This window comes from Cibotium barometz, chromosome 16 (assembly GCF_041138505.1).
Source record: "Cibotium barometz isolate CiBa-2024 chromosome 16, ASM4113850v1, whole genome shotgun sequence".
NCBI lineage: Eukaryota > Viridiplantae > Streptophyta > Polypodiopsida > Cyatheales > Cibotiaceae > Cibotium > Cibotium barometz.
In genome coordinates this window covers 15,022,378-15,166,556 of record NC_141061.1, presented here as the reverse complement: position 1 = coordinate 15,166,556, position 144,179 = coordinate 15,022,378, and the positions used below count along the sequence as shown (strand labels likewise).

Sequence of the window (144,179 nt, the reverse complement as noted above, 5' to 3'; positions counted from 1 at the left end):
TGATGGTGCATCTATGGAAAAATAAATTGGATCACTCTAAGTATGGAAAGATCATTTGTTTATCATTTCATCATATTTTTAATTAATTTTGATTAATTAGACTAATTTATATTAATTTAAGTTATATAAAGTTAATTTAAGGGCAAGCATATTTTCTATTATTTGCTTGATCTCATTTTAAGTACCTTGCCCCCCAAAATTTGCTCTCCAAGCATTGTCCCAGTCCAGCAGAATCTGGATAAAACTGGATACCCTGATCTTGCAACAACCCAACTTCTACTTAAAAAGCATCTTGATATCATGTATGTCAGCATCACTATCACCAGTGATAATCAAGTCATCCACGTAAATAACTAATAATGATCCCTATATCTGTCTTTTTCACATAAAGTGAAAAAACTACATTGGATATCTAGAATCCAATGGTAACAAGATACTCTAGGAGCCTACTTTAAGTTATACAAGGCTTTGCATGACTTGCACACAGAATCTGGATATGCATCACTCTCATAACCTGGTGGCTGTATAAGGTAACCTTCTTCTCCGGCAAATCACCATTCAAGAACACATTATCTCCATACATCTGATGTAAAGATCAACCCTTCACTACCCTTCTAGCAAAAATAACTCCCATAGTTTATAGCAAAAATAACTCTCATAGTTTTCATTCTCGAAACCACGGGCTGAATATTTTCTCATAGTCAATGCCATATGTCTTTGCATAACCCTTACCAAACAACAATCTTGCCTTATACCTATTCAGAGATCCATCTGAGTTATTCTTGACATGTACATTTACATCCAATTTCCCTCCTTATCCTTATGTAAAGGAACTGATTCCCATGTCACATTTGTATCGAATGCTACCATCTCCTCATCCATGGCATCTTCCTATTTCTTATTTACAAGTGCTTAATCAAAACAAGTGGGCTTTATCTCTTGTATTACTTGAATTATATAAGGATAATGATGGGCTGTATATCCATCATATCTTAGCCTGTCAACATGGTATCTAACCTGAGTAGGCCTACGTACACCTATATTATCATTGTTGGGTGTCCTTAAAACAGCCACAGTTCTGTGCTCCAGGAGTAATCACTAATGGAATGCCAAGCTCCTCATCAAGGTGGCCCTACTCAGAGCCACTAAAGTTAACATCCACATAAGAGTGATTTGTTGACAAATCAAGCACAAAAGGTTGATCTAAATTTTATTTTCCTTTACATGATACATGTGTACAAGCACTTGTAGTACCACAAGATGATGCATCTACATTCCTCTTGCATCTATCCTCAACCTACCTAACCCCACAAACTAACATTAGATCCACTCCTAGAGGAATCTCGAGGTCCATTAAGCACCTCTGATTATTGCTCTATATGTAGGAAAATATCATTACTTCTTATATCTACATATTCAATTACCTTCACTACTACATACCATCTCATCAAACTCAATATCTCTACTTACTCACATCAAGAGTGGTGGGGTTATAACATCTATAACCTTTCTACTTCAAATTATAACCAATGAAGATGTATTCCTTTACCTTTGGATAAATTCCATGAGGAATATAATCACACAATAAACAAAATAGTTGTTCGAGAATAGCCTCCATAAAGAAGACTTCATCACCCAAGCACATGCCGAAATTCATAATATAAAAGCCCTTGCCTTAGATGATAGCCCATTAGAAGGGCCCATGGAAAGGTCACGACAAGAAAGAAAGCTAGACATGCTTATTTCATGGACTACCAACCTCAACAGCTTGCCCACCATGAGCCATTTTCCTCTAGATAACCTTACCCTTTACTTACTTTAATATCTTTTTATCGGTGACCACATTGCAACCCCCCCTTCCCTACACCATCTTAGCCCACATCAACACGCCGCCTCACCACCCTTTTCTTCTTCAACCAAGACATCTCATTCTTCGATAGCACACTCTTAATGATCCATTAAATTCCATTGAATCCCATCCCCTTATGTCCAATCTGGCCACTTCATGCCTTGTGTTTGTGAATCCTACACTCTTTACAAGTAGGATTATTTCCTCAACCCCACAATACCACCCGGCCTCTTCCCCATCATGCAGATTCACTTCACTTGACCATGATAGTAGTCATGATGAAGACCCTTGTTCATTGAGTAATGAAGATCCCGACTTCCACCAACAATAGATCTTTTACGACATGCTCAAATACATCCACGACCACAGATTGGTCACTTTCTAAGGCATGCCAAATAGTGTCTTTTAGAAGCTCTTTGAGATCATATGCCAATCCATCCACGATGGCTTTCCCATCACAAACCCTTCATCAACATCTTTCTATGAGACTAATGTATCTTTGGGACCAATGTGGGTTGGTAAGACTCACCCCTTGTTGTGCCCTATCTACTACATTCCCAACTCTTTATGGGCTCAAATTTAGTACAAAAACCTTGTCCAAGGGCACCACACACAAGATGCCTAAAAAAGGTTAAAGGAGGATTGAAAAATGTCATAGAAAGTAGTGTTTTGAAGTTTTCATAGAAAGGAGCTTCTACACAGGCACACATTTAGCCCCATGCCCATGTATAATGCCTACAAAATATACAAAGGCTCTACATGTAATAGACGTATAGGCACCACTCCTTCAAGAACTTACATTAAGCCTTATCCCAACAGCCATCCAAGCACGCTTTTGGATGGGGGGACCATGGCAAGCACAATCTTGGCCCATGATACAACCCATCACCTGGATCCTCCTCTCAATTCAGCAACAAGAACGTCCCATAGCCTTGCCCATGACCACACCAACTCTTGATCCACTTTGCCTCTATCGCTAGTGCTCTCTCTAACGCCACATCCCTCATGCCACAAAGGCCATCTAGCTCAATTGCAGCTATGGGCAAAGACATCTGCCCTACCGTGATCACTAATTTAATTATCTTGTTTCCCCCAAAAAAGGGGACGTCCAATAAATGTTGAAGAACGCAGTAGAGAGAGTCCAAGAATGGAGTTGAGTTGAAGAAGTCTTTGTGTTAGAGAAGTGCATACACACGGGCACTCCTTCAGTCCATTACCCATGCATGTCACCATCATATTTCACTACGAGATATTTTTTTTCACATATCTCGTCTCACGGTATGCATGTATACATGCACCTACCAATGAATTTCGTCAACCATGGCCCATGGTACAACCCATCGCTTGAGAACGATCAATCTTACAGATACCTCCAAAGAGCTTCTATGCATGTATCGTCTACTTTTGACTCTAATTCAACACCAACACAACCTCGTCCTCAACTATGTATTCGCTATAAAGAAGGCTCATCTCTCAGCATCATCATGTTGTGAGATCTAGGCATAATATCTTATCGGATCTAGATGTCTCGAACCATCATCTACCTATGTAAGTCATCCTTGGTGGTCCTGGATCTTTATCCATGATGCCAATCACACTTCCTAATTTTGAAGGGTCCACACCACTTTTATAACTATTAGAGGCCTCATATATAAAGAACATCTACATCATATACCACCTTTCATGCTACCTTTACAAGCTACCTACTACCACCCGAGCTACCTAATGCTTATATACCCTGCTTCAGGATCAAACCATGCCACTCATCCTCTTCTGTTGCTTTATGGCATACCCTGGACCATCCACACTTATCCACCATTGTATTCACTTCACCGCCCGCCGTCGACTTAGATAACATGAGGAAACGATCACTCATTAGGGGGATACGTTAACCACCGACTTGGGTGATGTAAGGATGTAGTCACACATATTTTCGGAAGAGGCTATGTTAACCCACTGACTTGGGTGACATGAGGACACGATCACCCATTAGTAGGAAGGTAGGTATGTTAACCACTCCACAGATTAATATGGTTTCACTCGAACTACGCACGGGGAGGAGGGGGCATGCTTATCTATCTTACCTACTCAAACGGGCACTTATCCTTTGTACGACGATGTTGGAACATAAAAATCAGCCATACCTTGTGCTTAATGACAAATAGGGAAAGTTTATGGACTCCGTGTACATACCTGCTAAAGACTAGTAATAGAGGCTGGACCATTTGTAAGTTTGGTTAGCCTTCATTCATGATACTAGTTATATTTATATCATACAAAAAGGTACATCTCTTATGAAAGGGATTGACCTTTAATAATGATTGTTTTACGTTCTTTTATAATTATTCTTAGGTGAAAAGGTGTTGTTTTTGTGAGAGATGGTATTAAGCAAATCAAAGATCTCTACTTCATCCAATCAAATTGGTCTAATTCCTCATAGCTCCAGGGGTTTTCAAGCATGCTCTACAAGCTGGTGAAGTCAGAATTCAATTTCATCAAGTCTACAATGAGATCCAAGCTCTTCATCAAATCTGCAAGGGTGACTTTGGTAAAACAGAGATTAAGCATTCAATGTTTGGTCAAATCTTGTGTTTCTTGGCTTAATCCTCTACTAGACTGATTGTTATTGATAGCCTTGAAAGGATTTGAGCTCATTTGAACTAAAACCTCAGATCTGGGCTCCCCGCATACTCTGTTTTTTGCACACAAAATAGAGGATTAATTTGTTAATCAATGATTAATCAATGCTAATCACTATATTTTGGTGCAATTGAGGGTTCAAATTAACCATTAGGTATCTGATACAGATGCCTATAACTTCATATTGTAATTCGGAGTTGGTTTGATACTCCAACCATTCCGTACAAATTGGTTACCCTTGATTTAGTGTAATTTCTAGTAAAATTATGCTGATAAATTTGTGGTAATCATCATTTTGCATTTAATCCTTGGTGGTTAATGCCTGCAAATCACACTCAAATTCAGGATTATTCACAGCCAGAGTTGCATTTGGGAATGTGCATAAGAATGAATGCTATATGCATTATGTATTGGGCACATTGCATCAGTGTAAAAATGGGATCAGACACTGCCCTTGTCCAGAATAAGGTAAGAGGTAAGAACTCCCGCATAGATTTGGGTTTGCATTGCATAATGGTACAAGATAAACATCAAAAGCCTAAAAGAACTGTCAAACAAACATTTAAACATGTTGCTCACATGGAGCAAGAAGACCTGACGGACAAGCTCATGGCCCCAGCTATGAAAGAAGAAGAACATCTCTTTCCAAGAGGAAGATCCACACCAAGAAGATCTAGAAGACATGGACACGAGAAGAGAAGCTACCACAAGAAGACTGAAAGAAGAGGAAGACATGGACGCATGGAGAGAAGCTGCCACACGATAAGAAGACTGAAGACAAGAGAAGATGTGAGGCTCCAAAGAGTGAGAAGCCATGTGAAAATCTCAGAGAGAGAGAGAGAGAGACCCCACAACCCAATGTAACCTGTCCCAACAAAGTAAAACCACCTCTGAGCCACCGATGATGTAGGCCACGTGGTAGATGTATGTGTGAGCACTTTAGTCAAGGTCGCGGGCACTTGTAGTAAGCCTTGGACACATAGAGAGAGAGTGTGTCAAGGACTATGAGTTTAGGGACTTGAGGCACAGTCGCGGACTATCAAGTAAGAGAGAAACTTGGTACAGGGTCCAGGTGTGCTAAGTTAACTTGAGGGGAGGTGTGCTAGACACTCGTCGCGAACTATCAAGTAAGAGGGAAACTTGGTATAGGGTCCAGGTGTGCTAGGAGTATTCACTTGAGGGGAGGTGTTGAAATATACAAGTGAATAGGGTGTGTGCGAGAACAAGCCCTTGGCTAGAGGCTGTAAAAGAGAATCTGTAAATGTGAGAGAACCTGTGAAAAGGTGAGAAGAATCTACTGGGAGAGAATAAAGGTTAGCATGAGAAGATTTAGGAGGTGTGGAGATATTCTGGGAGAGGTGGAGAGAATCAAGTAAAAGAGGTGGAGTGAATCAAGGAGAAATCAGTGGGATTAGATGCTTGGATATAAACTCTATAAATTGAGGCATTGGCCTAATGAGAATTTGTTGGTTTTTTATTATCCATGCCTACATTAAGCTATTTGTTAATTACTCACTAATTACATCTTAATTATTTACTAATCACTTTGTTAATAATGTTGATTCTAGTATTTGATCCACCATAGCTCATCACATTGCTGTAATTTTAACAGACTCTGAGAATTTGGGGTGAACCAAGGTTAGGGACAAATCCAAGGGAAAAAATAACCTTAGACATATAAAAGGGGAAGCCAGGAATACTTAACTCAAAGGTGGAGGGAGATGTGTAGAAGCAAGTAAATATGTAGAAGGCTTAGCCTACCTATATACTCTAACCCTTTTAGCCCCCTGAGAGATGACATTGACACTTCATCCATGGGGAAGTTCAACTGGCAAGTGGATATTGCTTGGATGGAGATTCAAATAGGGATTAGAGAGCCAAGGTTAGAATCAAGAAGAGAAGAGGGACTAGAGGTGGATATGGTTCCTAAAACAACTACTCTAGAATGAATAAGGTAAGCAGGTTCATATGATGTACTTGGAATGTTAAAGGTTTGAAGGATAAAAGAAAAAATGCAACCTTTTGGGGGATGGTGAAGGACTAGAATTTGTCCATAATACTGGCTATTCAGGAACATAATTTAATGGGTAATAAAGAGAGGAGGAAAGAGTGCCTTAAGGACTAGGTAGAATTGTATAGGGGGGTAAAGTTAGGTTATACTGGGGTTATGTACATTATTAAGAAAGAATTAAAGCCTAACATTATTGCCAACCACCCTAATTGTAGGATTCTAGTGGTGGAGGTCCATGTAGAGGAAGAGAAGGTGTGGTTGATTAATATCTATGGGGCCCATAATCATAAAATTAGAAGGGAAATGTGGAAGTGAATAAACAAGCTAGACATTCAATGTCCTTGCATTTTTATGGGTGATTTCAATGTGCTTGAGATACATTTAGATAGATGTGGGGGGGGGGCACATTCATGATGGGACAGGAAAAGATAAAATGGGACATCCTTAGAGGAAAACCAGGATTAACTGATGGATGGAAGCTAGGGTCTTGGTGCTCTGAACTAGGACATACCTACTTTAGCCTTCAATATAGGGTCATCCTCTAGAATAGACAGTGTTTTTTAGCCACTGGGCTTCTTGGGTACCTCATACGATATCTTTCAAAGTGGAAACCTCTTCTGTTTTGTCTGAACATATGCCTCTAATGTGGGATTGCCAAACAACTCAATGGGGAGGGGGGGAATGAACTTAGGAATTTCCCAACGAGAAAGCTAGGGGTAAATAACAGCTTGTTGTAAGATGATGTGTTCATACTTCTCACCAAGGAAGCTATCAACAATAGGCTAAAGAGTAAGGAAGGGGAAGGAGGTTCTTGGAGAATATTTGCAAATGAAATGCAAGGCATTATTAGAAGGGTGGGAAAATTGAGAGCTCATCAAAAGAGACAAAGATTGGAATACTGGGGGAATCTTTTAGAAAGAAGAGGAAACTGAATGGTTTGTCCAGGATGGAAATGAAGCAATATGCAGAATGCCAGATTCACCTAAAAGAGAAATATGCTAAAGTAGCTAGTGAGAAAGAAAAAGGGGATAGATGCAGAATGTACAACAGTAGGAGAAAACCTACCAAATACTTATTTGGACTGGCTAAGGAGAGAGGGAACCGAGAATTACAAGGAAAAATCAAGGATGAAAATGGTCATGAGCTAGGGGATATACAACAAGGTGCCCTAAGGTGGGTAGACTTTCTAGGTAACCAATGTAAGTCTCAAGGAAGCCTTATCTCTATAGAGAGGTTTCAGGTAGAAACCAAGCTACTAGACTTGGTTAACACAAGCATCAAAGAAGATAGAACCAGATGGATGGATAGGGAGACTAAGATAGAGGAATGCTAGGATGCCCTTAGGAAATTGGGCAAGGAGAAATCTCCAGGTTGGGATGAGTTATGGTTGAATTCTTCATAGCATTATGGGATTCTTTAAAAGACTAGGTGTGGGACACTTGCAAGAAGGCTTTCTCCTCAGGAGGGCTTGATAATGACTTGAGAGAAGGATTGATTAAGTGAATCCCAAAGCAGCATGCATATACCCACTTTAACCAGTGGAGGCCTATCACTCTTCTCACTGTGATATACAAGATAGATCTTGGCAAATGTTATAGCCTTGAGAATTAATCCAGCCCTCCAAGAGCTAATTTCTTTTGCAAACAATATGGATTTATTAAGGCAAATCCATCTATGATAATATATTTGTAGCAATGTTGGGAAAGAACATAGCTCAGAGAACAACACATGAGTGTGTAATCTAGAGAAGGCTTATGATAGAATTCATTGGTCATTTGTAGTGAGAGTGATGGAGAAGATGGGATTTGGCTACAAGATTGCTTCATGCTTCTATACTCTAACAGCTAGAGCACATTCTAAGCTACTATTAAATGGGAGGCTAGTGGGGGGATTTAAAATTAGAAGACTGTAAGGCAAGGTTTTCTCTTAGCTCCCTTATTATTTGATGTGGCATCTCACCCTCATAATAGCCTTGGAGGATACTAGTGAAAAAGGATCAATCAATGGCTTGAAACTTAGAAATGGGGAACAATTAATCATTCATTGCTTTACAGATGAGTCTTTATTATTCTTGAGAGCTGACAATGAAAATGTGAGGAATGCTTTAAAGCTAGTATAGTTGTTTACCAAAGCTTCTGGATCTAAATGTAACATTCATAAATCTAGAATTATAAGCCTAACAGAAGAGGTCAACTTTGATATGAAGAGATGGGGTTGTGATATTAAAAGAGGAAGGATCATTAGACACCTAGGGATCTCTATGGGAGTGGGAGTGAGCAACAAGGATTTGACAGATTAGGTTATTGAGAGGTGCATCAAGCTTAAGAAATGGGAAGGGGTAAGAGTACCCTTTCATGATAGGGTTGCTATAGTGAATACAATACTTAATGCTTATATCTTGTTTATTTATCCTATGATAGAGTTTAAGAAAGGCCATTGGAAAAAGATTATTGCTCCTATCAAGGATTTTCTATGGAGGAATGGCTATAATGGAAAAAAGGTCCTCTCCTGGTTGGCTTAGGACAAGGCTTCTCTCCCCAAAAAACCTAGGAGGTTTGGGAATATTACATCTACCCTCTCACACTAAAGCGAGAGTGTTAGTTAGCCTCTCTAAATTTCTTAGGCAAGAAAGTATCTGGGCTAAGATGCTGAGAGAAGAGATAGAGGGGGATGAAGTCCAACTTAGGGGTAAATGGTTTGGTCTCAACTGGAAAGAAAAATTATTATCCTTTGCTCCTCTAAAAGGAAGATCTTCCTTCTGTAAATTCATTTGTTACAGTTGGAAAGAAGCAATGGGCCTGATTAATTAGAATGGGTGTACCCGAATTTCTGGAAACTCTTTACTTGACTTAAATATTTGGTGCCCCCATAAGTTTAAGCCTCCCTTTGCCTTGATACCAAGGTCTCCAGAAGATTGAACAATAGGGGAGTTAGGAGATTAGAGGACATTTGGATTTCTCTCAAACAGGATGGAAAGAGCTTCAACAAATCATGAGGGAGTCCACATGCAACAAAGTGAGGTATAGGTTTTGAGTTTAGTTCTTGTTGAGGTGGAAAAAAGTTGGTACTCTACAACATACGACGAAGTCTTTTGGTTTTAGGATTGGAGTTAGTTTAATGGGTCTAAACTTGATAGAATCAATACTAAGACTTTGTATGAAGAGATATGTTAAGGGAAAATGAATGTTAAATATTGCAATAAAGTCTAGAGAGTCAGTTGGGATATGAATATTTGGAAGAGAAAGTGGAACCTGATATAGGAAGCTTTGATCATAATGAAAGCCCAGGTCTTCTGGTGGAGAGTATGCCTACCGGCTTTACCTCTTGGGTTTAAGCTTCTTTAAAAGAACTTCAGTTCTGGGACATGTCCCAGATGCAAAACAGCTATTGAAGAAGAAAAGCATGCCTTCTGGGAGTGCCAAGTATTAAGGGGGTTTTGGGGGAAAATAGGTAGATGGGTAGAAGACAACTTAGGAGTGAGAGGGTCTTGGGGGGACTGGTTTACTGGGAAGACTATACAAGGTGTGACTGATGAGGTTAAGTACTAGGCAGGTAAACACATTAGGATGATGGGTAGAAGACAACTTAGGAGTGAGAGGGTCTTGGGGGGAGTGGTTTACTGGTGGGAAGACTATACAAGGTGACTGATGAGGTTAAGTACTAGGCAAGTAAACACATTAGGATGATGTTAGAGCTAAGTCCTCTAAATTTGTACCAATAACCAGAAGATGGTATCCTAAAGAAAAGCAACCAGAAGAGATCTTCATGGTTTTGGTGGAAAACCCCTTGGGAAGAAGGCAAACAGTGAAGATATGGACTAAAGGAGAGGACTTTGAACAGCAATCACCCAAGGGATTCACCTCTGATGTGCTGTTAACTGTCTGTATGCGGCACCTCTGAAAGGGAAGCTCCTCTTTTGTATGGGAAGATGAAATGTGTGACTAAGTCTGTGATATGCTGAATAGGAAATGTGACTAAGGTTTTTTGTAAAGTCTTTGCTGTTAAAAAAAGAAGAAGACAAGGGATGTAAGAGGACTTTTTGTAAAGGGGTGCTTTTGTTAATATTAATATATATATAACTATTGTTCAAAAAAAATAGATGCCACTATGGTAGATTTGAACTTGGCACTACCCCTTGACTATAGCCAAGGAGACATTATTAAGTTGAAAAGTTGGAAGACTGATTAGTTAACCTACGATAGTTTATGTATATCTATCTAGGGGCATGTTCCCGCACAGGCCCACTGGTGGCCGGTGTGGAATCTGGATACCGGGCTCTTGTTTCAGGTTGTTTGTGCATCATCTTTAGTCCTTGGTGGCTTTGTTTGTGTATGCATGTGTCTTGCATCCCGTCCGTCCTTGATGTCTTGCATCCCGTCCGTCCTTGGTGACCTGCATGGGAAGAGGCCCTAGGGCTCTTTACAAGCGAGCCCAGCCTATCAATCGTATGACCACCCATCACTATGTAAAGACGCTGTGTATGAAAGCGTCAATGGGGGGGGACACGAGTGCAATAAACGCGTGTCAATTGGATTGTCAGGCTATGCAGAAACGTTGAAAAATGGGGGTGTGTGTGTGTATTGTGTACTCCGCCTCGGAATAGTAAATGTAAATGGATGGTGAAGGGATAAGGTCAAGGCTTAAGCTACCAACCCGGTGTCACAAATTTGTGTGCATCAATTTAAAGAATCGAGTCCAGGAAGAAGCTGATTATAGCTAAGGACTCGACTCAGGAGTCCACCAAGATTGTGACGTGCAACAGATTGGGTTTGAAAAACAGCGCTTGCGCGTGCAATTTTGTATGCATTTTTCTCGTCTGCGCACAGAAGGGCGTCTCTTTTTCTTTTCTTTTTTACGCGTAAAAAGGTTCTGCCAGAACGTGCTGCTTCGCTGTGCAAACCGCGCAGGCGCCGTAGCCCTTTGGCATGCCGTCATCGTCTTTTTCTTTTGGATAAAATGGATTAAGTGCAGAGAAGACGTCTCACTCTGTATTACGTGGCAGGGTAGATTTCGGCCCCATTAAAAAAATCGCGGCTTTTCACGTGTCCTAATATTAGAGCACCAGAAGTCGTATTGATTTTATCAAGTCTACATACAAGTTTACAACTAATAAATACTAGTACTCACAATTTTACAACTAATAAATACTAGTACTCAAGTCTACATACAAGTTTACAACTAATAAATACTAGTACTCAACCCTAGTAGTACTTAACCAGCTCATTGCTGCCCTATGTAAAAGACATACCCTAGGGGTCGAGGGCCCCACTACAGCCTGCCAGGTACATTAGCCTGTTGGCCTTCAAAGCAGATAGACTCTGTTCTGATTCCTGAGATCCGCCTTGCAGGAGGAGCAGATGGACAGAGGTCGTGGGCGGCGGCATCTTCTTTTTGTGGAGTATCTGCTCTCGATTTTCGAAGAGGGATGTATCTGTATCCGATGGGATGACTGAGTACACCTGATGGGCATAAATATGGGTTTGCTTACTGCTGCCTGCAGATTGCTTCTATTAATGATCTGTCCTTAGATAGGATGAGGATAATCTTATCTCTGGTTTTTTCTAGTTTTTCCTTGGTGTAATCTGAGGCTCTCTTTTGGAGCTTAATCAATAACCTCTTCTCCAAACTGAAGAGGACTTGTGTTTGTTTGGACCAATATCTAATGCATGTTGTAATTAAACATACAGAGAGAGGAGGTCCCTTGATTTCAAGGTTGTCAAAAGTTGCTGCAACCCTCTGTAGCCAGGCATGCCAGAGATACTCACATCTGATTACATTCCATAATGTTGTTGAGCATCCTATGTTTTCTCCTAACATTGTATTCTTCCAATTTACATCTTTACCCCATCTAAGAATAGATGCATGTAGCTCTTTGAAAGTGTTTGAAATGTGCTTGCAATGGAAGAAGATGTGGAGGTCGTCCTCAGGTAAGCCGCATCTTGCACATTGATCTGAGGCGATGTTAAGCTTTGCAGCCTTGCTCTGTGTCCATATGGCTCTGTAGGCTGCCGCCAGGCAAGACATGATTTCTTGGGTTCAATGTGTGAGCTCCACGGCTCCTTGAGACTGTTGTACCATTTTTTCTTGTCCCAATGGATATTCCATCTGCGATTAAGAGTGACATGAATTGGGGGGGATTTTTCGAGATTAGGGATGGGGAGAAGGGGTTTGTTCTCTAACCATTGAAAGGCTAGGATATTGAAGGTTGGGGGTCTGCTGATTTTCCAGATTTCCTGTTGGTTCCATTGAATTGTTCTGCTTTGGATTAGATCTAGCTCTGGGGTTCTACAGTCAAATTTGGCTACCAGATCTGCTCTTGTGAGCCAGGTACCATGGTGGGGGTTGAAAATATCTGCCCAAGTTGCTAGACCTTTTTTGTGGAGATTTAGAACTATTTTCCCTTCCTCTGGGTCAAGGGGGGTAAGTGGGAGAATAGACCACCAGCAAGAATCGTTGGCTAATATACCTTCTGATTTGTTGATATAATGGAAAGAAACCTTTAATTCTGAGCCAGGCTTTCCAAATGGAAGTAGCTAGTTGGCTCCCTTTGGGGGTTATAGGGTGCTTGGAAGCTACTATGGTGATGATGGGTAAATTGAGCCATTTATTGTGGCCTGTGATAGTGAACCTAGGGGTGTCCTTGACCAGTAGCTGTGCCCAGTTTTCAGTGGGGTTCTCCATAGCTCTGATGATCCATTTAGAGGCCATTCTGTCAGCATACAGGCGTATATCTTTAATCCCCAGCCCTCCCTTGGATTTGGGCACAATACAGGTGTCCCCAAGGTTCGCTGGAGTCTTCTGCAAGGATGTCAGATCAGGATAGTCCTGAAAAATAAAGGTAAAAATCCCTCTATCCCTCTGTCGGACACGGCCCTGTCCAAAGAGCGAAGGTTCAGCAGAGCTAGATAGCTCTGCTGAGTAGGACCGCGGCACTTCTTCCTGCAAGGGAGTTAAGAGGAATCAAAAAGAGGCATGCTGCTGAATTCCAACAAGGCAGAAATACCTTTCTGTAAAAGACGACCTGGAGCGTCACCCGCCGCAAGGAGGAAGAACAAAAGAGACAGCCGAACAAGGAAGATGAAGGCTTCCAACCACGGGGAGAGGCCTCCATCACCCTATCCTGGGCGCCACCATCAGGTATGAAGACGTCGAACTCCGACTGGAAGCTCCCACGACCAGGGGAGGGATCTAACTTCAGCAAGCAAGTAGTCTCTTCCAACCATAGCAGTTGTCCACGGCTAGCTTCGCACCTTCTGCCCCTGCAAAGCCGTTTAGAGGAGTCAGAAAGGCAGCTAACTGCTCAACAGCAAGGAGATACACCTTACCTAGCCACCCTCCAATTCTCTATGCGTCGAGCAAGAAGGTGTAGAGCTAAATGCAAGTTCGGTCGAACGAGAGAGAAGGATGCATGCAGATTGGAGTAGCTGCATTTGACCACCAGTGCTGGCGTGGACGAGATCGATAGCCAACAGGAGGTTGCTATGCATGTGCCGACTCGTGTAGTCACATGCGACTACACAAGTTGGTCAAGTGCTCTTGCCACATGTCCAATGCATGATGGACACGTGGCCCATGTATCTTGGATTCTCCCTCTTTCATTAGTATACCTGCCTGTTTTTGAAAAAAAAAAAGACATACCCTAGTAGTACTCAACCAGCTCATTGCTGCCCTATGTAAAAGACATTAACGAGGGAAACCAAAAATGGAAGTCAGAATGAAAAAAAAAAGACATACCCTAGTAGTACTCAACCAGCTCATTGCTGCCCTATGTAAAAGACATTAACGAGGGAAACTCAAAAATGGAAGTCAGAATGAATACAAAGGGTCACTCTAAGGGATTTTTTCCTCATATTTTTTAGAAATCCATGATTTCTTTTTTCTCTCCTCTTCTTGTGCCTTGGTTGTCTAATATGTAATAGATATTGCCCATGTTTTTTTTTTGTTTGGGAAGATTTTTCGTAGTAAAGTTATGCCATTCAAACAAACACCTTGTGGGTGTAGTGTAGCAAGGTTCGAACTCGTGCCCTTGGGCAGTGAGCCAACCCATTGCACTACACGCCCCAAGTTATATGGCCCATGTTGTAGATTGGTGTTTATGAAATCCACAAACCCACCTTACCTAGATCATTGGGCACCTAAAACACCAAAAAAACTATACTATTAATGGGGACTATGTAAACCCCAAGCTGTTCCTCGATAGGCCCCTATGTTTTTTGAATATAAATGCACTCCCTTAGGTCTTTTATTTAAAAATGTGTTTAGCCTATAAGTGTTGCATTGCAAGATATGGTACTATAAGAAATGTCATTTTAGGCTTGCACATCAAGCGTTTCACTGAATACCCCCCTATATTGCATCCCGAATTTAAAAAATAGGAAAAAAGAATATTTGATAAGTATTTTTAAAATCTTCAAAGGTTTTATCCGTCCACATGCTAGTGTTGATTTTTAATAGCATTATTTTTTTTATTTTTTAAGCGTGTGAATATACACTCTTGTAATACTCCCAACAAAGAAAAATAGAAATAAAAATGATATATGAAGCCAACAAAGAAAAATAGGGATAGAAAAAGGATGCCAACTAGGAAGAAAAATTTAAAAATAGATAACGTGTTCTTTCCACCCACTAGCACCCACTAGCGCCCACCTTTTCTCCGTGTTCTTTCCACCCACTAGCACCCACCTTTTCTCCTTCAAGAAATTCGAAACTATAGATCCCTTGAGCCCTATGTGGCACGAGATTTCTATAGGGGTGTGTTCACCCTACTCGCTCCCCTCCCCCTAGTTAAGGTTTATGTAGGGAATCAACAAGGGTAGGAAACTTTTCCATGCAAGGCTTACATGAAGCCCTTCCTAGAAAACTAATCGAGCCTTATATATTACCAACCATTAAGTTCCCTTCCTCTTCATCATGCAACATGCAAGATGCTCTCCAAGATAGATTGTGACAAATAGGCATGGAGCCAATTATAGGTTAAATGCCATCTTAGACATTGGGAATGTTAGTGATTAAAATTTTGTGAGTGCATGTTTTTTAATAAATGATATGGTTATGAACGTTTCAATAAGGTTATGAAATCAAAATTTTTATTTCTAATTCTTTAGAATCAAATCTATGAATAGAAAAGATGTGTTTCATTTTAACACATATCATCAACTTTCCTACATGCATTCTCTCTCTCTCTCTCTCTCTCTCTCTCTCTCTCTCTCTCTCTCTCATGGACAAATCCCTTTAGTGTGAAGCAGGGTAGCTTTAGGGTTTCTTGCTTTCCTCCTTGTCGGTGCATGAGACTACTTGCCTCTCTCTCTGTTTCTTAGATCTCTTTATCCATCCAACCTAGTAAGATTCTTCTCCCTCTCTTGTAGGAGATGACGCGATAGGGGAGTTAACATTGTAGCACACACTCTTTCACTTGTGAGAGTTTAGGTGATAGGTCTCTCTCTCTCTCTCTCTCTCTCTATTTGTTGTGTCTGAGTTTGTCTCTCTCTTTGTCGTGTTTCGGTCTGCCTCTCTCTCTTCTAGTACAGTCTCATGCTTTGATTGTGAGTAGGGGCTACATAATGTTTGAGTTTGCCTCTCTCTTTGACTTGTTTGAGGTTGCCTCTCTCTCTCTCTCTCTCTCTCTCTATCTCTCTCTCTCTCTTCTAGTACAGTCTAAGTTTGCCGTGTCTAAGTTTGCTTCTATCGTGGTGGAGTCTCCCTCTCTCTCTCTTCTAGTACAGTCTCACGCTTTAATTGTGAGTAGGGGCTACATAATGTGTGTGGGGTAGGGAAGGGTAAAGGAAGGAGGAGAATGGGGTGTGAGGAGGGTGAGGAAGTAAGGAGCTCTCTCTCTCTCTCTCTCTCTCTCTAATGGTGGTAATAATTACCTTTGAAAGTGTAAGGTGAGCGAATTAATGCCTTCTAATGGAGGGCATTAATTAATGTGTGAACAAATTTTGTGTGAATACCCACAATTTTACGTGCTATAAAAAATCCATCTTGGATTTATTGTTATTATTGGGGCATATATTAGTAATAAAGGTGCTTGCAAGGTTTTTCCTCTTAGGTCATTTGCTTGCCATTTTACAAGGGAAAGGTCGCCTAAGGCCAAAGCGGAGGAGGGATCTCTCTCTCTCCCCCCTTAGGACAGGCAGGCATATCACCAAAAATTGCAGCTTTAAGAAACGATTTCGCTTATGACGTGGCAGTGAGCTGGCGAGAAGTGAAAATTCACATGACATGGATGCCAGCGTGTCCATCTGTGCTCGGAGCCACTTACGTGGCAATGGCACGTGAAAGATGCCAGCTCACGTGTACGTGGGGACATGCTTACGTGGACCCCACTCATAACCTGGACAAAAATTCCATGCAGGGCCGAAACGGTCTACGTTTCTTCGTCAAACTGAGGTGTCCTTCACACGCAATCAAGGGTGGGGCCCGTCACCACCCACCGCAGCAAAGGCAGCATTTTCTATCACAATGATGATATCATCACCTTGCTGCACCAAATCACACGCAATGGCGCGCACAGTCAACCGTCCACAGTGTGTGCACACCAATGCCCTCCAAAGGAAAACCCACAGATTCCCATGATCCCATCGCTTCCCATCCGAGGCCGTCATTATCATCACTCATTAAACATCGCCATCCCCCCCCATGATCCATCCCACGCCCATGGGCCTCATGTCCCCATCCTCTACGCTCTCGCCGACCCATAGCCGTGTGCTATTACAACCAATGGTGTTTTTTACAAACCTTTCAAAATTTTAGAATTGAAAGCTTTCCAGCCTCATAAATTTTGAGAGGTTTTAGTTATAAAATACTATAGTCACATGTTCCGAGAGATGGTGGTTTTGCTATCATTTGGATGAAATCTTTCTCTCTCTCTTTCTCAAGTGGTACAATCGCGGGGTCCTCACCGTCTTTCTCAACTGATAAAATCATCGGGTTCCACGATGAGGACCCGGGTTTGATACCTAGGGGCTACACGACAGACGGCAATACACACAACACACACAAATGCACCCTCCTGAAGAAAAATCTATCTCTTTCTCTCAAATGGTGGTTTTGTTATCATTTGGACGAATCAATCTCTCTCCTCTCTCTCACACTCACTCAGATGCACCCATCCCAATAAATTTTGGGATGTTTTACTTGTAAATTCTTTCAAATTACTTTTTATTAATAAATCCTTCAATTTTTGAGAAGTAAATGTTTTTCACTATTTGGCTAAAAATGTTTTTTATTGGCAAAACTACACCGACCCCAAAACCTTGGTAGGCTATACCCTCTCGCCCTTAGCAATAACAATAATCCTATCCCATCCGTTTGAGGTCAATGATGGTGTTCGAGTCCATTATTATCATGATGATGATGATGATGATCACCTCTCTCTCACAGAGCGCCCCTTTTATTTCTATGTCATTATGCAAATTCATCAAGGACAAGGTGGCACCCTTTTGTCAAAATACGCAGCGGAAATGATAACCATCCCGAGAAATAACTGAATGAGTACAATGTGGGGCAATGGGGCCTATTTATATGGCCCCATCATGTAGTCGGCCAGCACTAGTGGCCCTCACGACTGGTCCATTATTATCATGATGATGATGATGATCACCTCCCTCTCACAGAGCGTCCCCTTTATTTCAAGGTGGCACCCTTTTGTCAAAATACGTAGCGAAAATGATAACCAAACTTGAGACCACAAGAGCAAGTAGAGTGCAGAAAATAGACAGCACAAGAGAAGGAGAGAGATAGGCGTAAACTCTTCTCTATACAAGATCGCGAGAAATAACTGAATGAGTACAATGTGGGGCAATGGGGCCTATTTATATGGCCCTATCATGTAGTCGGCTAGCACTAGTGGCCCTCACGACTGGGCACATCCAATCGGCCAGCAGAGAAAAATACCACGACCCCTCCTAATGAAGTCAACCAGCTCCTGGTACACATGAGTGCATACGGCTAGCATCAGAGGCTCCTGCCATCCTGTCTCGTAGCCACCCACATCATGGAAAAAATGGAAAAAAATGGAAAAAAAATACGGGGAGTGAGGGAAAATGATAAAACACCTATACAGAGGGCGGGCACACCCACAACAGAGGCCTTGGTGTCTGATAAAGACAAGAGATGACTTCTAACACCTTTCTGCTCCCACACATGGGTTCAATTATGATCCATCAGTCCCCCTTATTCCACAAAGGGGTGAAAATAGTGTGCGTGTGTGGTGTACTCCTTGTAAAGTTTTTACAAAAAATCAAGAATGAAACTACCATTTCACTTGGCCTTTTCCAATCCTTGAACTTTATTGTTCAAATTTTACAATTGAAGGGTTTCAAAAGCCCACCCTTAAATCATTTCAAATTAGTAAATAATTTTTGGTATATTGCGCTTCACATGCCTTCAGGCTAGCTCTATGCCGCGTCTTCATTTGCACATGTTAATATGTTTATAGTTTCTCTTTAAAAAAAAAGAGATAAAAGGCTTTGTATCAAATGGAATTTCTAAAATCCTTTGTATCAAATTGGATTTCTATGTGCCATAGATCCTAGTTAATTTTGGAAGGTTTTATTTATAAATCCTTTCAAATGACTTTAAAATAATACCTACAATTTTGAGGGAAGGTTTTTTTTTGGATTTGGGTGAAAAGTTAAAGGCTTTTTTTTTTCCACACTACAAACCACTACAAAATCCTTGGTATAAGGCAATAGCCACTGTCCTAAACAACAACAACAACAACAACAACCATCCCACAATATTGCATACCATCCCCTAAACACCGCTAAGCAGCAACAACCATACCATCCATTGAGTCGATCATTATCAACTCTCTCTCACACACCCCCTTTATTTCTCTATTATGATGCAAAGTCATTAAGAATGAAAACGCCATTTCACTTTGCATTTCCCAGTGCCTCGAACTTTCTTCTTGCAGCATACCTACCCCCTTGAAAGGCTGTTTATTCCTCTTAGACGTTGGGGTCGGCCTTTATGTGGAGGAGCAACTCACATATTTTGAGTTGTTATGGCCCGGCCCCTTCCCAGGAGCTTTCTTCTTTGTTTTTATTGAAAAAACCCAATCGATCCTTTTCCAAATAGCATCCTGATTTGTTGAAACGTATTGACCGGCTGTCCAGCTGCGCAGACTGACAGGCGGGTTTTCCACTGGATTGCACGCGTCAGAAGGTGGTCCCATTCGTGTAGAAAAAACGGCATTATTATAGTGTAACCGAGGAAATTCGAGCGGGGACTGGTCAAGGCCTGACTCAGTTGCGTTTACATTTTTAGCTGGTTGATTTTACGAGTTTTCTTTATTTTGATTGGCTTTGGAATTACAATCTCTATTTTGATTGGTTGGAAGTTTTGGTGTTTGAGAAATTATTACTACATTAATCGTCGTTCAAATTGGCAACTTAATGTATTTCTAAATTGGCAACTTAATGTATTTCTACCGATTAGAATTATAAAAAAGTGCATAAGGTTTTCATTGCCCTTATTTTAAGTATTCCTTTACTATATATTTTCATCTTCCTTTACTATATATTTTCATCTGCTATATATATATTTTGCTTATAATGTAAACATGTAGTAAACATTGTGGAACTTGTAGAATGAGGCTGATGGGTCAGTTTCCACGCTTTAACTGGTTGCCAAAAGGGACAATGAGTTGCTGTTTTGGAGAGTAGTAGAGTGGATGAAGACAAAATTAGGCACCATTTGTATAGTTCTGAGCTCAACACATAGGATTTGCTGAGTGCTGCTGTCACGCCTGGTGTGGAAACGAGCGCTACGATGTTGAGATGGGTAAATGCAGCTACATCATGCCTGCTGTGCAAACGAGCGCCATGATGTTGAGATGGGGGTAATGCAGGTGCATGCATGATGGATGGATGGTCGGTGCCAAAGTGTGATTCATTTCATAGTGCATGTAGGGCCATGAATGACCATTTGAATTGGTTACCATAGGCTCATGGGCCATGTTGTATGATGTATGTATGCATGGTATGAATCTCGGGGGAGGCAATCATCATGGGTCTTACCATCTACCGCACGGTATCCAGTGTGGTACTGCTTTCTAAAGGGGTTATTTACGAGGGGGATGATACTCCGGCCACGCGTCAAGCCTAGCTGCATCACATGGGCCGGGCGACGTGGCGTCCAATTATCTATAATTGCTGACGCTGAAGTTATCTACCCCCTTCACTCTCCGTCTCGTGCATTTTTTTGCTGCAGTGGCTGCCACTCGCTCTGCTGCGCCCAAACACTTTTTAAATATCACGACTGATTTCCCTTACAAGACTCTTCATCCGATATTCAAATCATTGGCCTCGCCCCTTGCCTCTTCATCAGCTCGGATCAGGATTCAGAGCTACACACAGCAGGTAGTAGAAGCTCTAATGGTACGCGCTAAAGAGAGTGGTTTGGTGGTGATATGAACCCTGTCCTTTGCCATTGCTGAGTACTCCACGATTTCTATGCCGCTTTATAGTACCCTGCTTTTAACCTCTGTCCTCTCATCTAACTCCTCACCCTGATCACGCATTAGCTCTTTTGAGAAATCACCGAGTTTCTTACCACTCGGCTTTAGAAACAATTATGTGTAATTAGCCATCAATTAGTAGATTTTATGCCGGCTTGAAGTTAATAAGCTATATATCCACAACATGGTCATGCACATGAACGTCCAGCCCCCAGATGAGCCTTTGCGGTTCGATGTCAAAGTGAGAATGTGGGATTCTGATAATGCAGAAGGGTGGCTTGCTTATTGTAATCGACGGCGCATCAAGCATATGAATGGGCCGGCTGAACCAAGCTCGGCATGCTTGAGGGGTATGGTTGATGAGTTTATGGAGATGGAAGCGGCCAGCTTTCAAAGATCAGCATCTGCAAGGGTTAACTGGTGGCTTACTGACCATACTGGTTTTTGCGATGATCCATGCTCTGCAAGAGGCCGGCTTGGTTCATCCTTCTGTTGTCAATGTTCCCCTGAAAAGGCTAGCATCTCCACTATTGCTAAGGAGGCAGTTAAGGTGAGAGCTCAAAAATTATCAATAGCTAGACTTATAAGCGACCGCAAAATCTAATTGCATCGAGAAGCTTTCTGGCATGTGTTGTAACGATGATAATCTAGCTGGTCTAAGCAGTCTTGATTGCTAATTCGCTAAGATGTTTCGCATAGCTTATGGTGTTAGTTTAAGGTAGGCGATCTTTCAAGCTACCTTTTAATTGGAAGCATTTTCTTACAGCTCATGAAGTTTTACTAGGCGTAGCTAAGAGCTTAATTTAGTTGCATCTAGAAGCAATTTTACATGGGTTCATGACGTAATGATCAAGCAGTATCGATTGCTAATTGGGTAAGGTTTTTCGCGTCGTTTATGATGTTAATTTTAACCAGGCGATCTCTTAAGCTAGCTCTTGTAATTGGAAGCTTTTTCTTACAGCAAATGGAATTATAATAGGTCAAGCTAAGAGCTTGCTATTCTTGTTGTGATCTAGGAGCTTGAATCCGTTTTGCGAGCTGCGGCAGCTGGCGAAGGCGCAAAATTGGCTACGCATGTGACGAGGGCAACGAAGGAGGCGGAGCAACAGTCCTCAGGATCAGAAGTGCACCGACTTGTGTTGAAGCATTTGAAGAGGGAGGGGTACAATGCAGGCATTTGCAAATCGGAAGGAAAGCCAGTAAACGGAGTTCCTTTAGGTAATGGGCGACAGACTTGTTAAATCGGTGGGAGTGAGGCGGAGTATTCGAAACCAGCGCCTCTGGAACAAGGATCTTACGTTTGCTTTTGTGTAGATGGACACGAGTACGTGGACGTGATCATGGACGAAGGCGGCGGCCACCGGAGATTGGTGGTGGACGTGGGCTTCCGTTGGCACTTCAAGATCGCCAGGCCGTCGCCGGCCTACGAGCAGCTGGTGCGCATGCTGCCGGAGAACTTCGTCGGAAGTTCAACAACGCTGCAGAGGGTGGTTCGTGTCATGTGCCAGGCCGCGAAGGCGTCGCTTGAAAGCCAAGGCATGTATGTGCCCCCTTGGAGAAGGCTCTCCTTCATGCACGCCAAGTGGTGCTCTCCTCACTCGAGGATTGATTCATTGCAGGAAGAAGATAGCAAAATCGTGCCATTCGAGCACATCTCTCATCTGGGAAATCAAAGTATAAACGTGGAATCAAAAGCCCCATGGCACCCTCCCCCACTGAATACTTCTTCCCGCAGAAAAATGAGGTCCTCGGCAGGAGCCCTCGCCAAGGCCATCATGGAGTCCCGCATGCCCGACCCTCACTTAATACCCTCCTCGGTCTCACGGATCCCGCATAACCAACCGCCATCAGCCACCATCACTGTGTAGAACCCGGAGCTTTGTAGGATCTTCGACCTGGAGGCTGCCACTAATAAACACCTGATTTTTGTAGTGTGCACTTAGCATGTGTGCAATGAGTTTCAATACGTTGTAACATATAGCCAAATCATTAAAGATCAAGTTGTATGAGTCTTTTCAAGCGCTTGTTGGCATCTTGGACTTGGAGCATATTAAGGATATTGATGCATGCTAAACTATTACACAGTTTACGTCCAAAACGGATCACAAATTTCCAGATCCAAGCCGACCATAGTTTCTTGCTTTTTGCACACGCTAACCCCCCAGATCTTGCATCCAACCACCAAGGCTTAAGGTATGCTTGGATATGGATAAATATCAGCCTCTACCTATGCCCTTCAATCTCATTCACCTAGAAATGGAGGTTTAACATGAGCCTTTCAGTCTCTTTCACTTAGAAATGGAGGTTTAACATGAACAGTTTCAATCTGTTGGGTGCCTGCACTTGCACAATCTAGGCCAATCAACACTCAATCCGTCCATTGTAAAGTCATCAAGAATGGCAAGTATCAGAGGTGTTGGATAGTTCAATAAAAAAGTATGCATAGGCAATAACCTCTTGGAGTGTAGATTCTACGTGATCCATGGAGGAAGTTCGGAACTGCCATAAAATGGCAACATCAATTGGAATGACAGTATTGTGACAATCGATTAAATCCAAACGCCTACTTCATCACCAATGCTTCACAATCCACCACCTTGCCCAAGCATAAGCCTTGAGCTCAACTTCTTCTTGTGTACATACACTGTGCCATCATTAACACGCACTCCTCTCACCTAGCCTAAAGCCAATCAGATGGGCTTGGTCGTGGTCAACCACACTTGCCTCATCACCACCAATGCTACCTGACAACCTCAATTTCTACCTTAACAACCTCAATCCAAACGTTGTGGTGCAATTAAAAAAAGGTCAATCTAATTTGTTGCTATGTTTGCATGCCCATATAGTAGAAAACATAACAACAAAAAAAGCAATAAAAAGGACCTAAAAATCTTATTAAAAAATTAATATGGTCCATTGTTATGTTCCCTACTAATGGGCCATTCTCTTGGAGTGCTTGCTAGCACTACAAGAGAGTGCTAGCACAACAGAATAAAAATTAACATGGAACTACACAAGAACCTTTGCCTTAAAAGGGTAAAGTAAACAACAACCTCATCAAAATTTTCCTCAGCAAGTTTGGCATGCCCAAAAAATGATTTAATGAAAACAAGCAAGTGCAAATACCACAGTGGCAATAAAGTGTCATCAATAACTATTGTGAAATAAAGTGTCATCAATAACTATTGTGATGTGAAAGAGTGTAAGAGCACCAAAAAAAATATTTAACACAATTATCCTCTTTTTTTAAAGGGTTGAATCCTTGTTCCTTTGGAATCCTCTCTCATTACTTACTTTTTTAAAACTCCTTTACCTTCTAACTTTGCTTAACTAACCTTTCCTCGAATAACATTGGAACACTAGTGATTAATTGCTTCAAAACTAAAAATCCAAAATGCTCATGTATGACTTAAAAGAATAAAAAGAAAAAGAAAAAGAAAGAGGCACAAGAATAAAGAGAGAGAGAGAGAGAGAGAGAGAGAGAGAGAGAGAGAAATAGTATATAATAATTGTTCTCAAAGTAAATGGCTATCATCATTGTCTTACATCAAGGCCTGCACACAAGTATGTTAAACTCTTAATAAAGTACTTACTATAACCCCCGCAACTCCTTTTAATACTATATATTTTAAATCACAACTGACTTCCCTACCCCATATTTTTTAGAGATGCAAAATAGCAAATCATTGATCTACTCGTTCTATAAATGTAAATTTTCCAATGAAGCATGATGAAATCACCACCTCTCTATGGACTACACCTTTAACTCAGTCATAAGGACAATATACTTATAACTAGGAAAAATATGGACTACAAAAAGGGCCCTTTAGGATTAATTTTAATGACATTTTAATCAAGTTTGGACCAATGGGAGGGGGGGGAGTGCACATTCTATCCACTAGCTTTAGGACCTAAAGTAGGGGTATTTATTGATATACTTTAGAATTGTCCCCCTAGTAATCCCAATCACATCACCTTTTTTTATGCAGTAGCCCTACTAGTGTCACTTCACCTCCCTTGGGCCCCACCAAATCCACATGGCCAAAAAGCAACCCTAAAAATTGAAAATGTTTTCGCTCCAAAAATGTGATTTTATCTCCAAAAAAGCGCTTCCACACTATTCTATAGTGAAAAATGGATTCTCCAAGCTTCCTAGCCCCTTTCTATACTCTTAAACTAATTACACCTGTAAACCATTAGTCCTAGAGCTCTCTAATCCCTCTCTAATCTTACATGCAACCTCTAATATTTTCTTTAATCTTGTAATCTCTCTTCAATCCTCTTGTGTGCCTTTAATATCTCCTTAATCTTGTAGCAAGTTTCAAAACCTCTTGCAAGCTTCCATATCTCTACTAATCTTGCTATAACCTCTATAATCCCTCTCTAATCTTGCGTGCAGTCTTCTAATCTCTTTCTAATATTTGTTGTAAGCTTGTAATCTCTCTCTAATCCTCTTATGTGTCTTTCATCTCTCCTTAATCTTGTAGCAAGTTTCTAGCCCTCTTGCAAGCTTCCATATCTCTACTAATTTTGTTATAATGTCTTTAATCCCTCTCTAACTACTTGTAAATCTTGCTACAAGGTTTAATGTCCCTAAGGTCTTGTCTAATCCTCTAGTAGCCTTCTAACCTCCCTACACTTAAGTTACTTTATCCTCTTGTAAAGCAAGTTCTCAGCCATGGAAACATCAAATAGGAAACCTAGTGATTCCATCTCTGAGTATGTTCTTAACAACTCTAGGAATGAGCAAGGTATCTGGGTTGGAGAGAGATCCAGGGTTAATGATCGGGTTTACTTATAGCCAATCTCAAGAGGGCCACACAAAGTCAAAGCTTGTGCTGTTTTGGAACATCATTGGAAGGGAAGAGTCCTAGCTTTCAAAAAAACTCAAAATGAAGGCATGGTGGTAGTGGTTCAACATGTCTACATGGCTTCAGAAATTCATCTTCCTCCTCAAATGGCAAAAACTAAGTTTCCTTGTAATTGTAAGTATTTTGTTACTAATGCGGTTCTATTCAAATCATTTTGTTATACCCTTATTGTTCAAATTTTTTTTCTGGCGTGTATGCTGACATATTTCCATCAAGTTACATAGAGGAACAACCATTGAAGAGCATAACAGGGACCTTCAATGCTTCCCATTCCACCATAGGTGAGGTTTTATTTCCCAACAAGAACCCTATGACACTTCTTGGCAGTAGAATATTCTTTTTCACACACTCTTACATAGATCCCTTTAGGCCTAAAGACTATGGAAGATTTGAAAAGCTTCCATTTTCCTCATTAGGTAGTATTGAGTGACCAATCCTAGACAAATGGAGTGTAGATGCCTTCAAACAAAAGAATATGATTAGTGATATCCAATTCTCTTTAAAGTTTACAAAGCCCTCTTAATCAGTAGGGCTTAGTTGGTATGGTCCCATTCATCTTTTTGTGCATGTGTTTCGTAAGCTCTTGCCACAAGCCACTCTACCAATGTTCATTTGCAAGAAATTGCAATCTGAGCAGATGAATGGTTTATTTGGAAATGCACGGGATATAGTGGAAGGGGTGCATAAGGGAGATGTATATTCTTGCAGAGTTGTGATTTCAAGTATCACACTTCGATACTTGAAAGTACGCTCAAATTTATGCATTTGATTCTTTTACGAGCAATGGATGAAGAAAAAGGGGGAGTGGATACCATTGCAGTCATTGAGGGTGTTGATTCACCCATAGAATTGCCGGTCAAACTACCTAATGGCATCATTGACCTTGTCAACGCTAGCAGAGAATGGAGCTTAGTAGAAGTTCACGAACACCTACTAATTATGGGATTTGAGGAAGTACAAGATGCAAGCTTCAAGATAGAACGTCGAAAGGTATTAGCTTTTTTCTCATTAATTTTTGAGTTGATTTTTCTTAACCATCCATGCTCTCATGATATTTGTTTATATGTGCTTGTGTAGATTTTTCTTAACCATCCATGCTCTCATGATATTTGTTCATATGTGCTTGTGTAGATTGGGAGACATATGGAGAAGTCTTTTATGGTTCGTGATTTTTGGACAAACGGGGGTGTGGAATTGCAATTAGGAGTGTTGTTGAGATGTCAAGCTCAACATGAGCTAACACTCTCACAAGGTGCCTACATGACCATTCGACATTTATATCACTGCCGAGTTTGGTAGTTGGCACTGACATATCTTCGCTAGAGATTCTATAGTTGGACTACACTAACTAATGATTTTGTGAGAAATAGCTCTCTTTTTTGGTTTTGTAAAGAATGTTTTTTGCTTAATTTGTTGTTGATAATGTGGTTTTTAATGTTCCTAGGGCTTGCACATAGAACGTATTAGGTTTAGTTTGCATCCATTGTATCAAACAATGTAATAGAATGCAATTTTTAGTGATTTATAGCTTTCTGTAGAGTTAAACATAGAACTAAAATCATTAATTTTAGCTTAAAATTTGTATGTTTTTTGTTAGAATTGTATGCAATAGAGTGTTAGGAAGATTAGGAGTAGCTTAATCGTTGAAAAAATTTCTTAAAACCATCAAAAACTCTTGAAATCGACTAATTTCTCTTAATTGAATGGTTTTTTCATTAAGGGTGATTAATCTTGTTTAAGAGGCAAACAAATTAGAAAATGTATTTTTTGGGATTCAAATTGATCATGTAATAGGTCATAATTAGTGTTTTGAGAGTATCTAGATGCATCAAAACACCTAATTACATCAATTTCTTCATGAATTGGAGGAAATTGGCTCTCCTTTCCTTAATTTTATTTTAAAAGAAGAGAACAAAATTAAGAGTCTAATTAATCTCTAATTATACATTAATTTACACATTAGTTGATGCACATAGCTTAGCAATCCCTTGCTCTATCCAATGATGTGCTCAATTGTGTGAATTAATTAGTGATTAGGGGTTAATTAGAGCTCTTGATTAGTTTAAAAGATGGAAAGATTAGTGAAAGAATTAATGCTTGATTAATTACTAAACACTTTTTTACATAACTCATTAAGGATAATGAGCATTGAATGAGTAGATGCCCATGAGTTGTCAAATTGTCCATTTTAGGGGTCATTGATGAAAGGGTGTAAGGGATTGTCATAAAAGGATTAACTTTTTTGATTCCCACTTTGCCTTTTTGGAAAAATACCAATATCTCCCTAATTTAAAATTTAAGAAATATCCCTCCCAAACAGGGAAATTTTGATTTTCCTCTAGACTCAAAAAAAAAAAAATCGGCTCACGCCTTAAGCATCTCATGCCTTAAGGGTATCACCAGTTAAGGCCTCAAGCGATAAAAAAAAAAAATTAGCTCATGTCTTAAGGGTCTCATGCCTTAAGCGTCTCACGCCTTAAGGGTCTCACAAGTTAAGGCCTCATGTGAGAATAACAATAAATTAAAAAATTAAATTTCATAAATTCTGTGAAGTCTGCAGAGTTCACGCCTTAAGTTTTCACAATGTGAACCCCTGTTTTCTCACGATGTGAGACAGTAGCCATGCAAAAAATAAATAAATAAATAAATAAATAAATAAATAAATTTCGTGAAGTTTGTTTCATGGATTAAGGGTTCACAACACATGAAACCCTTAAGCATCTCACGGCTTGAAATAGTCCCCGTGTCAAAAAAAATTTTTAATTCTTTTCGTGAAGCGGATCCGTTTCACGCTGTGAACTGTGTCTTGCTAGTTCACGATGTGAAAGGGGATCCATCGGCAAAAAGAAGAAGAAGAAAAAGCCATGTTTGGAAGCTCGTATCTCCTAAACTAACTCCGATGAATGCGCTTTAGTGCTCATCAGAAAGCCGAAATCGAGCTCTTCGAATTTATTCTTGACCGTTCGAGGGCAAAATCGATCGTTTTGGCCTCCGACCAGCAACCTCAAAATTCAACCTAGAAATCAAGGGAAAAAACAATCCAAAAAGCACTAAAAATGGCCAAAAATAGCACGAAAACGATTGCAAACCATATTTGGGCTACTTTTTGAGGGTCTAAACGATAAAATCACAAAAGACGCAGAGAGACAAAGTTATAGTACTCCAAAAATACAACTCTCTCATACAAAGTTTTTCCTAATTCCTTTTGGAACACGTTCAAAAACGGGCTACAAAACATGAAAAAAATTCTCAAAATTTTTTCCCATCTTGAGACAATGATGGAAAATAGGTTTTAGGACCTCCTCTTCCATTTGGTGTGCTAATGGCATGCACCTTTTTCGAAAAAATATCTTTAAGAGGTTGTTCATGTGCGTGTAGCGCCTAAGCTAATTTGGGCAAACAAAAACTCGTTTGACCCAAAGAAGGGTACGCCAGACCTCATAAGGCTATAACCAGCTATGAGAACCTAATAAGTTTTTTTAAAAAAACATGTGTGCTTGCTCATTAATTGGCAGCATGAAAACATGGCAACGATAGAGGGACTACGTGGGCCGACACCCTCACTGAACCAAATGGCTGACATCTTCGAGCCATTGAGAACCATGCCCCAGTTGCAACTCCCAATACCATTTGCCATGCTAACAATAAGAGTGTCATCGGGTTTTACACCCCCTGTCACTTCAATCCCACCGAGCTTTGGTCCTTTACCTAACATTCCCACAAATCCTATAAGTACCAACCCTTTTCAACCCCTAGATGTCCACACCTTGGATATACTGACTAGTCTAGGAAGGGGGGTTACCCAAGGACTAAGTGAGTCCCTACCCACCACAAGAGCACTCACATATGACCTCAATGACTCATACAAAATAATGGCCGTACAAATTTTCAAAATAATGGGCAAATATGATGGAACGATCTTGTTCAATTCATTCAAATGTTTAAACAAAGATTGAAAGTCTTTGGAAATCCAAATTGCCCCATTAAGGTACATGCATTGAACCTATGCTTAGTGGGAAAGCCTAGCCGATGGTTCATCACATTGATGTCTGCAATCAAGACAAACTTCAGAACCTTGAAAATAGCCTTTATCCATGGCTTTTCAAGACAAGGTGATCGGTGGTTCATCACATTGATGTCTGCAATCAAGACAAACTTCAGAACCTTGAAAATAGCCTTTATCCATGGCTTTTCAAGACAAGGTGATCGGTGGAGTGCAGCGAAAAAACTCTATTCAATTAAGCGTAAACAAAACGAAACCATTATAGACTTTATCCTTTGGATAAAACTCTTGGAATCACGATGTGAGTCATGGGAAAATTAAATGATGCTCAATTAAAGAGATGTTTCATGATGGGCTTAAAGAATAATAGCTTACACAACTTGATCATTGTATCCAATCTGGAAACATTTGATTAATGTTGTAAAGAAGCAATAGGTTTAGATAACAACATGATGGAAGATGATCGCGCTACGAGATCTTCCTCATCTAAACAAAGTGAAGTAATAACTAAAGAAAAATTGATCTCGGAATGATCATTCCTCAAATTCTATGCAGCCTTGCTTAAAATCTTACAACCAACATCTCTTAGAGAGCATGAGATCCTTCAAAATCAACTATCCTTAATGTCTCTCCAAATGATGAGCGAAATGCCTTGTGTTCAGGTGGAATCACTAACGATCATCCCAATCCCCATTGTGCGTATAAGGCACTTGTTTTTCTGTACTGCATATATTCCAAAACCTTTGGTCATGACACTACCCAATGTCCCAATTCATCTACAAATAACTTGAAACCTCCATCTCCTGTGTACCAAGCAGAAATAGTCCAAAGGGTAGAAACTGCTTAGGAAGTAGTTAATCAAATACTTCAGTGTCTCTATTGTCGTGGACTGCACAAAGTGGAAGACTGCATAGTTTGGAATACTTCCATGCCCACAATCACTAACACTTTACATCCCATGTGTGAACGATGTGGCATCAACCACATGTTCTAAAATTTCCCAAAGACGAGTTGCTTCAATGCAACATGTCTCACAGAATACTACTCTTAACATCTTAAGTGTACAAAACGGGTAATTGTCCACGGTACCCTTGAATGTGCTTACACGCTTACAAGCCAAGGCACAAGAAACAGTAAAAAATAATGTAAAAGAAAACACTTCAAAATGGGTAGAAGAACATGCTTTAAAGCACAAACCAAAAGAGAAAGCGAAACCTTCTAAACCTAAGAAAAACAAGCGGCAACAAACAATCGAAACCAACGTTGAAAGAGAGGACAGGGAAAAGGAGCCTCTGGAGAACATAAACCCAAAAGAGCCAAAAGCTACACATGATGCAAAAGCATCCAGCTCAAAGGCCACCATTCAAACCACAACACCCACATGTGTGACACAGGATACAAAAACCCAAAATAAAGTTCATTCTCGTCGCATGGGCAAACATTATGAAAATTTGAAGATTCAAATAAAGTTGGGAGATGAAAAAGTTCCAGTATGTCGCTAAGCGAGGATGAAACAAGTTCTGATTCGATACTAGGTGCACCTCAGATCAATCAAGAAACTAGAACCCGCCCAACCTTCCCAAATTGAAAATCATGATCACATGACATATGCGGAATGACATATCAGGAGAGCATACTATTGTCAGAGGAATGAGTGTGCCATTATATGAATTAGGCACTCTTGAAAAAGCTGAGAGCCAAAAAGAGGATGAAAGTGAATGGGAATATGAAACAGAAACGGGATCTGAAGTTGAAACAAAAACTGACACATCTATGGTTTCTCTTGAAGATTCTATCATGATATGGTTGGATTTTGCTATGGGCAATGATGTTAAGCACAAACACGAATTGATTAGCCCTCGAGCTAGTCATAAAACATCATGACATTAGACACTTGGGTGTGATTGGGATAACCTAAAATCATCCCTAAAGACAATGGTCTTGCAAGAGGAGCCAATGGAAAAAACATGATATGGTTGGATTTTGCTATGGGCAATGATGTTAAGCACAAACACGAATTGATTAGCCCTCGAGCTAGTCATAAAACATCATGACATTAGACACTTGGGTGTGATTGGGATAACCTAAAATCATCCCTAAAGACAATGGTCTTGCAAGAGGAGCCAATGGAAAAAACATTGAAGTTCCAGGTTACTTTAGCTATGCTACTCAAACAATCGGTGGAAATGTGAAATTTTGATTCCATGTCACCAGAGATCTCCTTGATTATGATGTCATCCTTGGTGGAGCTTGGACACATGAATCATTGTATTCAATTGATGAATCCATGCAAACAGTCACTTTAAATACTCTTACAAGCATTCTGCAATTGCTACGGGAGGAAACCACCTTAGAGGAGCAGGAACTTCCAACATATCTTATTGAGAATATTCCAAGAATTATGGTTGAAATAGAACTTTCCAATAAAATCACCACAATTCAATCACAACTTTATCCAACAAGAGAGCACAATCTCATGACCCTCGAGTTATGGGATTTATTAGGTCAACCAACACTCACAGCGCATACTGAAAGAATTCCATTCACACAAGACGTGAACATGCCATGTCTGGGGTACTTTGAACATACAATGTATATTGCAACTAATGCCCTTACTTGTAATTTTTTTGTGGTTAAGTATGTGTTGGAAGTAGATTTGATCTTGGGGCATAAATGGACCATTGCTGCCCAAGCACCATTGTGCTTTGCTAGAGATAGGGTCATCATGATGGTCAACGACACAAAGTTGACAATACCATACTATAAGAAAGAGAATCCTACCCTAATGGATTTCTGTGATGCTGAAAGAAAAAAGTTACAATCCTCTTCGGAAGCCCCTCTACACAATGACCTACCATCCGTTAGGAAAAAAGGGAGCTCATTTTGGGGCCTTTTAGAAGAGAGAGAAAATAGGCTCTCAACTAATCAGGAGTGGGCCAACGTTACGTTGAAAATTCAACAAAAGAAGATGAAAATAAGAAAAAGAAATAGTACTGTATGTTCGTAGAAGCGTGTCACATTAATAAGGTGATCCAATTTGAATCTTTAAAAAAATTATTTTATGTGCAGAATTTGGTGATTTTGACATCGCAGACCCGTTTGGAACGGCCCAAAACCCCAAAAACGGCACTGGAAACGCTGGAATCGGACATCCGGAGGTCCGGAAGAAACGGCCAAAAAAGGCCCCAAAAGTCGCTGACAAATGCGATTTGGTACCTTCTTCTCGGGAAGAAGGTACCAAATCGCGTTTATCAGCGAATCCACTTTTGGGGCCTTTTTGGGAAGAAGGTATCAAATCGCGTTTATCAGCGAATCCACTTTTGGGGCCTTTTTTGGCCTTTTTTCGGGCCTCCGAATGTCCGATTCCAGCATTTCCAGTGCCGTTTTTGGAGTTTTGGGCCGTTTCCGACGCGTCTGCGATGTCAGAATCACCAAATTCTGCACAGAAAAGTGTTGCTCTTATATGAACATTGAATTTAAAGCATGTGAAAGAATATATTTATTCCTTTTCACACTGACATTTCTGATGCAAGTATCCATATTTTCTTGCTTTTGTAGAGAGAGGAGAGAAAATAGTGAATTTCTTACAGGGCCCCAAAATGAGCTTCCATTTTTCCTAATGTGCGTCAAACGACCGACTCCGATAAGCATCTACTCCTTCAACTCCATCCTACCGATGAAGTTCAATGCCAAAACCTCGCATCAATAGCTATTCCTGAAGAAGTTTCCCCCACACAACCATCTATCTCTAAAATGGAACTCAAAGGAAAAGCCCCAGAGCCAATGCCTCTTCATCAACAAACCTCACCAAAGGAGACGACCGCATGCTCAAAATCCTAATCATCGTCGATAGCCACTCCATAAGAGACTCTAGTCTTATCATCATCCACAACTCCCATGAGTCTCAAACCTGTACCCTCAGCGTGAACCAATGTGACGGAGGGTCCCAAACCTTTCACTTCAATTAAAAAGAAAAATCCACCAAGACAACCAAAATCAAGGTATCTTAATGGTATCAAAAGGTAGGTGAAAAAGCAGCTACTTGTAGCTCAAGGCTACTACGAAAAGGTGCGAATCAAAATTGGGGTCCTCGATAGTCAAGACTCTTGAACCTCAACACAGCACTCAGAGGCCAAGAAAAGGTAAAAGTACTCCACGACATCGTCCACAAAAGCCTACGCAAGTTCCTCAAAGAAATCCAACATCTCAACAAGTGTGGGTACCAAAAAATTTATTGCAAGCACAAGGGTACTACCAAGGAAATACCAAACCTTGGTTTCCCAAGTGCATCAAAAAGTCCCCTAAGCCTGCACAAATAAAGAAACCTCAGCACCAACAGCATCAGCCACCAACTTATAGTGTTCATCAAAGATGGGTGCATGTGCACGTGTTTCAACAAGGATACTATGATGGTAATACCTTCATATGGATGGTTGCCAAAATCGAACAAAAGTGAAGAAATCCTCACCACACCGACTTTAACCCCAATAGCTTCACCTAAAGTTTGACAAGAATGGAGGCCCAAGCAACACTAAGAAAATCTCTCAACCACTCTTGTGCATTCAGCACCTACACAAGCACTTGTATGTTCAATCAACCCCAATGGTAACCAGTCAGAACCCTTACCTACCACCTCGACAACAATTGAGCCACAAATTCAAGAATCAATACCCACTTCTACAAACGAAGACTTATGAGCGCATCAAAGATAAACTCGCAATGCTCTTTTTCACCCCTTTGGATGTGAATCATAAAGAAGAAGCTCCATGATAGACATAAACACCTATACTCTCAAAATGGAGAGTAAAAACAGGAACTTGTTGCTCTCGCAAGGTGGTAACAAAAAAAAACAATGTTTCAAACTCAAGGGAGTCACACATATGGCCTACCTAAAAATGGCAGAATGTCACAAGCAACTCCCAAGGATCTTCAATAGCCAATACATTTTTGTATTAAGCTTAACGCTTACTATTATTTTGGCTAAATAAATGAATCAACTACTCCATGAGTACATATCTATACTCATTCATTGGAGGACATTTACACCAAAGCCTCACCCTCAAAAACTCTGGATGGGGGGGGCCATGGTGGGAAAAAGCCTGGTCAATGGTACAACCCATCGCCTGGAACTTTCTTTCAAATTGCAAACCTCTCCAAAAAAGAGTTTTCACAACACAATGATATCTAATCCTTTGTAAAGACATCTATACAAGCCTTGCAAGTTGACGTAATTATTTCAAGCCTCGCCACAATAAGTGGCCACTTTAACAAAGAGAAGCTTAATACGAGTCTATAAGACTCAATTCTTGTACTTCATATATACCTGCTTCATAAGAGCACTTCAATATACATAATATTATAAAAAGCACATGGGAAGAAGAAGCATGCAAGAATAGGTCCTACTCAACAAGATTTGACATGAATCCTACCACAAAAAGGGACATCATCAAAACCAAATTCTTCAAGGGATGAATGTTGCTTCACTGAATCAGATAAGGAACTGAGAAACACAATCTTGTTCTGATGATTATGTCTACGTTCCTCTAGATCCTTCCTCCTCTTCTCTCCCATTATTAACATCTCTTAGTTTACCCACTAGCACAATTCACATGTAACCTTGCTTATGACTGCCAAAAACAAAGTGAACCCAAAAAAAAAACATGCTCACAAAAAACATGCTCACAAAAATATAAAAATGCAATCACTTTGCAAAAACCCCACCCCCCACCATGTTAGGAATTCCCAATAAACCAATAACCCTTTCATTCACTAACTAGCTTTTCTTACTCCTTCCGGAGGAACAAAGACCATTTAAGGTCACTCAACATCAAAGCCATCAACAACCATTCTCCCCACGCAAAGGTCTTGAACACGATCATGAGGACGTGATGGGCATCAGGAAGGGGGGAATGTTAACCAATTACTAGGATTAACAAGAGCTACTACCATTACCTTATATCAAGGAGTCAATGTAGATACACCAAAAGGTCATACATTCAAGATATGAAGCAATGGTGACCAAATCTACAACTTGGACGTGTGCTTGTAATGGTGTGATGGAATACTTGTGGTGATTCTCGCTTCAAGAGCATGTGGTAGTAAGTTAGGATGAAGTCCCAAGTGATGTACTTCATGGATATATTATGAGAGTAGTCATTGTAATAGCATTAGGCCTTTTATGAGCCTAAAGTTCCTGGCCAGCCATAGTTTAAGTGAGTGTGAGCAATTATGGCCATGTATATAAGTGAATTTCTTTTATAATATAATATACTCTCCCATTGTGCAATAGAGTCTTGCTCTTGCTAATCTCTCTCTAATGCATCCCAGTGAGTGTGTGTGAGTGATGTGAGGTGAGAGGAGAGAAGAGTACACGTAGTGCAATGCGGCAGTGTGACAACGCTCTCGCGGGAGGCACGGTGGAATTGCTTCTCAAGGAGTTATGGAGCTTGGAGACCTCAAGGGTTACAAGCTCAGCCATTGGAAATATCCTCACGACACTTGCGGTTCACCACAAGTAATCTCTTGTTGGTGGATGTGTTTCAAGGGGAGTTAGGGTGAGCCCATAACAACATCTTGCTTTTTATGACTACGCCGCAATCCCCTTTGCCAATTATTGTGGCCTTATTTTGCAAGCATCTAATCACACGCGTGCTTATTCCGGGACATCCCACTAGGATAAAACTCTTGCGTGTCCTTGGTTTTGTGAGGTGGATGTCTATGTAGCATGAGCTGCAAAGGCTTTTTTTCTGTTTTGTAATTTGGTCATAGTGTTTAGAGGGACCGTGCGGATGAAGCCATCTCTTACATATATCAAGTTAATGCTAGTGCTAGGATTAGCTTCACGAGATTTTCCATGCTAGTATGGTTATCTCGACAAATCGTGCACTATACTAGTTCCCTCTTGGGGTAGAGATAGGGTCGACCAACTCGGTTCCGGCCCTCTCTAGTGTTGGGTCATTCATTGCATTAATGTTGTGGTGGCCAGCTGTTCAACTTGTTCTCGAGGTGGACTCCTTGCATTTTTCCATCAGATTTGGTGGTGGTCATCTTGAAGGAAGCCTTGGATGTGCCCTGGTGCAACTCTTGGGAATGTGTTCCCTTGAAAAGGAGGTATGGGCCAGAGCATATACATCTTTGAGGCCTTCAAGGAATCTCCCAATTAGCCTTTCATCAACAACTTGTCTCTGTCACTACAACGAGATTGGAGATACCTTACCTGGTCGATGTAGTCCCAAATGGTTTTGCCATCCTTTTGTTTGACATTGTGCAATTGTTTTGCTAGACTCCATTTGGTTCCCTGGCGGGATTATCCAACTTTGAAGGCCTCTTTCAAGGCTTCAAAGGTGGCTTTATCCTCCACCTCTAGATATCTAAACCATTGGCCAACTTTGCCATCTATTGTGAGTCCAAAGGCACTCACCTTGACTTGATCATCCACGTGGTCAAATGCTTCATAGGTCTTATTAAACATCTCTAAGTGTTGTATGGGGTCTCTAGTTTCATCAAACTTGGTGATCAACTTAGATATGTTTGCAAGTTTATTTCTTTTATGCCTTGGCCCTTATGTTGGTTAAGCTGGTGTTGGCAGTGTAATTTTGGCAGCCACCCCCTCCCTATTTCCATGGCTATCTTCAACATTTCAGGGGTTAGCCCTGCCATGGTTGAACGGGTGTGTTGGTTGGGGTAAGATAGGTTGGGAGGGTCAGGTGGATAATATATTATTGGCGACCCTTGTCTCAAGGGAGGACCTAGCTATGCTTCATATGGTTCCATATGTGATATCTTGGCTATGTCTTGCAAGGTGGGTATCGATGGTACATTGGTGCAGCAGGTTGATATGATTGGGCCGGGTAGGCTCTCTCTCTCTTTCATAGGATGTATGGGATCCCTAGAGAGTAGGTTCTTGCCCTAGGTTTGGCACTGGCCTATACTCTTGGTAAGAGCTAGCCATTCTTGTGGGGGTCATCACGTCCCCCCAAACTAGTGGATTAGTCTGGATTGGGTTGCTTTCTCTTTGCCCTATTTTTGGTCCATGGTCTAGAGGTGGTGTGGGCTCTTTTCTGGGTTGGTGTTCCATGCCTCTATCCCTGGTATGTGGGTTATCTTGACTGTGCACTTCCCAAGATAAAGTTGCGGAGTCTCGAAGCTAGGCTTCTTTGTGAGTGAGTAGGGGATGTTGGGTCTTGCCGCAAGGCAGGTGGTTTGTCCATGTACTGGGCCACCAGTCTTCCTTTCTCTAAGTTAGAAGTAGCGTGTCCCATGCTAGGATGCTCCTCACTCTCACTGGTGCTATCAAAGATCAACAATGTTTGGATCCACGCTGTATTGACTGAGGGGTAGATAATCTTATGAGAAAGGGGGTGTCAAGAGGATTTACATCATCAAACAGAGGGTTGTTTCATACCAATTTCTCGGAGCTTAAGTGCATGAATGTGAGAAATAGAAGTGCTAAACCCTTTTGTAGACAGTCTGAGAGTTTTTTTTGGATGGGAAGGTACGACCATAGCTTTTTAGAAGGTATGGGCATACTCGTAAATGAGGACACGGGTGTACGCTCCCACGAAGAAGATGAAACAGGTGTGGTAGGACCGAAGACATGGGCGTATGCTCCTAGGAGGACACGAATGTGGCTAATGAAAGGGTACGAGCATGCACTTGTGGAAGATGAAGAAACAGCCATATGCTTTATGGAAGAAATGGAAGTATGCTTGTGAAAGATAAATAAACGGGCATACGCTTATGGAAGAGGAAGACACAAATGTGTCTTGAGGAAAAGAATAAGCATGGCTTCAAGGAAGGAACGGCCGTATGCTTCTGAAGGTATGGTCGTTGTTATGGCTCACCCCCCTAACACTCCTTGAAACACATCCAAAAAGAGATTACTTGGTGAATCGCAACTGTCATGAGGATCTTTCCAATGGCCGAGCTCGTAACCCTTGAGGTCTCCAATCTCTACAACTCCTTGAGAAGCGATTCCACCGTGCCTCCCGCAAGCATCGTCACACCGTCGCATTGCACTACGGGTACTCGTCCCTCCTCTCACCTCACTTCACTCACACACACTTACTAGCATGCATTAGGGAGAGAGATTAGCAAGAGCCAGACTCAATTGCACAATGGGAGAGTATGTTGTATTATGAGAGTTATTCACTTATATTGTACATGGCCATAAGTGTTCACACTCACTTAAATTGTGGTCGGCCGGGCACTTTAGGCTCATAAGAGGCCTAATTCTATTACAATGACTACTCTCATAATATATCCATGAAGTACATTACTTAGGACTTCATCCTTGCTTGCTACCACATGCACTTGAAGTCGGAATTGCCATAAATACTCCGTCATACCATTACGGGTGCTCGTCCAAGTTATAGCTTTCGACACTATTGCTTCATATCTTGATATAGGTCGACTCTCCCATATCCATAGTTGCTAGAATCTCTCCCTAGCCACCTTGGTCGGTGGGGGGGTCTATGTGCCACTCATGTGCCTAAAATCCAATCACCCTAAGGTGCAGCCACTAAAATCCTCCAAGGGGGTCTAGGATCTCTTTAATTTACCATGGGGACCAATAGAAAAAGTGAGCAAACCACTACCCTCATCTGGTCCATGGACTACTAATATAATATCATGCCTAGGAAAGTTGCCACCTATTTCTCAAACCAACGGGATATCTCATTGGCTGAGACACTATACTCCATGAGGTGCTGCACCTTGAGCCCTTGAAGAGATACAAGTCATCATTTTTTTAAGTTTGTGTCTATCCCCATGTTGCCACCTCTTGATCTCATAAATGTTTCCTTTGAACCTAAGTGAGTGATGCATTGTCACACGCTATGTTGAGCATGTAAATGGAAGAAATCTCTTGGCCATTTAAAGTGCAATAATGCATTCTTGTCCTTGTAGGAAGAATTTCCATGATTGCAAGGAGCCTACTCAAGCTTTGGAAGTGGAGCAAACTTTGAGCTCTCATGTCTTCATCCCAACATCTTGTGGCATGTCCATGGTTGTAAGGAGAATCCTCAGGCTTTGGAAGTGGAGAAAACTTTGAGCTCTCACGTCTTCATCCCAACATCTTATGGCATGGTAGGCACACGTTTACTTTTGTGATCCTTGTTGGTGATGAAAGGGCCTATGCTCATGGGATACATCATCCTTGTTGGTGATGAAAGGGCCTATGCTCATGGGATACATCATCCATATATGTAGATTGACTTGAAGCATTTCATCCCCCTTAAGAATATAGATATGATCAATGTTTGTCCCAGTCATCATAAATAAGCCTTGCGTTCCACATATAGGGTCTAACTTGATGCAGTTGTACGAGTTAGGCTACTAAGAAAAACTCATCTCACCGCAATCGGGTGGTAGAAGCTCACGCCAAAAAGTTTTGATTTTAAGATTTTTCGCAAAAGTCCCATGGGTTTTGTGGTGGACCCATCACACCCAGATTTATTACACTTGTTTCGTTCAATGTTGGTTGTCCCCTGTTTTTCTACCCTACCATTTCTTGGTGAGGATGCTAACCCTAGCATCCTCAGACCAAGATTGTTGTGACTTGTGAGATGAGCCCTTTTACTTCATTGATAGTGCCACATTCATGTCATCACTTTCAAAATTGTGACCTAGTGACACTTTGGGGAGGGTCTAAGATAGGTTCTTCATCCTTGGACTTATCTAAGGAGTTTTGAGATGGTTGCTCTTCAATGCCTACTCTTAGTCTTCTATCCATATAATCCTTCAAGTCTTTCCATAAGCTTAGGCCACCTTGAAGCGAGGAGCCAATGGGGATCTAGACCTGAGATGAGAGGAAGGAGGATCAACAATTTCTCATAGAGCTCGGGTGCTCTTACTTATGTAGCTATTCGGGTATGCAATGGTGTATGGGCACTGGCCCATTCAATTGGGGATTTCTCATCATTCCCTATAACATTGGAGACTATGGCAATGAAACTCTTGTTGATGGGCCTGAGTCTAGTTTCAAGTTTTCCTTTTGAAGAGGTTCTTCTTTGATTACGAAGAGAGTAGGTTCTTTCCCTAGTCTCCTTTTGAGCAATGTAAGGAAGAGGGGGATTTCTCACCCGCATAGCCATGCTGTTACTTATAAGAGGCTCCGCTTTGATCTGCTCTCTTGGTAAGTTTTGACCACCTCTTGAGTGGCTTCTAGCCTACTCTTCTCCTCTATGGAGCTTGGGTACTCTCCTAGCTTCTTTGGCAAGTTGTTTGGGTATATGACTACTTCTTGCTCATGGGCTGGCTAAAAAATCATATCCTATTTAAAGAAAGGTGATGAGATGTTAGAGGCTATGTCTATGCTGCCTGAGCCCTCCTAGAATGTCACTCAGTCCTCCCCTTTCCCTAGTTTCTTAGTTCTATGTCTTTGGGGTGACCTCGCTTGTTCTGAGAGTTCATCCTTTGTTGGCAGGCATGACTTGAGCTTTCCCTTAATTCCTTTATGCCTTTCCTCCTACATGAGACACCAATATTTTCTTGATTCCCCTCAATGCATTTGTGTGACAGCATTGAGGGAAACGATGCAGCTGAAAGCATCTCTCACACTTAGTAACTTAAGATTTACTAATAGTTTGGGGTCGTTGACTGGGTTGGATGAGGAAGCTCTCAAAGGTAATCCTTGAACATGTGGTCAATCCCATAATGTGTGCAAAGTACATGTGATCAATCCCATACCCTGTGCAAAGTAGTGTTAGTGGTGGTCAGGCTTAAGGTGGTGTCACCATCATGGACTTCTTGATAGGACGACACTCTTCCACTTAGTGAGGTACTTTATACACTACAGTAGGGGGAAGGTCCTACCCCAAATGTGTGGAGACAGTGCCATCAAGGGTAATCCTTGTACATTATCCTTTTATCACAAAATATTTTTGGTATAAAAAACTAGAGAAATATTCACACATGACTATCCTAGAGAGATATTGATGCGTGACTATCCCAAAGATATTCATGCTATGAATTACTTCAGAAAATCACACCTAAATTGTTTTATCTATTGGAATTTTTAAGGTGACTAAATGTTGTAGACTGATTGGTAAAGTTCATTGGGCCCAAATTTTCACTCAAAAGATCAAGTGAAAAACTAGATTTTTTCATGTTGTGACTATCTTGAGTTTTTGATGGGTGGCTATCTTAGAGTTATTCATGACGTGATTATTCTAAATTAGCTCCCTTATGGATTATTCTTAATCTAATCAACTGTGTGAACAACGTTAGTCCATATTATCACCTAGAATTTGAGGAGTTAGTGCACAATTTACACGTAAAGAAACTAGTTTGATTTTTCATAACGTGAAAAATCAGAGCGATTCATGTCATGGATAAATAATCCCTTGGGTAAGTAGAGGCTAAGTTGGGTCTAAAAGTTGGGATTTGGACCACTAGACATTTTTACATGCACTTGAGATATGAAAAAATATTGGGAGATGAAATTGCTCTAGAGGATAGTGCATCAAACTACCAAGGATCTTCCTACCAACATAAGTGTTGGATCCATTCCTTTCACTAGCACACACCAAAAATTGTTTGCCTACTAGAAAGGTCTAAATTCAAGCGAAACCAATATTAAAGAATCCATGGAGGAAGCTCAAATGATCAATGAGTGAGTGGAGGAGAGGGTTTCAGCCTCCCCCATAATATCCGACGTGGTCTTTTGAAAATTGCCAAAGGACTATTTAGATTGCAATGAGATGTGGATCAAGAGGCTCACTTAGGCAACAAGGGTTGTGCAATGAGCAATAGTGATTACGCACACTTATAGACATTGTACAGAAGGAAACCTTTATCCATTCTATAAATGCGAAAGTCTCTTTCTCCTAGGGTTAAGAGGGACATGGAGGGCATCAAGGACGGGATACATTTTTCCCAACAAGTGAGAAGATGGAGGTGGAGAGGCTCAAAAGCAAATACAAATCCTGAACCACAAGAAACAAGAACTTGATGCAAGGAGGACCTTAGCAAGACAAAGAAATCTTGAGAGGATGCATTCTTTAGAGCCAAACACCCAAGGCAGGCGGTCCCACCCCTCCATCCTCGTGCAAGGCCAGATGAGAAAACCCATGCTTGCTCGTGTGACAGGGATACCCACTCTTAGACAAGGAGAAGACCAGAAGCACAGGGATAGAAGAGAGGCTCCGGCACAAGCTTAAGGCCTTGCCTTGGTGAAGGGATGCCGCCTCTAGAACCAATTATGGAAGATTCTAAGGGAGAATGGGAAACAACTACCCTTCATGAGCTAATAGGATTTAACCTAGAAAAAGGAGGAAAACACTAAGGAACTATTATTGTCGTGCTACCAAAAAAGAGTACAAGTTTTAAGAATGCATGACTATCTGCTCTTATCTAAACCAATTACATTAGATGCATACAACAAGATGGCCATCGAATTTGAAGATAACATGTTGGAACTACCCCACCTGGAAGAAAATAAGACTCCATCTTTGGCTATGCCATCCTCGTTTGTCAAGTTGGCATGATTCATATGCTAGGGAAAGCATGTAAAAAACATTATGATCCAACAAATGGACCTCGGCCACCCTAGAAAAAGTTTAGGTGAAAGAGGCTAGAGAACCTCCAAACAAGGCACTTGTGAGAGAAAACGAGTTCTTATGGCTATCCTCTTTTTTTTTAGAGAGAGGGTCTTATGTCTACCACTAAATCTTCTATAACATATTGTGTTGGCTCAAAAAAATCGGGTTGATATACATTATGCATATGCATTCAAACAACTCTGTTGTGGATGTGAAATGTGAGGAGAGAATGTTAGTGGAAGTATCTGTTAATCCCAGAATGGGTTAGCAATGCTTGCAGAATGCTTTGCTAACAGAGAATTCTTGAGAACGCCAAATGCGCTTGTAGAAAGGTTGCTAAGAGACAATGCTTGAGAACACTAAATGCACACTAGGGTAAACAATGCAAAAAGGTTACCAAGATACAATCCTCCATGAGAACACCAAATGCATACTAGGGAAAGGTTGCCAAGTTACAATCCTTGAGAACACCAAATGTATACTAGAGCAAACATCTATTTGCACTAAATCGTTATTTTGAGGCTTATAAAATTTTTATATTTCTATACATTAAGTGTGTTGTTTTTTCTAGGCACAACAACAATGGAGCAAGAGGATGATGTGCCTCTTAAAACTATGTTTACAAAGATGAAAAGGGGTACGGATTGCAAACAAGATAAAAACATTATGTTTTGATACATTCTACCATTTGTATATATGAGCTACAAAGTCTAAAGTCATGTGTGTTTTGAAGATGAAAATATGTACCCTAAGAAGCTCCATGAAGAAAAACTTGAGGCCAATGGTAGAATGTTATGCATGACGGGCCAATGGTAGAATGTTATGCATGACGTGCCTCTTAAAACTATGTTTACAAAGATGAAAAGGGGAACCAAATCAAAACTGGATAAAAACATTATGTTTTGATACATTATACCATTTGTATATATGAGCTACAAAGTCTAAAGTCATGTGTGTTTTGAAGATGAAAATATGTACCCTCAGAAGTTCCATGAAGAAAAAATTGAGGCCAATGGTGGAATGTTATGCAAACATTGTGCAGATTGGTGTTAGCAAACCCTCCAAGCATTAGTAGAGGATTACAAAGGGGGAGAAATGGTATTTCCTACTAGCTAGTTGGTTTTAGCAAGTAATAGCAGGTACACTTTCCTCATGATTTTCTCATGCAAAATAGCATGTCTTCTAGCAAAGAAATATTTGCACCATTCGTGCCTCACAATAAGGGTGAGGTTGTATCTAGGACTTAAAAAGCTAGAATTTTGAATGCTTGGAAGCCCTTGTCCTTGATGTGCGTATTATCATTGCAACAATACCAAGTCATTGATGTCTAAAACTAAAAGCTTTGTTTTGGGGAGAGGAAGATAGGCCACAGCCACCAACGGTGGTGCTAAAATGGATTATCTACCCCCCTCTAGATGTAAGCAACATTTTAAGCACCTTTCCACCTCTCATCATCCAAATGTTGTATAACAAGATATGCATTTTCATGATCTTTCATTCTTAAGTTCTATATTTACAAGCTCTACATTTACACTTTCGAGCCCTAGATTTGCATAGTCATTAAATCTAAGCTCCACATTGTCTGAATCTATAGTTCTAGACCCTTTGTTGGCAACGTCCACTCTTTCTAGGCATGCGATTGCCAAATGTCCATTTGTAGGCTTCATATATTCTAGGTCTATGATTGTAGGCTCTCCATTTAATGGCTCTTTCTTTATTCTAGGTCTATGATTGTAGGCTCTCCATTTAATGGCTCTTTCTTTACATGTTTTGCATTTGTAGACCCTAAATTTATGGGCTCTCTATATGCGACATTTGCAATTTCAAGCTTTACGTTTGGAGGTTGTATATTTTTGGGGCCTACCTTTATATGCTTTGTAGAAGGTGACTCCATTTAATGGCTCTTTCTTTACATGTTTTGCATTTGTAGACTCTAAATTTTTGGGCTCTTTATATGTGAGCTTTGCAATTTCAAGCTTTATGTTTGGAGGTTGTATATTTTTGGGGCCTACCTCTCCATGCTTTGTAGAGGTGACTCCATATTTGCTAGCTCTGTATTCACATTTATGCCTATAATACTACCATAAATATCAAATCCCCTTGTAGTATAAATGTAAGGTTTATAGAGATTGTCTTTGTAGATTAGTCTCTAAAAGGGATAGGGTCCAAACTTTTCAAGTGATAAGGCTTTAGTGAAAAGATTTGCCACATTGTCATGTGTACTGCAATAGATCAGATTAATCTCACCTCTATGGAGTCTCTCTGACATAGTGGTAGTGCACTTCAATGTCCTTGGTCCTGGCATGAAAGACAAGGTTCTTGGCTACTGCCATTGCATTTTGATTGTAATTGAGAATTGTAGGGGTGTATGAAGGGACACAAAGATGCTTCATCAATCTTATCAACTATACACATTCAATTGCCATAAGTGAATGTTGCTATGTATTCAGCTTCACAAGATAAAGTTGCCAATAATTGATCACTTCTTGCTTAGCCCCAGGAGAAGCTTGAATTTCCAATAAAGAGGTCATGTGCCCAGTCGGAATCAGAGAAGGCCTACATTCAAAATCAGAGAGGGACTATAGGCAGAATGAAAGAAGGCATGCAGTTGTAAATCACCCCCTTGGCATAGAACAAATATCAAAAGATACATTTAACTACCAATGCTTAGTTCATGAGCAATGTATTATAAGCAATGCATAAACTTTGAAAGCTATGACACACCATACTAGATGTCTGGCCATGAGTTGCACAAATATATAAGGCATCCAATAGCTTGATCATAAGTGGTTATGTCAAAAGGGTCTCCAGGATCTTGCAGACTGAATTTTATGCAAAGTTCCATTGGTGTAGAGATTTTTGAGTAGTGCGTTGATGTACTTGGAGTGCTTAATGACTATACCATCATCTTGTTGTATAAACTGTATATACCTAAGTAGTAGTGCAAAAGACCAACATCTGACATCTCAAAATTTGAGGTATGGTCAGTCTTAAACACTGTGATCAAATCCTCATTGGTAGTCGTCAATAACATGTCATCTACATAGAGACATAGAGAATGACAACAAGAAAATCCTACTTTCCCTTTTTGATATATAAAGTGCTTTCTATAGTAGGACTATTTTAAAATCCCTATCCAGTCGAATAGGCATAAATATTCTAGTACTAAACTCTAGGGGCTTGTTTTAAACTAGATAAAGCTTTCTTATGCTTGCATACCTTCTGTTCTTGACTAGGTTGGAAAAATCAACTAGTTTTTGACTCACATAAACTTCTTCCTGCAAGTCATGATTGTAGAATATTGTTTTGATGTTCAATTGGTGCACTTTCCATCCATGGTTGGGATGCCAACGTAGTAGTAAATCTGATAGTGCTCATATGAGAATTGGGAGAAAAAGTTTCATAATGATCAATCCCTTTTTGCTGGGCATAACCTTTTGCAACAAGTCTAGTCTTGAACCTATCCATGGATCCACGAGCCTTTCTCTTCACTTTTTGTAAACCCACTTAGTACCAATTTCTTTCTTACCAACAAGTGGTAGATCCACTAAATCCCAAGTATCATTTTTTTAAATGGCTTGAATTTCATCTTGCATGGTTGTAACCCAATTTGGATTTTCTTGAGCCTCTTTAAAAGACTCAAGTTCATCTACATTATGTAGAGAACTTAGAAATGAAAACTCATCAATATCTTCTCTCAAGAGATTGTTTTAGTTCTGGATTTGGTTCTACTCTAGAAAGGAGAAGAAAATTTTCTATCCCCACAAGGTACTTCTACCCATCTAGGCATATGCCTAGACTCATTGATTGCTAATCTTTCAGCATTTATTGTATCTTCTAACTAATCAAAAGTTGGTGCATCAGTTTCTTGAGCATTCTACTCTTGCAACAACAAAGATGAGTAGGCAAAGTCTGCTAAGGATCAACGCACTGGCAAATAGACCATCAAACATGTCCGGGGAATTGTCATAGGTATGTTAATCAAATTTCATCATAGGATAGATAGAATCCCCAGTAAAAGAACATCCCTACTACTGACAATAATAATCTTCTTAGTAGTAAGAGGATTGTAGATATAATAGCCTTTGGTTTTTGCACTATAGCCAATAAAAATGTAGTTCATTACCTTGTCATCATCAAGCTTAGTCTGCATCTGAAATGGCACATGTGCATATGCCAAATAACCAAAAACACACGTATTTAACCTTAGGTTTTCTGTTGATAAGAGTGATTGTCTTAAAAGCTTTAGTGGGGCACCTATTATGAGCACATAGGTAGCTGTGTGGAAGTTGCTAACCATGCATCTAACCATCTCCACATGAGAGTCTTGTTTCTTCTCTTAGCAACACCATTTTGTTGTGGTATATAAGGAGCTCTACATTGATGCTTAATGATTTTTTGTGCTAAAAAGTCTTTGAAAGCATTAGACACATATTCCCCCCTCTATTTGTACAGAGGGTTTGGAACTTTAAGCCAATTTCATTCTCAACCATAGTATTGAAAATGTTAAAAATGAGAAAATACCTATGATTTCTCTTTCATGGGGTAAGACCAGTCGAATTTATTGTAATCATCAATGAATGTCACGAAGTAAAGATTTCCTCCCAAAGACAAAGTCTACATTGGAGCACACATATCATTGTGTATGAGCTATAATTTATCGATCCATGCAACAAGTCACCTTAGACACACCTGAGGGCATTTTCACACTAATTTTGCAACAAGAAATACCATTCAAAGAATTGTGACTCCTTATTGGAACTTGAACCTAATCTAAAGCTTCCTAGAACAAATGATGTGCCTTGAGAAATCAAAACAATACAAGCTTAAGAAATTGTTGGGCCAAAGTGCAAATCCAAGCTCATCTTAGAGTGGATTATTCCATTCATGAAAGGATATGAACATGTTATATTTAGGGTAATTTGAATAGACAATCTATATGATGTAAGTCAATCCCTTGAGTTGCAATGAACAGGCAATATATATGCAAACTAACCCCTGAATTACAAGTTCTTTGTGCTTGAGTATGTGCTTGAAAGAGATTTAATCATGGGATGTGAGTGGGTCATTTTCTTTCAATGCTAAATCATGAATTACCAATAATACAATAAACTTGAACATAGAGATGGTGGCACCATTTTGCAACAAAGAGAATCCTACATTGAGTGATCTCTATGATGCTCAGTGCAAAAGACTACCAACTTTCTCACTAAAGGCATCTCTTGTTGAAGACCTACCTTTTTCATGAAAAGCCCCTCTTGTTGTTGTTGACCTACCTTCTCCAATGAAGCCTTTATAGTTTACCACCATCCTCACTATCAAAAGAACATGCTTCTGTAATTTTACACCCTTAAGGTCGACATCCATATTCGTGAGTGAGGATGTCCTACCAATCATGTTAACACTATCACAAAAGATTGATACTTACTATGGCAAGGGTAGTAGCACAGTAACCATCTCAACCTTAATAGACCCTTTGCCAAAGGGTATAGCCTCTTTAACAAATGCCATTAGTAATTGAAATCTACCCCCTACATTGGCAGTTTTTCCATGATGAGCCCCTCTTCGACCAACCTCACCAAAGGAAACAAAGACTACCTTCAACAACCTCTTTTTAAAATCATCCTAAGTCACCGACAACAATGCTAAAGGTTATCACTACAAATTGATAAAGATATTAACATAACCTTGACATCGAGAGCCTCTTTGTTGAAGACCCAAGCCTCATCATCGATGCTACCTAAACCCACAAAAACGAATGCTTCCTTGCAAGCTAGTACCAAGAACGATACCAAACCTTAGCCCCACCAAAGAAGGTATATCCACCAAGTAAATCATTTTTGAGATATCCTTAAGGTATCAAAAGATGGGTGGAAATGTAGCTCAAGGCTATTATGAGGGCAATAATATATTTTGTGGCTACCTCACCAACCCAGGCAACAGCCATGCACATCTCAAAAGTTTGGAATACTTGACTCTCTTCCATGAAAACAAGAATACTTGACTATCTCTTCCATGAAAACAAGAATACTTGACTATCTCTTCCATGAAAACAAGAATAACAAGAATACTCAATGCACGTCTCATAATTTTGGAAACAAGAATACTCGACCGCCTCTTCCATGAAAACCTTCGCAAGCTTGACAGAAACCTCTACCATCTCAAGAGTTGACAGTTCTAAAGAACTTGTTGTTGCAAGCTTAAGGATATTGTGAAGTTTATTTTGAAGTGTGGCTTCCAAAGAAACCCACAAGATCCCCTACGACTACACAAAGGAAACCCACAAGACCCACTAAGACTATATAAAGGAAAAAACCTCAACAACAAAGGTGATCCTTAAATGTGGATTCAAAGGAAACCCACAACAAAGGTGATCCTTAAGTGTACTTGGGATTCAAAGGAAACCCACAACTACACCAACTACTTAAGGGTGGTTTGATGACCAACTAAAAGATAAATGCATGAAGGTATGAAACATGGTAACTATATACAGTGTCAAGAACGCCAAACTGAAACACAAGTACTGAGACCAAGATCCCTACTACGAAATCACAAAAAATAGTTCTCAAGGCGCAATGAAGAAAGAGACCCTTGGATGGGGCTGAGATAGAGGGATATTTTAATGGTAGCTAGCTAAAAGAACTATTGTGGACCTCTAACCCAAGACATGATCTATCAAATCCATAAGAAAAAGGAGGAGAAAAGAGAGGAAAACAATGAAAAATGGGGGTATGCCTTGAGACGATCACTCAACAAAAGAGGATGTAGGTCTCCAAGCGTACATATCTCTGTACACAAAGCCGACCTTCAAGATGTGACTAAAACTAGAAAAAAATGGTAGAACTTGCTTGCCTTGACCTAGAGTTCCCCTAGGAAGACCACCTAGATATGTAGCTAGTCTTGGTTAACATTAGGACTAGCCATAACATTTGTAAGGCCACCCAACCCTCACACCATCTGCATCTACCAATATCGTGGTAAAAAAGTCTCAATCCATAACCGTCGATTATTTTGAAGTAGAGTTTTTCAGTGGAACTAAACTTGTGGGTTGCAAGTTTTATGTGATCCCCGTAAGTACAATGAAAGAGTGCATCATCCTTAGAAGTAGGGATGAATTGCAGAGTCAGCAGGCAGAAACGAACGATGACTCTCGCGTTGTCCTAGGGACGGATGGTTATTGTGTCCTTGTAGTAAAAGAGGACATCTTGAATCCTTCAACATCCCATGTCTCATTGTACAATCACACTATCACCCCAAGTAACCCTAACACTCAATAACCCTAACACTCAATATTCATCTCGCCTCCAAAAGTCACTATGCATTGGCTACCCCTTCAAACCATTATGGAGATCTAAAACCTTACCTCGATAGAGACGAAGACCACTCCCCAAATGTCAATCTCAACGGACCTTCATGACGGTCACTAAGAAGGGCGTCAACAAAGACCACCCCCCAAATGTCAACCTTAACGAACCTTCATGAAGGTCACTAAGAAGGGTTGCATACCCAAGATTCATATCAAGGTGTTCGAAGCTCAAGACTTCTATGAGGGTAACCCTTCTATCTGGGTCCCAAAGTCCTCATCGTGCGCATCACAATCCACTAAAGCCGAGGACAGTTAAGTAGAAGCTCCAAAATCCAATGCCATCCCAACGGAAGACACTTAATGGATCCCAACAACGCTGTTAGATGCTCAAGGCTTCTACAAAGGAAACCCTTACATTTGGGTTCCAAGGTCAAACAAACCTCTCTACAAACACATCATCAAACGTCAAATCCAAGATGGAGTGGAGACCCAAAGCCATGCCTCCCCAACACCAACCCCAAAGTTTTAAGGAGGCGTACAAGCTCTCTCCCACTATGGCTACCCAAAGAAAATCACCAACATGCCTTGCATCTGGCTACGGATAGGCCCCAAATCCACAACTTAACCTCGCATGCCAACTTTACAATGTCTCCTTGACCATCCACTCTTCTCTCTTCCGGCATCAAGCTTCACCACCGACCTTGGTGACCTAAGGACACGATCACAATTTGGAAGGAGAGTATGTTAACCAATCCGGTTAACATGGTTTCCCCAACCATCCTATCGTAAAGTGGTTTGCTAACTTACCGGCTTCAACACTCACCTATCTTCTGTAAGTCCATCTTGGAATATATAAAGCGGCCTTACCATGAGCTTAATGTCAAATATAAGGAACATGCAAGGACTTTGTGCACCTACTTTATTAAGACATAATAGTGACCAGACATTTTTTAAGCTTTGACCAACGTAGTGTAAAAACTAGTCTCTTGTATACAATCTCGACCATAAGCAATATACACTCATTCCCTTGCACTAGAATACTTGTGAGCTCCTCTTCTCTACTCTTGCTTGGTTTTATGCTATTAGATTAATTCTTGCATGCTAAGGATTGCTTACTCAAATAGGTTTGCTTGTAGGTTGCACTCTCCCACTAGCGTCTTCTTTATCTACCTTCTGTAAGAGAGAGCCACCTCTTCTTGCCTCCTAGGTATAGAGAGCTCTTGCTTCACCCCCATAGGCATAGAGCATTCCCGTGTGACAATGGAGCAAGGATGTAGTGAGGACGCAATGGATAAACTGACGCAACCCCTTCGAGAAGTTGCATTTGCGTCTCGAAGGCAAGGCCCAATGACACATGATTTGGCAAGGCTAGGGTAAGCTCTTGACTTGAACAAGGACCTAGTTGTGAGTTACCGAATCGAGAGCCAAGACTTCCAAAATCTAGGATGCCGAGAATCCCACTTGAAACATAGTACCCTCCAAAAATTATCCCAATTGACTTTGTCATAGGCCTCGTGAAGGCATATGACAAAGAAGAAATAACACCAAATCCTCTTTCAAAACTGAGGTGAGGTCATTGCCCCCCAAAACCTGAAGATGTTTTGAAGTGTTTACAATTCGACCTTGTGGTTTGAAATTTGGAGTGTATAGTTGCCGTATGTTAAAAAAACTAAACCGAGCTCCACTATTGAAATAAACATTCAAACAAAGATGCAAGTAAACCATGCACTTCAACCCTGATTCCTGTAATAAGCACTACATTTAAGGCTCATTTTGCCTCCCTCCCCTTCCAACTAACTAGTCACATGTTTCCTTTCGTGGATACTAGTGAAACTCCTCAAGTCCTCACCGTTTAGGCATGATATATTTTACCTAAAGGCCAATCCCTCTTCAAAATAAACAAAAAATACCACCGCTTCCAATTCCTTTCTTGCAGAATCTGCATTCTACTTCAACAATTAGAAGCTTCCATCTGCTCCCCAGCACAAATTTCACACTGCATATGAGCCGAGTCCAATGCTGCCATTGTACCACTCGTTGAGAACTGCTTTGAGGTTTGGAGCAAGAAGCTAAGCAGGCTGCTCCTAAGTTCGAGCAATGATCCCCCTGCTCCGACATCCAAATAATCTTCATTCTCGCAATGTTAGTCAGAAATTGACCAGCGAGTATTTCTAAAAAAGTAAAATGATATAAAGTCGAAGAACACAACATGACGAAGGATATTTTTCACATGTTAAAGATGGCATATCACATCCTCCCAAGAAATCCCCACTTTTGTGGAGTTTAGAGTGAATGATACTCCCAATGTGACTTCTCTTCTCGTCACTTTTGTAGAGTTTTACAACACATGCTCCAATATCTCCATAACACGTGTTCAGGCACACAATAAGCACCTGCACCTACTTTGTGAAGATTGTATACAGAGTTGGCTAAATCCGATTAGTACTAGCACGAGCCTATTCACACGAAAAATGTATATCATTTTATTGAGAAACTCACTCAATCCCAACATGTTGAAAGCAAGAGGGGAAGGGCATCTTTGTTTTCTCTTTGAAGGCCCCCAAGCATATAGTCAAAATAGGTGGATAGAGAGAGTTGCACACAGACTAAAGATGCACCCCCAATCAAATCGTCCTTTGTATAAAGCCGAATCTGTCACCCCAAGAGCCAGCCTAATGCTGAAAACCTCTCCACAAACATCCTTACTCGCATACACATCTGACATGGGGACTTCACAAATAATAAACTTCTATATACCATTTGCCTGCATGGATTAATAGGAATACAAAGATTTTCATCCATGCCATAATGGTGCCAGACATGCCACCTCTATTAATGAAAAATAACCTTACAAGAGTTTTTACAATGGTGTTCCATCTGCTACATTGAGTCGAAAGAGCTAGAAGCCAAGTGCTCCCTGCTCAAAAATTTCTCACTTGAAGGAGGTAAGGAAAGTGGCGGGATTCTTCCTGCCAAATTGGCAGAATCTCCCCACGACTCTCTCCTTGGGGATGACGGTCTTTCCCTTCTCACTTTTGCTTTCTGAGTCCTTGGCAGGGGAGCATGGACAAGGATTGGTATCGACCATTCCCCTTTCTCTCGCTCTTCGAGAAGAAGTGGGTGCTCATACTGAGTCCAGTCTACATTGCGAGGGGTGGTCACAAACTCAAACCTTAGAACCCATTGCAAAGAAACTTGAGGTGTTGTAAAGGATGGAGGGCCATCAAATGGAATGGAAAATACAAAGTGCGTTTGAAGCATGTCTGACACTGCTTCATAGTAATCAGATTGAACCTACACCAAAGCAAAATTGATGTTAGGCAAAATCCGCGTCAAACAAAACACAAAAAAGGAGAACCTCAAAGTGATAGTGCCTATCATAAAAACTACATGCAAATATTTTGCACACACTGGATTATCAGCCAAGCAGTTGTAAGATAGTTCAGATCCAAGTGTACATGTAGCTGTGCAAATCACACCTTTCCTATAATCCCTTTCTCAGCCCAGCTTCCTTCCTACAATTGCATCCTGCCCCTTGCTGAAGCTTCTTGTTCTACCACCTTGTGCAGCTCCCCTTCCCAAATTATTCACTTCATTCAATTTATCCAGCCATCAGCATTGCGCAGGGCTTGCTTCGTCTTCTAATTCATTTCCCCTTCCCTTCCTTTCTTTCATTGGTGACATTCTAAGCATTGTGGCATGCTCCTCTCATCAGCCTCTGGTCCTTTCCCAGGAATCTCACATGGCAGTTGCTCCATCATGTAGGAACTTTATTCATGCAGATACACGCTGCGTTTGCACCTCAGCTGGGATGATGAATCAACATACAGAGAAGGAACCCAAAACACTGGGAGGAAGAACGGAAGAACCATGAAACAGGACGGAAAGCCTAAGCTGTGGCATTTGGCATAAGCCTGATTTGAGGAGGCGGCTTCTTATATCAATCTCACAAACAGTTCATAGAGAATGGAGGGAGGACACTCTTTTTCTTCTTTGATTGACCTCTGAGCCTTTGTTCCAATATAATCTCTTCTTTAAGACCCCAATTCTTTTGGAGATTCCTTGATTGGGCTTCTACGACTAAGCTGAATCCCCTTTTTCCATGCCTGGCATATGGCCGTCCTCTACCTTAAGCTTCACACCCCACAAGTCTATCATGTGCTAATGATTCAACCAATGCCTTGGCCTTGTCCTTTAGCATTCTTTCACATGGCCATTCAACCATTGCTTAAGCCCCCTAAACTCTCTAATCCACACATCCTCCCTAATGAGAATTCTGGAATATAAGACATGTATTGAAACTGTAATCCTCCCTAAACACCTGCAATTTGTTGCAGTAGGAGAATGATGTGTGTTGGTTAAATGTGTTGCTCTGTCTTCTCTGGCTGGCTTCTCCCAAAGACCTTTAAAAATGATATAAAATGGGGATAGGATTCTATTTGTAGCATAGTTACATGCAGAAATTTGGGCCAAAACATCTGTTTCGAGCATCATGCATCCTCCCTTATGGGAATCCTGGAACATAAGAATATAATGAAACTGCAAACCTCCCTGAACACCTGAAATTCGTTGCAGTAGGAAGCCCTAGAACGATTTGTGGTGATGAAATATGTTGCTCTTTGTCTTCCCTGGCTGGCTGGCTGCTCCCAAAGACTTTAAAAAACTGTATAAAATGGGGAGAGAGGATTCTATTTGTAGCATAGTTACATGCAGAATTTCAGGCGAAAACATCAGTTTTGGGCATCCTGGATTTCTGAAACAGCATGTTTCAGGGCCATCCGTATTATCAACTGATCATACCTATGCATGAACAGACTAATTTAATTATAGACAAAGCTAGAGTCCTCCGGATTCAATAAGATCCATTGCAACCAATCAGGACCATTTACTGCAATTTCGTGTCTGAAAGCCACTCAAGGGAGGTGCATGTTCCCAAGAGAACCACAATTTCACCAAGGATGTCAGTCGACTACATCTCCAATTACCAGTACACCATCCTTATTTCTGTACTGAAATATACATGATAGCTTGCCCAGAATGTGAAAAACAAAAGGTATTGAAAAAGAAAACCTTTGTTATCACTGGTGAATTTTTGCGAGACGGATGTATGAATGCAGCATTCAGCACCTCCCGTGTCTCAAGCACTGCTGAGATCTGCAAGACAGTGGCACATCACAAAGCAATCACTCATTTGCCTCCAGTTACTTCATCATTCATTTAGAAACAATCCATCTGTGATGCATCAGTGATCCATGTGGCTTCACACCTCTAAGCATCTCCTGGAGCCTTCATCATGGAAGAAACTTAAAACTCCTCCAACCTGCAAAAGAGCAGTAGAAAAACTCAATGCTCCACTTTGGCTTGCATGATTCCTAATGCAAATCAACTATAAAACTAATTCCATGATTGGTATTATAATTGCAGATTAAGGAAAAGTCGTGCAAGCGCCCCTTCTGCATGATGGGCGACCAGCATTAGCCAGGAACACATTGTGTAGATTGGATGGACATACGAACATTCCATTCTGTCATGGTCTTGGGGAGGTGCCACACAGTCCTCTCACTGCTACATCAGCTAAGTCCAGAATGAAATGTCCAACACAACTGGCACATCAGCCCTTGCAGAAGACCTGACCAGCTTTTCTGACCTGCTAGCTAGAATGACCCTCCACCCCAACCATGAAAGATACAGAGGGTAAACTATTAGTACCAATATAAACATTACCACATCTCCGAAATAGTATGTCGAATCAGGATTCCTAGGGGAGAAACGAGCTAAAACTTGATCATCAAATCTGATGTTATAAGACCTGCCCCGTGCATATGTGCCTGTGAAAACCAAAAAGGAGAGGTTTCAGCAGACTACTTTGATAAACCAAGCATGTCTGCATCTGAATCAAGAAGATGTCTTGCCAAGAGATTGACATACCAGACGGAGATCGCGGCAATGCAGCTCCAAACTCGTGTTCATGATTTCCACTACCAAAATTCTCATGAATATCGTTATCTGCCAGCATATGGTTGCTCTTTGTCCATAATTCTGTGGACCCCTTCCCCCTTAGTGAAGCTCTCCTCTCTGAGACTAGACCTTCTCTTGACTGAAAACCTATTCATAGCAACAAGAGTATCAGTAAAAGGACTGCCATGCATCCCATAGCTGTGTCATACACATAATCTAACAAAAGCATAAGTAAAAGGACTGACATGCCTCCCATAGCTGTGTGTACCTTCTTCTCCATCAGAATCTGCCACTGTAGATACTGTTAACAAGGCTGGCTTTCTTAAGGAACTGAATCCAGACACACCAGATCTGCGAAACGATGACTTTTTTGAAGCTGCTCTTGGGGTCACCGCAGGTGACTGTAGCTGGATCACCCTTTCAAAGGACATCACAAGGTTCCCTCTCTCTGGACTCTGCAATGCACTTTCGGTACTCTGACTAGCATCCTCGTCTTCGATTTCCGAAAGAACATCGGAAGCTCTTGCCTGCACAAACATTATGAGTGATGAGGCCACATATCAACAAGCTAAACATAAGGAATCAATGCTTCATGAGCAGAACACATCAAGGCGAAAAACATGCATTGAATAAGTAAAGCTAAGCATTAGTGCCAGCAGCAGATTCTGCTGATTGGTTTTTTGACTATAAGAGCAGCAGATGAGTGCTAGCACTAGGTTCATAAGGAGTGGTATACAAAGTGAAGGGGATTGCAGGCCTTAGACAATTGACATGGTATGCCTGAATTCACATAGGTTATCGATTAACTGGATGCCACCTACCAAAACAAGATCAGCCGAAGGTCGTGTTTTGTATTTAATGTGGCGTGTGATGCATCAAATGCCATACGCCATGTATTATGTTCATATCTCATGAAGTGCCATAACAGCTTTAAAAAAATATTTAGCGTACCAGCAGCACCTAATTGTGTGCGAAAGCATAGTTGCCATGCATTTCATAGACGTTTCAAACCTATCTGAAAAATCTTATGTTGGGAAAAGATGAAGGAAGGGGGAGTGGGGGGTGTTGTTTATAGGTCCCAAAAAACCCTAGTTTTGCTCTATGACATTTAGAAAACCCCATAGACGTGAAGAACATATGCAAAACAATACCTTTCTAGGTTTCTAGTATGAGAATGCATCATTTTGTACTTTAAAACATGTTACAGCATCAAACATTTACAGAGAACGGTCAAGTATGAAATGTTCCAATGCCAAGTCCCAAGATAGATAAAGTCATAGACCATCATCCATGGATCAAACTTCGAACTTCATAAATCAAGTAAAGAGTCAAGATAAAAAAATACAATATGCAAAATAGCAGAAAATCTAACTAGATAATTGTCAATAAAATATATATATATATACCTAGATGAATCCAGGAACATGCCCAAATTCACCTTTTAGGAACGTGCATGTTATATACTCATGGTAGTCAACCCACAAGACTATATAACTATCAACTCCATTATGCATAGTATGGACTAGACACTACGACATCCCCACTAACGTCATCAGTGCCCAATAGTGGGTGTAGAACTCTGTATCAAGATATGCTCTCACACACACGCACTCCACACACACACACACATAAGAGCATATATTCACACAAAGCCCTTCGTACTGAGTTTATGCATAATTGCTCTAGAAAGAGCCAAAACAAAGTACAAATGTCATAAATGTCCACCAACAGAAGTACAAATGTCAACACTCATCTCTGCTCGCGCACTAGTATTAGCACCTGCTGCCACTGCTTGTGATCATATCACACAAGCTTCTCATAAAGCAGGCTCATCCAAAGGAATCTCTGAAACTTCCTTTATGTCACATGCACCTGCTGTACTAGGGTGCCACGTGGACATTCAGCGTAATCAGTACAATTAAGATACCTTTTTGATCGGCACTGAGCATATTGTAAGCTCTTGTCTAGGGACAGTCTGCCAGGCACCATCTAGGTCTAGGAGTCTTGTCAATGATGGAAGGTCATATGTAACCCACTTGCAATCTCTAATGATGTACAGAGTTCCGGGCACTTCTTAGACCCGATCGGGTGCCTGGAATACCAGTCAAGTTGATTAGGAATTGTAACATCTACCTGTACAAAAGCCTTTTCCATCTAAGGTCACTCGCAAGAAACCAGGATGTCCAATTCGGCTTCAGAGGATCATGGGCCAGGCTGCGGACAGAAGCCCTTAGGCACTTTTTAGGTGCAGTCATTTGGGCAGTGCCCAAGCAAGAGAAGGGCGCCCATGTGAGGAGAAAAAGCATTTAAATGAATTTTGTCTCCTCTTTTTCACAGTTGGCCTGCTTCTACTGTAGACAACTAGCACACAATGGCACTATATATAGGTGACATACAACCGCCAGTCCTCATTCAGGCTTTCAGCATCTTCTAGAGCAAAGTGTTCCTCTCCTATCCAATGCAAGATCATAAACGCAACGTTAACAGAGGGAAGAAACAGTGCGTTTGCAGCCAGCTGTGCCAGAAAAGAAAAACGCAGGTCATCGTCTCCATCTACAGGCTGCCTATGCACAGGGGTGTCCTTTATGTCACATGCACCCCTGACGCTTAATATAGCTTTCTTTCTTTCTTTCTCTCTCTCTCTCTCTCTCTCTTACCATAATCACAAGTAAATGAATCAATAATCACGATCAAGAAGACTTCCAATAAACCGCATATAACACTTAACTTTCTCAATGTCAATCTTGTCTATGTTTGTCCGGCGTGGCTCCACAGAAATGCCTCTACTCAACAGGACGGAGGTTGCAGTGGCAATAAATCAACCATTCCAAATAGAAAAGTAGACAACTTGTTCCCCTTCTTTGTATGGATAAGGGCCCATGTACTCCACTTCTGTCCATGGACCACAGCTGCAATCCTGGACTCAGCCGCTCTCGCGAACAAAGTACTGCAGCTGTGCCTTATCGCAGTATGCAGTGCACATGAATTCGCCATATGGCACCATGGTTCCACGCCTGACACTGATCCACTGGCTTTCAGAGCTTCTTCCAGTGAAAGGATGACATTTTGAACAGGTGATTGAGACCTCCCAGAAAATGGCCCCTGCCATGGCATGGGTTGCAGGACTCCCATCCCTCTGACTGACCATCCCTTCACTAGAGAAGCTCACTCAACATCTATCAGTTCCTTGCCGGGATGGATCTCATTACTCTAGAGGATGGAGTTGTGTTACCTAAACTACCTGGCCAATGCTTCTTGTGCCACCAAATGGTCATGCCTCCCAACACCACTCCAGCAACTAGTGACCATAGCAGGTGCTATTGGAGGGCATAGCAATGCAAGACGGGTGCGGGCTCATACATTATTACAATATCTCTAAGTTACTGTACAAATCTTAATGTATAAACCACCATATCATGCTTCTAGAATTGAAGATGGTCCATCAAAACACGTTGTGTAAGGATTGAAACCATAAGGAAATTTTGCACAAACATTTAACTGTTGAAGACTTGTTTCCTTTGCAGCCCATTTAAAAATAATAAGCAGATCACAAAGGTACCACACCTAGCCACACAAAAATAACCACACCTAACCACACGATTATACAGCATATACAAGAGATAGAATCGCCTTCTTCAACTTACCCAATCGTTCTCATCATTTTTCTCCTTCCAATAGATTTCCACTTGGACAGCTGATTGAGGAACAATCCCTACACCCTCCAAAGTGCACACAACTCATGAGAATTGTGTCAGCAACTTCTTATAAGTATCTTCACACTAACAAAACAAAACACTACATGCATACAGATTGTATCCATACATACATGCATGCTTGTATGCATGACATACATAAAAACATATGCATGCATTCATACATCTATCTATCTATCATGTGTTGTGCATGTGTGTGTCCAAGGAAGTGTGTGAAGATTTCTGAAGACAAACCTACATAACAGGTGAAGGGAAGAACGGATGTTAACGAGAAGTCATCTACAACCTGATGACACTACTAAAAATTTGTAACAAGAAAGAACAATTAGTAGAAGACCCATATCTCGTAGGGCCAATGTAAACGTTCTCAACTACTTGCATCAATCTTGCATGTACCAAGTATGAGAACCTATGGAATTCTGTTTCCTGAAGGGTTGAATCCTTCAAAGTGATTTCTGTAACTGCCCATTTAACAGCCTAGACATTGCGTAAATTCATAAGCCTGTTTTGAGTCAAAAAATGAGGGCACTCTGAGCTTTATGTGGAAATAAGACCGTCTTCCTTATTTATATGCCTGGTTACACATGGTGTATATATAGCAATGAAGAATCATCTTGAACTCGACTCCATGAGAGTCTACTCATCACAGAGCTTCAAAACATCAACTCCATCATGCATAGCATAGACTATGTGCTATGACATCCCCACTCAGCTTTGCTGGTCCAGTCTCCATGGCAATGATGCTGCTAGGCAATCGAATCAAGCCACAATGAGGTGGGCCATTCATTTGAAAAACTACTGGCTGCAAGGCAACCAAAAACTGTTGAAATTCGACACCTCCAGGGCATGTCATCCTCCACAGGTAGTGCACATAGTGGGTCTTCCCACACGAGCTATCCATGTTCTTTGTTCATTTGAAACATGCTAGTCAAATACATCTCAAGATACACGTAGAGGCATCACAGAACTCGGTCCTCCAGGTTTCAGAGGATTCCATCAAAAGCTACAAACATGGCATGTTAATGTACAAAGGCCCTCACATGCCACCAGTGGAGAGTATCTACACCCTTATAGATGTTGGGAGTAAATCCATGGGGATATCCGTAGGGTCCATGTAGGATAAATCATAATGTACAAAGGCCCTCACACTCCACCAGTGTACAATATTCACGCCTTTTTGGGTGTCAGGAGTAAAACCAAGGGGATTCCCATCGTAGGTTCCATGAAGGATCACTCATCGACAAACACTGTCAGTGAGTCTTTTCTTATCCCAAGGTTATGTAAAATCCCTCTAAAGCTGTCAGCCACAGACGAAGCCTTACATGCTTTGTTGATGAGACCTTTGGCCACCGTTATAGCTTACTTCAATCTTGTTCTACATACTATGGCCATGCATGCACAAACCAGAAATCTCTATCCTTCCTTGCTTAACTGCTGCCTTCACACTAGAGTAACTACACATGAAATGCTCCACCCAGTTCTCACATCGCACAGTCATGAGACACACTGAATGTGTAGCGAAGCCCACTCGCAAACCAGCAGTCTCTATGATATCAAGGGCATAAGTTCTGTTGTTAACCGTAGACTATGTTTATTGATTGACAATGTGACTGACTCTCCATAGCTGCAGTGCCTACCAGGGCACATGATTATTCATGTGGTCTAAGCTAATGGTCATTTCTACATCTAGCCTTACCATACTTTAGTTACACCTTCACTTCAGGCATTTGTAAATTTTAAGTAAAAAAAAGGGTTGTCATAGATCCTAGTGAGAAACTGGATTATCCTCCCTTAAAATTCAAAACCCAAGTAGTTGTCATAGACCTAGTGAGAAACCGGATTGCCCTCCCTTAAAATGCAGAACCCAACTAGTTGATCAAACTATGTTCAATTCAAGGTCCTCCACAGTGAGCAAAGATCTATGTATGTCGCATTTCTAGGCTAGGAAACGGCCATTTCCTGTTAATATGGTGTGTGGCCCATACTATTAACATGTGTCATAGCTTGTATTTCTAGTGAAAATTGAAAATGGCATATGAAGGCATGAAAGGTCTCTTTAATCTCTCCAAAAAAGCAGTGTAAAGTGAAACAGTAGACGTAAAAACACCACCAGCCACAGTAGCAGAAAAATTTACAGCAAAGCCACTGTCACAAAAAATTTACCCCAGTAATCTTTTGTTTGAGGCTCCTCGTTTGTCAGTCCACTGTTTGTTGGCATTGTCCAAATGTTTAAAAAGGTTCTAACCTCCTGTAAATCACCAACAAGGTACTTGACCATACTCATAAGCTACCATACCATTGAATTCAATGCAGCATCAATAACTTACCACAGGAGACAAAGGGGTTTTGGGAGATAAACGCCGACTGTGACCATTTTCGATGACAGAAATGGACCACTGTAAGCCTACCACAAGGTAGTAAAGATATCGAGCCACAGTGCCCTTATAGGAAGGTGGAAGGACCTTCGGAAGAACAGTTCGAACAAGATCTGAGAATAAGAACAGATTGAGTTCCTATCCAACAACATTCAATACCTAAACCTTACCAAGTGAAATTTAAAATGATCCATATAATGAAGTCAAACAGTCTTAAATAGCAAATGAAAGTGCAGTTTCAGACTCCCATGCATAGGACTACTCAAAACAGTCTGAGTCTCTTATGATCACATCACTGTTGGGTTCTCTTGTAGGGTGGTTACTTGAAATTTTTACCCTTTTTTTAAAACAGGGACAGCGGTTGTTCTCTCTCTCTCCCTCTCTCTCTCTCTCTCTCTCTCTCTCTCTCTCTGTTGTGCGCCTGCTGAGATGACCTGCTGACCTGCGCACTGTTGACCATTGGCTCTGTGCGCACCCATGATGACCTGTGCGCTGCTGAGATGTGCGCCTGCTGAGATGACCTGCTGACCTGTGCGCTGCTGACCATTGGCTCTGTGCGCACCCATGATGATCTGCACGCTGCCTGTTGGGGTAAAGGCATTATGCCCACCCTTATAGTGTGTACTAGCCCATAAGTTTTATAGTACATAGTACACTTAGTACTTTTAATGTACTAAGTGCACTATGTGTACTAGAGCAAATATACATGTGTGATAGGGGAGTCACACACTCATACTTTGTGAGTTGACTTATCCCCATATCTCTCTCTCTCTCTCTCTCTCTCTCTCCCTTCTTCTCTGTGTATGTCTCCCACATGAAACCCTAACTCTCTACAGCTGAGCTTCTTTAGCTCCTTCAACTGGTATCAGAGCCAAGTTCACCGTAAGCTGCAACGTGAGCAGGAGCTATTGGGCAGAAGCTTGTGTAGGTGCTAAGGCACATGTGTGTATCGCTGCTGTGTGCAGAATAGGGCAAACCAGCTCGAGGTACGCCAGCATTGGAGATGCTACAGGTGAAGCGCAGGGCTTGCAGGTGTGTGTCCAAGCAGGCATGGCTGAAGGTCGACAGCCTGTGCGTGTGAGCATTGGAGAAGTGCGCCAGCCTGTCTGCGCTTAAACAAGCAAAATTCGCCACCATCGTCACTTGCAGCCGCAGCTATTGCCAGAGCCAAGCTTGCCCTCGCCATCACCATCACTTATGCGCGTGTGTGCGCTTACAGGACCAACAGCGATATTAGAGCCGCCGCCATCCAGACCCCGTTCACAGCCGGTCACAACTACCTGCTGAGAAGCTGCGCTGGGCCACACACGTCCCTCTGACAAAGTCGTCTGCCTCTGTCTTCACCGTGAGAACCTACGCCCAGCCACAGCTTACCGTTACCGCCACTGAAGACACCAAGAGGCCGTCGCAGCACGCGCAAGGCACTGGCGTGAGCAAAGCACAGGGCGGCCACCAGGTGTTCCTTGTGCTGCAGCTCGCAGTCCAAGCAAGGACCAGGCTGTGCAGTAGGTGTCAACGTAGGAGCTGACCTACAGGTGTATGAGGCCGCCATGGCGTGATCGCTACAGAGCTCTTCAGCTACCATCCGTACCTGCACAGCAGCAGCAAATACGACGCCCCCCCCCCCTTTTCTGCAACAGAAATCAAAAATTGTCTGAGGTATTTGCTTCAATTTTGGGATTTGCATGTCCATTATCATCAATTGAGCAGGTACAGGTCCAAATGGCTCAGATTTTGAGCAAAATTGGCAACATTGGGTGACATTGGTCACATTCCGGGTCAATTTGCAGGAAATTGGGTGTCAACATTTGGGGCTTTTGATGTAATTGTGCCATTGGGCATTCATACATGCTGTATGATGTGAGCAATCTCACATTCGGGGCAAAATTGCAGGAAATTGGAGTGTAAATCAAAGGGCTTTTGTGCCAATTGGGTTGATTTGCATGCAGGCAGCACTGGCATTTGATGCTTTGGGCAATGTGTTGATGCCTGTCAAGCACTCAATGTGCCAGTAAATCAAGGGGCTTTTATGTATTGGATGTATATGTGGCCAGGGGGAAGCATTGTGAAGACTCTGGATGCCTTCATGTGCATTAATGTACCATTCATGATCAGAAATTGATCTTGAATCAAGGGGCTTTTCAAGATTTTGTGCTTGTTGAGCTTGGCAAAGCAGCAGGGAAGACTTTTATGCCTTGAACCCTCAGTAATCCACTTGCAGTTTAGGGGCTTTTGCTCAATTTCTGTACGGGACTGTTGTATGCAGTGGTGGGGACTGTCAAGGTCTGATTTTCACTCATTTGGACGGCCAGGAGAGCATTTATTGCTACTGTACTTGCTGGTATAGATTTGGTACAACTTTGTACAAGTTTTGGCATGGCTGTACATTGATTTGAGTGAGGAAAAAGCTCATTTTCAGCTGCTGTACTTGCCGGTACAGATTTGGTACATCATTGGTGAGCACTTAGTACTGTTGTACAGTACTTTGGAAGGGGAACAGAGCACATCTAAGGTGCTGTCATAAATCTGCAGCGACCAGATTTTGGTGATTTTATCACATTCAGTGGGAAGAGAGTTGCATTCGTGCTTCCGCAGTGGGAGATAAACTTTGGGAGAACAACTGTGAGCACTTTGTGTGCTTTGGTGCAGTGTTTGCACATCTTGCAGGGAGTCAGGCATTGACTGTGTCAAAGGTTGCATATTGCTATGGCAACCACAGGTGAGAGCTCTTCATTGCTTCACATCAAGAAGCTTGAAGGCTCACATAATTATGACATTTGGCAAACCCAGTGCAGCGTGCTATAATGTGTTGCTCCAGAAAAAGCAGCACAAGCCCATCAAAGAAAGGGGTGTAATGCCCGCTTCTCTTACTGCTGAAGAATGGGAAGATATGGATGAGCTGGCAAGATCCACCATCATGTTGTCTGTGTCAGACTCTTTACTTTTCAGCATACGTGAAGAGAAGACAGCTTGGGGAATGTGGCAAAGATTGCAGGACTTGTATGCCCAGCAAAGTGCCTCAAGCAAAGTGTATTGGTTGAAGAAACTCATACGTCTTCAAATGAAGGAAGGGGCGTCTATGACAGCCCATCTAAATGAGTTTAATGGTGTTGTCAGCCAGGTCATCAATCAAAAGTTGGCAATGGACGATGAGTTCAAACCCACCTCTCTTATGCACTTTGCCAGAGAGTTGAGACACATTCAGGACAGCCACTAGCAATTCAAATGCTATGCTGTCATATGCAGATGTGGAGGGTGCTCTCCTTCAAGAGGAGATGAACAGGAAGAACAACTCTGTTGGAAAGTCCAATGCAATGAATGCACGAGGGAGATCCCAGCAAAGGGGTAAAAGCCAAGAACGGGGAAGGAGCAAGTCCCGCTCCAAAAAGGACTCGGAATGCCATTATTGTGGCAAGAAGGGACATATCAAAAAGCAATGCTACAAATGGAAGAATGATCAAAAGGAAAAGGGCAAAGGAAAAGACAAAGACAAAGATGAAGCCAAAGATGCAAAGCCAAAGGGCAAAAGTGGAGTCAAGATTGAAGAAGTCAATGTGTCACATGCAGGTGACAGTGAGGATGAAGTCCTATTCATGTCTTCACTTAATGCCCATTCACTCCATGCAGGAGATGGTTATGATATGCACTCATGGATCATTGATTCAGGTGCCTCCTTTCATGTCACAGGTTGCAGAGACTTGTTTGTCAGGTATACTGCTGACAATGAAGGAGTAGTTTATTTGGGTGACAACCATGCATGCCAGATTCTCGGCAAAGGTGATGTGAGGCTTGTGTTTTCAGATGGCTCACAGCTTATGCTCCATGATGTCAGGCATATGCCCGAGATCAAGAAGAACCTGATTTCTACTGGACAGCTTGATGATGCTGGTTATGTTACCACATTTGGTCGTGGAAAGTGGAAGATTAGTAAGGGCTCACTGGTTGTTGCCAGAGGCTCAAAGGTGGACACTCTTTACTTCATGCATGCTAATGTTTGTCACCATGCTAATGTAAATGCAACCGAGCTGCCGGAAATCTCTATGTGGCATAGCCGGTTGGGACACATGAGTGTCAAAGGAATGGAGCAACTGTCTCGTTTTGGTTACTTGCCTGCTCTAAAATTCTCAAGTTTTCAGTTTTGTGAGCATTGTATATATGGCAGGCAACTCCAGTGTCCCCACAAGAAAGCTCTTGGACAGAAAGATGCTCAGTTAGAGCTTGTGCATACAGATGTATGTGAGATACCTCAGCTTTTTTGTGTCCTTTATTGATGATGCCACACGCAAGGTGTGGGTTTATCCTCTTCATTTGAAGAGTGATACATTCTCAGTGTTTGAGAAGTTTGTTGCTCATGTTGAGAATCAAACTAGCAAAACACTGAAGGCTTTGCGTTCCGACAATGGTGGAGAGTATATGTCCAAACAGTTTCAGGACTTTTGTGATGCTAAAGGCATCAAGGGGGAGCTCTCTACTCCTTATGATCCTCCACAAAACGGGACAGCAGAGAGGATGAACAGGACCATTCAGGAGAAGGTCCGTTCTATGTTGTCACATGCTGCGTTACCTCATGGTTTTTGGGCTGAAGCTGTTATGACAGCCGTTCATCTTATAAACAAGTCACCTAACACGAGGCTTGGTGGAAAAGTGCCAGAGGAAGTATGGACACGGAAGCCTCCGTCCTACAAGCACTTGAGAGTGTTTGGTTGCGTTGCGTACGTGCACATATGCAGGGAAATACGCACCAAACTTGATCCTAAGTCTCACAAATACATATTCCTAGGATATGGTGACAGAGGTGAAATGGGGTATAGACTTTGGGATCCAGTGAATAGAAAGATTATACGCAGCAATGATGTCATTTTTGATGAAACATGCATGTATAAGGAGCCTGCAAGGCAACAGGAGCCTGGCAGAGTCATCTTTGATGATGATGGACATCATGGACAACAACCAAGGGCTGTAAATCAGCCATTACAGCAACAAAACCAGCCCTTAAATGGTGCTGAAAATGGTCCAAATGGACAGCCAGAGATGGCAAAAGATATCCCTATGGATATCCCACAGTTAGAGGAGATACCGGGCATGATCTTTCAACCTTATGGCATGGAACAGGAGCCACCAATAGGTGATATGCAGGCTGGACAGCAACCTGCAAATGATGGTCATTGGGTACGGAGGTCCACAAGACCCTCCAGACCCCCTGACAGGTTTGTTCCAGGGGTTGACTACTTGATGCTCACTGACTGTGGGGAGCCCTCTTGTTATAAGGAGGCTTTACAGAGGGCGGACAAGGCTCTTTGGGAGCGTGCTAGGAAGTCAGAGATGGATTCTCTGCACAAAAATGGAACATGGAAGTTGGTGCATTTGCCTACAGGCAAGAAGGTTTTGCCATGCAAGTGGGTTTACAGGCTCAAAGTTGCACCTGATGCAAAGCCAAGATACAAAGCCAGGTTAGTGGCTAAGGGCTTCAAGCAGGAATATGGTGTGGACTTTGATGAGATCTTCTCTCCAGTGGTCAAAATGACCAGACTTAGAGCTGTATTAGCTTTGGTTGCTCATGATGATCTGGATTTGATTCAGATGGATGTGAAGACTGCTTTTCTTCACGGTGATCTCCATGAGGAGATATATATGCAACAGCCAGAGGGTTATGCAGTGAATGGAAAGGAGAAGCTTGTATGCAAGCTGAAAAAGAGTCTTTATGAGCTCAAACAGGCACCAAGGGAATGGTATCATAAATTTGATACATTCATGAAATCCCAGGATTTCAGGAGGAGTGACATAGATCACTGCTTATACACCAAGAAAGCTTTAGATGGCAGTCTATTGATCCTCATCTTGTATGTTGATGATATGTTGATTGCCGGGAGATCTCGTAAAGAGATGGATGCCTTAAAGAAGAGGCTGCATCAGACCTTTGATATGAAGGATTTGGGTGATGCAAATCACATTTTGGGTATGCAGATACTTCGGGACAGAAATCAGCATGTGTTGTATTTGTCTCAGAAGGAATACATTGGCAAAGTTTTGCAGAGGTTCAATATGGAAGGAGGGAAGAAGACTAGTACTCCTTTGCCTCCATATGTGAAACTCAGTGCTATGGACAGCCCACAGTCAGATAGTGGCAGGGCTGATATGGCCAAGATTCCATATGCTTCAGCTTGTGGCAGTCTCATGTATGCCATGGTTGCTACCATGCCGGACATTGCATTTGCAGTGGGAGTAGTTTCTAGATACATGGCCAACCCTGGCAAGAAGCATTGGGAAGCAGTGAAAGGTGTCATGAGATACCTTAAGGGCACACAGGATATGTGCATCTGCTTTGGCAAACAGGATGCATTAGTGCATGGTTACACGGATTCGGATTATGCCGGTCATCCAGATAACCGGAAGTCTACTACCGGTTATGTGTTTACATTCACAGGAGGTGCTGTGTCATGGATATCCAGGATGCAGAAGTGCACTGCCTTATCTACTACAGAGGCCGAGTATATTGCAGCCACATAGGCTTGCAAGGAGACATTATGGCTATCTCGGTTAGTGGTTGATTTGGGTTATACAAGGGATATTCCATTGTTGCATTTTGACAGTCAGAGTGCCATCCAGTTGGCAAAGAACCCTGTCTTTCATGCAAAGACGAAGCATGTGGATGTGAAGTATCACTTCATCAGAGAGGTGATAGAGAACAAGCAAATTCAGCTTGTTAAGATTCATACGGATGACAACCCGGCTGATCTGTTGACAAAGAGTTTGCCTCGAGAGCGGTTTGCTCATTGCAGACACTTGATGGGCATTGGATGAGGCCAGTTTCAGCCTTGATATGGCCTTGTATATTATCATGTACATGCTGATTTTTCTTTTCCTTCATTTAAGGGCACCTTGCCTTTAAGTGGGAGGTTGTTGGGGTAAAGGCATTATGCCCACCCTTATAGTGTGTACTAGCCCATAAGTTTTATAGTACATAGTACACTTAGTACTTTTAATGTACTAAGTGCACTATCTGTACTAGAGCAAATATACATGTGTGAAAGGGGAGTCACACACTCGTACTTTGTGAGTTGACTTATCCCCATATGTCTCTCTCTCTCTCTCTCTCCCTTCTTCTCTGTGTATGTCTCCCACATGAAACCCTAACTCTCTACAGCTGAGCTTCTTTAGCTCCTTCAAGTTGTTGGGGTAAAGGCATTATGCCCACCCTTATAGTGTGTACTAGCCCATAAGTTTTATAGTACATAGTACACTTAGTACTTTTAATGTACTAAGTGCACTATGTGTACTAGAGCAAATATACATGTGTGATAGGGGAGTCACACACTCATACTTTGTGAGTTGACTTATCCCCATATGTCTCTCTCTCTCTCTCTCTCCCTTCTTCTCTGTGTATGTCTCCCACATGAAACCCTAACTCTCTACAGCTGAGCTTCTTTAGCTCCTTCACTGCCGAGATGACCTGCTGAGATGTGCGCCTGCTGAGATGACCTGCGTGCCTCTGCCCGCCTCTCTGCTGTGATCCGCGCTTTTGCCACCCACCCTTGCTCAGGCCCCCAAGGCAGCAACTAGGGGAAAACATGTCTCAATCCCTGGAGGGAGAACAGGATGGTGTGACAACCTTTCACACCCCCACGAAGGCACCAAATGCCTACTGCAAAAGACTTAGGGAAGGGATCATGTCCCCTGGCTCACGAAGGCTTGCGAAGATGGCCCGGCACTTTATGAGGAGATATAGCTGCACATAAGGGACAGAGATGAACACCATGCGACAGGAGCTTGAAAAGGAATGGACTGGGCAGATGCATGGCCAAAAGAAAGTGATATATGAAATGCTGAAGGAAGAGATATATGCCCAATTGAAGGGACAAATGCAAGCCCAAGTACGGGTTGAGATGGAATTAGCCCAAGCCTTGATGCACACGGAAATGAAAAAAGAGATGCAGAAATGGAAGGATGACATGCTCCGGGAGATTGGCACAACAGTTGCATCGTAAGAAGGCACCTTGAAGACATGTATGGCTGGCCGCGAAAAAGACATCACAGAAATGCAAAACACTTTGGAATCATGTAAGGCAAAAGTGGTTGCGGATGAGAAGGAAATGCATTCATGGGCTGAAATTGCCAGTGCCACAAAGAAACAAATTGAGGAAGTCAGCCCATGGATTGAAGTAGTAAAAAAGCAGAAGGATACACCAGTCAATAAAGTAGAGGTGATGAATGCTACTTTGGAAGAGGAAGCCAAGAGACGGGCACATGCCTTACATGTACGCGTAGTTGGTTGGGAAGATAAGGGAAATCCCCAAGAGGATGCAAAAGCTCTTGCAACAAAAATTGGAGCCACTGATGTACCCATTACTGGAGCATGGCGAGTAGGCAGAGATGAAACCAGGGCGAAGATATTGATCATCGGGTTTGATGACTTGGAGAAGGCGGCCTTCCTCTCCAAAAGGATGGCCCTTAAGGGGGAAAAGATTTGGATGAGGACCTTACACCAGCACAGACAGCACACCGGAAGGAACACATGCCACGTGTACTTGAGGCAAGGAAAGAGGGAAAATGGGCCGTATACAAAGATGGCCGAGTCATCGTTACGGAGAGGAGGCCCGCCTGACGGTGTGCGGCCTATGAGACCTTGCGATTCACGGTGTGGAATTGCAATGGAGCCCTTAGAACAGATGCAAGATACTTCGAGGATACTTTCAGACACAGTGATATTGCTATGTATACGGAGACCCATCATGTACAAACAAGAGGCTTCCTGACATGCGGGGTTATAGATGGGAATCAGTGTTCCGCCCTCAGCCACGCACAGTGGGAGGTACCAGAGGATCTGGAGGAGTGGCAATACTTGTCAAGGAGGAGATTCGTGACAAAATATATGTGGTACATAGAGATGCAGATGCGAGGTACATGTGGGTCCGAGTATGCAGAGAGGGGCTCCACGAGCTATATGTGGCGGTATGCTACTTTCCCCCAGCCCACTCGAGGTTTGCACCATCAGGAGAGTCACCCTATACGCCACTATATGATGATATCATGAGGTTTGCCAACATGGGAGACATATTACTATCGGGAGACTTTAGTGCACGTACAGGCACAGAGCAGACACATAGCTGTATGATACTCAGGAGGCTATGTACTGGGAGATCACGGCAGAAGATGTAGGGTTCCAGAGATGAGCACAGGATGAGGGGGAGATTACAGATTATGGCAGGCATTTTCTTACACTCGGGAGTGCACATGGGTTGGTCATATACAATGGCCTATCAAGATGGCAGGGATCAGATGCTCTCACACACTGGAATTCTAAAGGGGGAGCGAGCACAGTGGACTACTTGATGGAATCTCCTTCATTGATACCTGATGTGCAGGGTTTCACGATTTCCAGTCGGTCCGTTGGCATATCAACCGATCATGCATACTAGTTTCACACTAGTAGGTAAAACCCCCAAGAGATGGGCCAGCCACTCATCTACCTAGGTACCCAAGATATCAATTTACACGTGAGACAGCTAGGGTTTACAGAGATACAGTATCTGATGGCTTGTTTGCTTTAGACCCGCATAGCCCTCTGGACGAGATTACGAGAGGATTGGCAGGTGTACTACATGCATCCGCCTCATATGCGTTTCCCTGCACTATGATCCCTTCTACCACCCCCTCGGCAGCACTGCCCCATAGAATAGTTGGTATGATGATGAGTGTCGTGAGACACGGGCACAGCTACAGCGTGGGCGTGCCATTGGGACTCACACGAATAGACAGGCCAGGATGATCTTTCAACGCCTTTTGCGGAGGAAGAAACGAGCCAACCTGGCTAAGTTAGAGGAGGAGATCTACCAACTCTTCCTGGGGAAGGACAACAAGAGGGCATGGAAGATGTTACAGGAGAGACAGCCTGGTACTCTGATTACTGCACCTGAGGCATGGCATGCTTATGCTAGAGAGTTGTATGATGCACCAGGACAGCCCCCCACCCCCCCTCCAATGGGAGCTAGACCAGCTAGCAGCACCTTTTTTACTATGCACAATGGTGCTAGATGCGATAGATAGGTTACATAATGGAATGATGGGCTAGTTGGAGAGCACTTCTCATATGCGCGCGATACTTTGGCTCCGCTGATCGTACATGTGTTTAATCGTGCCATTTGTGAGGGTGTCCCGACAAGCTGGACAGAGCATATCATCGTACCACTCTTTAAGAGTGGGGACCCCATGGTACCGGGCAACTATAGGACGATTATGATTGGTCATTACTTGGCCAAACTATATGGCTCTATATTGGAGTCAGAGCTAAGCAATTGGGCAAACTATATGGCTCTATATTGGAGTCAGAGCTAAGCAATTGGGCAAAGAGTAGTCATTGAGCATAGGGACAAGCCGGCTTCAGGAGAGGATTTACTACCTTGGATCATATACTGACACTTCGGGCACTTATTGAAGAGGGCAGGGCACAGAAGAGAAGGATATATTGCTTCTTTGTGGCCTTCCGGCCGCAAAGCCTTCGATACCATACCGTGTGCCAAGCTTATGCACAGATTGCATGACATTGAAGTACCTGAGGATATGCAGTGGGGGATATATGCTTTGTATGAGTCTGCTCCAGGCAAAGTCCGAGCTCCAGGCGGACTATCTGATATGGTGACCAGCACAATAGGGGTGAAGCAGGGATGCCCGCTATCACCCACCCTCTTTGGATTGTACATTGATGTGGTCTTCGATTATGTAGATAGATTGGGAGGCCCAGGGGCATGCCTGGCAGGGGTGTTGATACCCATCTTGTTATTTGCAGATGATATTGTTCTAATCTCAGACTCTCCGGAGGGATTACAGAGACATCTGGATGCATTACAGGCATACTGTGTGGATAGAGATCTGACAGTGAACCTTGGGAAAACCAAGGTTATGGTGTTTAACACCACACAGGCATGGGTGACGAGATCAGAGCCTCGGTTCACTTTCCGAGGGGAGCCAGTTGAGTACGTTAGGTCATATGTCTACTTGGGAGTTACTTTCACAGGACCGTGTTTCTCCCTGAAGGAGGCAGCAGCAACTAGATTAGCTCAAGGGCATGCAGCCTTGGGGCCACTTGAGAGGCAGTGTGCACACACAGAGTTTCAGGAGCTGCACACCAAATTGTGGCTATTTGATACACTTGTCACACCGACCCTCCTGTACAGAGCTCCAATTTGGGGGCCCAGCAGTACATCACAGATCTTAGAGAGGGACAAATGACGGATGGAGGCAAATGGAGAGACCACTAATTATGATGATTGCCCACATGATTCGGAGCAAATCGTTCCTACCACATGAGATTGTTCGGGCTGAGCTGGGTGCCGCACCAGTAGTGACCGAGGACCTATTCTAGGCAGTTACCTTTTTACATCGGCTATGGGAGTTCCCTCAGCAGAGATACTCCCGATTGGCATTGACCTCATCCATACAGTTGGCAGAGGATGGAGATACTCATTGCTGGTATGCTCAGATGAGATCATGGTTTGACCTACATGGTTTGCGGATAGAGGCACTACCACCCTTTCAGTACAACCTGGATTGTCCATTTTTGGATCTTACCCGCTCAGAGCAGAACCACGTGATTAGGATGGATATCGTCAGAGTGGACACAGAGAGGACATGGACTAGTCCCCTCAAGCCCTTACGCACGAAAATGGCTCATTACAAGAGCCATTTTCTACACCTCTCACCATATGATTTTATCACCCGCCCAGTGTACATGGATGTACACCTATCACATGGGATACATTGTGCCATTGGACAGATCTGGACCTCATCACACCAGCTGCGGATTGAGATAGGGTGATATGTGCATCAGATCTCGGATGACCGCATTTGTCAGCTATGCTACCAAGAGGCAGAGACAAAGGAGCAGTACATTTGCCGATGTACAGTCTATTATGAGATCTGAGGGAGATATCACTCCCTCTTCCGAGAGGGTTTTGGGCCGTTACGCAGGGTCATGGAGTTTGAGGATCAGAGATGCCTAGGATTGTTCCTACTTGAGCTCAGGAGACACAGAGAGACCCTCTTGGCAGACAGGAGACCGAGCCATAATGTACCTAGACAGAGGATCTTGACAGATTTCTCGGCACCAGCACCAGCAACCCAGCCCACACACCTCCTGATACCTCCTCCATCAGGCCATCAGGGCACCAGCCATGCTCCCAAGGAGTCACCACTGATAGAGAAGTCGTCTTATGTCATGCTCACCATCGCCAGATCAGAGCCATTATTGCTCGGCATCAGAGGCGCCTACCTCGCTTCTACGACCTCTCCATTCTAGACAACCCCATGGCGGAGATATTTGATCTGAGGAGAGGGAAACACTCCAACTGATCAGCATACATTGACCTACTTGATATACATGTTCCAGTATTTTCTACTCAGTATCATCTAGGAGTCTTACTTACAGTTCTTATAAATGTAAGACAGTCAGTTTATTGTACTTTTCAGTTTCATTTGGTTGTTCTCTATGATGAGACACCAACTTCAGATGTACTATCAGTTTTGGTCTCATAGGCCATTATGGCCTCTTACAGACGTTAATATTTCTCTCTCTCTCTCTCTCTCTCTCTCTCTCTCTCTCTCTCTCTCTTCACTCCCCTTACACTGCACAACATGGCCAGTCACCGTACTTACCATTATATGGGGATATTATGGAGTTCTCACAACTGGGGGAAGTCGTCCTGCTTGGGGACTTCAACGCCAAGACCGGAAGTCAGCAGGTCCAACTAGTTGATCTTGACGACCCTATCAGACTACAGGAGTTGGACATCACTGACATGGGGCTGTAGAGATCATCACAGGACCGTGAGGAGGTCACAATGTGTATGGGAGATATTTCTTCGAGCCGGGAGCTGCACATGGTCTTGTTATCTATAACAGGATGTCTCGATGGTCTTCCTCTGACGCCCTCACAGCCTTCCCTCACACAGGAGGTACTAGCATTGTGGACTACCTTATGGGATCTCCGGCTTTGGCACACCTTCTCCCCAACTTCTTCTCCATCCCGCCACCCCCCTTTGAAGCTGAGTCATGTCCACTCCCAGCTAGTTCAGGTGTGAACCCAGCTTACTCACGGGCACTTTTTCCCTTTGACTGGAGACAGGTTTTTTCCCCGTGTGAACACACTTATGTGTGTTGGGCACTTAGCCCTAGGCCTTTTAGTACTCACTTGTACTTTCATTTCATATCATTATTGAGTACATCTTTTCCAGCATTCACGTTTCTCTGTGCTTGAGGTTGTGTGTGTGTGTGTGTGTGTGTGTGTGTGTGTGTGTGTGTGTGTGCAGGCTAGTTTCCCTCCTACCCAACATTGGTATCCAAGCCTGGTCAAGGTTAGGGTTAGGGTTAGGGTTTGCCCGCTGCTGCCCTTCAGCCCTTGAGCTTTAGCCTATTGGCATTAAGGTTAGGGTTTTGCTGTTTAGGGTTAGGGTTTTTCCCTACAGCCGCCCTGCCGCCCCCCTCAACTGCCCTCAGCTACCGCCGCCTTCAGATCCGCGGCCGCCCCTGTGCGCCGCCAGATCTGCCTTCGCCGCCAAGGAATCTGGATCAGTCACCTCTCAAACCTGTGCGCCGCCGCCTCTGTCGTCGCCCTCACGGGCCGCCTACGCCACCTTCGCCAAGGCCTGCCTTGTACCGCCGTACGATTGTACAGCAGCTACCTCAGATCTGTACACCACCTGCATATTGCTGCTGCCCAACTGCAACTCCAAATCCTTTATAGATTTCAGGTTTGTGGGATTTGAAATTTTGACTTAAAATTGCTAAAAATTAGCAAATTAGTTGCATTAATTTTGGGGCTTTTCACCATTGAGCCTGCAATTGCAACATTGGCATTGATTTCAGCAGATTTGGTGCATAATTGCACTAGAAATTTGGGGATTTTGTAGAAATTGGCACTATTTGCAGGCAATTTTGGGTATTACAGGCACATTTGGTTGGCATTGGGACATTTCCACATTTGGTTGGGATTGGGGCATTTCTCCCAATTTTTGGACATTTCAGTATTTGGTGCAAGCGACAATCGCATTAGCACATTTACAGGTGCAGATCCGGTTCAGATTTGATCTAATTGGCTGCCTAGAAATTAGGGCTTTTCTACATTGAGCCCATTTTTGGAGCATTCGACCAATTTACCTTTGATTCGCCAGGATTTGAGCACTTGCAGCTTTTACAGGTGTCAGCTGATTGTGTTTTTCACGGCACATGTATACATTTGTGGTTTGCTGCAGTATATGTATGCCATTGTGGACACTTTGACAGATTTGCATCATCGTGCGATACACTTGCAGATTTGGGACATACATATGTATTTCTCATGGTGAAGGAGTTCCCTTTCAGTCCATTGGTTATCCTGCTATTTATCTCCCGCAATCTTACGGTTTTGCTGGGCATTGCCTACTCGTGGTGACTTGTGACAGATTTGCTGTGCTATCATGGCCAACAGTAACAATGACCTCTTTGGAATGTTATCTCAAGAGGACAAGCTCAATGGGGATAACTACCCTATGTGGGCTTATATGATGCGTCATGTATTGGTTGCCAAGAATGTATGGCTATATGTGGATGGCACTGAGGAGCGTCCTCTTGCACCTGCTCCAGCGGAAGGTGAAGTGATTCCCGCTCATCCTCTTGCAGGTCCACCTCCTTGTCTTCCTCCTACTCAGAAGCAACGTACTTGGGATGCTAGGGATGCTCAAGCCCATGCATTGATTGCTCTCTCGTGCTGCAGGCATATCATTCCGAACATTCGTTCCTGCACCACTGCAAAGGGTGCTTGGGTACCTTGGCGGCGTTGTATTCAGGTCGCAATGAGGCTCATGTAGCTTACCTTCGGGGCAAGCTTGAGACTGATCGCATGCTTGAAGGTGACTCTATCGATCAGTACCTTCTTACGCATGTGAAAGACCTACAAGAGCAGCTCATTAACATTGATGAGGTCTTGACAGATAGCTATCTTGTTCAGACAGTTTTGATCAAACATTTGGCACCACTTTGCGGTTGTTGGCTGGCAATGCACCTAATGCGGTCACTTTTGACAACCTTGTGACTCTCTTGCTCAGTGAAGAGCAATCTCCTTCCAACAGGAACAACATGATGTCTGCTAAGTCAGCAATGGCTGCTCCCTTTCGTGGGAATAGATCTGGGCCTAAACCTAGCCCATTGGATCCTCCCAAGACAGAGGACAAGCCTGAAAAGAAAAAGCGTTGTAACTATTGCAGAGGGCACACCATAGAGGAATGCAGGAAGCGTATTGAGAGTGAAAAAAAGAAGAAGCTGGCATCTTCTTCCACAAGTGCAGATCAGGCCAATTTGGCTACACGTGTCAGCCTTGACCCTTACATCTTCATCGCCTGTAGAGATGTCTTCTGATGCCGTTGCTTTTGATGACTATGCTCTATAGTCTGTACTCCATGGTATGCATTGTCTAGCAGATGCATTTCAGGGGGGGATTTTACTTGACCACATGCAGTTGGTGATGCCTCATGGTCACTTATGCTTGTTGACCCTTATGCTGGTCTATGCTAGACGTTTTCTCTTATGTGATGTCTACTGGAGATGTCTTTTATGCTATTTTCCCTTGCACTTCACTTGAGGGGGGTTTGTTGGTCATGTCCACTCCCACTCCCGGCTAGTTCAGGTGTGAACCCAGCTTACTCACGGGCACTTTTTCCCTGTGACTGGACACAGGTTTTTTCCCCGTGTGAACACACTTATGTGTGTTGGGCACTTTGCTCTAGGCCTTTTAGTACTCACTTGTACTTTCATTTCATATCGTTATTGAGTACATCTTTTCCAGCACTCTCACGTTTCTGTGTGCTTAAGGTTGTGTGTGTGTGTGTGTGTGTGTGTGTGTGTGTGTGTGTGTGTGTGTGTGTGTGTGCAGGCTAGCATTCAGAGGCTAGATGCCCAAACTTGTGGCAGGCAAAACAAGCTCCTGCAAACACACCCCACTTCAATTCAAAATACTTTTTTCCCAATTGCACTCCCTCAACTTCCACTGCAATAGAAGGAGGGGTAGGTGTATCAGTGTCCCAGAGAATGCAGAACCTGTTACGGTTTCCCATGGGGCTTGGAGGACAAATGACCTGTCCCAAAGAAGCAGCCAGGCCAGGCAACTCTTCACGCATATAGTCCGGGAAGTTAACAACCTCAACCCATACAGGACAATGATGTCGTATAAGACTTTGATAATCCTTGTTTGGGGATCAGGGCATAGCATGTACCATCTGCTTCCGGGGAGAGAATTCAAGAAGCCTCTGCTTGCACGAAGCATCTGATAAATGCACCTCATAAAAGCCTCTGGAAGCAAAATACACTCCCTCTACAAAGCATCCTCCAAGGATGGACTTAATCCACTGCGCGACATCACTGGCCTTTGGGATTCTTCCTGGAAAGAAAATTATAACTGCAGTTTGAGACAACTTCCTGAGAGGATTCACGAGGGACGGCAATTTCAATTTGTACGTGACCTCTGGAACCGGTTTGTCCCATTCCTGTCGTGACTGCTGAAAGTCATCCTTAAGGGTATCAAAGACGTACTGAGCTTCCATAGTAAGTTCATCATCTTGTGATGCAGGCTCTGATAGGCGGCGCTTAGCATCTGCAGGTCTTTCTTTTCAAGCATATGTACAAAAATCCAAACCTGAAGCCATGATTGAAATACGACTCTCTCTCTCTCTCTCTCTCACACACACACACAGAGTTGCACCTAGAAGGAACAAAAGAAAGAAATATTGAACAACAGGAGAGGGAGCAGGGGACAGGCGTTGTAAATTTATGAGCATATAAATATACTGCACTGGATATTACCCAAAAAAAAAAGTGTGTGCAGGCTAGCTTCCCTCCTACCCAACATACCCCCCATCTCACATTACACCCAAGTCCATGATCATGAGCTTGACCTTGTTTACTCCAACCACATCTACCACCAGCTCCAAGATGTGAAGCCTACTATCCTCCTACCCACCCTCACATCACAGCTCACCAACATACTCCACACATCCACCACCACTTCTTTCATCTGCACGCGGCGGTCTACCACCAAGCCACCTTGCGGTTCCATGCCCCAAAATTGTTGATATGATGACGAATGCCGAGCCACACGCTCTCGTCTTAAGCATGAGGTATGGATTGGGCAAATCATGAAGCGCCAAGCGCAACAGATTTCTCAACGGCTCACCCAACGCAAGAAAAGGGAGTTCTACGCTCAAAAAGAGGATGAGTTATACCAACTTTTCTTAGGGACGAAATGCAAAGAGGTTGGAGGAAACTCCTAGAACATCGCCCCCCAACACCTATCACCTACCCGAACACATGGCACTCCTATGCACGCTCCCTCTATCATATCCCCCATCAGCCACCCCTACCCGCACCACCTCCACCTTCTTCACAAAGGGCATGGTCCTCGAGGCCATTCGTAGACTACGTAATGAGCGAGCCCAGGATCATGAGGGACTCACTGCTCAGTACATCTCACATGCCGATGATACCTTGGCAAATTTTTGCCTACAACCTGAAGCAAGTATAAACCTGCACCAAATTGTCCAATTACACACAATATGTATACATATGCGACAAATCACCGTTGTAATTTCCAATTACATGCTCCAATCTGAAAAGCCCCAATTTTTATGCACTGCAATTGCTTCAATGTGCAATCAATTGCCCAATTTTCACAAAAGCCCCAAATTTCTACAAGCAGGGGAGGCTTAATTTGCTAATTTTGAGCTTAATTTGAAAAACCCCCAAATTCCAACCAAAGCAGCATGTCTAATTTTTAGCAATTCTGCATCAAATACATATAGTGCCTCCTGCAATTTTTCATGAAAGGGAAATTTTGCCAATCCCCCAAATTCACTGAACCTGCAATAGAATGTCCACGAAGATGTTCCCCCTCCTTTTTTTGTTTTCTTTTTTTAATCTGAATTTAAAATACCTGCACAAAGGAGATTTGTGCTTGAAATGGCCAAGTACAGACGGCCAGTCGAGCACGTACAGGCAGGAGGGGACTGCACGTACCAGCGAGCACCAGGCGCTGTCAGACGAGCAAGTACAAATGGTGCTGCAGACGGCGCAAGGCACGTGCAGGTACGGACTGGGCAGTGGAAATCGCAGGCCGACGAGGCTTGAGATCTGGGCGGCGGAGGCTAGTCGGAGTACCGACTGCTGGTCTGAAGCCTAGCTACCTGAACGGGAGCAACGCCCGCTGGTCACTACAAGCACAGCTGGCGGTGAAGGGCGCGGCCACAGGGCGCGGCGGAGGCGGTGTTGCCTGCAGTAGAGCCGCCGATGAGCGAGGCACACACGGGCGGCGGCGGACCTCTGTCCACTAGTGCCACCGGCGCAAGAGGCCGGAATAGGCGACAACGGGAGGCGCTGGGCGACGGCTATCGACGGGCTCCGCCAGACGGGCGAAAGCGGTTCTCCCAGCACTAGTGCCGCCGACTGGGAGGCGACGGACGACAGCTGACGGACTATGGGCGCGAACGGACTCCTGCTGGACGGACTGTGAACAGTGGACTGTTGGCGACGGAATTCCGGACTGGTTGGCGACGGGAACCAGCAGAGGCAGCCTAGCCCAGCTCTAATACCAATTGTTGGTGTTGGACTCACACACTCACACACAGAATCCTGCAAATTAGGGTTGGTGTTGGACTCACACACTCACACACACACTCACACACAGAATCCTGCAAATTAGGGTTAGGTGCAGGAAGAAGAAGCAAGCTCACACAGAAATGAGAGAGAGAGAGAGAGAGAGAGAGAGAGAGAGAGAGAGAGAGAGAGAGAGAGAGAGAGAGAGCCAAAAGTGTGGTAGCCACAAAATGGAAGTCAACTCTTGCATGTGTGTCACATCCATATAATATAGAAGTACAAAATATTATATGGATAGAGTGTCCTTTCACACTTGATATCCAAGGGAAAAAACCACATGGGAAAAAGTGCCCTTGGTTAAGCCCTGTTCACACATAGCACTACCATAAGTGAGCATATGCCTACAAGTCTACCTTGCTAGATTTTTTAGGTCTCTCAGCAACCCCATATGGAATACTGAGTGGACACGAAAGTTGCAAAGTATTGCGGACATTTGGGATCTTCGTTGAGGAGGATTTCTTTTTTTTTTTAGCATTTGGAATTTTTTTCTCAAGGTTGGGAAGAGGGGGAATACATATATATATATATATATATATATATATATATATATATGTATGTATGTATGTATGTATGTATGTATGTATGTATGTATGTATGTATACATACATACATACATATATATGTATGATGTATGTCGTACGAAACCGTACGGTACCATACCGTACGAACCGTACGGTACGAATAGGTTTGTAACGGTACAAGAAACAACCCTGATACAAGATGTTCCACATGTACAAATATTTCCATACACAGTGGTACAAATATAAATACATCCATGACCATATGGTAAAGATCAGCGTCCCAATCTTTTTCCAACCATACCCAAGTAAAAAGATACCATAAACCATGTGACTAGTACACATATGATAGAAGTCTGGCTAGCAGATGTACTGTTAGCCCTCAGTACCTTGGGTGAACCATAAAAAGATCACCACGTGACTCCTAGATCTCATCTAAGTCTATCTCAAACAAAGGAGTGAAGGAACTCCCCTCTTGAGCATCAGGTAATGCTCCAAACCCACACTCTGCTGGTGAACCTGTGTGAGCACTTTCCATGGTAGGCTCCAAACCAAAAGCATCAAGATAAAGTTGCAAAACCAGAAGTGAATCTGCTAAGTCACCCTCCTCCATCCACTTCGAATCCATCGGTCAATCGTTCCTGAACTTAACCAAATATCGACATGAAACTTCACCTTGTACTTTTCTTTCAAAAGCTCTACAGAACCCAATCACCTCTATCAAATGCCACTGCTTGTCCATGTTGGTGTACTGTCCACTTAGCTTTCTCACGAGTCTTTGCAATAAAAGCTCAAACCCCCACTGAAGATGATACCTGCCAAACCTTTGAAGCCTCCCTGAAGTTGCCTTCTCACATGGCTTCTTCACCTACATCAAAGTCCCTTTTGGCCTTGATCAGCCCATAAAGTTTCCCTCTCGAAACACTGATAAGCACACTTGTTTGGCACCCCTTGTTGTCTCTCCAATCTTGCTTTTTGGCCAGTGATTTGCCCCTCCAAGAGTGCCATATGCACTCTGCACTATAGTGCATGGTGACAAGATGGCTCATCATCATCAGTGCAACATGATACATTATTAGTATCTTTTAGGATGATATTTGTTGTACGCCGTGACCCCATTGTAATCCTGAGTCCAGGATAAGTCAGGCACGAGCTACGTAGGTCATTCCTCAGCCTTAGACAGTCGGTCAGTCAATCCAACTCCCTTAATCCACTTGAAGAGTTGCATTCATGCATGTAGAGTCAGTAGAAGCCTTAGGGTTTGCATTAGAATGCACTCTGCATAATGCATAGCATTCATCCACTGCATTTAGACCATCACAGAAGCCTTCAAATAACATTTAGCATTCATTAGAATTTATCCAGTATTATTCTTATAATTTACAGCATTTATTGGGCATTTTTACATCATTTATCTATTTTATCCAGGACATATGCAGTCGGCCAGCTCTGTAGCCAGCCGACCAGCATCATTTGTCCATATAAATAGTTGAGCATGTCATTCATATCATAATCAGCCTTGAATACCTCAACGCTTGGAGCCTTCAACACAGGGAGCATAAGCGATTGCAGAATTCAGCACATCAGCCTTCAGCGTTTTCCCCATCAGCACATTGGAGCATCAATGCTTGAGCAATTCAGCCTTCATTCAGTAAAACGCATCATCTACAGCATTCAGCCTATAGATCCTCTTGCGTTTTCAGCATCCTTGTTTGCATCGTTTTGCTGCACCACTTGGTGAAGGTAAAACTCAGCATTCATACATAGCCTAGAACAGTCCCAATCAGCCCCTTCTCTTAGCCTCAGATTTGCAACCTTCCTACATCCATTGGGAAGAGTGCATAGGCTCGAGATTGGTCATCATTGGTGCTTCTACAACCGTGTACAGTTCAGCCCGACTCTTGGTCCTCCGAGATCTTGCGTTTGGCTTATCGTCAGTCTAGAGTCAGTCTCTTCAAAGAAATAAAGCAAATACTATTCCGGTAACGGGATAGGGGGCCCTTCAGTGGGTAATTCGGGACCCCATATGGTGTACAATTTCTCTCTCTCTCTCTCTCTCTCTCAAATCTCTTTAAGTTTGAAGTCTTAAAGTGGATTGCTAAACTCGCGAAACTCAGGGTACAGAAGACGGTGTGAGCATTTGTGTGACAGGATCCTCAAATTACGAATACTTCTGCTGCATGTTTACAAAGAGGCCTGATCTTGCCCTCCAACAGGCCGCCAAAAGCACTTCCCATCAAGCCCTGAGAAAAAGCGACTTATCCAACCAAGAAAGCACAAAAAGCAGCTTTTGCTGACTTTTTTCTTTTCAAAACCAAGCCAAAACCAACCCATGCTTTCCCACAACATTGGTCCACCCTTGGACACCCTTGTCCATCGAGTCAAACGCTGGTCAACCCCCAGTCAAAGTGTGGTCAAACCTGGTCAACCCCTGGTCAAACTTCGTCAAACATGCCTGCCTTCGCATGTTCTCATGCCTCAAGTTGTTCCAAACCACATGCACGCCATTACCCTGATGTAGTCGACCTTTCCATACACTTTGATCCTCTATCAAACTCAGCTTTTTGGTCAAAACAGCCCTCCTTTTTGACTTTTACCCACTCGAATGCTCATGGCTGATCTATGCATGCCAACACAGGTCTTTACTGTGCATCTTCATGTGTCTTTGGTCCAGGTGAATTCTCTTTGCTTTTTCCCTAGAGAAACCGATTCTCTTCTTTGGCTTCTTGCTGGTCTCTTCTCGCCATGCTTGCGACAAGCTTGCCCCCTTGACAAAGTTGACATTATCTCGGCAATGGAACCTAAGCACTTTAAACAACTGAAACTTGAAGAGAGAGAGAAATGAAATGAAATGATATATTAACGTCTTCAAAAGGCCAAAATGACCTATGAGACCAAAAAGGTTACAACAATTGGTTCAGCCCGAAACTCCACAACAAATAGCCAAAGCGCTCCCACCCACACACACATGCCCCTTCCCAAGCCTTGCTTATATAGGTTTTGGCAGCCCCCTTGCTTTAAAGCAAGTTTTGCTTTTAAAAAGCAACCAAAAAGCAACTTTATTGACTTTTTATGCAAAAAGTGATCCTCCTAAAATTTCCCACATTAATCACTATTAATATTTAACATTCCCCCCCATGAACTGCATTATCCCATCTTTCTTACTAGGACTGTAAGTGAAAGCAAGACTTCTCCTCGGTGCTTTATACCCAGGGCTGTGGTTGTTGTTTCTTCTTTCTCGTATCCATAACCTTTTTCCTTCCGAAAGCTGGCAAATTGGAGTCTTGTTCGAGTTTGCCTCATGGAGTGAAAGCAAGTATGTGCATGTGCACATGTTCTTACTCACACACGCGCGCACATATATACGCATGTGTTTGGTGTGCATGTACAAAGGCTTGTGAGTGCCTGCAAAAGTTTGACACGCTGCATAGACTTTTAAGATAAATAAACTAAATGGAGAGCCATCAATCTGGCATTAACCTGCATATATTTGTAACATCGACACACTTACACGTTCTTTTTGCACCTTGCTCGAATAAAACATCTGAGACAATTGCTGTTGGAGACGATTCCAAGATTGTCCGCTCCCCTGCACATGAACCAATTAGCACATAAAATACACTCAATAAAAAGTTTCTCCAAAAGAGAAGCTTGAAAGAAACAAATAAAAAAGCATCAATAAGCTGGCAAGTAAAAACAAGGTTATCCTCTGAAAACCCTTCAGAACAAAGGTTTGAATAAATGCGCTCAATCGAAGGTGTAAAAGGTCATGCCTTATCACTTAAATAATATATAAGAAAATAAATCTAAGAGCTTAAATTCCATGCACACAATGTAGATTGATGAGAGGTCTTACTCTATCAAGATGAAATACATGAAAACAAAAAAAAATCGGTAAGAAACTATCCACCAATCACAACTCAGTCTCAAAGCATCATTTACTCACTCTCTTCATTACTGCAATATGCATGTGCATACAAGCATAAGCTCGTACCACCCGACCATCCCAGAGCTCTAGTAGGTTCCACACAATCCTACCTCTGTAGAGGATAACCTGTCTCACTCTTCAGGATCCCAAAAGAACTCCACAGAGTTACAATATAAGCTTCCGCAAAAGGCTAACATGCTTCATAGAGGCATCACACCCACCACCACACTGGGGGTTTCTCTCTCTCACTGTCATAGCCCAATTACGATGCTTCATAAATATGCTTTTAAAATGATCCACAATGGATTCCAATATCAAGATGTGTCAAAGACCTTTAAAACATGTGCACATGGTCCATGAAGGTTTGGGACCAACCCTTCTTAGACCATCCTTTTATAGGTTCACATTCTAGCCATGGAGAGGATCTTGAGGAGGTTGGTTGAGACAAGGTTCCCTTCTTCTTGATTGACCAAAACGGAACCTTATATATTTTTGTCACGTGCACCATCTATCCTAGGGTGCTACATGGACATTCCCTTTCATCTAGGAAAGAGGATCCCTTTTCTGATGGGTTGAGCATGTTGTGTGTCCTTGTTCAAGAGACAGATAGCCAACTAGGTCATTATGTTGTAATGCCGTGACAGACTCAACCACGTGTCCAAGAGATAAAGATATAGAGAGGGGAGAAATGAAAGGAAATAGGGATATTGCACAATACACCACACTGAACGGGGAACAAGCCCCGCCCCCTTTCACGAATTTATTCAGGAACAATCCACGGGCACGCTGGCCACAATCAATACAATCACTGAATACAAAACAAACAGATATGCCGATGTAGAATATCCAAGTCGATGTCAATGTCTAGGCACGAGACCACTGATGCCGAGCACACCACGAGGATGACCCACAAGTATCTCTGACCGGGCTAGTACCAAATCCAATATCCAAACCCAAGTCCAAGTTCATATCCAAGTCTAAGTTCGAGTTCAAAAATCACTTGGTCATCCCATGAGTAATCTCCACAACTCCTACAGCCTTGTCAAAGAAGAAAACCATGAAAAAGCTCTTTCTAGCAAGAAAACTGATATAAAACTTGTTTTAATGGTTTTCGGCAATAAAAACCTCCGAAAAGCCCTTTTTAGGGTTTTTGAAGCAGTTTTAGAGTTTCTGAAATTTTCAGTTCGTACAGCTCCGCACATGTCCGTACTGTCATGTGCACGCTAGATTGGCGAGCTAGAGTGTGATATGTTGTGGGCGGACATGTGCTTTTTGGTCCGCTATTGATAGCGTGTGCTTTTGGGCCTTCCTTCCCTATTTATTGGGAGGAGGGGTACCAGTTGGGCACACAGCGATGGATGGAGCCCAGGAGTGCAAAGCGCGTGGAGCAAGAGCACCATCGCACAAGAGGCCGTCGTCCTTGGGGGACAACCCCGGGTGGTAGAGTACACTGGATGAGGACGATGGCAAGACACTCATGAGAGCATGACGCTCTAGCTCGTGGCTCGGTGGGGACGGCCAAGATTGTGAGCCTCGCAAACGGCTATCATGGTTGGGTGGCGAGTATGCCTACACCCAGATACGTTTCTTTCGCTTTGCCTTCTAGGGTTAGGGTTCGTTGCTTTGTCTTGCTTTTCATGGCTGTTTTGCAAGTTTCCTTCTCGGAGAGATCTTGGGATTTGATAGTGGTATCATGTCATTGCGAGTGTGACAACTTCTCTTTGAGTTCTTTTTCTTGAGCAAGAGTGAGCTCTTTTGACGAAGGGGAGTATGTCGTGCACGCTAGGGGCAAGAAGATTGGCGAGCTAGAGTGTGATATGTTGTGGGCGGAAATGTGCTTTTTGGTCCCCTATTGATAGCGTGTGCTTTTTGGGCCTGCCTTCCCTATTTATTGGGGGGAGGGGCACCGGTTGGGCACACACCGATGGACGGAGCCCAGGAGTGCAGAGCGCGTGGAGCAAGAGCACCATCGCGCAGAGGCCGTCGTCCTTGGGGCACAACCCCGGGTGGTAGAGTACACCAGATGAGGATGACGGCAAGACACTCATGAGAGCATGACGCTCTAGCTCGTGGCTTAGTGGGAACGGCCAAGATTGTGAGCCTCGCTCACGGCTGTCATGGTTGGGTGGCGAGTATGCCTGCACCCAAATATGTTTCTTCCGCCTTGCCTTCTAGGGTTAGAGTTCGTTGCTTTGCCTTGCTTTTCATGGCTGTTTTGCAAGTTTCCTTCTCAGAGAGATCTCGGGATTTGATAGTGGTATCATGTCATTGCGAGTGTGACAACTTCTCTTTGAGTTCTTTTTCTTGAGCAAGAGTGAGCTCTTTTGAGGAAGGGGAGTATGTCATGTGCACGCTAGGGGCAGGCAGATTGGCGAGCTAGAGTGTGATATGTTGTGGGCAGACATGTGCTTTTTGGTCCGCTATTGATAGCATGTGCTTTTTGGGCCTTCCTTCCCTGTTTATTGGGGGGAGGGGTACCAGTTGGGCACACACCGATGGATGAAGCCTAGGAGTGCAGAGCGCGTGGAGCAAGAGCACCATCGCGCAGGAGGCCGTCGTCCTTGGGGAACAACCCCAGGTGGTAGAGTACACCGAATGAGGACGATGGCAAGACACTCATGAGAGCATGATGCTCTAGCTCGTGGCTCGGTGGGGACGGCCAAGATTGTGAGCCTCGCTCACGGCTGTCATGGTTGGGTGGCGAGTATGCCTGCACCCAGATATGTTTCTTCCATTTTGCCTTCTAGGGTTAGGGTTCGTTGCTTTGTCTTGCTTTTCATGGCTGTTTTGCAAGTTTCCTTCTCGAAGAGATCTCGGGATTTGATAGTGGTATCATGTCATTGCGAGTGTGACTTCTCTTTGAGTTCTTTTTCTTGAGCTCAAGAGTGAGCTCTTTTGAGGAAGGGGAGTATGTCATGTGCACGCTAGGGACAAGCAGATTGGCGAGCTAGAGTGTGATATGTTGTGGGCGGACATGTGCTTTTTGGTCTGCTATTGATAGCATGTGCTTTTTGGGCCTTTCTTCCCTATTTATTGGGGGGAGGGGTACCAATTGGGCACACACCGATGGATGGAGCATAGGAGTGCAAAGCGCGTGGCGCAGGAGGCCGTCGTCCTTGGGGGACAACCCCGGGTGGTAGAGTACACTGGATGAGGACGATGGCAAGACACTCGTGAGAGCATGACGATCTAGCTCGTGGCTCAGTGGGGATGGCGAAGATTGTGAGCCTCGCTCACGGCTGTCATGGTTGGGTGGCGAGTATACCTGCACCCAGATATGTTTCTTCCGCTCTGCCTTCTAGGGTTAGGGTTCGTTGCTTTGTCTTGCTTTGCATGGCTGTTTTGCAGGTTTCCTTCTCGGATAGATCTCGCGATTTGACACGTACAGTTCCGTACGACTGTACGGATCCATACACTCGTACGGATAGGTGATGACATGGCACAACATTTGATGAAGGCACTCTGTATCAACAAGCAACGATGAGAAAATCCATGATTTGGTTCATGATTAAGTAGATGATGATGGAGGAGATGATCTCCACCCTTCAACGAAGATGGCAACACGATGAAGAGGTTCTTCTTCAACTTGATGCTCATGAGAGGCTCATGCTTCTTTCATACTTGGGAAAGCCTTGCTTTTTGCCAAAAAGTGATGCTTTTGCTTTGCTTTTGTCTTTTCTCTTTTTAATATTCAAATATAGCCAAAGTTCTTGATTTTTGCTTTTCTAGCTTCAAGGCCTTGCTTTTTGGCCCTGGAGCTCCTTTTTGAAAAAGCGGCTTTTAGCTTTTTGGTCCACCTTTCCAATGGTGCCCAACCCTGTTTGACTTTTTTTCTTTTTCCTCCTTTTTGACCAAGAATGGTGCTTTTTCTTAATCAAACCTTATGGACCCTATCCCCATGTCTCCTTCCACCTGTCTGGTGTCCGAGCATGGGTTTCATCATATGGGTCCTCGAAGGTCGGCATCGCCGGATATAAGAACTCAACTGTCTCCTCTGAAAACTGATGTCGTATCATCCTGGCAAGGAGAAGTATGCGCAAAAACTGAAGGCAAGGCAACAGGAGAAACAAACTCCTCAGATGCAGTGAGCAAAACTGGCCAACTATCCTTCGCTGCAAGAACATCTCCAAAAGAAGTATCCACAAGATCAGTGGCTGCATAGCACCCAGAAGTAGAAACCATCTGTCGATCACTGGCATCACCATACAGGTCACAAAGCAACTGCCACACATAGAAGGCAGAAGCATCATCAGGAGCATAGATGAAGTGTCAAAGAACCAAATCCTGACAATTCAGGAGGAGAAAGCCAAAGATCTATCCATCAGTCTTCCTCCACCAACACACATCCTCTGTAGAGGCAAGGTCCGGCACGCACCGATTCTTGAACGAGAGAAACTCCATCAAACCATACTCCTTGAGAATAGAAGTAACTTGCAACTTCCATGACTGAAAGTTACCACCATCCAACTTGTCTGCCTCATCAAGGAAATAACAAGAGAGTGGTACGGGAGCCAAATCTGAAGCTGTCATCATTGATCCAATCAAGAGAACCAACCCTCAAAAGATAAAACTGTCCAAATCAAAAAACGCTGATATAGGGTCTTTCCTCCCACCAAAACGCAGCCCTAAGAGGCTGGACAGCACCCAAGATTATGCTGTAAGAGGGTGTAAGAGGGAAAGGCAACAACAAGGACAGTAGCTTGGGCTCTCCTCAAGAAAACACACAATCTCTGAAGAAGAAGTGTCCTCCACAGGTACCAAGAGTGCCACCAAAGCCTGCAACACCAAAGACCCCCTCTGCAAAGGAGCAAACCCACACGAGAGGAAAAACGCAGCAAAGGAAGCTGCTGTCCAGAAGAAAACAGGCCGCCTATGTCCCAAACTCCATGTGGAATAGAAGAAAACTCGTCAAACAGTACCTGAAGGCAGAATTGATGAAGCCAAACTGAAGGGCGCAGCAACCAGCAGGTTCAGTCCAGAAAACGCAGCAAAGGAAGCTGCAGATCTGAAAGAAAAACGCAGAGGCAAAGTGACCAGGTTCAGTCCAGAAAACGCAGCATGAAAGAGCTGCAGATCTGAAGAAAAACGCAGAGAAGGAGGTGCTGAAAACAGTGCTGAATCTGGGGCAGCAAAGAGGTTGCTAAACCGGGAGCTCTGATACCCTGAAAGAGTGCACAAAGCGGAAGTAGAGTGGCACTAGAATGTGCTGAACAGAGAGTGCAAGAGAGAGAGAGAGAGATGGAGAAAACTATGCTGAATATACTGAAGCAAAACAGTCCCAAGCAAGAGACACTAGAAGATAAGTAAGGGAGCAAACCTATTTATAGGTGAGGAGGGCTGGCTAACTGGAGCTCAATAAGCTGGCCGACTGGTAAAATACCAAAAGGGCTGGGGAAAAATCCCAAAAAAATATGGAAAAAAGGGGTGGGTGGCCAGCCCACAATCAAGGGCCATACAAAAGGGACCAAAAGGACACCAGAAATGGGCAGAAACTGGGGATGAATGTGCTAACAGCTAGGAGGGCCAAATAGTTACATTCCCTCCCTCTTATATCACAGCTGTCCTTAACTGCAGACTGCAAGTGTTCCAAGCACATCCATATGTTCCATGTATGTATATCCATGTGTTCCACGTACATCATGTACCTCCGTATGTTTCAAGGTACTAGCCCCATCTAGTGAGCTTGTGCATCTCGTCTTTCCCCATATCTGTGGTGTCATGTGCTCATCTTGCAACGTCTTAATGTCTTTTCTTTGACCAATAACTTTTTTCTTGATGGTACTTCTTCATGGCCTATCACATGTTCTAGATGTAATAAATGCATACTTATCTTCTGCAAAAACTAGACAGAAGCTAGTCAGCAAACAAGTATGCATCATTCGCGTCTATTGGGTACTCCAGGTACTGGCCAGGTACTCTGGAGCCTAGTGGACTATCACAGGCCATAAATCCAAGCATTGTCCACGCATCAAAAACAGCACACAAAGTCAAAGAAATTCAAACATACATCAGTATGCAATAGTATATCTCGATAGTCCTTGAAGTACTTCTCTGGCATCCATTTCGCATCCAATAGTGAATAATTCTCGAATTCCAAGAGGAACTTTCTGGCCACTGTCTTTCCTCTTTTTCTCACAGAATGAAACTTAATCTATTCTGGCTCTTCCTATCACTATTTTGGGTATCTCCAGACTCCATGTGTGTTGAAGGGCTTTGGATGCCCAAAAGATCAAGAATGTACAAGCTTTGGGAATGGGAGATTAACCAATACAAAGGACCAAGTGCTCGTAGCATGGTCCAGGCACTTGAGACGGTTTCTTGGACACAGAAATGGGCCTTGGAGCTCAAGTGTCAAGTGGAAAGTTCAAAGTATGTATATGGCGAACTCTTGAGGATTTGGGAGAGATCGAGCAATGAAACAAGTTTCTACATGGTGCTTACATGTATTTCTCATGTGGTGGAGTAGAAAGAGATCATCTCCTAAATTTTAGAAAAAATTGCTATTTTTAGCAATCTCTTATGGAATTTCCGTTCGCATCATTACCTCCGGAATTTGACAGAGATTGAGTATTGCCAAAGCGCCATTGTGAAATAAGCTATCATCTGGGATATTTTTCCAACTGAAGATTGTGGAATTTTTGGCCTTTAGATTTGGGACATGTGGCAGATAAGAGGATAAAAGTGAGACAAGTGTCCTCACACTTGTCAATTCAGCTCTACACATGGCATTGTAGCATTTTCTTGCTTATTTGAATATGAGAGAGTTATCTCTTGGGCGAGTTTGAGCTTCAAGCAAGTTTTTGGAGGCTGAAAACTCTGATTTTTCACCATTTCTATTCATTTCTAAGCCCACCATAGCCATATCCAGCTTGGGGAAGATGCTTTTCACTACTCTACACCATCTTGCACACCCTGGATGGCTGACTTTCGGCAAAACAGTCCTAAAGCTTCATGAAATTTCTGGTTTTATGCGATATATGTTAGCAATCATCTCCCGTTTGTACACTACACCACGACCTCTGTTGTGAGTGTGCCCGCCCGTTTTTAGTGTTTCCCCATTCTTCCTCACTCTCCATGTATTTTCCCATTTTTTTCCTGAGGTGTGGAGGGTTGTCGGCTGTCCTCTGATGTTGGCTGACTGTTGTTGTGCTACCCGACCTAGTCAGGTGTCCTGGCCGATTGCACGCACCTGGCCGACTAGCCTCTTTTGCTGGTCATGAGCTGTCCAGGCCTGGTCGTAAGATTGTGCTGTTGTCGGCCTGTTTTAGGCTGGCCGACCAGCAGCCTGGGGCCATATAAAATGGCCCCTTTCCCCCCACACTTACCACTTGTGATTCCGGGATTTTCTTGAGTGTATGTAGCAGAGTTACACAGCTTTTCTCTCTCTCTTTCATCTGCGTTTTGCTCTCAACAGCAGTTGTCTTCATTTCCGTTGTGCATTCTGACATGGTATCAGAGCCCCAGGTGGCTTGAAGCTTGGAGACAGTGGGACGTCAAGGATTTGCTGATTTCAGGTGCTAATTGGAGATTGTTTGGGTTGTACGAGACTTGGAGATCAGGTAGAAGGCGGCCATCACCGTTGGACAGCCACCTTGCATATAATTTGAAGCCTCTTCTTCTTCTTTTTTCCCACCCACCCTCCCTTCACAAGACCTTGTGAACCCTTGAGATGGCAGACATGCTTGAGATGGCTGAGAAGCACATGAAGATCCCAACACTCCCACTCCTTTTTAATCACCAGTGGCAAGCTCGGCACCATCACCTGGGAGGCGCTTGTGCCAATGGTCTTGGACCAGGAAGAGCGATTTAGGAACCCTCCAGGAGGTTCTAAGACCTTGACTGGCCAGCGGTCGAAAGGCCGTAACAACAACAACAAGGGCAAAGGGAAGTCTTCGTCGAAGAAGTCTTCTGATAAGAAGCCCGATTCAGACCCTAAGAAACTGAAGACCGAGCGGACCTATAACGATTGTGGCGAGAAAGGCCACTATTGGAGCAAGTGTCTCAAGCAGAATAACGGGAAGAGTGTCGATTCTTCAACTTCAGCTGCAAAGACTCCAGCCTTTGTGCACTTGGAGATTTGGAAACAGATGCTTCATCTTCTTCGAGCGAGGAGGCAATCGGCTTCACCGCCAAGGATACTCGGGACTGGATTCTTGATAGTGGTGCTTCCAGGCACATGACTCCTTCCCGTGACTTCTTACAAGATCTTAAACGGCAGTCAGGTCGCATTTTCATTGGCGACAATTCCACCATACCAATTCAGAGTGAGGGCCGGATGGAGATCATTCCCAATGGCTGAGGGGGGAAGCATTTCTCTCATGTTCTTTACGTCCCCGCACTTGGTTTTCATCGGTTGTCAGTGCATGAGGTTTGCAAGACTGGCTTCCGGGTGGAGTTTGAGGAGCATTCTGTTGCTCTACGGGACAGAGAGACAGGCTAGGTTGTTTGGGAAGGCGGATTGGAGAACGGTATATACAAACTCCTAGCACTCTCCTCTCTTATAGGCTCTCAAATTGGTGACTTGTGGCACTTTCGGTTTGGCCACTTAAATGTGGATGCACTGCAACGAGCTTTCCAGGACCAGATGGTGGTTGGCTTACCAAATGTTGGCAACAGGCAGGGACACTGTAGTTCTTGCATTCGTGGTAAGCAGCATAGGGAATCTTTTCCGAAGCAGGCTTCCAAGCGGGCTTCAAAACCATTGGAGTTGGTACACACTGACTTGTGTGGACCTATGCAGACGCCATCCTTGGGAGGTTCTTTGTATTTTATGCTGCTGCTTGATGATTGTCGCAGATTCACTTGGGTTTATTTTCTTTCCCAAAAGGACCAAGCTTTTGCTCGGTTCAAGGAGTGGCATGTGATGGTGGAGAAAGAGTCTGGCTTGCAGATAAAGACTCTTTGGGCTGACAAAGGAGGAGAGTTTTCTTCCAATGCGTTTGTACAGTTTTGTGCGAAACATGGCATCAAGCGGGAGCTGGCCAATACACGTTCGCCTTCAAAGAATGGAGTAGTTGAGCGTAAGAACCGGATTGTGGTGGAGATGGCGAGGACGATGTTGGAGCATCGTGATCTTCCTCATCCACTTTGGAGGAAGGTTGTGGCTACGGCTGTCCATATCCTCAACCGTTCTCTGACGACTTCAGTACCAAACATGACTCCCTTTGAGGATTATTTTGGCAAGAAACCAGATGTCTCCCATTTCCGTGTGTTTGGGAGTGATGCTTATGTTCACATTCCAAAGAAGTGAGGGGGAAGCTTGACTCGAAGTCCCAGAAGCTTGTCTTTGTGGGATATGATTCTCTTTCCAAAGAATACAGGTTGTATGATCCGGAGCGGTATGAGGTTGTCGTCAGCAGAGATGTGGTTTTTGATGAGCATGTTCCAACTTCCACTGTTGATGAGCCACCACTTCTTGAAGACCCAAACGAGTCTGATGATGATTCCCAGTCGTTCCAACTGAACAACCTCAATCAGTTGAGGAGGTTGAGCCCACAGCTGGAGATGAGCCCTCGCAGCAGCAGGAGGCTCCGTGTTCTGTTCGAGTACCAAGGTGGTTGTTAGACACCCTTCGGGAGTAAGGTGTTACGGAGCTTCCCTCCGAATGGACCACAAAGGACGGACCTCGACGATCGCATAGAGTTCGTGACAAAAGTCATTCAACGGAGCTCTTACAGGTAAACTATGCTTTGATGTCTCATATCATGAGGGACAAAGAGCCCACTTCCGTAAAGGAAGCCCTTTCACACGATACTTGGAGGAAAGCCATGCAAGTGGAACTGGATGCCATAGAGAAGAATAACACTTGGGAGTTGATTCCGAGGCCGTCAAAACGGTCAGTCATTGGTGTCAAGTGGGTCTTCAAGACCAAGTATACGTAAGATGGGTTGGTGGACAAACACAAAGCCAGACTTGTGGCTAAGGGTTATGCTTAGCGGCCTGGCATCGACTATGAGGATACCTTTGCACCAACAGCGAGGATGACCACGGTTCGGACCATTCTTGCCCTTCCTTCTTCTCAGCGGTGGCCCGTATATCAGACGGATGTGAAATCCGTGTTCCTTAATGGTGACCTGTAGGAGGAGGTGTATGTTGAGCAGCCTCCAGGCTTTGAGGTTCCAGGATCAAAGGGGATGGTTTCCAGGTTGCGGAAGGCCTTGTATGGTCCTAAGCAGTCTCCCAGGGCTTGGAATTAGAAGATTGATTCCTTCTTTCTATGGACTAGATTTCAAAGATCAGTTTGCAGATCCTAACTTGTATCTCTTTCAAGAACGCAGCATGGTCACGTTGATCATCCTTTATGTGGATGACCTCGTTCTCACTGGCGGTCATGTGGAGCACATCGCAATGACAAAGGCTGCCTTGTCAAAGGAGTTCGAGATGATCGACTTAGACTTACTCCACTTCTTCTTGGGATTGGAGATCTGGCAGACCCAGAGGGGGTTCTTTGTCTCTCAGCAGTAGTATGTTCATGAGTTGCTTAAGGCCTTTGGGGTGGAGAACTGCAAGCCTATCATGTCACCGATGGACCCGAACACAAAGCTTACAGTGAATGATCCTTGTGAGCTGATTGATGCCTCTCTGTACCGGAAGCTAGTTGGTTCATTGATCTGGTTACTGAACACCAAATTGGAATTGAGCTTTTCTATGGGGCTGTTGAGCTCGTTTATGCAGACGTTGTTGAAGTCTCATTGGGACGCAGAATTGCGGATCTTGCAGTATCTGCAGGGTGCAAAGCATCTTGGACTCTTCTACGACACTCGAGGTGAAACCAAGGACCGAGTTTGACTCCAAGGCTGGAGTGACTCAGATTGGGAAGGAGATCCAGACACGAGGAGATCTACATCAGGCTATAGCTTACCCTCGGCTCAGGAGCTGTTTCATGGAGCAGCAAGAAGCAGCCGACTATTGCCTTGTCGTCTACAAAGGCAGAGTATCGGGCTGCTTGCGAGGTTGTGTGGCTGCGGAGGTTGCTTGGCAAGATTAGGTTTCCATAGAACGAGCCCACGGTCATCCAATGCGATAACCAGAGCTCTATCGCTATTGCCAAATACTCATAGAGTCTAAAAGTAGTCCTAAATGCAGTCTTGTGAATGTCCTTTGGAACAATCCTGACTTGATGGTAACCACTCTTCAAGTCAATCCTGCTAAAGATAGTCGCTCCATCCAATCTATCCAAGATATCGTCAATCCTAGCTAGGAATAGGAAACCTGTTCTTCACAGTGATCTTGTTAAGAGCCCTATAATCAATACACATATGCCAAGAACCATCCTTTTTCTGAACCAATAAGACTGGGGAGAAAAAAGGTGATGAGCTAGGTCTAGAAACCCTTTTTCAATAGCTTGTTCACTTGCTTCATAATCTCCTCTTGTTGTACTTGACTCACATGATAAGGAGGTCTGTTAGGAGGTGAGCGTCTTGGCATGATGTCAATCTGATGATCTTTTGGTCTCTTTGGAGATAGCTCTCCTGGAAGAGTATCTGCAAAACAATCTTCATACATTCGAGCCCTTCTTTGGTCCTGTTCCTTCTTAGCTCTCCAAGCTAGGAATTCTTCATCTTGGAGAAACTGTCTAAACTGCTGAAAATCTCGGCACTCTATCGATGTCATGGCCTCGGTCTCATGAGAAATAGATTGACGGCCTTGGTTCCCATCTAGAAGTTCTATATTGGCCTCATAGTTGTTCCCTTCATGAGGCCCTTAGTCTCCCTTTACTCCCAACATGGCTCTATCACCCCAAGAAAGTTTCCTCGAGAAATCTTGCTCTGATACCACAGTAAGCCCACCAGGATATGTCGTGACAAACTCAACCACGTGTCCAAGAGATAAAGATATAGAGAGGGGGGAGAGAAGGAAATAGGAATCTTGCACAATACACCACACTAAGCAGGAAACAGGCCTCGCCCCTTTTCAGGAATTTATTCAAGAACAATCTACGGGCACGCTGGCCACGATCAATACAATCAATGAATACAAAACAAACAGATATGCCGATGTAGAATATCCAAGTCGATGTCGATGTCTAGGCACGAGACCTCTGATGCCAAGCACACCATGAGGATGATCCACAAGTATCTTTCACCGGGCTAGTACCAAATCCAATGAATCCAAATCCAAGTCTAAGTTCAAGTCCAAAAATCACTCGCTCATCCCATGAGTAATCTCCACAACTCCTACAGCCTTGTCGAAGAGGAAAACCATGAAAAAACTCTTTTTGGAAAGAAAACTAATATAAAACCTGTTTTAATGGTTTTCAGGCGATAAAAACCTCCAAAAAGCAATTTTTTAGGGTTTTTGGAGCAGTTTTAGGGTTTTTGAAATTTTTGGGGTTTTTGAAATTTCCAATCCGTACAGCTCCGCACATGTTCATATAGTTCTGTACGGCTGTACGGATCCGTGCAGTCGTACAGACAAGTGATGATGTGGCACAGCATTTGATGGAGGCACTTTGTATCAGCAAGCAGCAATGAAAAATTCCATGATTTGGTTCATGATCAAGTAGATGATGATGGAGAAGATAATCTCCACGCTTCAACGAAGATGGCAATACGATGAAGATATTCTTCTTCAACTTGATGCTCAAGAGAGGCTCATGCTTCTTTTATACTTGGGGAAGCCTTCCTTTTTGCCAAAAAATGATGCTTTTGTCTTTTCTCTTTTTAATATTCAAATATAGCCAAAGTTCTTGATTTTTGCTTTTCTAGCTTCAAGGCCTTGCTTTTTGGCCACCCTGGAGCTGGTTTTTGAAAAAGCGGCTTTTAGCTTTTTGGTCTAGTTCAGTCTCCTCTTTCCAATGGTGCCCTTGGCTCACGGTCAACCCTGTTTGACTTTTTGCTTTTTCTTGCTTTTTGACCAAGAATGGTGCTTTTTCTTAATCAAACCTTATGGACCCTGTCCCCATGTCTTCTTCCACTTGTTTGGTGTCCGGGCATGGGTTTCATCATGTGAAATCAAGCTAGGAGGACCAAATAGTTACACTTCGGTCCGCTCGTACCTATGGCACAAGTCTTTTGTAACCCTCTTTGCAAGATGTCATGGTTGTACAAGCCCAACTGAACACTTATTAGACCCATTGGTCGGGTGTCTCAGAAGGCTAAGTCAATCTCAAGCAATTAGGTCTAGCCATGTGTAAAAGCCACACACTTATATGGTTACTAATAATGGTCATTTTTGGGGCCATGGATGTGGACAGCCCATGGGCACCCTTCAAGGTGGACCACATTGGGAAAGTGGACCAAAGAGAGGGGCACGAGCACACCTTTTGAGGTTACTCTCAGCCAAGAAACTTGTGGAGTTGTACTCTCAGCATCAAGGACAAGCAAGGGAGGAAAACACACCATAGCAAGAGGGCGATCAGGTCAGGCTTATGCAAAAGGGGCTTCAGCCCAATATCACACATCATCATCAGCTTCACACAACACTTGGGGATCATGGTGGACAATGCCCCACAGTTTTTTTTGTTCTGAAATTGTTTTGCATCTAGATTGCCTCGTGACTCTGGACCTTGCAGTCCCGAGACACTTAAAGCTTGTCCCATCCGCCTTTTTGTTCTTTTTCTTCTGTTGTGATGCCCCCTAAAATAAACTTGATTGGGAGGACCTGGGCATACCTTGGCTCATAGGCCCCTTTCTTGTTGCTCACCCAGCATGGCCCAATCTTCTCTTGTTGCTCACCCATGCATGGCCCAATCTTCTCTTGTCCACCCGTCTCGGAAGTGCACATCTATGGGATGCACCTTTAGATACCTTGCCCTGGCCCTTTTCATTGTGTCTATAGGCATGCCTGCTGCAAAGGTATGGGGATATGTTTGCTCTAGGGTAATGGCATCATCTTCAAAAACTATTTGTTCTGGCTCTCTTGGCCTTCTTCTCCTGCCTTGACTCCATTTCCACCCATAGGGTGGTATGCCTATTGGTTCTAACCTTGGCACTCCCCTTTATCTATCTGTTGGCTAGGTGACTCCGTTGGCAAGGGGAACTAGTAGTATTTCTCTTTGAGTGATCTATTGCCTCCTCACCTAGATCTGACGAGTCATAAGTGCCCACTTCTTCCCGACATGGCTCTGGATGATCACAAGGGGAGGTTCTTATACTTGCACACCTCAAAAGCTGGAGGGAGGAATCTTACATTCCAGCCCACTTAAAAATGGTTAACGCAAGACATCAGCATAACACATCACAGAAGCACCCTTCTACGGGTGTTTCAGGCTGGCCAGCAGGTGCAGACAAGGGCGGCTACAGGGCAGCCAAACACAGTTCCAAAGCGCCCAAATCAGCCCCAACTTGAGGTCCAATTCAGTCCCATAAGTTTCCAGACCAGTGTAGTCTCATGGACAGCACTTTCAGTCATTGTACCTGTTCATCCTCTTGCAATAAATCAACCAAAGACACCGGCCAGCGGTAGGGACCCTTGAGAGGGTAGTTGCGACCCAATATTGTGTCCTTGTGTATCTTCTAAACCCTAAGCTCAGAGCATATTCAGTTTTCAGCAAGTGTGATTGCATCGTTTATCTTATCTCAGAAACGCTTCCACATAGGTGCATGATACAGTTTTTGGATCACCCTTTGGGCAGGTCCTTTTTCCATGAGCACTCAACCATGAAATAATTTCATCTTCCAACTTCTTTGGGCCTTGAATTTTCGGTTCTTGAAGGTAAATGGGTTAAGGGTCTATCTGGACTCTACTTAGCTTGTCTAGGTACATGCAAAGGAACACATTCACATGCACATGTTTCATGCGATTGACAATGCCTTTGACACACAGTTCCCCTTCCCAAACAAGGATTTGATCAAAACAAACTCCAAAAATTTTCCCTCTTTATGAGGTTGATTAGGTTCATGACTTTGTTCTCTATCCCCATAAGATTGGTAGATATATAAATATAAAAGACTACTCAAATATATTCAATCCCTGATTTATGCTGAGAATTTGCAGAAATTCATCTCTTAATGATGGTTTGAAACCCTTCCCCAGGACTTGCTGGAAACTCTATGTATTCATGTGCATAAAACTAGGCATAAACTTAGGACTGACCATACTGCTTATTTTTCCCTTCAAAAATCACGGAATCATCTTCTAATAACTCACAATTCAACCCAAAAGAAAGTGCATGAAAAAGATTCCCCAAACTCGAAAACCTTGCAAATGAACATCCCCAGCAAAGTTATGAAGGAATTGCATTGCTAGCGAGCTGCGACCCCCCCCCCCCTTTCCATTCACCGCCTGTGACCCCGCCCCCTTTTCCTTCTGCGCCGCCCCCCTCCCTTCGCCGCCCGTGGCCTCCCCCCTTTGCCTTCCTTTCTGCGCCCGCCACCCTTCCCTTCGCCGCCGGCGACCCCTCCCCCCCTTCCTTTTTCTTTTCCTTTCTGTGCCCTCCGCCCCGTCCTTTCCTTCTTTTTGCCACCTGTGACACCCCCCCCCCTTCTTCTCTCTCTTTCCGCTGGCCCCTTTCTGCCCGTTTCTTTCCTTTGTCTTTTTGTAGCCTTGCCTCCCCCTCCCCATAGCTCTCTAGTCATTCCTTGTTCCTCCGGCAGCGCCCTCAAGTTGAGGGCAGTTCATCATTTTTTCGGCAAGTTCCAGCCTCTTCTGGTATTCGCCCCCCAGAGGACTCCATGGGGGCCGCTCCATCTCCCCCAACCGAGGCCGCCATTACATGGCTTTCATTTCCGAAGCGGACCTGCAGCTTCTCGCTACAATTGTCGCATCCCTAGAGGCATCCACTCTGGTATGCAAGATTGTCAGTAGCCGCCCCGCGCGTGGCCAACTCAAAGATCTTCTTCAAGCTAGCGTCCTAGGTGCGCCAGCAAAGATTGCAAATATTCATCCTTTGGGGCGCGGCTCCTACTAGGTTGAGTTCGACTCACCAACGGCATCTGATCTTGTCATGCAGCTGAGTCCCGTTGCACTGCGTACAGCCCAAGCCTTCTTTGCACGGAGGTAGCACGGCTTCGACCCGACATCCGACCAATTAGCTGGAGTTTCGGGCTTTCTCGTGTGACAGTCTGCTTTCCAGGCCTCAAGAAGGAATACCTCCTCTTCTCCCGGTGATTGGTGGTGCCATCGGGAGAGTGATGGAATCCCCCCCCCCACCGCTGCCTCGGCCCTCGCATGGTCAGTCGAGATTTCATCTCTCCGCATCTGTATTGCCTCGCCGGATTCTGTGCCTCACATGATATCTATTCCAATTTCCCAGTCTTCGGGGCGACCCCATTGTGCAACGAGTGGAGTATTCCGGCCTTCCAGGTCAATGCTTTATTTGCAGGCAGATGGGTCATCTCGCCAGAGCTTGCCCTCGGCGTCAGACAAGGCGACCGTCCCCGATGGTTCCCCCTACTTCCCACTCAGATCCTCACCAGGGGGCCGAGGGAGAAGCAGGTGCCCAAGCCGCAGAGCACCAGGTTCCGACCATGGATGACCCATCTGCCACAGAGTGGCGGTCGGTTGGCCCCCGCCCCGGTCGCCGGCCGAGCACCAAAGCTGAGCATCGCCGCCGTGCGCACCAAGCCGGCAGCATGCAGGAGGATTCAGTCCTGTCAAAGAACCATTTCAAGCACTTATCACAGCACCCGTCTGCAGACACCAGGCCCCGGTCACGAAAAGGGTCCCCCCCCCCCCCCCACGGTGTGGCGGCTGATTCCTCATCGCGACTTCTCCTCTGGCCCTCAGTGCCCAGTGGGGCAGGTTGACCCCACCCTCTCTTCGTCGAGCCTTCCCCAGCAGCCTTCCTCTCCGATAGATACCTCCCACCTTCTCCGCCTTCCCGCTCCTCCCCCACCCTCGCCTCCGACTCTACCCGCAATCGCTCCATTTGCCCCTTCCTCCTCTGTGCCTACCATCCCCCCCCCCTGCACTTCTCCAGAGCACTCCCGTCGGCCCCCGGTAGCCCCGGATCTAGAGAGGAGACAGCCAGCAAGTATCGTTTGTTGTCTAATTCATCGTTTCTCAAAGCCAGTGGAGATGACCATTGCGGCCTCACCAGTGAGGGCTCTCCCACCTGAGTCTCCAGGCGGGGCCCCCAAGATCTTGGGGCAACCTCTGGATTATAGTTTCTTCCGGTGTCTTCCGACGGAAGGGACAGACAAGTTCAAGGAGACCATAGTCCCTATTCGGGTGTGTGGTCTTCCACCACTCCAGACCCTCTAAGCCAGAGAATGGCGCGATGATCTTCTCTTTCCTCTTGGGCGTAGCCCCCGAGGCAAAGTGGGATCCAGAGTCAGTTTGGCCGCTACCATTCAGCATCAGGCAATTGAGCTATCACATCATCTGCAGGATCTCCGCATCACCGACGTTCTTACTCGTCTATAGCCTTTGGCCAAGATGGAGCTTGGTGGATCAACCCACAAAGACCAGGGAGGGGAGATGGTGACTTCCAACCTGGAGGTGCTGCTTTTTGTGTTCACGCATACCTCTCACAGTACCTCTCCCCCCTTCTTACAGATATCTCCATTGTGATCGATGGAGCACAAAGTATGCATACTCTCACGCTCGGGCAAAGTGGCAGTGCATGGAGGGCAAGATCCACGCCCACTTGGCACGACCCCGCACCAGGACAGATTGTGACTATTCCCTGTCTAAGCCTACGCCCAAGACTCTTCGAGTGGAGGGCAATTCCGGTAGTTCCACCTCACACAAAGATTGATATGAGGATTGTCTCATGGAACATTCAAGGCTTAAGAGGGCCTCTGTGCTTTCAAGGACGAGGCATCCTTAGAGGAGAGCTGCATCAAGCTATGGTGGGGGGGGACCTATCGACATTCTTTTCCTCCAGGAGCACCATCTTACTGAGGGGCGCCACTGCAGGAAGATTCTACCAAGCAAGAGTCGTACTTTTTGGTCTCCATCCTTCGGCCCTTCCGGTACGCAGGGAGGAGTGTCTCTCTCTATCAGTGAGCAGCTTTTGCCATCTGTGAGACAGGATCAAAAGTCATAGTTCCAGGACATGCTCAGTGGGTTACCATTTTGATTGGACTCTGGAGAGAATAGCATTGGCTTCCTCAACATTTATGCCCCAAATGCGACTGCACGTAGAGCTATCTTTTGGAGCACTGTCCGACAGGCCCTGCCCCAGGCTGATTTTTGGTACATAGGCGGTGACTTCAACATGATAGTGGCGGCAGAGGACAGACTTGGAGGTGGCACGGCCACAATTTCAAGAGCGGAGTACTCTACATGGGAGAACGACCCCGAGATTTGTAGCCGGACTGAGCAGATATGGGCGGGACTGGACTTTTCCTCAGGATCTGCAGCATGCACTTTGGATGATGGCCATGGGGAGGTCAATATTTTCTTACAAGAAGCAGCCCAAAGTAGATTGGATGGATTTCGAGAGCAGGAGAGGAGTCTGAGGAGGGGCCTAGCCTCTTTACAACGTCTTCAGGAGAGTTCCCCATTCAGCCCGTGGATTGAGAGTCGGATCGCTGCCACTTGTGTGGTGATTCGGTCCATTGAGGAGAGGAGGGTGGAGTATAGATACCATGCCAAGGCTTCATTCTGGACTTAGGCCAGTGACAGAGTTACTGGAGACTTCTTTGAGATAGCCAGCCCACACAAGAGGAGAGACGATATTCGCAGGCTACATAGCTAGGATGGAGCTATTGTTTCTGATCCCCCCAAGGTGAGAGCCATCGCCACAGATTTCTTCCGATCTCTTCTCACTGGTGCCCCATTATCCCCCCATGTGATGAATGCGCGCGAGAGAGTATGGAGGCACACGAGAGAGGTGGTTCCACCTTTTTCCCCTCCCTTTGGTCTTTCTTATGGAGCTGGCGGAGGCGGTGAAGGCATTACCCAAGGACAAATGCCCGGGAGTGGATGGGCTTCCTGTTTCTTTCTTTCTTCGCCATCGAGACCTCATGGAAGGTGGCCTTCGCACTGCCTTTAATGTGATTATGCTCATAGGTGCCATGCCAGAGAAGCTCACAGAGGGCTTGATACATTTGATTCCTAAAGAGGGTGGTGATAGATTGGAGATCCGGCAGTGGAGACCCATCACCCTTCTAGGGACGGCCTACAAGATTTTGGCCAAGGCCATCAGCAGGCGACTTCAGCCTTCCCTCCAAACTTGATCCATGACACTCAAACTGGTTTTGTTCAGGATTGAAGTATTCTGGACAACATCTTTACCTTTTGGGAGGCGACAGCTTCGGCCAGGATGCAATAGCAGGACCTCATTGTGCTACTCCTAGACTTTGAGAAAGCTTATGACAGGGTGGATTGGAGCTTACGGAGCCCGAGGCGATCGATTCCCCCTTTCCCGCTCGCTTCGACAAGGCTGTCCTCTGGCACCGTACCTCTTTCTATTTGTCGCCAAGGCCATGAGTAGTTTTCTCTCCGTCGAGGAGATTGGACTTCAGGGATTGTGCCTTCCCCTCCACACGCAGGAGGAGCTGCTGGACTCAGAGTTTGCAGACGACACACCAGCCTCCCTTGCTGGAAATGTTGGGAATCCCCAGAGATTTCACAGATCAATTGGCACAAGTCGTGTGGTTTTTGGGTAGGCTCAACACCCACCCCGACTTGGATCCCGAGGGGCACTCCAGTCCGATACCTCGATTGCTAGGTTGGCATTGATCTCTCCCGAGCAACAGCTCGCTTCGCTTCTTCTGAGTATTAGGAAGAAGCTTCTATACTGGAGCTCTACGAGGCCATCCCTAGCAAGCAGAGTGGTGGTGGCGAACCAAGTACTGCTTGCCACCATGTGGTACATCACCTCATGCTGGGCCTTTTTGCGGGCTTGTATTGGCCAAGTACAGCGTTTGATCCGGAACTTCTTGTGGGCCAGAAGTGATGGGAGGCCAACCAGGGCCAAGGTGACATGGAGAGTGATCATTCAGACACGTAGTAGAGGGGGGCTCGACCTCATTGATCGAGCTATACAAAGTCATGCCATGCTCGGCAAGTTGATTGTTAGAGAACTCCTACCCGGTGGTGAGCCTTGGAAGGATTTCCTCTTGGCCCGGATTTCAACCCGCACTCCGAGCCTTGGAGGCCCGTGGCCGCAGAGTACTAGATGGATCTTCAGAGAGATGCAAGCCCGTGGTTTTAGTCCTGCCTTTGAGGACAGATTCGCAGCCAGTCTGGGATCATCTCAAGCCAGCCCTTAGACAAATTGTTCCAGTGGCCTCAGAGGAGCAGCTTCGGCAACCTTTGATCTGGAACCCCTTGACCCGTTTACCCAGTGGCCACATGCTAGGTGCCCGACCGCACATATGGTGGGGCGCCTTGAGCATGGGACCAGCCAGGTCTCTTGGAGATTGGGTTGCACACAGGCATTTACCTCAGGAGGAGAAGGAGAGAGGCCTGACAGGGATCCGAGGTAGAGACAAGCTCAGCATTGACATTGACTCAACTATTCCTCCGAAGTGGCTGACTCCTATTCCAGACCCGACCCCCCCCCCCCAATGTCGCTAGGCGTGTTCACCAGACACGATATCCTCGTGGTGGTCCATGGAGCAGATGAGGACAGTGGTCTGCTCACTTTTTCTATTGGATTACATGATGGCAGATTAGAGAGATCAGAGCACCCCTTGGAGGATTTCAAAGGCTGCACCTTGCAAAGGGTGAGGGTGATTGGTTTTCAGGCACGGGCATGGCACACAGCCAAGGTGGCCAAGGAGAGATTTTGGCGGTTATGGATTTGGGAGTGCCGACCTCTCAGGCGGTTTGTAGTGGGACCCTGGAGAGTGGACTTGGCATGATCCCACAGATCGGGTGGAGACTCTGGATGCCCCTTTCTTTGCATATACAGCACGGCTCGACCGCAGGATCCAAATGCCGAGATAGATGGCACACCGGCAGCAGTAGCACACTGGCAGTCTCAGGGCCTATCACAGTGCTTCCTTTCAAATTTCTAAGAGAGGCTTTGGGACAGCTTTCGGCCGAGGAAGATCACTCTCTTCTTTTGGCTAACGGCACACAAGAGTCTGGCGGTGGGTACTTGGCTGGCAATCGGAGGTGGGTCAGCAGCTTGCCCAAGGTGTGGCCACCCCCAGGAGTCTCCACGACATTGCCTTTGGGATTGCCCGAAGGCTCAACAGATTTGGCAGTGGATTCTCCGCAGCTTCGCTGTGGACAGGGATTCGACCTGGATCATCACTTGGGATACTACCGCTTGGGCCACCGAGGCTAGAGTGGTCAAGACTTACGAGGAGGACGAGGGAGGCCCTACCCTTCAGGTCTCCCACCATCATATTGTAGTAGTACCAATCACAGCCCCACCTACAGGTGTTTGGCAACCAAGCTCATGCCAGCGATGGGAGATTTGCAGTAGCATGGCAGCCTGGCACATCTGGCGTGCTAAATGTAACGAGGCCATCGAGAGTACCCCATTTGGCATTACATACCACCTATGTGGTTGTTTCCCCGTCCCCCCCCCCCCCCCTTTTGTATGAGATAGCCTTCTCCTCATAGGGGTGCCGGTCGGAGAAGAAGCATCTCTTCCCCTTATGATCACTTGTTTCCCACCCTTATATGAGGCGAGTTTGTATTTAGCCCTTCGTGATTGTATTTAGCCTTTTGTGGCTGTTTTTTTCTTTAACTAATTGAAGGATCTTTTTCTCGGGGAAAAAAAAAAACTTGCAATTCTTGTACTTTACAACCAACTAGCATGCAAATTTGAAACTGCCCAGGAAATGGAAACATGGCATCTTAGAAACCCTACGGAAAAGGGAGAAATCCCACATGCATGACTTTTGGCTTGCGCCCCAAAGTATATATATTAAATATGAAACGATCTATCTTCAACTCACTAATGAGAGGGTGAAGCAAAGAGCTCCATCTCCTCCACACTACATGCGAGCTGGGCGGCTGAATCATGGACCTCTCGAGCACCATGCTACAGCCGGTTATGCTCATCTAGAAACCCGTGTAGATGGCACTCCCTCCTTGCCTAGAGTGCTAGGCTTTGGGCCCCTTGGAGACCTTGGAACTTGAGCTAGAGGCCCAGATGCCAAGCAAAGGGGCTAGAGCACCCTTAAATAGGGGCTGGATGGCTGCAAATACAGGCCGACTGAGTGCATAGCCTGATCGACTAGAAATTAGACAAATAAATACATATTTGTCTCCTACCTTTCAGACGTGTGGCCTTCCTTGGCTGGGCACCTATGCATGACACATGGGCAGCCCCCTTAGTCTCATATCCACCCTATGGCCCCAAACGCCACCAAAGCCTCCTCAAGTGTTGCTAGTTTCCATCACATAAATGGGTTCACACACACTCATGAGCTCCTATGTCTAGACCTAAGACTCTAACAAATACCCATCTACTACCTTGAATAAGCGCTCGGAAAACATCAATACATCATTCAAGAGGGTTACATCTGAAGGTTGACTGTTGTAACGCGCAACAAAGCCTTCTTTAAACCTGTGAGTTTATGCAAGGCCCTATGAAGTGTTGGAGCGGTCATCACTATTTTGGGTGCTTCCCCGCTGTTTCTGCACCTCTGGAGGACCTCCTCCAACCTCGGAAAATTTCCCATATTTTTTTGGATTTTTCCCACATTTTTGGCACCTTTTTTCTGGCATGTTCCATTTTATACTCTAGTCCCCCTGTTTTATGCTGGCCGACTGGGCTCTCTAGGTGCTATATAGGCATGGGCTTTGCCCTCATCTCATTTTCTGCATATTCTGGGATCTTGGTTGCACCTACCATGTGCCTCATGCTGCCTACTCCAGCTCTGTAACCACCTTTTGGTGTATATGATCTTCCTTCAGTTCCTATGCATCCTATATTTGTGAACTTCAGTTCTCTTTCATTGTTTGGCACTTTGTCATGGTATCAAAGCGGGTTCAAGACTAACGATTTGCAGGAAAGAACCTATATTTGTTTCTTCCCAGAGGAGGTAGGCTACGTTTTTTATCTGCAAGCTACTTATATAAGACATTTTGACTAATGAGAAAACACATAATCCCATTCTAACAATAGAGTTTGAGTCTTCTTGATCTTGTGATTCAAGTTGCTTGTATGCTTTTCCCTAGAAGATTCTTGGCATTCCACTCATCTCCCATATCCAAGCCCAGTGAGCCATTAGAAAAGGAGCCGAATGTGTGTTGATTTATGTCCGTAGCCAATAGTCAGCTATTCAACCCGCAATCCCTTTGAAGCAAAGGATGGAAGGTCTCCTTTTGTAGTTTCAAGATATTATGCTAAAGGATGATCTTCCGCTTCAACTGCCACCCAGTTGTCCTGAGGATCATTGTATTGAGTTGGTCCCCGGGACAAAACCGCCTTGTAAGTTCCTCTATCGCCTTTCTAAGGCATTGGAGGGTGAACTTGAGTAGCAACTTTCCTACTTACTCCGAGTTGGATTTATTCGTCCCTCATCCTCGCCCTTTGCTGCACCTATTTTATTTGTGCAGAAGAAAGACAAGTCTGCACAATTATGCGTGGATTATGGGGCACTCAATAAGCTCATAGTTAAAAATAGGTTCCTAATGCCCATGATTGAGTATATTCTTGAGCGACTCATTGGTGCTAAGTTCTTTTTGAAGATAGATCTCAAAAGTGGCTATCATCAGGTTCGGATCTTTGCGGTTGACATTCCAAAAACAACCTTTATGAATGAACGCAGCCACTACGAGTTTGTGGTGATGCCATTTGGACTCACCAATGCACCCGTGACATTTAACAAGATGATGTCTAGGGTGTTTGTGAAACTTATAGAAAAGTGTGTGTTCATCTTTTTCATCTTTTCTACCACTATAAAGAAGCATGAGCGGGATATTGAAAAAGTCTTGTAACTATTGTGAGACAATGAGCTCTATATTAAAAAAGAGCGAATTTGGAGAGGTGGAAATCCACTATTTGGCATATGTTATTAGTGCATACGGGATTAGCCTTGACCCTGAAAAGATAAGGGCAATTCTCGAATGGGATGAATACTCAAGAGATCCGCCCGTTTGTAGGTCGTTGTCAAGCATACACTTCCCACATGGTCAAATTTTCAGACCTTGCAGCAGCACCTCTTATTATAGAGTTGCTCAAGGGCGTGTGGACGCGTTGGCAGAAAGTGTCCGTTATGAGCAAAGCACTCGAGGCATTCCATGCAATGAAGAAAGTTGCCGCTGAGTCTCCCGTTCTCAAGTTGGCTTCATGGGATGATCCTCTTCAGGTGATTACCATCAGCAGCAGAAGCTCCCGCCCAGTCTGCAAAAGCTCCCATCTCCAGCAGCCTGCGTTGCCGTCGCCTTGTCTGCAACATCCCGCCGTCAAGGAGGATGACCGATTAATCACTAATGTGCCTCAGGGAAAAGGAAGGCAACGAAGACTGGATGAAGCATTATGCCACAAGGTGAATACATTCTGCATTCTAAATAGACCCATCATGGAGAAGTGGATTGGGAGATACAAGGATGCAAGCAATAGAAGGAAGGATGAGAAAATCAAGAGCAAATAGACTCTTGCCATTCCTGCCCAGCTTGGAACCTCTACCAAATGTGATCAATATAGAATGGCTCTGTATGGCAATATCGATGGCATCACAAAATGGAGAGATGATCACAAGAGACGAGCATGAGTATGCAAGAGGATGTGACCCTTAAGTATATTCTTTCTCTCTGTCTCATGTATATACCTTGTGTAATGAACTATAATAAATGTCATGCTTTTGTTTAATGTTAGTACAAACTATATAATGCAATATGGTCAGAGGGAAGGCACTTTCGCACACAGCGTACTACTGCAAGTATTCGAAAATTTTTATTTTTATTTTAAACAAAATTTGTTGCAAACATTCTAGTGCAGGCTCAGAGAATTTTGGGGGTTTGGCAAAATTCCCCTTTGCATAGAAAATTGCAGGCTATGTCAGGAAGCACCATCTACAGATTTCTCGATTTGATGCAGAATTGCCAAAAATTGAACATGCTGCTTTGTTTAGAATTTGGGGGTTTTTCAAATTAAGGTCAAAATTAGTAAATTAAGCCTCTTCTACTTGCAAAAAATTGGGGCTTTTGTGAAAATTGGGCAATTCACTACACATTGAAGCAATTGCAGTGCTTAAAAATTGGGGCTTTTCAGTTTCGAGCATGTAACAATGACTTACAACAGTGATTTGAGGTTTCCTTTGCCAAATCGAAATCTGCCTGGAAGAAGCCCCTTCCAAGCAAGCGGGCATTGGTAAAATGTGAGGCAAGCTCTATGGGAAGTGCCACCAAGATCCAATCTCTTAGCTTGAAAGCAGGAAGGATGAGACCCGTAAATCTTTCCAATGAGTGTGCCCTTGACTTCCTATTCAAAAGCTGCATGTAAGGTCCTAAGCTTGACTGAGGAAAAAGGGATTGTTCTCCCGGCTGGTGGGGGTAGAGGATGATTGGCTTGGGTAAAACAAAAGCCATAATGCCAATCAAAAGGGGGAACCCCACTTGAACATAGTAAAAACTTTTCCGTATGTTGACGTAGGCAAAGAATTGTTAGAGGCAAGGGGTGAAAAAAGTTTTATTCAAGACCACTGCAAGTCTGGCCTGCACTTCTGGCTGCACCTTTGAGTGGGCTAAAAATTTATGTACCTAGTCGAGACACAGACAGTTGCCTCTCACAAGAGTTAAGCCTCCCTCCGGCTTCACGATAGTACTGCAGCAGCCTCAAAGTCAACCTGGCTCTCTCTCCTTATTGAAGCGCAAGCCTGTCCACGAACCTGAGAATTGAAGTGAGATCACCTGAATTGTGCATTTTGCTGAAGTGGAGAGGACTCTGCCAGTCGCCCTGCTTCAACACATGAAGGGCTCTGGTTTCTTCTACAGGATGTGAAGAAGGTTCGCAGAAACACGAGTTTTGATAAAAGCTTTGAAGAAACAATCTGCACAAAGAAAATCCTTGCACCCCTGCCGACGAAGAGATAACAGATGTCCCTGCTACTCGCTTCAAAGGTCGCCAAGTTCTACTACAGCTGCGAGTTGTCTTCTTCAATCTGCTAGGGAGAGCCAAACCACCACGCTTCCACTGCGCTGCTGTCAAAGCTTTGAAAAAACCTCCAGCTGAAGTTTTTGACCAACTGTCACATATAGCATGCGGAAGACTTCGAGTAGAATCGTTAACTTGATTAGAGCAAAAATTCAGCACTTAAAACTTGATGATTTACATAAGCACAAATGAAAGAGAGAGAAGCAGGAGAGAATACACCATATTGGCTTCCCAAATAACCCTCCAAAGGGTCCCCACCATGAAGGTGTATTTGCTTGTATGGCTGAATGTGTAAAGGACTGACTAGAGCTGCAAAACCAGCACCAAACACTGACATGGACACATGCAAAGCACCTGGAAGAGAGCTGTCCTGGCCACCCTTCCTGTCATGTGCACAGTGTGTATCTACCGTGTGCTACACGCACGTAAGACTAGTTTCGAGGCTTGGGGAAGCTTGGAGCTAGGCAGGCTGATTGACGAGCTGAGTTAGGGAAATACTAACGGGCGGGCACCCAAGTATGGACGGGCGGGCGCCCAAGTGTGGACGCCCAATGACCGGCCAAGAGCCTATAAAAGGGTGGCCAAGGTTAGTTATTGGGATATAGAGAATCTCGCGAGTTTGTGAGAGCTCTATGATCTTGGAGCCTGGATCTAGTGCAGACGAAACTTGGTAGCTCCTTGTCTACATGCAGTCACTAGGGATTGTGCACAATCGCTCTAGAGATCCAAATGTGCCCAATCCTCGAGATCAATCCATCCTCTTATTAGCTCTTGATTTGGGATATAGTCTAGTGCCATATCCTAGGCAGGACATTGACTTCTTGTATGATGGTGTATCAGTTCCCGATGTGCAGGGAAACACAAAACATGATGCAAAAGAACGGATGGTATGCAAAGCATGGGGTCAAATCAAGGATCAGCCCGTCGAGCCCACGGCTGTCTTGGCTGTCCCCACCGAGCCACGAGCTGAGCTAACTAGGATGACGTACCGACCAATCTCCTCCTCGCAACGTCCCACGAAGCCACCCTCGTGGGCCTCGAGATTGCTGCCGGCCTCGGCTGCGTAAAGCAAGTGCACGGCTGCGTAAAGCAAGTGCACATCCACACTTGGGCGCCCGCCCGTCCATACTTGGGTGCCCGCCCGTTAGTATTTCCCTAACTCAGCTTGTCAATCAGCCTGCCTAGCTCCAAGCTTCACCAAGCCTCGAAACTAGTCTTACGTGTGTGTAGCACACGGTAGATACACACTGTGCACATGACACTTCCTTCTGTACTGCTCGTGGCAGCACCGGGTTGCTTGCATTAACCTCAAGCAAAACCTCCTGGAGACCTCCTATGTACTGTGTTTTAGGAAAACGCACAACCTTCCTTGCGTTTCTGGCCAGTGGGCTGCCCTAGGCTTGCTCACAACTTGCAGGGCTGTCAGATGCCAAGCACAGGAGCTGGATGGCTGCAAATATAGGCTGACTGGGTGCATGGGCTGGCCGACTTGAAATTGGGCAAATAAATACATATTTGTCTCTTGTGTGACCTTCCCAGGCTGGGCGCCTATGCATGGGCAGTCCCCTTAGCCTCTTGTCCGCCATATGGGATGGACACAGCCCATGGCCCCAATAGCCACCAAAGCCCCCCTCAAGTGTTGCTAGTTTCCATCACATAAATGGGTTCACACACCCATGGGCACCTGTACCTAAACCTCAAACTCTCACAGATGCCCATACACCTGGCTACCAGCCTACTAAGTGCCTAGAACACCTATACATCATTCAAGAGGGTTACATTGGTGTGCAGGACAAGCACGACGGACAAGTGCAGGACATGCACACATGAACCTGACCTTCCTGTGGTGGCACACTAGACAAGGGCTCACAATGGACAAAGCGTCCAGCCACACGGCTTGCACTTTCCTTTACAGTCATGTCCACAGCATCCAAGTGTGGGATGCATGTGACATGTCTGGTGTAGCATGTCCAAGTGGTATCGACGCATGGGATGCACGTGACAAGTAAGGCTCTAGGAGGCCTAAACTTTGTTACCAAATGTAAGGCAATTGGCTAGATGCAAGCATCTAAGACTCAAAATGCAAGCACCTCCAACAACCTACATACTGAACATAAAACACGAGCATTAACATGCTCATACAAATTTTAGCAATACTCAATTCCCAGGTATAAGTGCTCCAATATAGTTTCTTTCATTCCATCCATCATCATCAACTCCCAAAGGACTCTTGATGCCACAATTCGTGCATGTATCTTTAACTACTACCACATTACCTTCTATGTGGTTTGTACTGCACGTCCATGGTGAAAAGCATTGAAGTTTTGGGTCTCATTTATAGTCCACCATCATCTAGAATGTTGGTCAAGGAAAAAGAGATTATTGTTGCTGTCTCCAAGGATAACACACTAGCATGGCAGAAAAATGGAGTCGTCCTCAGTTGTGATGGATGGAGTGACAGTCTTTGTTGTTTTGTTCATGATGTAGTGGTCTTAACTATCATGATGCCTTTCAACTGCTAACAAGTGTAATTATGCTTCTAGATGAGTAGATATGAAGGTGACTTGAGGTCATTAGATCACAAATACGGTTCAATTCATTGTAGATGGAAACCCAATGAACAGAACAGTTGGTGAAAGAATACAGACAAGGTTCTGCATCTTCCATTTTCTCCTTGCATCGCACATGAGTTAAATTGTCATAAACTCAGCAATTGTCATGTTTCTTCCAAGGCATCAAAGCATTCCACATCTGATGAATGAAATAGATCCTAACAGATCTACTTCATTAAAAAAAAGTCATTTTTCACAGCCCAGCGCATACACATTGCATGCGCTTTCAAGACCCATTACCACCCTCGGCAACACCTCACCTCGATCCTTATCCTAGCAATACACACCAACTCCTCAGGTAATTCACTTACATTGCAAACCTTGTATGAGTGCGATCTATTCTCACATAGAGTTTGTGTTGGACTCAGAAGGGGCAATACTGCAACTCTTTTGTTACTGAATCATGAATTTCTATCTAGTAATGGTGGATTGTATTTTGGTCTTGAGGGGGCAATAATCTCTCTCTCGCTCTCTCGCTCTCTCTCTCTCTCTCACACACACACAAAGAACCTCAAAAAATTGTAGGTAAAACAGAACTCCAAAATAAGGAAGCTTGTACACACACCTCTACGCTGTTTGGAGCCACGGGCCGGTTCAGGGGTGAGAAGCCATTGGGGATCCAGCTTCTCGATCCCTTTGATCGAGACGACAAGGTTCTCCAGCAAAAGGAATTCAGCTGAAGGGTGTGAAGAAGATTTCTCATCGCGGGAGACCTCGATCGTGGCAAGCAGGGTATCCCCGGGCCTGTAGGCAGGCCTGTCGGTGCTCAATTTGACAGAAGGCGGCTGAAGAGAAGACCCCGCATGGCCTTGAGAGGAATATCCCACATGCCTCTCCTTCTTCAGGAAGGGAAAGACCTCGGGTATACTTGCCAACATGCTTCTACATGGGATTGATTCCCATCGCTCTGCGTGTACGTGAAGATCGAGCGTGCTTCAATGGTGAGGTGCTGCCCTTGATCCCGTGCAAGCTTTGGCGGCAAGATTTCAGCTCAGCGCAGCCGATCCACGCAGCAAAGATGCGAGTTTTGTCACAGCAGTAGAGCAGCACATCGCCTTTTGCCATCTAACGATATACATGCTTTCTGCTCCTGCCGTACAATGCTACTGCTTTCCTTTACTTCTATGTGTATAGTATGTGCACATAGGGCTATGTTACATGTATCTTCCATCATCATGCATTTATGGAGCCTTGTCCTGAAACGTTTCTGGTGTGCCCTTGTGGAGCAAATTGTGTACATGAAGCAAGTTGTGTGAAAGGGCCCTAGGCATTCCTGTGGTGTACATGGAGCCAGTTGTGTGAGAGGCTCGCGCCACGTCATGAGAGCATGAACTCACCAAAAGCAAGATCTATTGGCTCTCACTTTGTCTAGATGGATGGCATCATCTAGGTGCCTTCATTCGTCCCTTTTGAAGCCACCCTTGTTCCCTAGGGCAGTGGTAAACACATATTATTTATCAATAACAGAATGGTGCAACTCAAGTTGTATGAAGTTCAAAGTCCGTACATAAATTAATTCTTTTCTTCATTTTGTCAAGGTTGGTATGTGGCAGCATGCTATGTGCACTGTAGGTATGGCTGTAAGGATGGCTTACACTCGTGCCCATCCATGCACCGTAGGCAAAGAGTGGGTGAGATTGGGCATAGATTGTTCACTCATGACTCATGTTCAATACAATTCACTACATCATGATCTCAAACACTTGATGAGCCTCCATCATCTTTCCTAAAAACAACCATTGAAGTTCTTATAGCACTTATCTAAATAATCTTTATGGACCAAATATAGCAAAAGTGTGTTGTCTTTTCTAGTGGGAGAACAACTTACTCAATCTTAGATAATGGAAAGGAGTTAAATCTTTATAAGTGATGATGGATGGGACATCGAGTTATTTAGCTACATCAATTAAGAAAACATGGCCAAAAAAACATCCCATCAATGGCAAAACTTACTCTCAAGGCTAGAGAATGGGAAGAAGCAACATCCAAGTCATTTGTGTATGAAATGGGAGTACTTCTCTTAACACATACATAAAAAGAGATTACGACTCCTTACCTTTCATAGATGATGCATTGGAAAGTGTGACACAATTTGAAGTGTAAAGTTTTGTAGATTACTTGTTGGTATAATGAAATCCTTTTAGATATTTAAAAATACTATAGATATCCTTTTCCACTAAATTGGGGAGCTATGCTTACAAGGTAATAGTTTCACAATGACCCATCCACTTTTTTAAGGTTAATGTGTATTACACTTGAGAAACAAATGAAAAAGTTGCGTTAAATGGTCTCATACTTGGAAAAGGTTAGGGAAGTGGTTTAAAAAATGATGGTTCATGGCTACACATGGGATGGTATTTAATCATATAGTGTCAAGCCAGAATTCTCATCTAATGAAGTAAAGGTCAAGGTGATTGTGGAATTACCCTACTTCTTGAGAACTTTCGGTAGTTTAAACCTTCGGAGTCATTAGTAAATTGAAGAATGTAATACTCCTATCATTAGGTGACCAAATTGGCATCTAAAGTTTCATGTGTGCATATTTAATGTGCCACTACAAGCTTTCAAGTTACAAACAAACACATTTCATTAGGTCCTTGTGTTGCATCTCAAGCTTCTTCTCATCATTACAACATATATATATATATATGCATATGTATATGTATATATACATACGTATATACATATATGTGCGTGTGTGTGTACATGCATCAGCTTAAGTACTTCCAAAAAATAAGATCTCTTTTTGAACCTTTTTATTTGGTGATCTTAGCGTGTATTTCTTGACCCTTTTTTGCGGATCCTATGCTATCACAAGCTACAAAAAAGGTGGCTTGTGTGCCACCATAATCTTTCAAGCTACGAAAATGTTAGCATCTGGGAAGCAATCAAGGGCACACTACCAATGTGATACATGTACCTCTCAAAAACTTACTTGAGTATGGTCTAAGGTGGACTTATTGCACCGTGATAAACGATTTTTAATTAAAGAGATCCTAAGAGTAAAGCATTAACCAATCCTACATATGAGAACATTTAGAGGAGCGAGAGAGATATAGAGAGAGAAAGAAAGTAAGTTATAGATTGTTAATCCCATTTTGGATTAACAAATATGCTCCTCCAATTGAGGACATTCATAAGTGTCATGAAACTGCACTATAAAAGTTGTACATTATGAGATATTGACCACCCAAGGCCAAGTTAAGTAAGTTTTGGGCGCCCAAGTGTGAATAAGGGCCAAATGTATATAAGGCATTTTTTCATAATGAAAAGACACAATCCCCCTTTGTGCTATTGAGAGCTCTTCTTTGTGTCTTGAGAGAGATGGAGAGAGAGCATTCTAGCATCTGTGCCTCTTATATGCTTGTATGATTCATGCTTGTGTGGGAGAGTGAGAGAGAGAGAGATTGCCTTATGCGACGGCGTGAGCGGCTCTACAGTGACAGTGTGGAGGTGGAGCTTGGAGGTTTGGAGCTTAACAAGTGAGCTTGGAGGCAAGGGCCTCCAAGGGCCTCAAGTTCGAAACATTGGTAAGTGCCCTTACGACAGTTGTGTTCTATTGCTCATCCTTTAGGTGAATGCATTGAGTTCCCTCTTGGAGGTGTGGTAGCCCATAACATTTTTGGCGCCGCTCTGCCGGGGAAACACCTTTGTTTCTTCCTTCCTCTTGGAGTTTCATCTCCCATTGCATAAGGTTCATGATTGCCTTTGCATTCTGGTAGTGCATTGTGTAGGAAATAAATAGATAAGATTTTTGTGGAAGTAAAAAATCATGAGAAATTAGTTGTGTTTGTTGTGTATATGTGTGGTGGAGTGGTCTTAGGATAGAGCTTCACTGTTTTTTCTAGTTAATTTTGATATTTGCATCACTGGAATCATCAACGTGAACGAGTAGGTTAGTGTTTCCTCTTTTCTAAAAATTCACAAAAATCAAAAAAATAAGGAGCCATTGATTGTGCCTTGAACTGGTATTCCACTCCTTAGACGTGGCACAATCATTTTGGGAACTGTTGGATAAGTATTTTGCACCCACAATCACATTAGTCAACGCGGGAAGTACCCACGTGAAAGTGCAAGAAAACGTTCACGTCGTGAACTGTTTTCTACAACTTCACGCCGTTATGAACCGCTTTCGATATCAGCGTTACGATTAACATCGCAATTCATGGGATTACCTTGCCAAAAATAGGTAACCTTATCTTGACACCTCTAACGCTACGAGGTCTGACAAAAATTAAGAATTGTGAAAGTACAAAAGTTCGTTCACGACGTGAACTATTTCAAAACTCTTCATAGCGTGAACAAATTCGTTCACAACGTGAACCATTACAAACTTTCATGGCGTGAACCATTTTTTGTTCATGACATGAACCCATTATTTTTCACGACGTGAAACCTTATCTCTTCACAGCATGAACTTTTTCCTGCAATCTCATGCCTTACCACAAGGATGAATCTGTTGAATATGGCTACAGAGATGGCCGAGGAATGGTCAGGGAACTAGGCAGCACTGCTCTAGAATCCTGAACCTCCCAGAAGAAGCTACACATCATTTCCAAACTTGTCTAAAAATTCTCTCAGGACGGAGATCCTATCCAACATGTAGAGATTTTTGAATCCACATGTGAAACCTGCAGGCTTGTCTCAGTGATGTGACAATGATTCATGCTTTCTCACAGACCTTGGATGGGAAAGCGCATCAGTGGTTCCGAACTCTCAAACCTGAGGATAAGGTTAACTTCGCATGACTCAAGAATGTGTTTGTGCCCAGCTTTGCCATAAGTGGTGATAGATGGAGCCTTGTGGCACAGCTGCACAATATCAAACAAAAGGAAATGGAGTCGATGAGAGACTGTGTGTCTCGACTTCAGCACTTAAATTCAAGGTGCAAACTACGGGAGAGGTTAACTGACAATCAATTATTGCCTTGTTTCCGGAGAGGAGTTAGAGACCACAGGATGCATGATTATCTGGTACTAGCCTGACCAGCCACTCTAGATGCATGTTGTAAATTGGCAATTGAATATGAAAATATGTTGGAATTGCCGCAACCGAAAGATGTCACAACAACAACGACTTCGCGTATTTCGAGTCACCAAGAAATTAGAACTCGGAGCAAGCAAGTCAGAAACATAAATGTAGATGAGATCAGTAACGCAATACGAGAGAAATCGAAGGTAAAGGAGGGAAGAGAAACATTTGGGCATGGGCATAACCATCTTTACCCCCACAGGGAATTGGTGTGGTGTTCTATGTGCAGATTTAATCACACTACCACCGAATGTCCATAATTAAGAGTAAGGCCATTACTCTGTTGTGCACACTGTGTAAAATTAGAGAATCATGACACTTCAATGTGCAGATATCCAAGGTTCCAAATTGTTGCATATCTACCAGCACCACCTAGAGCTCCATTGGCTTTACCAGCACCACGTGGACAAATTACTGCAACCGCATGACAACAAACTCTTTCTATTTGCTTAGGGGGATGTTCCGTACTTCACCTCTACCACCACCGGTTCTATCACCGCAGGCTAAAATCAGCCAAGTATTGATTGAAGAGCCATCATAAGATATTGATATGGTGCGTGAAGTAGAACTTAGTGGAGAGTACTATGAAGAAGCTACGGAGGTCACACCAGAATTCTATGTCCTACAGAATAACACGCCAGTATCTATGTTTCAAACCATGATACAGTGGAAGGGCAATGATATGAACTCGAATATGAGGAGAGGACAACTACAATGTTTTGGCTGCTGCTGCAAAGGACCGCATCGAATCGCTAAGTGCCCAAACAAGAATGTGGTTCATACGCACCAACCCCAACAAGTGACTGCTTTGCCCAATGACATGTTAATACTCACTTGTACTAAATGTGGTATTGATCATTTGATCAAGGATTGTCCATATTGCGCAATGCTTGGTTTCCACTTTGAATCAGGCCACCATCCGAACCATTAGTGTGCAGCCTGGAAATATCACACCGCTCAATGTCCTGACACGAGCCCAAGCCCAATTGGGAGATAAGGGGAAGAACTGAACAGATGCGACTATTTCCATAACTATTTTCATAACTGGCCGCAAGAGAAGAGTGAAAAAAGTGGGTAAGGGTGACACAAGGGTCACAATCCGAAGAAGATACAATCAACACCGGATCCACCCAATCCAAAGAAGATAGGATCAACCATAAAGGGCCGGACCTAGGGGAGCAAAGGGAGCGACCATCAACTCCTAAAGGAGTCGGTGAGTACCCCAATGCCGATGAGGCGATAAGAAAGCTCAAAGATGCAAGGGCCTTAGTAGAAGAATGTCAACGCCTTCATGAAGCCAAGCTAAGTAACTGGGTCAAGGATACAATGTATCCACGAAACGAGCCAACAAAGGGAAAGGAAATTGGACGTACCTACTCCAATTCCAGAAGAAACAGAAGAGGGATCTCAAGCAAACACAATGTCCAAAATGTTTGAGGAAAATGCACTGGGTGAGTCCATCCATTCCTTCTCTATGGATGAATACAAGACACACACCTGTGGAGAACTCTCAATCACCAGAGAACCCAGAGACATAGGAAGTCTCGCGCCTATATTGTCCACGCTTGTACAAATGCCATTGGGGCAACTGTTACGCAGTTCACCAACCCTAGTGAGGACAGACATAAAGGAATGGGTAGAAGGTGGACTAAATCCAGTCGATACTATAGAGAAGGTTCTGCCACCTCTAGCAGAAAGAACCCTAAGACACACAAGGAAAACGCGAGTCGTCAAGGTACCAGTTAATCAATTGGGACGTTATCACGAAAGTGACAACACAAATGCTACAATCCCGATTCATCATGGAGGGTACTAGGCATTGGCTATCCTGGATGGTGGGGCGAGGTTAACATTATCATAAAAAGTTGCTGGGAGAATTGGAGGAAACACGATCTAAAAAGAGCATATCTAATCGTTAAAATGGCTGACGGAACATCTTCAAGACCCATTGGACTTTTGGAGAATGTGAAACTCAAACTCTTTACGTTTCGCTACCATCATACATTTGTGGTAATGGATTTCCTGCAGAGCCAGAAACACCTAAGATTACAAAAGATGGGCATCGAAAATGGAATAAAGCTTTGGCAGAAGCCGAACGTGAGGCTAGAAAAGTCATGGCTAAAACAAAAACTGAGAATGAGGATAAACCAGATTTTCTCTCAGTACCAGACTACTTCAAAACCTACATTGTTGACAAACACAAAGTGGTCCGACTGATGGTGACAAGGGTTAAGGAGGATGGGCTGTCCACATCATACGACCGACGGATGTCAAGGAAGTTGATATTGCGGGACCAGGGGAGGAAGCCAGACCTGTATTCATTGCTAAGGACTTGACTTCAGCTGCTAAAGAAGAGGAGCTTGTTGTGCTCCTTAAGGAATTTAAGGACTATTTCGCTTGGAATTACAAGGAGATGAAGGGTGTACGCCTGAGGTAGTGGAGCATACGATTCCAATAATGGAAAGATCAAGACCAACCAGGCAGAAACCCTACTAGATGATTCCTAAGTATGCGGCAATTGTAAAGGAGGAAATAGACAAGCTCATTGTTGCTGCGGATTTCATCTATGAGATAGAACACACGGATTGGTTGTCACCAATCGTAATAGTGAAAAAAAAACCTTAGGGTATGTGTTGATCTTAAAAAGGTCAATGCAGCTACTAGGAAAGACCATTACCCTATACGGAACATGTTTTGGAGAGAGTGGCTGCGCTGGTGAAGAAGCTTACAGCTTCTTAGACGGATTTTTCGGCTACAATTAGGTGTCAATAGCACTAGAAGACTAGCATAAGATAGCTTTCAATACAATGTGGGGGACATTTGCATACAAAGTCATGCCCTTCGGTCTCACCAATGCCCCAATAACATTCCAACGATTGATGTGCACAACCTTCAAAGACTACTTGTTGCAAAAGTGGTTGGAGGTATTCATTGATGATCTGTGTGCACACTCTCGATGGGCTGACCATCTGGCTTGCTTAAGAAAGGTGTTTGAGCGATGTTAATTATATCGTATATTCTTGAACCCTTTACAGTGCCAATTTCGGGTCAAGCATGGTGTGATATTGGGACACATTGTTTCAGAGAACGGTATATCCATGGATGATAGCAAAGTCAAGTTGATATTAGAGCTGCCATCCACTGCCCACTAACTACAAAGGTGTGCAAAGATTTATGGGCCACTGCCACTGCCCACTAACTACAAAGGTGTGCAAAGATTTATGGGCCACGTTGGGTATTACCGTCGCTTCTATGGTGAAATTGTCAGGCCATTGTACAAGCTACTCATTGTCAGGCCATTGTACAAGCTACTCATTGTCTCTGAATGGACTGAGGAATGCCAAGAAGCATACGATCGACTGAAGCAGGCATTGGCTAGCGTGCCAATTCTATGACCCCCCAATTGGGACCTCATATTTCATGTGCATATTGATGCATCAAACTTTGCTATTGGATGTATACTAGCCCATCTCGGGTGAGTTCAAATTGGACTATCCAGTCTGCTTTGCTAGTTGTCAATTAAATGATGTAAAAGTGAACTACACCACCACAGAGAGAGAAGGATTGGCCATGGTTTATACTGTCAAGAAGTATCGACACTACCTATTGGCCAACAAATTCATATTTTTCGTGGACCATCAAGCCTTATTGTACCTAGTGAATAAGCCTTGCACCACGGGGAGAATCACACGATGGTTGCTATTACTTTTGGATTTCGACTTTATAGTTACGGTAAGAAAAGGGGCACAACATGTGTTAGCCATTCCTATGTCAAGACTTCCAAATGGAGAACCAGCAAATGGGCGTTGAAGATGATCTCCTTGATGCTTGTCTATTCAAACTGGACATGGTACCCGAATGGAGTGAGGAGATATCTGATTTTCTAGCTTATGTTTTCCGTTTTGGAAACACCCTTGAACAAAGATAAAATGCGGTGGCTTATCAAGCTTGATGCACCTTATCAATTAATTACGGGAGAACTATATAAGCTGGGTAAGGACAATGTTCTAAGAAGATGTGTGAGAGAAGATGAGTTCGTCTTCACGATATTGGATGAAGCTCATTCAGGGATAGCAGGAGGGCATTTTGCTGGGAAAGTCATGGCTCGCAAGGTACTTCAAGCAGGATTATGGTGGCCCATGTTGTTCGGAGACTCCATAGAATTTGTCAAAAGGTGCGAAGAATGTCATCGTTTTGCTATCCCACAACAAAGGGACAAGATACCACTCACCCTTATAATTGTAAGACACCCCTTCGAAAAATGGGGAGTAGATTTTGTTGGACCTATTAGTCTAACGGACTATTTCACCAAATGGGCACAAGCCAGAGCGAAGTGAGATGATGCATGAACAATAGAAAAATTATTATATGAGAAAATTATCTCAAGGCCATTTCATGGAACTCCCTCTACGAAACTAACTTTTATGAAACAACATCTCACAGGATTCCGTCTCACGGGACTCCCTTTCACGGAACCACATTTCACATGACAAACTCTCACAAAACCACATTTCACGAAACTAACTTTCACAAAACAACTTCTCATGGAACTCCCTTTCACGTAACCACCTTTCACATGACAACTTCTCATGCCCTATAGGCTCACGGGACTACCAAGACACTGCCCCTTCACACCACAACATTCACCTGTCTATTAACACACCTTGTTTATTGCTCCTACACTAACACACTTCTCATCTCAACTAACTAGTTTACCACAAAAAAAAATGAAGAGAAGAAAAGGAATGGTACGTACCCCACCAATTTGGAGACTGATGTTCTTTTCATGTACAGATGTTGGCCTCAGAAACAGAAGCCATGTAGAGACCCCCACAGTCACCCAAGCCAACGCTACAGACTCCCAGCAAGTCAGAAGAAGAAACTAGTACGCGTACCAAAACTGAACTACTTTGGCCCATATGCCCAAACCTTCCATGGGGCCATCATCAGCAGAGTAAGGAGATCCTTACGGCCCATGGAAAGGTTGCACTGCATTATCACAGCCTAGAGTGCCTGCAAATCCTGGAAGAGGTAGAGGTCAATGAGAAGCTGGAGAAAGTGGGCCTAGGGAGAATGGCACAGATCCTCCCAAAGGAACATCGACACGGAGCTCTGTGCAGAATATATCGACTTATGACAAAGCCACCAAGCGTAGCACCATCACGAAGGCTGACGGCACAACAGAGCAGCTCTTAATCATAGAAGAACTCATCCGTGACGCTCTGCAGTTCCCACCAGAGTCAAAGTCCATGCTCATGCCTTCGACAAAATGCCTTTGGACGCTATGCTGAAGAAGAGTTCATATAACTCAAATGGGGCAGAGTATGAGAATATCCGGGATGAGGTCACAGAGAAAGCGTGCAGAGCTATGTCATTGATCATGCAGGTGAAACCAGTGGATCGCTACAATAGGGTCCCGTTGAACAGGATTACTAAAGTGCATGAAGAAAAGGAAGAGGACTAGGCGTATTACATACATAGGGAAATGGAAGAGGACTAGGCGTATTACATACATAGGGAAATGGAAAACTATCTCAAGGCCCAGTCCCCAAGGTATGCAACATGTACCTGCTGACCCAAGTCCTCCTCAATCATTCGACGAAAAGGCCTCTCCCAGAGCCCGAACTAGCAGAGCAAATGCAGTTAGCATTACTGCCAGAGTAACCAGCTGACAGCTGAAGAGATACAAGAGGGCCAAGCTGTACTAGTGGAAACACAAGCCATAATGAAGGAGATAAAGAAAGGGAGGAAGAAGAAGAGAGATAGAAAAATGAGGGGCATCATCCCAGACGTGGCTTTAGAATCACAAAGACTAGAGGCTGAACTGGCACACAGGAAATAAAATCATACCAGGAAGCATTGACAATGCAAGAAGCCATAGTCAGCCAGGCCACTCAAGACGTAGCAAGTTACTTCCCCGACGAGCTTGGCACAACTAATCTTTATGAACCTGTCCCCACTTAAGGATTCAGCCTTGGCAGACATACCTGTGGAGTTAGAACCAGAACCACCAGCATCACTTCCAGTGCCAGCTGAGGAATCGCAAGGCATTGAGACAACAACGGCCCCACTGCATGATCCAGTAGCCCATATAGATATAGGCAAAAGACCATGAAGTGAAGAGCCATCAAGCTCAAGCAAAAGACGGCATCTGGAGGATGAAGAAAGACTACCCCAGCTTTCCTTCCTGTGCAGAATGTTGATTATGAACAGTTCATGCAGGACACTATGAAAGGGTTGGATGAGCTATTGAAACTATCACATGCTGGACTCGAAGAAGGCGCAAGCACAAGTGCACCATGGGAGTAGGAGCAAAAAGTATGGCGTTGCCACCTCCTCACAACCCACATGATGCATGAACGCAACGTTGCTCTTTGGAAGCACGTTAACGAGTCAAACACACAAGTGCGGACTTTAAAGGGTCACTTGGGAGTAGTAGAGGCCACGCATCGAGATGTCATAATGAAAAGTTTGAAGGCCACAGAGGAGCAAGAGACCAGATACAAGGCACTGGAAAGCAATAATGTGGTCCTTAGCCAAACCATTGTTTAGAGAATCAAAGTAAATACAGACCTCAGGCAAAGTTGGAATAGGCTAAAGAGCAACTCCAGAAGGAGGTCACTCACAACCATGAGCTCACAGCCCTTTATGCCCAACAAGTACAAGAACTCTATCACAAATCCATGGCCAAAGAAGAGGAACTACAATGACAGATCCAACAGTTATCCTCAAGTCTGAAAGAAGCAGAAGACAAAGCCACTCACTTATAGCAAGAAAGAGAACAATCAAACAAGGCACATGCAGAGAAAGTGAGAGCACTTAACGATGCCATCAGTGCCAGTCAAGTCGAGATGCAAAGGATGGTATTAGCACACCAAAAGGCAATGGCACAAATCACATAGCAACTACAAGACAGTCAGAGGTTGGCTGCCGAAAGGCTCCAAAGAATCACAAAAGCTCAACAAAGCGAAGCAATAGCCAGGTGTGCCCAAGAGGAAGCAACTTGGAGATTCGAGGAGTTGGATGTTGCAAGTATGGTCCGTGAAACCGCAATATCAAACCTCCTCAGCAACAATGACTCTCATCTACAAGAGTTGGAACACGAGTTGGCAATACAAGACCGAAGTCAACGGCCGGAGCCTACATATGACATACACCTACTCCTTGAGCGTGCCTCGAAGTTGGGTCAGTGCCAGTAACTCCTCGGGCCCCTCCTCAAACTCTTACTCTATTTTTGTCTACACTAACCCTCTTCTTACTTCAATATGATATATATCTATATGAGGACCTAGGCCTAGGTGAACTAACCCTCATTAAGCATAATACTGAACGCGATGCTGACCCCACGATTATAATGGGAATTTAGGGAGGGACATAGTCTTAACTAATCCACAAGATATTTTCTTTTATCCATTACATCCTATTGTATTAAACCTTTGTAGTTGGTATCGGGTACTCCAAAATTCTGAAATTCTGGACAACAGTGTCAAAAAATTAGACTTGTTTGTTCTAGATGACATTCCCGAGACATCGGCCAACTATGAGGTGGTAGCACATAGCTATCAGTGGATTATAAGCCATGGGTGGCTCAAAGTTTACAATACTCACCAACATCTCAACTTATGCGAGTCTATCTTATATCACCCTTTTGGAATTCTAAAACTATACTCTAATATCTACAAACACTTAGAATCCATGTTAACCAATGTACTCTACAATTTTGATGCCATCCATATTGAATATCCTACCATAAATCCTAAGGATATCCCTGACCTACAAGAGTTTATGAAATCTCACAAGCCTAGCCACCCACCCCTAGCACATGTCATGGTCAAGAAGAATCCTCGTTTTCATCTTCAATTTCCACTTACCCCGTATATTCTAATGTCGCTAGTAAACTCCTTAATCCCTATCCTAATGCCCCACCTACTAACACATCTCAGGCCGACTGCATATTCTCTACTTTCACTCCTCAGCAGATAGATTTTCCCACTAACACTCTCGCCCTGATGAGGAGATACTGGCACCTCACCCGTCTCCCCAACGACAACCTCAGGAGGTACGCTATCCTATTCCCCAGGACAATATTGAAGCTTTCACTGATAATACAATTTTGGAATCATTGTCTGGTGTAGAATATGAGGGCTTCATTCGTGCTGGCAATCCTCTGTTAAAGCCCAAGTTGATGTTCAAAGTGTTAATGCAAGTTGATGTTCAAAGTGTTAATGCAAGTAACACCCTTTGAACCAACTTGAAGGATTCTACCAAAAGCCTACTCCGATGTCACACCAACAAAACAGCATTATGTGCCATACCCTCTACGAGCACCTCGCCCAGAGTTAGAAGAACTACTTCCCTTGGCTGGAGAGGGTACATTATGGGCTAATGTGGCGCGGCACACGAAATTGGCCAATCCCCAATTGGCTGACCTACTGGAGATCAGAATTGTCACTTTCATGATCAGTTAATGCTTTCGCAAGTGGAGAAAGGCTCACCCCGTACACACAAGAGGCGGCTATGCCACAATTGTCACAGATGAGGCACAACCCAAACTATGGGATTTTGGAATACAGCCAAACTGGTGGAAAGAATACTTAACAATTCCAAAGTATAGCCAAGTCTACATGTGCGTACCACCAACTCAGTGGGTTGAACCATTGTACATGCCCCTAAAGAGAAGATGGACTCCACTGGAGTTTCAGGAGGCCAAGCAACGCGACTCCCATGTCTGTTACAATTTTTCGGTCTTCATGCCAGCAACCTTTACAGAGATACGGGAGCAAAGGAAATAGATGCTTACTTGGATACGGGCATGGCACCGTATCCTGGACCTAGCAATAGTGGCAAGTGTTTAATTTTTGAAATTGCTCGTGGTCTTGATTGATCAACCCAAAGAGCCCTATGATGGCTATGCAGCCGACGAGCAATTGCAGTTCGACATGAATCAAGGCTGATCTGATCGGGGCATGATGCTATATTACCATTGTCTAAGGTGTCTTTTGGCTTACATGCATGTCACGTTCGAAGACATGGTGGGCACAGGGTTTTGGCGCTCACACTCAGCCTTCATACGCACCATCAGGAAGCTTCAGTCCACGAAGAAATTTCTCCGGATATGAGTTCGGTGTGACCAGATCTTTAGACCTCCGTGAGACAGGTTCTACGGATAGAACCTACATCAGGATGGAGGGGATGTTAATCCCATTTTGGATTAACAAGTATGCTTCTCCAATTGAGGATATTAATAAGTGCTCCTCCAATTAAGGACATTAATAAGTGTCATGAAACGGCACTATAAAAGTTGTACATTATGAGATATTGGCCACCCAAGGTCTAGTTAAGTAAGTTTTGGGCACTTAAGTGTGAATAAGGGCCAAAACGTATATAAGGCATTTTCTCATAATGAAAAGACACAATCCCCCTTTGTGCTATTGAGAGCTCTTCTTTGTGTCTTGATGAGAGAGATGGAGAGAGAGCATTCTAGCATTTGTGCCTCTTATATGCTTGTATGATTCATGCTTGTGTGGGAGAGTGAGAGAGAGATTGCCTTATGCGACAGTGTGAGCGACTCTATAGTGACAGCGTGGAGGTGGAGCCGTGGAGGTGGAGCTTGGAGGTTTGGAGCTTAACAAGTGACTTGGAGGCCTCAAGGGACTCAAGTTCAAAACATTGGTAAGTGCCCTATGACAGTTGTGTTCTATTGCTCATCCTTTAGGTGAATGCATTGAGTTTCCTCTTGGAGGTTGGGTAGCCCATAACATATAATAAATCTGTACAAAAGAGAGAGAATTAGAGAGTAAAAGAAAGTAATAGGATATTCCTAGAGTCTTACATGATGGAGGATCTAGAGTAAATAACATCTTGGAATAGACAACCAGAGAGTGAACTGGCACAAGCAACACTATTCAATATAAGAATGGTGAATTAAACAATAATTGGACCCCTTGACATAATCATAAGTCATTAAATAATTGTGGTAGGGTGCAAATTTCATATCTGTCAAAGTTAGAAGCAATTCAGTGCTCCTATCCCTACTTTTGGGCAAACCATGGCTATGGGGCATGGCAAGATTAAACAAATTTGGGAGAGGACACCATCTCCATCAGAAGGTAAAAAATTCAACTCAAAAGGACACCATCTCCATCCCAAGGGAAAAAATAAAGATAAAAAATTCAACTCGAAGGGACACAACAACAGACAATGTAGCCACTACACACAGAAGGATAGGATTTGATGGATGGAACAGATGACAATGAGAAAGAAAGAATCCTAAGGGCAAACCCTCATCTACTCCCACTATTCATGGTAGATGTGGAAAAAATAATAGCTCAATACATTGCACCCACACCATGAAATAAAATGTCTCCAAAAATTAGTCTCATGAAAACCCTTAAAACAATCAAAAGGATGCATAGAATCAACAAAAAAAGATCAACTCAAACAACCATATGGAGGATTAGGCAGAAGCAGATTAACCGACATTAAAAGAGTTGGAAAAATGGTTGGAAGAAGAAAGGCTAAAAGATAAATTCAGCAAACCCATCAGAGTGCAAGAAGATGAGCTTGTAGAGGTGAACCTAGACCTGCAAGATGATTTGCAGAATGTCTGAATCAGCTTACAAGTTGGATGAAAAATTTTATGAAGATCTCATTTTATTGTTGAATGGGTATAAGGATGTCTTTACATGGCACTATACTAACATGGAAGGATGTCTTTACATGGAAGGATGTCTTTACATGGCACTATACTAACATGGAAGGCATTGATCCTAGTTTTTGCCAGCACCAAATCAATTTCAAGGAAGATGCAGTGTGCTCAATTCAACACAATTTGAGAGCAAAGGTACAAAATGAACCCCAACTATGCCGAGTAAGTAAAAGAGGAAATGGACAAACTACTCAAGGTTGGATTCATTTTTCCAACTGAGAAAACCACATGGATATCACCAATAGTAATAGTGCTAAAGAAAAATATGAAGATCAGAGTTTGTGTGGACTATAGAAAACTAAATGCTACAATAATGTTATCAAATCTATTTCCTTTACCCTTCATAGATTTACTACTGGAGGAAGTTACACATCATGAAATGTATTTGTTCCTAGATGGTTTTAGCAGTCATAATCAAGTCTGCATGGCATGAGAAGACAAGGAGAAGACTGCATTCATCATGAAATGTATTTGTTCCTAGATGGTTTTAGCAGTCATAATCAAGTCTGCATGGCATGAGAAGACAAGGAGAAGACTGCATTCATCATGGAATGGGAGGCATTTGCTTCCAATGTGATGACGTTGAACACACTTGCAACATTCCAAAGTATGGTCCAAGAAATCTTTTATAAAACTTGATAGATTTCATGGTGTTTATGGATTTCATGAATATTTGACAGATTTAAAAAAAAATCTTTAATGAATACTTGGTAGATTCCGTAAAGGTATTTATGGATAAAATCACTTTGTTTGGCAGAAGAGGGATACACCTCCACCATTGAGGCTATGATTGTAAATATGTAGAGAGACCATGCTTAAACTAAATCTAGCAAAGCATGCCTTTATAGTATCCTCATAAACACTACTAGGCCACATTGTGTGTCAAAAGAAGGACCAGCCATAGATCCACACAAGGTAAAGGTAATACGCACTATGCAGCACCAAAAAATCTAAAGGAATTCCTAGGAAAGGTGAAATGGCACACAAGATTCCTAAGATATCTAGCTGTAGATCCGCACAAGGTAAAAGTGAAATGACACATAAGGAAATCTACACTATGTAGCCACCAAAAAATCTAAAGGAATTCCTAGAAAAGTGAAATGACACACAAGGTAATTTGCACTATGTAGCCACCAATTTTTTTGAAGGAATTCCTAGGAAAGGTGAAATAACATTCAAGATTCCTAAGATATTTGGCTCATGTGTGGCGTATCGAATGTATTGACTCACACAGAAGAATGCAATATACAAATGGTCCAAAAATGTGACAATTTGGCTAAAGAAAATGCAAAGTGGAGCACCTGTGCTGATTGGTCTAGATTAGAATGAACCATTTTATTTATTCATAAATGAATAGGATGTGGCAAACAGGTAGAGTCTTAATGCAAAAATCAAAGGAAGGCTCGTACCAACCAATATTATGCAAGCAAGATGCTCTCCAAAGGAGAACACAACTAAGCACAACTCAAAGGGAGGCCCTCCGATTGATCTACTCAATCAACAAATTTAGACACTACCTACATACACATCTTCATCACATAGATACTTGGCATGACTTTTCAAAGAAACAATTTGTGGAAGAGCACTGCCAAGCTCCACAAGATTAAACTTTACTTTCTCAATACTATGCAGCCATCCTGATGCCCAAATAGGGAGCACATATTGTTGAATTTGTGGAAGCAAACCTTGAATGTGGGAGTGGTCCAAATCATCAAATAATGCCACCAAACGATCCCAAATCGGCATAGCTCTCTCTCCATAGCCTTCAAGGTTCTCTTGATCTTCCTATTTCACGTCCTTTAATTGCACCCTCAATCTTTCTCACCTTTGCATGAAGCAATACTCATCCACTAGTGCATGTTGAAGAATTCCACAATCCCCTTAGATGCTTTCATCTTGCATGTGATACCAAGCCCTTTCATAATGTTGTAGCCCTCGACTTGCATAAATAACCATTTCATGGTCATGATTGGTTCCACTTCACCATAACTATTTGTAACACAAAAGATCCACTCATTGATGTTCTCATCATTTTGCCCATGGAATAAGAACCAATTTATAGATCTGATGCCATTTGTAACACATAGCTTCAAACTTCATGCATGAGCAATCAACCTGACGTATCTGAAGGGGTCGCCAACAAACAAAGATCCACACTCACCACACCATTGAAACATGGCTAAAGGATGCAACACACTTGCACTCTCATCTCCTCAATATAAAGTTTAGCATTTTTTTCTTTGTCGATGGGAAGGGAAATTAGGGGCCACATTACTAGCCCTCTTACGCTACATCCTCAACACAGAAGAGTTTTAGCAAATTTTTTGTATATTACCAATCCGAAGTCCAAACTATATGGGGTTTCTTCATTGTCTTGTTGCATAATTAGTTTTATGTCACAATCCATTACTACATACTTTCAAGAAATTAAATTATTTAAGTTAATACCATCAAATATTTTGTAAAATTTACAAATAAATGATGTCTCAAAGTAAAGAGTTAAATCTAGCTTCTTTTCGTTAGGTATATCATACTGCTTGTGCTATCCAAAAAAAGTATATACTATCTCTATATTTTAATCCTTAAAATAGATGCAAATAATTATTTTCGCAAACTACTCCCATGCATCAAGCATACAATAATAAACATTCATTATGGCAAAAAACATAGACAATGTAACAAACTACTCCCATGCATCTAGTATTATAGGCATGAGAGAGAAAACATGTGCAGCCCAATGTTTTTGTAAGGAAAATTTTATAAATTAGGGGGTTGTCCATGATTTTTAGGAAACTTCAATGTGTTTTGTTAACTTTTTTTTAAGTTTTAATCTCTTAAAAATCATTTAGGATTCATATAAAAATAGTATATGATCACCAAAAACACTCAAAAATAGGTTTTTTTTCTTAAAATATATATTCCTAGTTAATAATATCACTTGGGTACATTAATATAGTTAGAGTATAGGTGTAGTTCAAGTACCTCAAATCGAGGCATGGTTGCCTAGTTTGGCTATATATTTTTAAGGGGGTTCTTAAAAAAACGTTTGTCCAACCTTGTTAGTATTTGTGTGAGCCCAAAAATCATCATTGATTTATCTACTATTAAGTTCCAAAAAGCATAAGTCAAACCATAAGCAAATGCTTTTTGAGAAAGTGCCACTTTTCGAAAGCATGTTAGGAGGTACTGTTTTGTTCAAAAAGGTGTAACTCCTTTAAATTAGTGCCTCTTCTTGAAGCACTAGCATTGCTTTAAAGAAGTCGGACTTGCTTTAGACCAATGGCACCTGCCATAAAGTAGTGGCACCTACCTGAAAGAAGGTGAAAGTACTTTTCAAAGGAGGTCCCACTACTTTAAAAAAGGTGTCAATGCTTTGAAGCTGTACAATTGAATGAAGTAGTGGCATGCTTTTAAGTAGTAGCACTTGCCCTAAATTTGTGGCACTTGCTTAAGAGCACTAGTACATGCTTCAAAAGTAATGGGAACCACTTTAAAGTTTGTATGTTACAACTACTCTTAAGAAAATGCAAGCTTACCACTACTTTAAAGCGATTTCCACTTGCAAGCTTGTCACTTCTTTAAAGGTTACCATTGCTTTAAAGCTTGTAATGGCAATTGTTTTTGAGTTAACATTAGTTTGGAAACAAGACATAAAAGCTTCTAGAGACACTTTTTTATCGTGTTTGTTTGTTGGCCACCTTTCTATATTTCTTAAAGCACATTGGTAGAGTAGTTGGCCACCTTTTTATATTTCTTAAAGCACATGGTAGAGTATTAGAGCACATTCTAAAAATAAAGCACATGGTAGAGTATTAAAGCACATTCTAAAAATAAAATGTTTGGAAGAAAACTTCAAATTTTATATGGATTACCTTAGAGCACAACAAATACTTTAAGGTTTGAGTTTTGCCAAATGTTTCAAGGTTAAATTACTACAAAAATCTAAAGCTGTCTAATTTTTTTACATATAATGTTCATAACTATCTATTAGAATAAGTTATTCCATAGCTTACCAATAGCCTACCAGGTTTAATGTTAATTGATAGTCATAAAAATTACTTTTTCTTATTTAGAGCTATGTATAAACCTATACTATAACTTATGGGTCTCAAAGTAAACATAGAAATTGCTAATATCTTGTAGAAATTTGAGCATTAGAAAATTTTCAACATGGAAAATATGCCTTAATCTAACTATACATTGTATGTTGCTTCTATGTATTATTCTAAAGTACTTTGAGTTAAGGAGCCTAATATTATGTATAGAACCAGATGTATATCATATAATTTTTTTGATTTAATCTAAAATTGTCGTTAATTTCAAGACATAAGCACTAAGTGATTGTATAGGTAAGTTCAAGGGCCTAAATTATACTTTAAATTTTTTTTAGTTATGCTAAAATTAACATTAATTTCAAGACATAAGCACTAATTGATTGTATAGGCAAGCTCAAGGGCTAAACTATACTTAAAAATTGCCACTAGTCATTGTTTAGAGATTGTTAACCCTTGCCAGAGACCTCTATGGTGTTGATGCCGGCCACCCTATCATTCTCCACCTTATTTGGCCACAAGAATTGGAGTGGTAGGGATTCCCTAAAAGGCCGTATGTTGTATATTCTATGTGATGATCGTTGATTGTCTATGTTGTATATTCTATGTGATGACCGTTGATTGTCTATGTTGTATATTCTATGTGATGACCGTTGATTGTCTATGAAAGGAGCACCACAAGATCAAGGAGCTAAGGTTGCTATCTTTGGATGAGTGTTTACACTAGGCTAGGTGCGCTAGAGAGGCCAAGGACTTTCATTTTAAGTTTGGCTACCCAAAGGTGTGAACACATAGGCCAAGTATAAAAGCTAATGTAACCTACTTGTATCATCGTCTTATGTAGAATCTATAAAGCGCACTTTCTATCTACTCTCTCCCTCTTGTTTCTTGCTTGCCTAGTCCATGATTTGAGCTCGTTGAGTGCTTGTCTATGTGTGTGTGATTGAGTGTACCTCTTTTTGTGGTTGGAGCTATAGAGCTCCCGTGGGCATGTCTCTAACAACACGTTAACCACTCCACATCGCTGGAGGTGATAGAGTAGCTAACATTTTTGGCATTGGTGCCGGGGACTAGCATCTTGCTTTTGCTAATTAAGTGTTGGTAGCTTGTTACTCTCTCCATTTTACACAGTTTTTGGCTGTGGAAACATGGTTTTTGGTGTTTAGTTTGGTCAACGGTTTTTAAATCCTACTTACATTTTGTTAGTTTTGCATTGTAATGTTATGTATTTTAAAGTTTTATGTTCAAATTCAAGTTAAAATGTCTCAAATTTAATGTTAAATTCAAGTTAAAATGTCTCAAATTTTACTAATTTTGTCATAGTATGTCATGGTCTTCTGTTAATTATTAGTTAGTCTTTTAATAAATTTAGCCTAGACGGGATTTGAACACATGCCTTTCAAGGGCCAAAGTCCCTGAGATTGCTATATCGCTAAGCTACCAAGCTCAAGTTTAGCTTTCTTTAAGTATTATTTCTTGTTTTGGGCTCTTTGCTTCTCTGGATTTTAAATAATTTTTGAGTTTGGATTCATTTTTTAATTAATATTTATTAACCCATGAACACACACCTTTGCAACTCACTTTCTCTCCCTCATGACTCATTTCTCTGGTTCTGTCACACAACTCACACCTTATTTTATCCAATCACACACACACACACACACACACACACCTCATATACCCACATGACTCAATCTAGCCTACTCTCACATTCTCACAACCCTTGGGACTCCCTTTCTCTTCTCTCTTACCCTCACCCTCGCCTCTCAACTCACTCAAACACACATAATATCTTTACTTCATAACGCTCACTAATAACACACACAACCACACAGACCCATTACACCTTGTGACTAGCCTCCTCTCTAGGCTTGCAAGCAAGATGCTCTCCAAAGTAGAACACAACTAAGAACAAATAAAAGGGAAGCCCTCATACTGATCTACTCAGTCACATTAAGTTTAGACACTACCTACTGGGAAACAAAATTGTGCTCCACGTGGAACATCAAGCATCCTTGTATCTTGTAAACTAGTTGAACTTGATGGGTATATTGGCTAGGTGGATGTCGAACGTGTCTTCAGACCAATCTGGACTCTGGAGTGTAGTAACCATCATTCGTTGATGTTGCGAAGTTGAGTACTTAGTGATTTAGTAGTCTTCCAACATTGAGAAGCAAAAAAGTGGCCTAGCTAGTTACACTTGTAGCATGTAGGGTGACGTTTGATTGTAGTATTAGTGTTGTGTCTAATAGGATTGGGTTAAGTTACATTGCTTTGATCAATAATGATCTTTACATTTGTGTGTGAATTACTAGGTAGTACTACACCTAAGGCTTTCTATTTATATTAAAATTGTTAAAAGAGTGTGGTCCAGTCTCAGGGGATTCACTTATAAAGTATGTAACCTATCACTTGAGTTCAACAAAAGGATAATTTGATTTAATTTTTTGTGAGAAATTTATTTGCAAAAGGCTGTCATTAATAGGTTTTTGACAAAATTTATAAATTTGTATTGAAAAAGGGTTAGTTTTAAATATGTAAAATCTGCAGATAAGGAGTTTTAGATTTAAGCCTTGAACACACATGATATACTAGGTTTACATGTAGTGAACTCCCTGAGGGTCTAGTAGGAGTACCATAATGAGGAGGAAAGGGTTGTCTATTTTTATTGAAGCCGAAGGTTTGCTGATTATTAGATAAAGAAGTATTGAATTGACAAGAGGGTTTGTGCAAACCTCTTTTGTGTTGTACATCACGAGCTAAAGAAATAGCATCATCCAAGTGAAGAAGGTTTGGACATGTTTAGCTTCACTTGAATAGTCTCTTTGGGTCTTGATTTGTTAACACGCTGAATTATATTCTAAGGTACTTCTTCAAGCATGGGGAGGTGAAGTAGAGTTTGCCAAAAAAGTATCCCATGCACAACGTGCTTTAAGACTAAATTGAGGTGGAAAAAAGCTTGACTTCACTTTGTGTTGACATTCCACCCAAGTAGTTGGTTTGTGATAGCTTTTATGAAGAACATTCCACCATAATGATGCATGGTCAACAATGTGATTGGCAGCACATTTTATCTTATCCCTTTTTGAAAAGTTCTCTTCATAAAAATAATCATCCAATTAACTTCACCACCATGATGAAAGCACAAGATGAGCATCCTTTTCACCATCAAATTTGATAAAAGAGAAAGTATAACGGCTAATCTTACGATTCCTTTTTTTTTTGTTGAGCATAGAAAGTAGCCTTGATAATCTTGGCAATTCTCCATTTTCAAAAGGAGGAGTAGACACACACACACACACACCCACACACACCCATTCCACCTTGCGACTAGACTCTCTAGGTTTGTAAGCAAGATGCTCTCCAAAGTAGAACACAACTAAGCACAACTGAAAGGGAAGCCCTCATACTGATCTACTCAATCATTAAATTTAGACACTACCTACTGGGAAACAAAATTGTGCTCGACGTGGATCATCAAGCATCATTGTATCTTGTAAACTAGTTGAACTTGATGGGTATGTTGGCTAGGTGGATGTTAATCTCGACCGTGTCTTCAGATCAATCTGGAGCGTAGGCACCATCATTTGTTGGCTACGTCTTCTCGATGTTGTGAAGCTGAGTAGTTGGTGATTTAGTAGTCTTCCAACATCAAAAAGCAAAGTGGCCTAGTTAGTTACACTTGTAGCATGTAGGGCGAGGTTTCTTTGTAGTATTAGTGTCGTGTCTAATAGGATTGGGTTAAGCTACATTGCTTTGATCGAAATGATCTTTACATTTTGATTAGAATTTATGTGTGAATTACTATCTAGTACTACCTAGGGCTTTCTATTTGTATTAAAATTGTTAAAAGAGAGTGGTCCAGTCTCAAGGGATTCACTTATAAAGTATGTAACCTATCACTTGAGTTCAAGAGAAGGATAATTTTGATTTAATTTTTTGTGAGAAATTTATTTGCAAAAGGGCGCCATTAATAGGTTTTTGATAAAATTTACAGATTTGTATTGAAAAAGGGTTAGTTTTAAATATGCAAAATCTACAGATAAGGAGTTTTTGATTTAAGCCTTGAATACACATGATATACTAGGTTTACATGTAGTGAACTCCCTGAGGGTCCAGTAGGAGTACCATAATGAGGAGGAAAGGGTTGTCCATTGTTATTTAAGCCTAAGGTTTGTTGATTATTAGATATAGAAGTATTGATTATTAGATATAGAAGTATTGATTTGACAAGAGGGTTTGTGCAAACCTCTTTTATGTTCTACATCACAAGCTAAAGAAATAGCTTCATCCAAGTGAAGAAGGTTTGAACTTGTTTACCTTCGCCTTGAATAGTCTCTTCGAGTCCTGATTTGTTAAGATGCTGAATTGTATTTTAAGGTACTTCTTCAAGCATGGGGAGGTGAAGTAGAGTTTGCAAAATTTCTCCATGTATCAAGTTATCGTATCATGGTTAGACATAGTCAAAGTATCCCATGAATGACGTGCTTTAAGAGTAAATTGAGGTGGAAAAAATCTTGACTTCACTTTGCATTGACATTCCACCCAAGTAGTTGGCTTGTGATAGTTTTTATGAAGAACATTCCACCATAATGATGCATGGTCAACAATGTGATTGGCAGCACATTTTATCTTATCCCTTTTTGAAAAGTTCTCCTCATAAAAATAATCATCCAATTTACTTAACCATGAAAGCACAAGACGAGCATCCTTTTTACCATCAAATTTGATAAAAGAAAAAGTATAATGGCTAATCTTACTATCCTTATTTTTTTTTGAGCATACAAAGTAGCCTTGATAATCTTGGCAATTCTGCATCTTCAAAAAGACACACACACACACCCATTACACCTTGCGACTAGCCTCTCTAGGCTTGCAAGCAAGATGCTCTCCAAAGTAGCACACAACTAAAAGGAAAGCCCTCAGACTGATCTACTCAGTCATTAAATTTAGACACTACCTACTACTGGGAAACAAAATTGTGCTCCACGTGGATCATCAAGCATCATTGTATCTTGTAAACTAGTTGAACTTGATGGGTATGTTGGCTAGGTGGATGTTAATCTTGACCGTGTCTTCAGACCGATCTAGAGTGTAGTCACCATTCGTTGGGTACGTCTTTGATGTTGTGAAGTTGAGTAGTTGGTGATTTAGTAGTCTTCCAACATCGAGAAGCAAAGTGGCCTAGTTAGTTACACTTGTAGCATATAGGGCAAAGTTTCTTTGTAGTATTAGTCTTGTGTCTAATAGGCTTGGGTTAAGTTACATTGCTTTGGTCAATAACGATCTTTACATTTTGATTAGAATTTGTATGTGAATTACTAGGTAGTAATACATAAGGCTTTTTTATTTTTATTAAAATTGTTAAAAGAGCATGGTCCAGTCTCAGGGGATTCACTTATGAAGTATGTAACCTATCACTTGAGTTCAAGAGAATAATAATTTTGATTTAATTTTTTGCGAGAATTTATTTACAAAAGGGTGCCATTAATAGGTTTTTGAAAAAATTTACAGATTTGTATTGAAAAAGGGTTAGTTTTAAATATGCAAAATCTACAGATAAGGAGTTTTTGATTTAAGCCTTAAACACACATGATATACTAGGTTTACATGTAGTGAACTCCCTGAGGGTCCAGTAGGAGTACCATAATGAGGAGGAAAGGGTTGTCCATTGTTATTGAAGCCTAAGGTTTGTTGATTATTAGATAAAGAAGTATTGAATTGACAAGAGGGTTTGTGCAAATCTTTTTTGTGTTCTACATCACGAGCTAAAGAAATAGCTTCATCCAAGTGAAGAAGGTTTGAACATGTTTACCTTCGCTTGAATAGTCTCTTCGAGTCCTAATTTGTTAACACACTGAATTGTATTTTAAGGTACTTCTTCAAACATGGGGAGGTGAAGTAGAGCTTGCCAAAATGTCTCCATGTATCAAGTTATCGTCTCATGGTCATACATAATCAAAGTATCCCATGCACGACGTGCTTTAAGAGTAAATTGAAGTGGAAAAAAATCTTCACTTCACTTTGCGTTGACATTCCACCCAAGTAGTTGGTTTGTGATAGCTTTTATGAAGAACATTCCACCATAATGATGCATGGTCAACAATGTGATTGGCAGCACATTTTATCTTATCCCTTCTAAAAAGTTCTCCTCAAAAAAATAATCATCCAATTGACTTAACCATGAAAGCTACAGTAGGAGTACCATAATGAGGAGGAAAGGGTTGTCCATTGTTATTAAAGCCTAAGGTTTTGCTGATTATTAGATAAAGACATATTGAATTGACAAGAGGGTTTGTGCAAACCTCTTTTGTGTTCTACATCACGAGCTAAAGAAATAGCTTCATCCAAGTGGAGAAGGTTTGAACTTGTTTACCTTTGCCTTGAATAGTCTCTTCGAGTCCTGATTTGTTAACATGCTGAATTGTATTTTAAGATACTTCTTCCACCATGGGGAGGTGAAGTAGAGTTGGCCAAAATTTCTCCATGTATCAAGTTATCGTCTCATGGTTAGACATAGTCAAAGTATCCCATGCACGATGTGCTTTAAGAGTAAATTGAGGTGGAAAAAAGCTTGACTTCAGTTTGTGTTGACATTCCACCCAAGTAGTCAACCATGTGATTGGCATTACATTTTATCTTATCCCTTTCTGAAAAGTTCTCCTCATAAAAATAATCATCCAATTCACTTAACCACATGAAAGCACAAGATGAGCATCCTTTTTACCAACAAATTTAATAAAAGAGAAAGTATAACGGCTAATCTTACGATCCTTTTTTTTGTTGAGCATAGAAAGTAGCCTTGATAATCTTGGCAATTCTGCATCTTCAAAAGGAGGAGTAGAGACTTCATTACCCCACCAAGTCATTGTTCAAGGAGGAGGCGCTTTTGTTATTCATCTTGAAGTAGTTGCTCAAGAAGTTGAATACGATCTTCAAAAAGTGGAAGTGAAGAATTAGTAAATCCATCATCTCAGGCATTTGCATCTTCATTTGGTAGTGTTAAGGGAAAGTTGAAATCGGCACCTGAATCCATGGGCTTGAGATGAAGAGGTTGGGTTAAGTAGATGAAAACGTGCTCGATTTCTTGCATAAACTCCTTGAAATTTTATGAGAAATTTTCTATAGCATTTTGGTATTTGGGAATTTTCGAGCTCTAAAGGGGATTTTTAGGCAAAAAGAATGAGTTTTGGGAAGGGTAAAAGCAATTTGGAATTTTTGGAAATTATCAGAGAAATGCAAAATTTGTAGAATTTACTGAATTGGGGTTGAGGGCAAAGGATTTTAAATAAATGAGAATTTATAAAAGCTTGAAAGCTTTTAAAGTAAAGCTTATATAACTTTAAGCTTTAAATAGTATAAAGCTTTAAAGCTTTAGTAAGAAAGCTTATAGAAAATATTCAATCAACATAATGATGCATCGCGCAGGCTTGGAAAAAAAGTAATGAAGGATCTTTTGATTGCCCGACACTGTTGAGGAGGAGGTGAAGATGAAATTCAGCCTAGAGATAAAGGGAAAAGTGGTTATGTGGCCTTCGTGGTGGGAGAAAAGCATCAGTGGAATGGCTAATCGGAGAGAAGGTTGGGAATTAAAAAAACCACTTTGAATTTTTGGGTGGTTTTGGAAATTAAAAAATGTTTTTTCACCTTTAAAGAACTCTTGGGTAAAAGAAGTATGGGTTTTTATTGCCCAAAGGAAAAAGAAAGCTTTTTTTTGAAACCATAGTCTTTTCTATGCTTTGCAATTGAAATTTTATTTTTGATTAAGCTTCTTTCATCTCTTTGCCCACTAGATCTTCACCACTTTAAATTGTTGCAATTACTCTTAACTTTGATACTGGGAGGCTGACATAAACCCAAATAATTGATTACAACAATATTAAATACCAAGCATAAATAGATCAAACAGTTGCTTAAGACATAAGATTGGGTACGATTTGCCCCCACATAAGAGTGAGCCCACGCTTCCTCTTGGTGTACTTAAATATATTTCTTGAGATAGATTTTGGGGCTCAAAATAGCGTGCTTTATAAATATGTCGACTTCTTCAAGAACAACTTGTTTGAGCGCCAAGGTAAAAAATTAAGATGCCTCCATGAATATATAAGTGTAGGTGGGTTGGAAATTATTCTTCCTTTATAAATCTAAAATTATAGAAAATGGGGTGAATATTTTCAAAAAATCCCCTAAAATGTCCAAAACTGGATGAATATTTTCTAAAAACCTTTAAAATGGCCAAAATTTGGGCGAATGTTTTAAGATTCTGGGCGAAATATTTTTCAGAAAAACCCTAAAAAATAGCCAATTGGTGAAGATTAGCCCCTGTTTTTTTCCGTGTTGAGAGTACGTAAGCAAAACTACTTCAAAAATATCTTGCTTGAGCATGCAATCTAAAATAATTCAAAAATATATGTGAGTCTAAAACCATATAAAGGTATACATATCTTGAAAATTTTAAAATGCACAAGGGAGCCTTCACATGTCCCAAATAATATATACATTGTCAATAAATATGGATGGTGCCCAAAATGAATTAATGGCGCGTGTAGTAATAAAATTGAATATTATTTATTGACACTCAAAATTGATCATCTCAAAATATTTCTAACCACCACTATCTCACCTCTATTATCCAATCCAATGGTCTACACTAACATCAACTACGCTAATAAATAAATAAATTAATTAATTAAAAATATAAACAACCATACAAAACTCATAACATCAGGTCGATACAACCAATACTCTCACACATGTACGGATTCATTCGCATATGCATAAAATAAGCTATGATTGTCAACCTAATTTAGAAAGGCATCCCAATCTAAACCCATCTAGGAGAATTCATAAGAGTGGGAAACATGGAAATATATACTCCATGGATTAACTCCAATCCATAAATAATAAAAACCATGGGAATATATATTCACGAATTTACTCCTCTTAACAGGGATAAATTGTCTTAAATTCAAACCGTGTGCATTCTTATGTAATTGTGCTTACTTTTGGATGTCTTTGGGACCTGAATTGGAGTGTAGAATAGAAAATTATTCACTATCTTTGTTTTCATGTGTTTACAAGCCAAGGCACGAGAAAAATCCAAAATGCATACAATAAATTGAAAAAAGGTAGGGGAGAAGAGAGCTTGAGCTCTTGCAAGCACACACACACACTCACACAAACCCTAGAAGAGAGCACACAAGGTGAGGCTAAAAATTCTTCTTCTTCACATAACAAAAGAGGTCTACAAAGAAGATAAAGTGACAAACACACATAATAGAGTATATACAAGCGGTCCATAATGTGAACACACTAAGAGGAGTGGGTAGATGTGGACTAGTCGGTGTAGTCTAGTTGTAGAATCTCTGGCCAGCTATACCAAACTTGCCAATGATATAAATGTCGAACGGTCAGTGTATGTTGATGAGCTTGACATCTTAACACTTCCCCTCAAGCTCAACTCTAGCTCATGAATTCCAAGCATATCTCAAAATCTGCAAAGCTTCTTAGCTCCCAAGGCCTTCGTGAAGATGTCAGCAACCTGATCTTGTGTGTGTGCTGATGTAGGCCAAGTCGATGTCGCTTTTTCCAAGACTCTCTCTCTGATGAAGTGGTAATGCACCTCAATGTGTTTCGTCCGTGCATGAAAAACTGGGTTCCTGGTCAACTGTATACTGCTAAGTTTGTCACAATTTATGATGATCTTTCTCTCCACATGCAACCCCAAATCAACAAAGTAGCTTGCATAACCAAGTTACCTCACATGCTGCCATCGTAGCTCCTCTGTACTCTACCTCTGTACTCAACAAGGCAACTGTGGGTTGCTTCTTGCTGCTTCTTGTTGCTGCTTCATGTCACAGTAGCACTCCCCAATGAAAACATAAATCCACTAGTAGATCTCCTGTCTGAGATGCTACCTTCCCAATCTGCATCTGTGTACCCATATAGCTCCATTGGTACACATGGTGCATAAAACAATGCATAATCAACAGTGACCCTTAAATACCGAAGTGTGCATCGCACACTGTTAGGA

At 42.9% G+C, this 144,179-nt stretch overlaps 2 protein-coding genes across 5 annotated transcripts; one reads left to right on the top strand and one right to left on the bottom strand.

Moving 5' to 3' along the window:
• Window positions 1-20,681: 20,681 nt before the first annotated feature.
• Window positions 20,682-22,973, top strand: LOC147630416 (uncharacterized). Its single transcript, XM_086810289.1, has 3 exons — window positions 20,682-21,514; window positions 21,981-22,182; window positions 22,279-22,973. Exons 1-3 carry the CDS (start codon window positions 21,149-21,151, stop codon window positions 22,830-22,832), a joined length of 1,122 nt encoding a protein of 373 aa, XP_086666415.1. The 5' UTR covers window positions 20,682-21,148; the 3' UTR covers window positions 22,833-22,973.
• A 30,503-nt stretch (window positions 22,974-53,476) lies between these two features.
• On the bottom strand, window positions 53,477-115,552 carry LOC147630415 (immunoglobulin). 4 transcript variants are annotated; one of them, XR_015267640.1, is made up of 11 exons: window positions 114,921-115,552; window positions 85,430-85,507; window positions 62,684-62,844; window positions 62,520-62,604; window positions 60,288-60,355; window positions 56,912-57,170; window positions 56,614-56,790; window positions 56,395-56,513; window positions 55,952-56,005; window positions 54,165-55,839; window positions 53,477-53,979 (listed from the first exon to the last, which is right to left on the bottom strand). XR_015267640.1 is itself a non-coding variant. In XM_086810287.1 (11 exons), the coding sequence occupies exons 1-11, from the start codon at window positions 115,231-115,233 to the stop codon at window positions 53,566-53,568; spliced, it is 1,812 nt and encodes a 603-aa protein (XP_086666413.1). In that variant the 5' UTR covers window positions 115,234-115,552; the 3' UTR covers window positions 53,477-53,565. The 4 variants fall into 4 exon arrangements, 2 of the variants coding, with proteins under 2 accessions (XP_086666413.1, XP_086666414.1); XR_015267641.1 differs by having other exon boundaries at window positions 56,410-56,513; XM_086810287.1 differs by having other exon boundaries at window positions 55,756-55,839.
• Between the last annotated feature and the right edge of the window lie 28,627 nt (window positions 115,553-144,179).

Coding starts and splice junctions, on each gene's coding strand:
- LOC147630416 (XM_086810289.1), top strand. CDS start 21,149: ATGGTCATGCACATGAACGTCCAGCCCCCAGATGAGCCTTTGCGGTTC. Junction 21,515..21,980: donor TTGCTAAGGAGGCAGTTAAG/GTGAGAGCTCAA, acceptor GTTGTGATCTAG/GAGCTTGAATCCGTTTTGCG. Junction 22,183..22,278: donor AGTAAACGGAGTTCCTTTAG/GTAATGGGCGAC, acceptor GCTTTTGTGTAG/ATGGACACGAGTACGTGGAC.
- LOC147630415 (XM_086810287.1), bottom strand. CDS start 115,233: ATGTTGGCAAGTATACCCGAGGTCTTTCCCTTCCTGAAGAAGGAGAGG. Junction 62,845..85,429: donor GCAAGGTGCAAAAAGAACGT/GTAAGTGTGTCG, acceptor TCTTATTCTCAG/ATCTTGTTCGAACTGTTCTT. Junction 62,605..62,683: donor AAACCCCTTTGTCTCCTGTG/GTAAGTTATTGA, acceptor GGTGATTTACAG/GAGGTTAGAACCTTTTTAAA.